The sequence below is a fragment of the Thermobia domestica genome, chromosome 11 (genome assembly GCF_964235325.1).
Source record: "Thermobia domestica chromosome 11, izTheDome1.hap1.1, whole genome shotgun sequence".
NCBI lineage: Eukaryota > Metazoa > Arthropoda > Insecta > Zygentoma > Lepismatidae > Thermobia > Thermobia domestica.
Genome location: NC_137464.1, coordinates 115338026 through 115482204, shown reverse-complemented (window position 1 = coordinate 115482204; position 144179 = coordinate 115338026). Strand labels below are relative to the sequence as shown.

The 144179-nt window shown below is 35.9% G+C and overlaps 3 protein-coding genes across 4 annotated transcripts; 2 read left to right on the top strand and 1 right to left on the bottom strand.

The window, feature by feature from the left end:
* Positions 1-56160: 56160 nt before the first annotated feature.
* Positions 56161-56760, bottom strand: LOC145665240 (protein GVQW3-like). The gene has a single exon (XM_081732531.1). It carries the CDS (start codon positions 56758-56760, stop codon positions 56161-56163), a length of 600 nt encoding a protein of 199 aa, XP_081588657.1.
* Positions 56761-65258: 8498 nt separating this feature from the next.
* Positions 65259-65886, top strand: mRpL17 (mitochondrial ribosomal protein L17). Its single transcript, XM_081731012.1, has one exon. It carries the CDS (start codon positions 65326-65328, stop codon positions 65884-65886), a length of 561 nt encoding a protein of 186 aa, XP_081587138.1. The 5' UTR covers positions 65259-65325.
* Positions 65887-65937: 51 nt separating this feature from the next.
* Arv1 (ACAT-related protein required for viability 1) lies at positions 65938-109479 on the top strand. Of its 2 annotated transcripts, XM_081731010.1 has the most exons (5): positions 65938-66078; positions 80557-80676; positions 86505-86667; positions 95897-96130; positions 109252-109479. In XM_081731010.1, exons 1-5 carry the CDS (start codon positions 65989-65991, stop codon positions 109338-109340), a joined length of 696 nt encoding a protein of 231 aa, XP_081587136.1. In that variant the 5' UTR covers positions 65938-65988; the 3' UTR covers positions 109341-109479. The 2 variants fall into 2 exon arrangements, with proteins under 2 accessions (XP_081587136.1, XP_081587137.1); XM_081731011.1 differs by lacking the exon at positions 95897-96130.
* Positions 109480-144179: the final 34700 nt, after the last annotated feature.

Below are 144179 nucleotides of genomic sequence, written 5' to 3'. Positions count from 1 at the left end.
CATTAATATTATTATTTTAGAGGTCAAAGGGAAGAATAAATGAATTTGAGTGACATATGTACGGAATTTAGTTTTTTGGGGGCAAAAAAGTGAAGAATTAATACAATTTGAATTGAATATTTTCTTTTGTACCAGCAGGGAAAAGTGAAGGAATTTAGTTTTGTACCATTGTTACAAACTAAGTGTTTTGTACTATTTAGTACCACCGAGAAAAAACATTCAAATAAATGAAGGTATAGAATATTTAGTTTTGTACCAAGCAGAAATTTGTTGGCTTCTTTACTTTTGTATTAACGACTAAAATCTTTAACACATACTTGGTTGTGTGCATTACTGTTTTGAATTTTAGAGTATAAGTACAAATTGTTTGGTATTATTTTACAATGGCCGAAGTTTTTCATTTCCCTGTGGTACAACGTAATGGTCGCCCCGCTTATTCTAGGTCTACAGTTAGATATTTTCGGTTGGATAATGGTTTACAGCCATGTTTTGTTGAGTACAATGCCCACTATAACGATGTGGTAGACAATTATTTGATGGATAGATATTTGTTTAATAGTCGCTATAACAAATGGTATATGGTAGAATTTGTTAAGCATTTATCGCTTATATTAAGCGATATTAAGGTAGATATTAAGATTTTTTGTCGTTGGTTACTCGTTTAACTGCACACAGTTCTCTTTTCCAATCAGCTACCTTTTTTGCCATGAAAACTAAGGGCAATAGTTATACTGTGTCAGCTTTCTTTCGCTATGGGGGAACACATGACACTTTGGATGAGTTATTACAGTTTTGGAATCATGGGTGCGAATTCAGGCCAAGTATCCAGATTGCAGATTTACTTGGTTGCTTTACACGATGTGGTAAAACTGGCCTTTTTGCGATATCTCCTGATACCTATCTGTTGGACCTCGCAGTATTTGGAAACTTGGTGAAAAAGAATAACAAATGTTTTTTTCTCACAATAAAGCTATACATACAGAATAATCCATTATGGCAAAAAGTGACATAAAAGGGCTATATTAAACACCAGTAAATACTAAATTCTCCTTATGCTTAGTTGGAATAGACTTAAGAGAATTTAGGTGGTATTACATTATACTTCGATAACAATAATTCCCCGATTTTACAAGAACGATACATTGGGTAAGAATTTCCAATTAATAGCGGTATTGCACTGTACTTATAATAGTCTGTAATAGTGTAGTTTATTTTTCGAATGAGAGTAGGTTTTAAAGGTGTATTGTAGTGTACATTTTCTAGTCTACCAGCAATAATGATCTCTGAGAGAGTTATTAGGTAAAGATAACAATTTGCTAGTGGCGAACCAATTACACCGCCATTGTGCGACAATGTACTTGGGAATTATGTTGCGAACACATTTATACGATCCAATTTCTCAGATTTAAGGCTACATTAAATGGGCAAGAGGTGTACAGTATTTGGGGGATATAACTAAGGAGTACTAGGATGTGCCAATAGAAAAATTTCATAACATCTACAAACAGAATATTACACAAGATTTTGCAGGTATTTTAATTTTGGAATGGAAGGACAAGACTATTAACACTATTTGTAACAACGATGATTCCATGGGTATAGATTGTCGTAGATGGAATACAGGTAATTCTTCCATTAAAATTTACAACTATCGAACTGATTTTGTTTATTGCTCAGACAAGCGTTTACAGGGTATTACGAGATTGGAAGCAACTATCTTTAACTACTATACTGATGAGTGGATCCAACACAAGACTGTTTAGAGCTAATTTTACACACCAAAGAATATTTTACAGATGTGGATAAAGTTAACGAATGCTTATTGGGGTAGCCGGATAAAACAGAACATCGAGAGAATCGAATTTCTATCCAGCAGAAGTGTTATTTAAAGCAGGGGAATACAAATATTAATCTTGCTACTCTTGGTCTAAAATGCAAGCCGAAGACCGTAGAAGAAAGAATTTGTTTTCTAATTTCTGGAGTGGGGCTTGTTTGTTGTATAAAAGTATACTCCAATATGGATTTTGTTTTCTAAAGCATAACGGGTTTTACTGAATCGACGCCCTACTAGTGGGTTTCTAATTGTTGGCTAGAATACGAGTTTAAAATAATGCTTGGTCCTCTCAATAAGCATAACGAGAGTGTAGTATTTTTTTGCCATAATGGTTAAATCCGTATGTATTCGAAAATGAAAGTCGCAATTCGTTTCTTTCGTTTTACTAATTGATCTACTCGCAGCAGGATTAGTTAAAATGAACCTCCTTCTGATTGATACACAAATAGACCACTCAAATTTGTTCCTTCGTTACAAAGGCACATAAATTCTAAGCTAGTTAAAAATGGTTTCTCTTTGCTTTTTCTTCGTTTATTTATAGAGCACAAAAAGTAGCCGGAAAATCTGAATAGGTTTCTTTATTTGAGTAATACAAAAGATAAAATGGTCTTTCTAAAAAAAAGCCAACAAATTTTCTACTTAGTACAAAACTGAATGGGTCATACAGATTTATACCTTTGTATATTTGAGTACTACAAAATTAAATAAAATGGCCCTTCTCCGTTTTCTTCTGTAGAACACCCAAATTTATTCCTTCGTTTATTTTAGTAGTACAAAATGTACATAAATACTGAGCTATTTAAATTTTACCTTCTTCACTTTTTTAGTGCAAATTTTATTCATTCTTCATTTTTTCTGCTTAGTACAAAACTGAATAGGTCACCGATATTTATTCCTCCTTCGGTTTCTTTTATTGTCGTTGGTACAAAAGTATGTATGCCACTCAAATTTGCGCAATTTTTTTTGTTGGTACATAAGAAAATAGTCCATCCAAATTTTTATTCGTTCTTCACTTCCTTTTCTTATTTTGCTTGGTACAAAACTAAATATTCTACCCAAATTTATTCCTTCATTTATTTGATTAGTACAAAATGTTAGTTCTTTCCTTTTTCTGCTTGCTACAAAACTAAATAGGCCACACAAATTTATCTCTTCGTTTGTTTAAATAGTACAACATGGTCTAGAAATTCTGAGCTAGTTAAAATGGTATTTCTTCGCTTTTTGTGGTTATTACAAATTTATTCCTTTGTTTATTTGTGTAGCTTTTTTCTGCTTGGTACAAATATTACAAAAAGGCATAGAAATCTAAGCCTGTTTAAATGGTTCTCGTTGGAACAAAAGGAAATAGGAATGGCAAAAAAGATATAAAATGGTCCTTCTTCGCTTTTTTCGAATGAGTACAAAAATAAAATAGACCACCCAAATTTATTCCCTCGATTATTTGAATAGCACCAAAAGGTATAAAATGAACATTCTTTACCTTTGCTGGTAAGTAAAAATTTATTCCTTCGTTTATTTGAATAATGGCCCTCCACTTTTTCCAGTTGGTACATAAGGAAATAATCCAATTAAATTTTTCTGGTTCGTACAAAACTAAACACTCCATCCAAATTTGAGTATTACAAAGTGAAATGAAATTCTGAGTTAGTTAAAAAATGGTCCTTCTTGCTACAAAATTGGAAAGCTCACTCAAGAGACCTTCAATTGTTTAAATAGTACAAAATAGCATTGAACTTCTGAGTCAGTTAAATTTATCCGATTGTTTGTTTATTTAAATAGTACAAAATGATTTAAAATACGCAGCTATTTCTCGTTGGTGCAAAATTGAATAGGTCACTCAAATTCACCCCTTCGTTTGTTTAAATATTAGAACATGGTCTAGAAAAATGGCACTTCTGATTGGTACAATATTCCTTCGTTTATTTAACTAGTACAAGAAGAGTTAAAACAGACCTTAGCACAAAAAGGCACATAAATTCTGAGCTAGTTGAAATGGCATTTCTCGTTGGTAGAAAATTGAGTAGGTTCCCTTTGTTTCTTTAAATACTACAAGATTATATAAAATTCTCAGCTAGTTAAAATGGCATATCTTTGCTTTCTTTTTTCGTTAGTCTAAAAATAAATACTCCATCCAAATTAATTTTTCGTTTATTTGAATAACCCAAAAATGTACAGAAATTCTGAGCTAGTTAAAATTGTGTTTCTCCTTGGTACAGAATGGAATAGATCACTTAAATTTATCCCTTCGTTTGTTAGTTGATATGGCATATCTTTCCTTTCTTTCTCGTTCGTACAAAAATAAATATTCCATCCAAATTAATTTTTGCGTTTACTTGAATAGCCCAAAAGGTAGAGAAATTCTGAGCTAGTTAAAATTGTGTTTCTTTGATTTCTTTCTCATTAATACAAAAGTAAATAAGACACTCAAATTTATTCCTTCTTCACTTTTTTCTGCTTGGTACAAAGTTGAATAGATCCCACAAATTTATCCGTTGCTCTGTTACAAGTTATTTGACCTTTTGACCTCAATAGTCAATATTTTCGTACATGTAGTTGATGATCTGTTACTAAATGAGGAACCAGAGTTCGCTGCCGTTAAAAATAACTGAAATATTGATTTTTAAAAATTTAAGTATTTCTGGACTTAGTCAAAATTCGAGGGGGGTGATTTTTAAGTGTTTCTCATAACCTCACCAAAGACTACTTATTTTTTGAAATATACGCTATGTTAAATACGTTTATGAAAACCAGCGTTCGCTGCGTATGTGGCTTCGTTTACGAGTTTGACCTCTTGACCTGGATGGTCAACACTTTTGAAACTTGTAGTAGTTGATGATCTGTTACTAAATAAGGAAACGTCATCTCAATATGTGGCTCCGTTTTCGAGTTTTGACCTTTGACCTCGATGGTCATTATTTTGAGACTTACAGTAGTTGATGAACTATTACTAAATGTGGAAACTCCACCTCAATATTTTGCTCCGTTTCCGAGTTATTAGGTTTTAAGTATTTTGACCTTGATGGTCGTTATTTTAGGAACTTGTAGTAGTTGATGAACTATTACTTAATGTGGAAACACCATCTCGATATATTGCTCCATTTCCGAGTTATTCGGGGTTAAATATTTGACCTTTGACCTCGATGGTCATTATTTTGGAACTTGTAGTGGTTGATGATCAATTGCTAAATGTGGAAACACCATCTCGATACGTGGCTCCGTTTTCGAGTTATTAGGTTTTAAGTATTTTGACCTTTGACCTCGATAGTCATTATTTTGGAACTTGCAGTAGTTGATGAACTATTGCTAAATGTGGAAACATCACCTCAATATTTGGCTCCGTTTTCGAGTTTTGACCTTTGACCTCGATGGTCATTATTTTTGGAACTTGTAGCAGTTGATAAACTATTACTAAATATGGGAACACTATCTCGATATGTGGCTCCGTTTACGAGTTATTAGGTTTTAAGTATTTTGACCTTTGACCTCAATGGTCGTTATTTTTGGAACTTGTAGTAGTTGACGAACTATTACTAAATGTGGAAACGCCACCTCAATATTTGGCTCCGTTTTCGAATTATTAAGTTTTAAGTATTTTGACCTTTGACCTCGATGGTATTTTTTTTGGAACTTGTAGTAGTTGATGAACTATTACTAAATGTGGAAACACCACGTCAATATTTGGCTTCGTTTTCGAGTTATTAGATTTTAAGTTTTTGACCTTTGACCTCGATAGTCATTATTTTGGAACTTGTAGTGGTTGATGAACTGTTACTAAATGTGGAAACACCATCTCAATATGTGTCTCCGTTTCCGAGTTATTCGGGTTTAAATATTTGACCTTTGACCTCGATGGTCATTATTTTTGGAACTTGTAGTAGTTGATGACCAAATACTAAATGTGGAAACACCATCTCAATATGTTGCTTCGTTTACGAGTGATTGGGTTTTAAGTGTCATACAAAGGACGTATCCCACATAAACTATAGGACCCAGGTAGAAATAAATATGATATTTGTAATCAGCATGTCCGAAAATCCCTATATTCCGAGTTTCATCCAAATCGGTTAAAATTGTCATAGAAAGGACGTATCCCACATAAACTATAAGACCCAGGTAGAAATAAGTGTGGTATTTGTAATCAGCATGTCCGAAAACCTCCATATGCCGAGTTTCATCCAAATCGGTTAAAATTGTCATAGAAAGAACGTATCCCACATAAACTGTAAGACCCATGTAAAAAATAAATATAATATTCGTAATCAGCATGTCTGAAAACCCCCATATACCGAGTTTCATCCAAATCGGTTCAAAGGGCGTATCGAATCGGAAATGTAAATATTTCTGCGCATGCGTGTTATTACTACTAAATCGGATTTGGCATACGCAACCAAGTGTGTGTGAGTGTGTGCGTGTGTGTGTTTAATCAGAACCGGAAGTGGGGGGTAACAAGTGTGTATACTATGTTTTTTAGGGGATAAAAAATAGGTCATAGTCTTTTACGACCTACTCGTTGCACGTCGTCTGCTCCGAGGGTGGAAACAGTACCTCAATACGTTTCTCCGTTTACCACGATGGTCAGTACTTTTGGGACATGCAATAATTGACGAATGCTATGTAACCTTCTTATTACATATGAGTGCTGTTAAAATATTTTTGCTATGCGTAAACAGGGGTTGAAAAATAAGCCATGCTCTTTTATTAGCTCTGCTATGCTGTATGTGCTATGTTAAATAGGCGGTTGGATAATGTGTTATCGATCGGCTATGTTAAAAGTGCTCATAAAAGGGAACGAGTACACCCCTTAAAGATTATCTGCTCTACTAATGTGTTCGTAGTCTCCACTTGATAATAAGCCATGTTCTTTTATTAGCTCTGCTGTGTTTATCGATCTGCTATGTTCATAGTCTCTGTGTAATTTATGCTATGTTAAAAGTGCTCATAAAAGGGAACGAGTCCACCCCTTAAAATGTACTCATAAAAGAGAACGAGTACACCCCTGCTATGTTATATATTCTTATGTAATATGTGCTATGTTAAATAGGCGGTTAGAGAAAGTGTTATCGATCTGCTATGTGTTCGTAGTCTCTGTGTAATTTCTGCTATGTTAAAAGTGCTCATAAAAGGGAACGAATCTTATGTATTATCTGCTATGGTATGTGTTCGTAGTCTCCACTGCAATGTGGCCTGTTCGAAAACCCCATATCCCGAGATGCGCAGTAGGTACTCCTAAAATGGAGGTCGTAAAAGACCGTGGTTGGACGATTCAAGGTGGGCGTGGCCGTGGGCGGGGTCACGGGTCTGTGGGCGCCAGCCAATCAGCGTGAAGGGGCGGGGTCCGGCGCCAGCCAATCAGCGTGAAGGAGCGTGGCTGGGTCCTGCGCCAGTCAATCAGCGTGAAGGGGGCGGGGCAGGGGCGGGGTCACGTGACCTGCGCCAGCCAATCAGCGTCAAGGGTTTGCGCATGCGCAGTAGGAAAATAACTTCCCCCAAGTGACCCCACCCTACTGATGCTCGGTTTTTTATAGCAGTATAACAGTAATTTTTAATCCATTCTCTGGTATTAAATTTACGTGGAGCGATATTTTAAATTAGTAATAATTGTAATGCAAAGTAGAGTTTTGATTATTAGTTACTTGTGTTCTCGGATGTACCGACATAGGTGCTAGGGATGCGCACGAGACGAGTCGAGACAGGATTTTCCGGACAAAAATCGAGTCGAGACATCACTTTTACAGCACATTTTCGAGACGAGACAGCCACAAATCTTGTCTCGTGCGCATTCCTAATAGGTGCAGTGTTCCTTTCAGAAAAAATCTTCCAGGGAGGCACAGTTAGTATTCAGAGGGCCACTGCTGGTACTCTTTTATTTATTATTATATTATACAGTATTATTTTGATCTCCTCCCGGGGGGGGGGGAAGTTGCCCCCTAAAAATATGTGTGGACGAAACACTACACAGGTAGTCCAATTTCAGGGGGTAAATACACAAAATTATTTGCGTTTTGTAGGCTATTCCGAAAAATCTTCGGACCCCAAATAAAAATCTTGGGTGCATCATTGCTTGTGTTTATATTGTGTTACTGTCTGATTTCGAACGTCTATGTTGGAAAGAAAGATGAAAGAATTGAATTGTTCTATGGGGCCCTGAAAAGAATTTTTGCGGAGAAACCTGATTTTAAAGTTCTGCCACTGGATCGGGGACAAATTAAATATCAATTAAGACACACACTTTTGTCATTTGGTGTGCATTGAACTAGTTTAACTAAAATTAATAAAGAATTATTTGAAATCAAGTATATCACAAGAACGATTAAATGGACTAGCTTTGATGGTCATTGAAAATGACATTCTGAATGAAATTGATATGGATGCAATAATAAGAGATTTTGCCAAATTCGAAGCCAGAATAGTGTCTTTATAACATGAACTTTTCAGTAACAAAGAAAAGGAGAAATTAAGCTAATTACCATATTTGTATCACTAGAAAACACTATTTAAATATACTTTTAATGAAGTGTAAGAGCATATCTCTTTGTCAAAATCAAACCTGTGATAATGTTAGACTTGAAGCTCATGAGTTTTATTCTATTTCGACGTTTATGTTTTAACTGTATTTGTCAAAATACATCATAGGTATACATTTTAGTTGTTTTCTGTGCTTATTCAATAAAAAAAATAATATAAATTATTAAAACTGGAACTTTGGTCATGATTCATCCACAGATAATTAGTTTTAATTTCGCCATTTTCCTTTAGTACTCACAGGAAGACTGAATTATTATATATTGAAGAAATTTGTAATTGTAACAATTATCTGAAGAATTTTTGTCCATTACAGCATTCTATTCTTTTATTATCATTTAGGGGGGGCATAAATATTGTTTGCTTACACTTACGAAATGTCTACAACCGACCCTGTTACTGGTTTATATATATATATATATATATATATATATATATATATATATATATATATATATATATATATATATATATATAGAGAGAGAGAGAGAGAGAGAGAGAGAGAGAGAGAGAAAGTTTTGACTCAGAAAAAAAGCACAGTTGAACGTACGATGCAACACATGGGCTCCTGGAGGGATTTCAAACGAATTTAGTATACGTATGCATTACCATCTGAACAATTTACCCCTAAAAATGCTTTCGATCACTGAAATAAATTCCTGCCTACGCACTGTAAAGCAGTAAGAATTTTAGGGACTGATCAGGGGCTAATGCCTTCCTGGAGTAACGACAATTCCCCTAGAAATCATACCTCTGATAGGTCCGGATGTGACACCAGTATTTGTGTATTACCACTCTTCACTCTCAGTGTATTGAAACTTAATTCAGAGGAACTGTTCTGAAATCTTCACCGGTTCTCTCCTCTGAAACAGAATGGGGCCGACCTTGGTCATATACTACATCTGGAATATTACTATTTATGTCAGAGATCCCGAAAAATATATATTCGACACAAATATAGGATGTTTTCGATTTTATTTTATTTTATTTATTTATTTATTACTATTTTTTGCCTGTCACCCTCCCATTCTGACCTCCATGCCAACCAAGGCTTAACTTGAACTTAAGCAACATCGACAGCGTCACTATTCATCTGCAACCACGAAAACTATGATTTCGGTACTAATATTGTTCATATTTGACTACTTTTACATGTCACTTCCCCCCTTATTACGGATGGTTTCAGTGTCTCGCCCCCACAACTATGGATCAATTTCAACAAACTTAAGTATAGCTATAAACCACCATCTGTAAAATAAATGTGTGGGTGAACTTTTTCGGAGAGGAATTCATTAGCTACTTTTCCAATATCAATGTGGTGGCTTTTTTCGTTTTCCATGCTAAGGATTGCCAAAGAGCTCAACTTCATTTGCACCACTGTGCTATGAATATAGATTTTAATGGCATTTACTTTACTGAATGCTCTCTTAGGTGTTGCTCTCGTCACAGGAAAAGTGCGATACTGTTATAAATGAGTAGGGGTCTAAACAAATACGGAAAACTATTAGCAATGACATTAATCGAAATGAGTTTTCGCAATATAATGGGACAGTATTTTATTCGAATGTGAAGGAAATCATTGCATAAATTGTCCCTTCCCCTCATTAGAAGTCTAATCTATAATACGTATCTAATAATTTTAAATTAGAAATATATGCATCGAGTTTCATATCCTTAACTTCAAGGTCTCCTAACTTAAGTAAATGAATAAATTTCCTGCTAACGAAAGAGTAAAGCTTTGGGCTTTAATGGTATCGCGAGTGTAATTATTCATTTCAGCGATCCCGAAAACTATTGAATAGACATTCATATCTTTCAATTAGTAATTTTTAATTTTCACCCCTCCCATTAAACCTCCATGCCGATAATGCTAAACTTTGATGTGAACGATATAGAGGGTATCATAATTCATGTACTCAAAAACTGTGGATTTAACATTAATATCGTTCATTTTCGATTATTTTTACATGTTCCTGTGTCTCCCATGATAGAACTAGAGGTGATACGGGTTTCGATTTCCGGCAGGAGTCGTGTGGTTCGGGTTCCATGTTAAGTCGTAGATGCACGTCTTGTATAGAGTCGCAGCTGAAAGACACGCTGAACTCTATATCACCTCACCTCGTGAGATATTCTACTTTTGCATAATTTCTAAACCACTTTTCTTTCTTTGAATCTCTTCCTTCCTCTTAGGACAGGCATAGGTTGAAACCAAAACATTCTTCATGGTTGGAGGATGCAAGGCTACTGTACCATACGCGTACAACCCCTATGGGACAACGGTTTTGAGTTGCAGAGTTTGAGAAGCGCGCACGGGTAACGCTTACATTTATTATATACAATTAATAAAATCTCATATTAGGACTTACTCTGCAGGTCAAACTTTTAACAAATGCGACATTTTAAACTCTGTTCTCCTTCTTCTTCTTCTTCTTCTTATTCTTCTTCTTATTATTTTTGCAATAGCTATATGAAGCAATTATCTCGGCCAACTTCGTTAATACACACCATTCAGCAACCGGTAGTTGTAGAAATCAAGCTTTTGCAACAGCAGTTGTTAGCTCAATCGGTAGAGTGCTGACTTATGGATTCAAGTGTTGCGAGTTCGAATCTAGTCTAATTCAAAAGATTTTGTTCAGATGTAATTCTTGAAATTGAAATGTTTCTCTCTTTACCTTTATCTTGTAATTCTGAATAGAGATGTTTGGATGTGAAAGAAAAAGTATACTAGAATATAAGAAAAGAAAGATAAATTACATGTTACCTTTTGCAATTTTTAACTATATTTTCACCTATCTAGGACGTTTCTAAAAAGTTCAGACTTCTAGACCTTTTCGCTCTCTTACGTGTCCTTTAACTAATTTCCACAGTTACTTAGTGAATCACATACCTATATTACAGATGTCGTATCTCTTTCTTTTCTCTCTACATCATGTCTGGAGATGAATGTTTTGACAATACGTTACAGACACGATTTTAAAAAAAATAATACGATCTGCGATATCAGTGATACATATTGTGGTGTTTAACTTAACATATAAAATAATAAATAGAAAAAATGAGAATACGAATCTCTTCTTGCACTGATGCTTCAATGACAGTGCACTGATGCTTCAAATCTGTGTCTTTACTCCCTATAGTTATGTTAATTCCCTAGTCAAAATAAAAACTCTTCAAAATTAATCACAAATTCTTATACAACCATCCCTTCCTTGGAGTACTGCACGGTCACGTATACGTCACGGCGATGTAAAGGCACTTTTGGCGACGAGGATACCTATAATGTCATTCCATTTATGGTTCAGTTTGCCCTTAGCAGGATTGAGTAGCAATTATTGTCGGGATGAAAAAAAAAAGGTTCTACCCGCGTTGATATAATAAGGATGAAGTATCATAACATTATCAATCTGGTGCCCTGTTTCGTTTAAGTACCTGGATAAACCTGCAATGAGCAGGTCCTCAATTCCTGAATTCCTACGCCATACCCACATAAGAATTAGAGCGTGAACATAAATAAATAAATAAGTATAGTTTGGAAATTGTATTCGGTTCAACTTTGCACAGTTTTTCAGAAATATCAAGCCATAAAGGTAAAGAAATAAATTTTTAACTTTCTAGAGGAGCATTTTTGTTGCCTATTGTGAAATTCCCATGCGTCTTTCTTCCATTTTTCTAAGGTGTAAACATCAAATCTATTTTCCTTACCTAAATCAACTAGTAACTGTAAATGTTTGTTGATCGGCAGTTTCAATCCTTAAGAAATGACGCGGAGAGCACGTACAAAAATATTCTTCCAAACATTCGTTTTTGTTAGGTTTGAATGCTCTGAATCTTTGTGTACAAAATAGTCACACTTCGTTTCCTTCCTATACAGCGGGGTGAAGAATTTGTTGCTGTACCGGTGAATCTTTAGATTGAGAAAATTTGGGCCTATGTCTGGTTTCTTCCAAATTAAACTTATGTCTTTTATGGATGGAATTAAATTCCAACAGTGGAGAGAATAAAATATTTTTGTCCTTGTAAATAATCAGGAAATCGTCATCATACATCAAATACCTCAAAAATACCTCGTGCCCACATTAGAGGACATTATTAATGAGTCATTTTCTCAAGAAATCTTCGCGGCGATTGCATTCAAACTCTCGGTCGCAAAAATTTTATTCAAAAATACTGTAGAAAGTGAATAAAAATTACCTACAATTTCACTTTCTCTCTTTTTTAAAAAACTTATTGAAAAGCTAATATGTAAACGACCGCTAATTTTCACTAAAAACCGAGCTTAATTTTAAGATAGCAGCATGGTTTTATGAAAAACAAATTACTGTGATATATAAACATATCAAAGTAACCATAGCATAAGATGGTTAAGAAATAAACTAGACATAAATAATGATATTTCAAACGAATTTGATTGTGAAGATCATTCATTATATACTTTAAGATAAAAAAGAGAATTTCGTATTAGGGGTATTGCTTTAGAATTATTCAAATAATACTTGTGCACTCCTAAGAAATCATGAAAATTTTTCATATGTTTGAAACAACTAAAGCTCTGAGCAAAATGAACTCCAATAAACACACAGGTAGAAGAGGTGTTCCACAGGAATCAGTTTTAGACCCTATGCTTTTTCTTCTGTATCTTAATGATTTATCCTTAAGTATAGTAAAAACATTGTTTTATTTACTTATATATATATGAATTCAGCTAAAATGTATGGGATTATTTGAAGCAGTGGGTGAAACGCAGAAGTAGCCATCTCCATACATTGCTCAATAATGGGATCTACTGATGACTGAATAGATTCATGCCGATGTGGCATTTCTTGGAATCATTTCAGAACAGAATCAAGAGGTTATCCAGGGCAAAAGCGGTATTATATGTATTAGGTAACTGCAACGGGAGGTTATTAACTTTTCTATCCGATGTGTTACCTGCTCTCTCATGAAAATGATGATCTGTATATTGAAGTTTCTTGCTATGTATTGATGATAAAATGTGACAAGAATCTCTTTGTTACATTTTTTAAAGTTTCTTTCTTTGTGACTTATGAAACTAGTATCTTTCACTGGGATCATTTGACACCAAATCTAAATCTTTAATTGCAAAAAAAAAAAAAAAAAAAAAGGTAGATATTTGTGGCTTCTTATTTAATTGCCACAGTACTTTTTCCTTGGTATGTATAGAAGGATTGTGTAAAAAGTAATTCAAATCTGTTGTTTCTTTGTGTTCTTATTATATATGATGACGGATTCCAAACAAGTATTCGATCGTAGACTTGCTAAAATTATCGAAGAAAGAAGGAAATAATAATAACAATAATAATAATAATAATAATAATAATAATAATAATAATAATAATAATAATAATAATAATAATAATAATAATAATAATAATACTGATCTCCGCATTTAAAAAAAAATAGATTCATCTCATAGTTTCTAACCAACGATCTAACTGCGAAAAATAATCATTGGAGAAAGAAATGCGAGCGTTGTTTCATTTTTATATTTATTTTTTTTAAAATTTATTTTCTTCTTTACCACTGTTTTTATATAAGACTAGAACTATCTCTGTATCTGCTTTCCTTGTCCTTTCATAATTTAATATGATAGTTAAGTTCAGGTATGTAGTTTATCAGGTGAATCTATCTTCGTTGTAAGAACATATATTTGATATCCAGGAGAAACTGAATTAATCCAAGAATCTTCGAGTGCTGGCCACATGAGAAACAGTGAATATTGGAAACATCAAGCACCAAGTACACACATTCTTTTATATTTCTGGTGACGTTATGGAACCCTAACTATACAACTTCCAATGTTTCACTCTAATCTTCTCACCTGATGAAGAGATCGGCGTTCAAGTCGGTCGATGAGAGATATATTTGTAACGCACAGCACCACTAGTCTCCAGTGAAGAGTGGAAAGAGGATGAAAAAGGATTTTCCAAAACTCATGACCATACTCTGACAGGCCACAAGTTACTAGCCGTTGAATTGTTAACGTAAATGTGGGAAATCCCACGTCAGAGAGAATCGAACTCGATATATCTGCTAACTCTGTGCCGTCCTATATAAAGTAGTAGAGCGAAAAATAGATATGTAGCACATAGCCAGACGGTAAGAGCTTTAGGATTGTATTCACGGTGCTTCAAGCCTATCTCATGCATCGTTTCGGTAATCAGAACCCAGATTGCTTATAATATTATTCGGGGATATCGTAACTTCAATTATATATAACTATTCAAACTTCAGTAACAAATTATTATATAACAAAAGTAAAAGAAAACATATTTACTAATACAAATTTAGTTATAGACCGAGAACAACACCTTCGAAATTTATATTAATATTATGCAAAGCATGACTTTCATGTTAGCAACTGATATTCACGGAAATTACTTAATAGTCATTAAAACTCAATGTCTAAAATTAGAAGTCCCGAAGTGTTCCAATATGGTATAAAATACAATAAACCGAAAGTAGTTCAAGATACGTCAGTCTAAGATGCTTATTGAAGTGTCAGGACTAGTGTGGAGAGAGAAAGAGAAAGAGAGAGAGAGAGAGAGAGAGAGAGAGTAGGGAAACAAAATGTAAAACAAAATAACGAAAAATGAGAACGGGAATAAATATTAACTAATATTTACCTCCACTATCCATTGATGTTACTCTGTAGCAGTATCTCTCTGCTTGCCAAATTGCAATCATTGGTGCCCGTCAAAACTATTGAGAATTCATAGTCGTTATGTTCCTGCTGGATATGACAAGACGACAAGAAAATTTCTGTCATTTCTTAAAACTGCGTTAAATTGTAACAATTCTTTAAAAGAGACGTCGAAATTTTCTTCGTGTCATTCTGTGTGAAAATCTAATAAAGTTCGAGTAATTCATGAAAATCACAAAAGATATACGAAATCAACTAAGTGTGAGAAAAATTCTTCATTCTTGAATAAATTTAAAGATAAATGAATTTTCCAGTAAAATAAAGAAAATGTTTAGCGCTAACAGCCAACTGTCCTCAATCGGAAATAGATGAGATTCTCGCCGAGAAGGTCAATTAAAGTAGCTCGGTGAATCTATTATGATGATCGCCAGAAACTTTCATCTCGCGAAAACGAAAAAAAAAATCAATTAACACACGCATCAGAAACTATTTATAAATTAGAAACTAACGGATAAACATAATCTGTTAGTTAACAAACAATGTGATTTGCTAGTACATAAATACATCACGATTTCTTCTACCAAAATAAAAGTTGTCAATTAGGGTCTATTATTGACAATGTATGACATACTTTCAAGCGCCACAAGAGTTCATTGTTGAGATTTTCTAGAGAAGTACGCATGATGATTATCCACAAGGTTCAGGTCGATGAGATCGCTCGACTGAGATAGACCTATGTCTCATCTTTTGACAATATTTTAATTAACCATAAATTAAAACTTAACAGTTAATCAGGGGTGGCTTTAGGATTTTAATTTTCGGTGGGCCCATGTATTCGCTCATGTATTCATAGTATACACAATATTTTCTTGAATAATGAGAGTAGAAAATATTAGTTATACTTTTGGGTATATACATAATAATTATGTAACTATAATTTCAAGAACACCGGCGTGAGTGATACAAAAAGTGATCATCTAATTATGAATCAACACCATAAAATTAATTAGTTTAAACTTGAACAAAGTTTAGAAAAATAAGTTTTTATTGAGGCTAGTTTAATTCATAGATATAAACTTAAAATATAAATATACATTACAATAAACTATTTATTAAGGCGACCAAAGTGATGAAGAAATTTGGAAAAGCATGAAATTAACCTGAACTTGAAAGTTATGTATGGTGCATCATAAATTATATTTATCACCATTCCACTTTTATAGTTTTCAAAATTTTTGGTAGTCTTGGTCTGCCGTTGAAGCCAGCTTTGAAATTAATTGTATTTTAGGCCATATCTCATTAACTTACTATATATTGTAACATCGTACAAGTGGCCTATATTTGTAAAAAAAACATTCACGTCCTATCTTACTACAACTACTACGAGCAAGTAGATGACAGGCACCGTCATCATCGCCAGGACTGTGACAGAAGAGGAGCGTTAGCGCCAACTTCCCGAAGTTTGTGGCATGAACTTTTTGACAGCCGATATATATATATAGGGAGGCCCATTTTAATTTTTCCACGAAAATATATCAAAAACGGTTGAACATAAATGAACTAAACAAAAACTCAAATGCCATGGGGCAAATCGACTGGTGATGTCGCGGTGCTCCCCAGGATCGCTCTTCAAGGGAGCCAGGGACCCAACTTTAAAATTTTAAATGGAAACATGTGGCGAGTGACATCTCGTTCGATAGATCTTCAAAAACTAAAAAGCGATATGGCAAAAGATTTTTCATATCGGTCACCGTATTCAAAAGGGCCGCCAAGATATGTTATCTGTATCAGATAAACGTCCAGTAGCATTAATATGAAAACGGTTGAATATAAATGAACCAAACAAAAGCTCAAATAGGAAATCCATGTTGGCACATCGAACGGTGTTGTCGCGGTGCTCAGCAGGGCCACCCATCATGGGGGCCCCAGGGTCCAACTTTAAATTTTAAATTGAAACATGGGGCGAGTGATACCTCGTTCGATAGATCTTCCAAACAATAAACAGAGCTGTAAGAAAAGATTTTTCATATCGGATGTCATATTCAAAATGGCAGCTAAGACATGACGCCTATATCAGATTAAGCGTCTAGTACCACTAATATGAAAACGGTTGGAGATAAATGAACAGAACAAAAAGTGAAACAGGAAAATGACCTAAAGCACGTCAAATGATGTCGTGGTGACCTCAGGGCCACATTTCATGAGGGTGCAGTGCCCAACTTCAAAATTATCAATGTAAAAGCCATAGGTCAAGTGTTATCTCGTTCGATAGATCTTTAAAAACTAAAAAGTGTTGTAACTAAAGATTTTTCATATGAATCACCGTATTCAAAATGGCTGCCAAGACATGGTGCCTGTGTCAGATAAAATGCCCAGTACCACTAATATGAAAACGGTTGGAGATAAATGAACTGGATAAAACTCGTACAGGAAATCACAGAGGGTATTTATCATTCCACGCCTTGGGAATAATCCAATGGAGAAAAGGATTATTAAAGTATAAGTTACATAATGCTAAAGAGGAAATCTAATTCTTCGAAAATTCTTTCCGATCTCCCTCCGTAAGTCGGTGAAGCGGAAATGAATGGTAAAATCTCAAATAAGAACTCCACTTTTACTTGCAATAGGTATGGTTTGTCTGAAACACTTGGGTGTACAAGTTACATGGTACTGTAATGAACCAATATTGTGCAGACGACTTTTGAGCAAGACCAACGTTTGTACACGTTGTTCTAAAATTGCATTGTTCGACAAATTGGTTTCGCATTTCAGTTGATTCATTTTTGCACAAATCATTGCCTGCAATCAAAATGAAAGATACATTAAACAAGAATTTACCTACTTTTTTCCATTACAGATCTGTTATAAAAACACATTTCAGATAATTTTGCTGTGTAGATACAATTTACAAAAACAAAGGTTCTCATTTGCAATTTCACCGTTCCTTTTCGTCCTGCTTCACCCACGAACGGAGAGGACGTTGGAACGATGATTTTCTAGGAACTAGATTTCCTCCTTTGCTTTATGGCACTTTTACCGTAATCATCTTCTCTGTTGCAACACTTTCGAGTCGTGAAATGATAAATACCCTCTGTGATATTCTGTAGGAGTTTTATTCTGTTCATCCGTTATTATCTTCAACCGTTTTCATATTAGTGGCACTGGACGTTTTATCTTTTCAGGCATCATGTCCTGGCGGCCATTTTGAAAACGGTGACCCATATGAACAATCCTTTATCACAACGCTGTTTAGTGTATGAAAATCCATCGAACAAGGTATCACTTGACCCATATTTTGTTGTAAGAAGCGATTCCTTACAACAAAATAAGTCAAAAAGTTCCTATGGACCCGTGGGGAAAAGTGCATAGTTTCAGAGCTAGGGCTGTCCAAAATTGCAAAAACGCCAAATTTTTAGATTCCCTATTTCAAGTTCGAGGAATCGTGGAGTTGTGGTCCTTATCAGCTTTAAGAACGTCACGCATACACAATGCAAAAATGCATATTACATCAGTTTTCAACGGGGGTAAAGAGTATTAAATACAGGGTATAATTCTCAAATATGCTCTCAATACAGTTGTCAGATGTACCCTAATTTCAAGACGGGTCCAAAGTAGGTGGGATGTAAGCCTTGACAACAATCTACATCCAGTGCTTCGAAGAGAAGTCGGAAGTATTAGGAACCGACAGCTCCATATATTTTGTTTTCGGAATAACATGTGATGCGATGTATTTCGTCACGATATATTTCACGTTTTCTTCACTTATAAGCGTGAAAGAAAACATCGCAGCATGTTTTTTCCCGAGTACGAGAGACTGTGCTGTTGACGATCCTTAACACTTCCGTCATCACGCCAGATGATTCTGTGTTCACTACCGTCCAGGTTCATCGTTTGCCTACTTTAGACCAATCATAAAGTCAGAGCATATCTGAAAATTCGGTTCATGGAATCTCTCGGATTTTCACCCTGCAGAGAGAACTCTGTACTTCCATTTAACATTAATGAAATGCATTTTTGGATTTTATATCCGTGACTTCCTTTACGCGAATAAGGACTATCACTGTTCAGGTTTATGTACTGTGTTATTATATAGCCACATTTGATATACCGACAATTTGTATTTAGCGAAATATGGGAGGGACGTATAAATTGCCTAGGCAATAATTACCCCCCTGTTGAGTATTGTGCAGTTTCTTGTTATTAATCTACCTTTGATGTACCGACAACTAGTATTTAATGAAATAAGAGAGGGAGGTATAAATTGCCTAGGTAATAATTACCCCCTGTTGAGTATTATGAAATCTGTTATTATTAAGCTACCTTTGATGTACCGTCAACTAGTATTTAATGAAATATGGGAGGGAGGTATAAATTGCCTAGGCAATAATTACCCCCCTGTTTAGTATTATGAACTCTGTTATTATTGAGCTACCTTTGATGTACCGAAAACTAGTATTTAATGAAATATGGGAGGGAGGTATAAATTGCCTAGGCAATAATTACCTCCCTGCTTAGTATTATTAACTGTTATTATAAAGCTTACTTTGATGTACCGACAACTAGTATTTAATGAAATATGGGAGAGAGGTATAAATTGCCTAGGCAATAATTACCCCCATGTTTAGTATTATGAACACTGTTATTACTAAGCTACCTTTGATGTACCGACAACTAGTATTTAATGAAATATGGGAGGGAGGTATAAATTGCCTACGCAATAATTACTCCTCTGTTGAGTATTATGCAGTGTGTTATTATAAATCTACCTTTGATGTACCGACAAGTAGTGTTTAATGAATATCGGAGGGAGGTATAAATTGCCTAGGCAATAATTACTCCCTGTTTAGTATTATGCAGTGGGTTATTATTAAGCCTCCTTTGATATACCGAAAACTAGTATTTAATGAAATATGGGAGGGAGCTATAAATTTCCTAGGCAATAATTACCCCCCTGTTTAGTATTATGAACACTGTTATTACTAAGCTACCTTTGATGTACCGACAACTAGTATTTAATGAAATATGGGAGGGAGGTATAAATTGCCTACGCAATAATTACCCCTCTGTTGAGTATTATGCAGTGTGTTATTATTAATCTACCTTTGATGTACCGACAAGTAGTGTTTAATGAATATCGGAGGGAGGTATAAATTGCCTAGGCAATAATTACCCCCTCTGTTGCGTAATATGCAGTGTGTTATCATTACGGGACCTTTCATTTACCGACAACAAATATTGAGTGAAATATCGGAGGGAGGTATAAATTGCCTAGGCAATAATTAACCCCCTGGTGAGTATTGTGCAGTTTCTTGTTATAATTCAACCTTTGATGTACCGACAACTAGTATTTAATGAAATAGGAGAGGGAGGTGTAAATTGCCTAGGTAATTATTCCCTGTTGAGTATTATGAAATCTGTTATTACTAAGCTACCTTTGATGTACCGTCAACTAGTATTTAATGAAATATGGGAGGGAGGTATAAATTGCCTAGGCAATAATTACCCCCTGTTTAGTATTGTGAACTCTGTTATTATTAAACCACCTTTGATGTACCGACAACTAATCTTTGTTTCACCCTAGGAAGAATATAAAACGGAAATACGTCAAACGCGTCAAACCAGTGTAGCCAGTAGCAAAAAGTGCACTTTTCTGTCAGAAAGGATGAAAGACTATTGTCCCTTTATACATGTGCATATAGTCTCATACAACAAGGTTACAGGCCTTACGGTTGCCTCTATTCGTAGAACAAGTGGGAAGTGAACAACACAAGTCACTTTATGTAGTTATTTATATCTTTACTTAAAATAACTTAATAGCGTGTGTAATCCAATTTTATGTATGGCCAAACGGCAAAGCAGAATGAAAAGATTTTCGGTTTATATTAGACCCCAATCCCAATTAAGATGTTATCATATCACATTAATTATAATAGCATACCAAGGAGGAGTGGGGAGGAGTCCGAATTCTTGCAAAAAAAAAAATTAAGTATCTCACTAGCCGCTCAACTTAGAAAGCTGAAATTTGACATTTTTTAAAAATAAGCAGACAGCCCAGGAATTTTAGCGTTTTTGAGAATTCCCTTCAGATTCTAAACCCTTCTAACATTCAATTTTTTTTACACACCCTCCTGGATAGAAAAGGAATCCAATTCTTTCTTCAAATCCAATTCCATCAATCAGTGTTGTATGTTTATTGCATCAATTAAAAAAAAAGGTTTGCTAATTTCTTTCCTTTCAAAATATGAAGTAAACACATGCTCATGTCTGGTTTTGTAAAGCACATGATTTCATTGTTTCGGAGTTTCGATCAAGACAATCAACAAAATAGACATGCTTAATCCTTCTCTTTTGGGCGCCGCAGTTCCTTCCGAGAAATAATTAAGCTTTTTTTTTTTTAACGAAAATTGATACGTATAAATGAAGGTTGAAAGGGAAGAGACCATTAAACCAGTTATCACTAATAGTTGAGTTACAGAATATATTGCTTTGTGAATACACCCCCTTTTATTTTGAACATCCCTGTAAGAAAAAGTTCCTGGCGTACGTATTGACTCCCTTTTTAGTGGGAGGTCGCGCTTTTAGTATATTACGAGTTGGTAGTGGGTTGATATGTAAAAATAATCGGAAACGATTGATATTAGTATCGAATTCATAGTTTAGGGGTCACTGAGATAAATAGTAACTCTCCCGAAGCTGTTCAAGTCTAAGCTTAGCCCCATCCACATGGTGGGGATGAAAATTAAAATGTCCAAACTCATTAAGATTAGTGTAGAACTCATAGTTTTCGTGGTCGCTAGATGAATAGTGACAATCTCCAATTTGTGCAAATAGTGTTGCTCACGAGACGAGAAATTAGGTTTTCTCGTCTCGTCTCGATCATGGAAGACTTACTTCTCGTGTCAATTATCGAAGGATTAGTTCTCGTCTTATCTCAAAATTTATTCGGATTGTTTTGTAAATTTATTTATGCCCTGAGTTTTCTTAATTTCATCCACAAATTATGAGATTCCCTCCTCATCACGAAAGGTTTACGAAAGATAACAAAAATTTAAACTATGTTAACTTTTGTAGCAGTAGTGTGGCCAGGGAGGACGATCCGGGGCTATACACCCCTAAAAGTTTTTTTTTATTCCTGCATTATTATTTTTGTCAAAGTTATAGGTAGCCAATTTTAAAACTGTCAAAGTTAATAGCGTTTGCTATTCTTATTTTCAGTGCACTGTATTTTTTATGTATTTTATTGTTATTTACGATGTAGAACCTGTTTAAATGCGCTTGCCCTTTCTCTATTGAAAGTATTTAAGCAAAACTAAATTCGCTTGAACAAGTCATTGAAGCGGTGGGGGAATATAAATTTGTAAAAAATGAAGCCTAAAACAACTTTTGCGGGGGAGGGTTCCGGACCACCCACTATCCTGTGTGGTATTCCATACTACTGGTGCGTAAAGAAATAACGGTTTTTAAAAGAACCGACAGATTTTTTCAAAAACTGGGAAGATTATGAAAATTCCGATTTTCAGAGAAAATTCTTTCGAATTTAAAAACTGTTGCGTTTGTAACTGATGCCGATTTTAATAGAAAACCGAACCGTTTTTTAGTAGGAAAACGAGCCGGTTTAAGACCAAAAACAGTTTTGGTGAATTCGGTCAGTGACAGAATTTAAAATGTTTTTGAAGATTGTGGTAAAAACAAATTAAACTTCAGAGTTGACTTGCGCGGCAGTTTATAATTGTTCGTGTGTCCAGCGTAGCTGGTAAGTTCATCTAGCATATTAATATAAGTGCTTGCAACCCTAACGGTAGCCGGCAACAACAGCAGAAGCATGACACAAGTAAGATTGTCAGATTTACTCTCACTCAAATATTAGTGTATCGAAAAACTTTTTTAAAATGGAGCTACTTTTGCAGTAGATACACGAAGAAAGTAAGACTGACTGTTAGAATAATAATAGAGGTATGCAAACTCATTCTTTATCAGTTAAACTTCTTACGATAAGGTAAGTTTGGCAACATGAGCTCAGTTGTTGCCACGTCGGCGGAAGCGGGATGACAGTTTTGATTCATTGTGTTCTGTGATAGTTCAGTGAATTTTGTTATGCAAATTTCTTCTGTTTTGTTTTATTTTGTTATTTTCTTGTTATAGTTATTCCGTGTTATCTGTGTTATTATTAGTGCTGTTAGTAGTTAATTTTGTGTTTAACTGCTATAGTGGTAATTTTGGAGACAGTGGCTAAAAATTCCCACATTGTTATAAGAAGCAAAGAAAGAAGGGAAACCTCTTTCTACTGGTGAAAAAATCATGTTATTAAACGTTTATTCATATTTTCGAAACCAGGCAGTGAAGCTGGAGAGAGGGTAAGGCATCTCTGAAAAAAAAGGGGGGAGTAATAGTGTGATTCATACCATGACTGAGAGTGAGTAAATTCCTGGAGCTGACCTCGTTTCTCGCGGCACAAAAACAGCTGATTATCACAAACAATTTGAGCAGCAGAATATGAATATTTCCAAGAAATACTCTTTCCGAATGTACCACCAAATTCCGTGATTGTTATAGATAATGACCGCACATACTCAATAAAAGACGAAAAAATCCTTACGAAATCATGTTCCAAAAAATATATTGTAGAGTGGTTAAAAAGAAAAGTGTTGAATGTGATTCAAGCTGCAACAAATTTGAAGTAATACAAATGTTAAATAAAGTTGCTTCTAACACAGAAGTCTCCTACAGAATAGAAGGCATTAAGTTCTTCGTCTCCCCCTTATCATTGCGAACTCCCTCCCACTGAACTTGTGTGGAGTAAAGATTTGGGTGCTTCTTGCCTCCAGGAATAGATTACGTGAGGTAAGTAATTACAATTCCTCTTCTATTATTATTATTATTATTATTATTATTATTATTATTATTATTATTATTATTATTATTATTATTATTATTATTGAGTCGCTTACCGCTGCGCAGTTTGGTTTGTGTTCTTTTTTATTTTCTCAAAGTGGCTTCCTCCTACTCATAATAAGTGGCAACATCGCGCTAGTTGAACGTCATTTCCGTTTTATAATCTTCCTAGGGTGGGACAGAGAGTAGTATTTAATGAAATATGAGAGGGAGGTATAAATTACCTAAACAATATTTACCCCCCTGTTGAGTATAATGCAGTGTGTTATTATTAAGCCACATTTGATGTATCGACAACTAGTATTTAATGAAATATGGGAGGGAAGTATAAATTGCCTAGGCAATAATTACCCCCTCTTTAGTATTATACAGTGTGTTATTATTAAGCCACATTTGATGTACCGACAACTAGTATTTAATGAAATATGGGAAGGAGGTATAAATTGCCTAGGCAATAATTACCCCCTGTTTCGTATTGTGAACTCTGTTATTACTAGGCCACCTTTGATGTACCGACAACTAATATTTAATGAAATATGGGAGGGAGGTATAAACTGCCTAGGCAATAATTACCCCCTGTTGAGTATTATGCAGTGTGTTATTATTAAGCTACCTTTGATGTGCCGACAACAAATATTTAGTGAAATATGGGAGGGAGGTATAAATTGCCTAGGCAATAATTACCCCCTATTGAGTATTGTGCAGTTTGTTATTATTAATCTACCTTTGATGTATCCACAACTAATATTTAATGAAATATGGGATGGAGGTATAAATTGCCTAGGCGATAATTACTCCCTGATTAGTATTAGGCAGTGCGTTATTATTAAGCCACGTTTGATGTACCGACAACTAATATTCAACGAAATATTTGAGGGAGGTATAAATTGCCTAGGCAATAATTACCCCCTGTTGATTATTATGCAATGTGTTATTATTAAGCTACCCTTGATGTACCGAAAACTAGTATTTAATGAAATATGGGAGGGAATTATAAATTGCCTAGGCAATAATTACCCCCTTTTTAGTATTGTGAACTCTGTTATTATCAATCTACCTTTGATGTACCGACAACTAGTATTTAATGAAATATCGGAGGGAGGTATAAATTGCCTAGGCGATAATTACCCCCCTGTTGAGTATTATGAAATTTGTTATTATTAAGCTATCTTTGATGTACCATCAACTAGTATTTAATGAAATATGTGAGGGAGGTATAAATTGCCTAGGCAATAACTACGCCCCAGTTTAGTATTGAGAACTATGTTATTATTAAGCCACCTTTGATGTACCGAAAACTAGTATTTAATGAAATATGGGAGGGAGCTATAAATTGCCTAGGCAATAATTACTTCCTTTTTAGTATTATGCAGTGTGTTATTATTAAGCTACCTTTGATGTACCGACAAGTAGTATTTAATGAAATATGGGAGGGAAGTATAAATTGCCTAGGCAATAATTACTCCCCTGTTGAGTATTATGAACTCTTTTATTATTAAGCTACCCTTGATGTACTGACAACTTGTATTTAATGAAATATGGGAGGGAGGTATAAATTGCCTAGGCAATAATTACCCCCATGTTTAGTATTATGAACTCTGCTATTATTAAGCCACCTTTGATGTACCGACAACTAATATTTAATGAAATATGGGAGGGAGGTATAAATTGCCTAGGCAATAATTATCCCCATGTTTAGTATTATGCAGTGTGTTATTATTATGCTACTTTTGATGCACCGACAACTAATATTTAATTAAATATGGGAGGGAGGTATAATTTACCTAGGCGATAATTACTCCCTGTTTAGTATTTGCAGTGGGTTATTATTAAGCCTCCTTTGATGTACCGAAAACTACTATTTAATGAAATATGGGAGGGAGCTATAAATTGCCTAGGCAATAATTAACCCCCTGTTTAGTATTATGAACACTGTTATTACTAAGCTACCTTTGATGTACCGACAACTAGTATTTAATGAAATATGAGAGGGAGGTATAAATTGCCTACGCTATAATTACCCCTCTGTTGAGTATTATGCAGTGTGTTATTATTAATCTACCTTTGATGTACCGACAAGTAGTGTTTAATGAATATCGGAGGGAGGTATAAATTGCCTAGGCAATAATTACCCCTCTGTTGGGTAATATGCAGTGTGTTATCATTACGGGACCTTTGATCAACCGACAACAAATATTGAGTGAAATATCGGAGGGAGGTATAAATTGCCTAGGCAATAATTTACCCCCTGGTGAGTATTGTGCAGTTTCTTGTTATTAATCTACCTTTGATGTACCGACAACTAGTATTTAATGAAATAAGAGAGGGAGGTATAAATTGCCTAGGTAATAATTACCCCCTGTTGAGTATTATGAAATCTGTTATTATTAAGCTACCGTTGATCTACCGTCAACTAGTATTTAATGAAATATGGGAGGGAGGTATAAATTCCCTAGGCAATAATTACCCCCTGTTTAGTATTGTGAAATCTGTTATTATTAAACCACCTTTGATGTACCAACAAATAGTATTTAATGAAATATGGAAGTGAGGTATAAATTCCCTAGACAATAATTACCCCCTGTTGAGTTTATTGCAGTGTGCTATTATTAAGCTACCTTTGATGTACCGACAACTAGTATTTAATGAAATATGGGAGGGTGGTATAAATTGCCTAGACAATAATTACCCCCTGCTTAGTATTATGAACTCTGTTATTATTGAGCTACCTTTGATGTGCCGATAGGTAGTATTTAATAAAAATATGGGAAGGAGGTATCAATTGCCTAGGCAATAGTTACCCCACTGTTGAGTATTATGCAGTGTCTTATTATTAAGCTACCTTTGATGTACCGACAAGTAGTATTTAATGAAATATGGGAGGGAGATATAAATTGCTTAGGCAATTATTACCCCCCTGTTGAGTATTATGCAGTTTATTATTAAGCTGCCTTTGATGTGCCGACAACAAATATTTAGTGAAATATGGGAGGTAGATATAAATTGCCTAGCCAATAATTACCCCTGTTGAGTATTGTGCAGTTTGTTATTATTAATCTACCTTTGATGTACCGACAACTAGTATTTAATGAAATATGGGAGGGAGTTATAAATTGCCTAGGCAATAATTACCCCCTTGTTTAGTATTGTGAACTCTTTTATTATTAAGCCACCTTTGATGTATCGACAACTAGTATTTAATGAAATATGGGATCGAGGTATAAATTGCCTAGGCAATAATTACCCCCTCTTTAGTATTATGCAGTGTGTTATTATTAAGCCACCTTTGATGTACCGACAACTAGTATTTAATGAAATATGGGAGGGAGGTATAAATTGCCTAGGCAATAATTACCCCCTGTTTCGTATTGTGAACTCTGTTATTATAAATCTACCTTTGATGTACCGACAAGTAGTGTTTAATGAATATCGGAGGGAGGTATAAATTGCCTAGGCAATAATTACCCCCCTGTTGAGTATTATGCAGTGGGTTATTATTAAGCTACCTTTGATGTACCGACAGCTTGTATTAATTAAAATATGGAAGGGAGATATAAATTGCTTAGGCAATTATTACCCCCTGTTGAGTATTATGCGGTTTATTATTAAGCTGCCTTTAATGTGCCGACAAGAAATATTTAGTGAAATATGGGAGGGAGGTATAAATTGCCTAGGCGATAATTACCCCCCTGTTGAGTATTATGAAATTTGTTATTATTAAGCTATCTTTGATGTACCATCAACTAGTATTTAATGAAATATGGGAGGGAGGTATAAATTGCCTAGGCAATAACTACGCCCCTGCTTAGTATTGTGAACTATGTTATTATTAAGCCACCTTTGATGTACCGAAAACTAGTATTTAATGAAATATGGGAGGCAGCTATAAATTGTCTAGGCAATAATTACTTCCTTTTTAGTATTTTGCAGTGTGTTATTATTAAGCTACCTTTGATGTACCGACAAGTAGTATTTAATGAAATATGGGAGGGAAGTATAAATTGCCTAGGCAATAATTACCCCCCTGTTGAGTATTATGAACTTTTTTATTATTAAGCTACCCTTGATGTACTGACAACTTGTATTTAATGAAATATGGGAGGGAAGTATAAATTGCCTAGGCAATAATTACCCCCACGTTTAGTATTATGAACTCTGCTGTTATTAAGCCACCTTTGATGTACCGACAACTAATATTTAATGAAATATGGGAGGGAGGTATAAATTGCCTAGGCAATAATTATCCCCATGTTTAGTATTATGCAGTGTGTTATTATTAAGCTACTTTTGATGTACCGACAACTAATATTTAATTAAATATGGGAGGGAGGTATAAATTACCTAGGCGATAATTACTCCCTGTTTAGTATTATGCAGTGGGTTATTATTAAGCCTCCTTTGATGTACCGAAAACTACTATTTAATGAAATGTGGGAGGGAGCTATAAATTGCCTAGGCTATAATTACCCCCCTGTTTAGTATTATGAACACTGTTATTACTAAGCTACCTTTGATGTACCGACAACTAGTATTTAATGAAATATGAGAGGGAGGTATAAATTGCCTACGCAATAATTACCCCTCTGTTGAGTATTATGCAGTGTGTTATTATTAATCTACCTTTGATGTACCGACAAGTAGTGTTTAATGAATATCGGAGGGAGGTATAAATTGCCTAGGCAATAATTACCCCTCTGGTGGGTAATATGCAGTGTGTTATCATTACGGGACCTTTGATTTACCGACAACAAATATTGAGTGAAATATCCGAGGGAGGTATAAATTGCCTAGGCAATAATTTACTCCCTGGTGAGTATTATGCAGTTTCATGTTATTAATCTACCTTTGATGTACCGACAACTAGTATTTAATGAAATAAGAGAGGGAGGTATAAATTGCCTAGGTAATAATTACCCCCTGTTGAGTATTATGAAATCTGTTATTATTAAGCTACCTTTGATCTACCGTCAACTAGTCTTTAATGAAATATGGGAGGGAGGTATAAATTGCCTAGGCAATAATTACCCCCTTTTTAGTATTGTGAACTCTTATTATTAAACCACCTTTGCTGTACCGACAACTAGTATTTAATGAAATATGAAAGGGAGGTATAAATTACCTAAACAATAATTACCCCCCTTTTGAGTATAATGCAGTGTGTTATTATTAAGCCACCTTTGATGTACCGACAACTAGTATTTAATGAAATATGGAAGGGAGGTATAAATTCCCTAGACAATAATTACACCCTGTTGAGTTTATTGCAGTGTGCTATTATTAAGCTACCTTTGATGTACCGACAACTAGTATTTAATGAAATATGAGAGGGAGGTATAAATTGCCTAGACAATAATTACCCCCTGTTTAGTATGATGAACTCTGTTATTATTGAGCTACCTTTGATGTGCCGATAAGTAGTATTTAATAAAAATATGGGAGAGAGGTATCAATTGCCTAGGCAATAGTTACCCCCCTGTTGACTATTATGCAGTGTGTTATTATTAAGCTACCTTTGATGTACCGACAAGTAGTATTTAATGAAATATGGGAGGGAGATATAAATTGCTTAGGCAATTATTACCCCCCTGTTGAGTATTATGCAGTTTATTATTAAGCTGCCTTTGATGTGCCGACAACAAATATTTAGTGAAATATGGGAGGCAGGTATAAATTGCCTAGGCAATAATTACCCCCTGTTGAGTATTGTGCAGTTTGTTATTATTAGTCTACCTTTGATGTACCGACAACTAGTATTTAATGAAATATGGGAGGGAGTTATAAATTGCCTAGGCAATAATTACCCCCTTGTTTAGTATTGTGAACTCTTTTATTATTAAGCCACCTTTGATGTATCGACAACTAGTATTTAATGAAATATGGGAGGGAGGTATAAATTGCCTAGGCAATAATTACCCCCTCTTTAGTATTATGCAGTGTGTTATTATTAAGCCACCTTTGATGTACCGACAACTAGTATTTAATGACCTTTGGCGTGGGAGGCCCGGGTTCGATTCCCGGCGGGAGCTCATGTGGTTCGGATTCCACGTTAATTAGTAGGTCCACGTCTCATATAGTCTCGCTGCTGAACGGGACGTTAAACTCAAAATCAACTCAACTCAACTAGTATTTAATGAAATATGGGAGGGAGTTATAAATTGCCTAGGCAATAATTACCCCCTTGTTTAGTATTGTGAACTCTTTTATTATTAAGCCACCTTTGATGTATCGACAACTAGTATTTAATGAAATATGGGAGGGAGGTATAAATTGCCTAGGCAATAATTACCCCCTGTTGAGTATTGTGCAGTTTGTTATTATTAATCTACCTTTGATGTACCGACAACTAGTATTTAATGAAATATGGGAGGGAGTTATCAATTGCCTAGGCAATAATTACCCCCTCTTTAGTATTATGCAGTGTGTTATTATTAAGCCACCTTTGATGTACCGACAACTAGTATTTAATGAAATATGGGAGGGAGGTATAAATTGCCTAGGCAATAATTACCCCCTGTTGAGTATTATGCAGTGTGTTATTATTAAGCTACCTTTGATGTACCGACAGCTTGTATTAATTGAAATATGGACGGGAGATATAAATTGCTTAGGCAATTAATACCCCTTTTGAGTATTATGCGGTTTATTATTAAGCTGCCTTTGATGTGCCGACAACAAATATTTAATGAAATATGGGAGGGAGGTATAAATTGCCTAGGCGATAATTACCCCCTGTTGAGTATTGTGCAGTTTCTTGTTATTAATCTACCTTTGATGTACCGACAACTAGTATTTAATGAAATATGGGAGGGAGGTATAAATTGCCTAGGCAATAAATACCCCCTGTTGATTATTATGCAATGTGTTATTATTGAGCTACCTTTGATGTACCGAAAACTAGTATTTAATGAAATATGGGAGGGAGGTATAAATTGCCTAGGCAATAATTACTCCTTTTTTAGTATTGTGAACTCTGTTATTATTAATCTACCTTTGATGTACCAAAAACTAGTATTTAATGAAATATGGGAGGGAGGTATAAATTGCCTAGGTAATAATTACCCCCTTTTTAGTATTGTGAACTCTGTTATTATTAATCTACCTTTGATGTACCGACAACTAGTATTTAATGAAATATGGGAGGGAGGTATAAATTGCCTAAGCGATAATTACCCCCCTGTTGAGTATTATGAAATTTGTTATTATTATGCTATCTTTGATGTACCATCAACTAGTATTTAATGAAATATGGGAGGGAGGTATAAATTGCCTAGGCAATAACTACCCCCAAGTTTAGTATTGTGAACTACGTTATTACTAAGCCACCTTTGATGTACGGAAAACTAGTATTTAATGAAATATGGGAGGCAGCTATAAATTGCCTAGGCAATAATTACTTCCTCTTTAGTATTATGCAGTGTGTTATTATTAAGCTTCCTTTGATGTACCGACAAGTAGTATGTAATGAAGTATTTGAGGGAAGTATAAATTGCCTAGGCAATAATTACCCCCTGTTTCGTATTGTGAACTCTGTTATTATAAATCTACCTTTGATGTACCGACAAGTAGTGTTTAATGAATATCGGAGGGAGGTATAAATTGCCTAGGCAATAATTACCCCCCTGTTGAGTATTATGCAGTGTGTTATTATTAATCTACCTTTGATGTACCAACAAGTAGTGTTTAATGAATATCGGAGGGAGGTATAAATTGCCTAGGCAATAATTACCCCTCTGGTGGGTAATATGCAGTGTGTTATCATTACGGGACCTTTGATTTACCGACAACAAATATTGAGTGAAATATCCGAGGGAGGTATAAATTGCCTAGGCAATAATTTACTCCCTGGTGAGTATTATGCAGTTTCATGTTATTAATCTACCTTTGATGTACCGACAACTAGTATTTAATGAAATAAGAGAGGGAGGTATAAATTGCCTAGGTAATAATTACCCCCTGTTGAGTATTATGAAATCTGTTATTATTAAGCTACCTTTGATCTACCGTCAACTAGTCTTTAATGAAATATGGGAGGGAGGTATAAATTGCCTAGGCAATAATTACCCCCTGTTTAGTATTGTGAACTCTTATTATTAAACCACCTTTGCTGTACCGACAACTAGTATTTAATGAAATATGAAAGGGAGGTATAAATTACCTAAACAATAATTACCCCCGTTTTGAGTATAATGCAGTGTGTTATTATTAAGCCACCTTTGATGTACCGACAACTAGTATTTAATGAAATATGGAAGGGAGGTATAAATTCCCTAGACAATAATTACACCCTGTTGAGTTTATTGCAGTGTGCTATTATTAAGCTACCTTTGATGTACCGACAACTAGTATTTAATGAAATATGAGAGGGAGGTATAAATTGCCTAGACAATAATTACCCCCTGTTTAGTATGATGAACTCTGTTATTATTGAGCTACCTTTGATGTGCCGATAAGTAGTATTTAATAAAAATATGGGAGGGAGGTATCAATTGCCTAGGCAATAGTTACCCCCCTGTTGACTATTATGCAGTGTGTTATTATTAAGCTACCTTTGATGTACCGACAAGTAGTATTTAATGAAATATGGGAGGGAGATATAAATTGCTTAGGCAATTATTACCCCCCTGTTGAGTATTATGCAGTTTATTATTAAGCTGCCTTTGATGTGCCGACAACAAATATTTAGTGAAATATGGGAGGCAGGTATAAATTGCCTAGGCAATAATTACCCCCTGTTGAGTATTGTGCAGTTTGTTATTATTAGTCTACCTTTGATGTACCGACAACTAGTATTTAATGAAATATGGGAGGGAGTTATAAATTGCCTAGGCAATAATTACCCCCTTGTTTAGTATTGTGAACTCTTTTATTATTAAGCCACCTTTGATGTATCGACAACTAGTATTTAATGAAATATGGGAGGGAGGTATAAATTGCCTAGGCAATAATTACCCCCTCTTTAGTATTATGCAGTGTGTTATTATTAAGCCACCTTTGATGTACCGACAACTAGTATTTAATGACCTTTGGCGTGGGAGGCCCGGGTTCGATTCCCGGCGGGAGCTCATGTGGTTCGGATTCCACGTTAATTAGTAGGTCCACGTCTCATATAGTCTCGCTGCTGAACGGGACGTTAAACTCAAAATCAACTCAACTCAACTAGTATTTAATGAAATATGGGAGGGAGTTATAAATTGCCTAGGCAATAATTACCCCCTTGTTTAGTATTGTGAACTCTTTTATTATTAAGCCACCTTTGATGTATCGACAACTAGTATTTAATGAAATATGGGAGGGAGGTATAAATTGCCTAGGCAATAATTACCCCCTGTTGAGTATTGTGCAGTTTGTTATTATTAATCTACCTTTGATGTACCGACAACTAGTATTTAATGAAATATGGGAGGGAGTTATCAATTGCCTAGGCAATAATTACCCCCTCTTTAGTATTATGCAGTGTGTTATTATTAAGCCACCTTTGATGTACCGACAACTAGTATTTAATGAAATATGGGAGGGAGGTATAAATTGCCTAGGCAATAATTACCCCCTGTTGAGTATTATGCAGTGTGTTATTATTAAGCTACCTTTGATGTACCGACAGCTTGTATTAATTGAAATATGGACGGGAGATATAAATTGCTTAGGCAATTAATACCCCTTTTGAGTATTATGCGGTTTATTATTAAGCTGCCTTTGATGTGCCGACAACAAATATTTAATGAAATATGGGAGGGAGGTATAAATTGCCTAGGCGATAATTACCCCCTGTTGAGTATTGTGCAGTTTCTTGTTATTAATCTACCTTTGATGTACCGACAACTAGTATTTAATGAAATATGGGAGGGAGGTATAAATTGCCTAGGCAATAAATACCCCCTGTTGATTATTATGCAATGTGTTATTATTGAGCTACCTTTGATGTACCGAAAACTAGTATTTAATGAAATATGGGAGGGAGGTATAAATTGCCTAGGCAATAATTACTCCTTTTTTAGTATTGTGAACTCTGTTATTATTAATCTACCTTTGATGTACCAAAAACTAGTATTTAATGAAATATGGGAGGGAGGTATAAATTGCCTAGGGAATAATTACCCCCTTTTTAGTATTATGAAATTTGTTATTATTAAGCTATCTTTGATGTACCATCAACTAGTATTTAATGAAATATGGGAGGGAGGTATAAATTGCCTAGGCAATAACTACGCCCCTGCTTAGTATTGTGAACTATGTTATTATTAAGCCACCTTTGATGTACCGAAAACTAGTATTTAATGAAATATAGGAGGCAGCTATAAATTGTCTAGGCAATAATTACTTCCTTTTTAGTATTTTGCAGTGTGTTATTATTAAGCTACCTTTGATGTACCGACAAGTAGTATTTAATGAAATATGGGAGGGAAGTATAAATTGCCTAGGCAATAATTACCCCCCTGTTGAGTATTATGAACTTTTTTATTATTAAGCTACCCTTGATGTACTGACAACTTGTATTTAATGAAATATGGGAGGGAGGTATAAATTGCCTAGGCAATAATTACCCCCACGTTTAGTATTATGAACTCTGCTGTTATTAAGCCACCTTTGATGTACCGACAACTAATATTTAATGAAATATGGGAGGGAGGTATAAATTGCCTAGGCAATAATTATCCCCATGTTTAGTATTATGCAGTGTGTTATTATTAAGCTACTTTTGATGTACCGACAACTAATATTTAATTAAATATGGGAGGGAGGTATAAATTACCTAGGCGATAATTACTCCCTGTTTAGTATTATGCAGTGGGTTATTATTAAGCCTCCTTTGATGTACCGAAAACTACTATTTAATGAAATGTGGGAGGGAGCTATAAATTGCCTAGGCTATAATTACCCCCCTGTTTAGTATTATGAACACTGTTATTACTAAGCTACCTTTGATGTACCGACAACTAGTATTTAATGAAATATGAGAGGGAGGTATAAATTGCCTACGCAATAATTACCCCTCTGTTGAGTATTATGCAGTGTGTTATTATTAATCTACCTTTGATGTACCGACAAGTAGTGTTTAATGAATATCGGAGGGAGGTATAAATTGCCTAGGCAATAATTACCCCTCTGGTGGGTAATATGCAGTGTGTTATCATTACGGGACCTTTGATTTACCGACAACAAATATTGAGTGAAATATCCGAGGGAGGTATAAATTGCCTAGGCAATAATTTACTCCCTGGTGAGTATTATGCAGTTTCATGTTATTAATCTACCTTTGATGTACCGACAACTAGTATTTAATGAAATAAGAGAGGGAGGTATAAATTGCCTAGGTAATAATTACCCCCTGTTGAGTATTATGAAATCTGTTATTATTAAGCCACCTTTGATCTACCGTCAACTAGTCTTTAATGAAATATGGGAGGGAGGTATAAATTGCCTAGGCAATAATTACCCCCTGTTTAGTATTGTGAACTCTTATTATTAAACCACCTTTGCTGTACCGACAACTAGTATTTAATGAAATATGAAAGGGAGGTATAAATTACCTAAACAATAATTACCCCCCTTTTGAGTATAATGCAGTGTGTTATTATTAAGCCACCTTTGATGTACCGACAACTAGTATTTAATGAAATATGGAAGGGAGGTATAAATTCCCTAGACAATAATTACACCCTGTTGAGTTTATTGCAGTGTGCTATTATTAAGCTACCTTTGATGTACCGACAACTAGTATTTAATGAAATATGAGAGGGAGGTATAAATTGCCTAGACAATAATTACCCCCTGTTTAGTATGATGAACTCTGTTATTATTGAGCTACCTTTGATGTGCCGATAAGTAGTATTTAATAAAAATATGGGAGGGAGGTATCAATTGCCTAGGCAATAGTTACCCCCCTGTTGACTATTATGCAGTGTGTTATTATTAAGCTACCTTTGATGTACCGACAAGTAGTATTTAATGAAATATGGGAGGGAGATATAAATTGCTTAGGCAATTATTACCCCCCTGTTGAGTATTATGCAGTTTATTATTAAGCTGCCTTTGATGTGCCGACAACAAATATTTAGTGAAATATGGGAGGCAGGTATAAATTGCCTAGGCAATAATTACCCCCTGTTGAGTATTGTGCAGTTTGTTATTATTAGTCTACCTTTGATGTACCGACAACTAGTATTTAATGAAATATGGGAGGGAGTTATAAATTGCCTAGGCAATAATTACCCCCTTGTTTAGTATTGTGAATTCTTTTATTATTAAGCCACCTTTGATGTATCGACAACTAGTATTTAATGAAATATGGGAGGGAGGTATAAATTGTTTAGGCAATAATTACCCCCTCTTTAGTATTATGCAGTGTGTTATTATTAAGCCACCTTTGATGTACCGACAACTAGTATTTAATGACCTTTGGCGTGGGAGGCCCGGGTTCGATTCCCGGCGGGAGCTCATGTGGTTCGGATTCCACGTTAATTAGTAGGTCCACGTCTCATATAGTCTCGCTGCTGAACGGGACGTTAAACTCAAAATCAACTCAACTCAACTAGTATTTAATGAAATATGGTAGGGAGTTATAAATTGCCTAGGCAATAATTACCCCCTTGTTTAGTATTGTGAACTCTTTTATTATTAAGCCACCTTTGATGTATCGACAACTAGTATTTAATGAAATATGGGAGGGAGGTATAAATTGCCTAGGCAATAATTACCCCCTGTTGAGTATTGTGCAGTTTGTTATTATTAATCTACCTTTGATGTACCGACAACTAGTATTTAATGAAATATGGGAGGGAGTTATCAATTGCCTAGGCAATAATTACCCCCTCTTTAGTATTATGCAGTGTGTTATTATTAAGCCACCTTTGATGTACCGACAACTAGTATTTAATGAAATATGGGAGGGAGGTATAAATTGCCTAGGCAATAATTACCCCCTGTTGAGTATTATGCAGTGTGTTATTATTAAGCTACCTTTGATGTACCGACAGCTTGTATTAATTGAAATATGGACGGGAGATATAAATTGCTTAGGCAATTAATACCCCTTTTGAGTATTATGCGGTTTATTATTAAGCTGCCTTTGATGTGCCGACAACAAATATTTAATGAAATATGGGAGGGAGGTATAAATTGCCTAGGCGATAATTACCCCCTGTTGAGTATTGTGCAGTTTCTTGTTATTAATCTACCTTTGATGTACCGACAACTAGTATTTAATGAAATATGGGAGGGAGGTATAAATTGCCTAGGCAATAAATACCCCCTGTTGATTATTATGCAATGTGTTATTATTGAGCTACCTTTGATGTACCGAAAACTAGTATTTAATGAAATATGGGAGGGAGGTATAAATTGCCTAGGCAATAATTACTCCTTTTTTAGTATTGTGAACTCTGTTATTATTAATCTACCTTTGATGTACCAAAAAGTAGTATTTAATGAAATATGGGAGGGAGGTATAAATTGCCTAGGGAATAATTACCCCCTTTTTAGTATTATGAAATTTGTTATTATTAAGCTATCTTTGATGTACCATCAACTAGTATTTAATGAAATATGGGAGGGAGGTATAAATTGCCTAGGCAATAACTACGCCCCTGCTTAGTATTGTGAACTATGTTATTATTAAGCCACCTTTGATGTACCGAAAACTAGTATTTAATGAAATATAGGAGGCAGCTATAAATTGTCTAGGCAATAATTACTTCCTTTTTAGTATTTTGCAGTGTGTTATTATTAAGCTACCTTTGATGTACCGACAAGTAGTATTTAATGAAATATGGGAGGGAAGTATAAATTGCCTAGGCAATAATTACCCCCCTGTTGAGTATTATGAACTTTTTTATTATTAAGCTACCCTTGATGTACTGACAACTTGTATTTAATGAAATATGGGAGGGAGGTATAAATTGCCTAGGCAATAATTACCCCCACGTTTAGTATTATGAACTCTGCTGTTATTAAGCCACCTTTGATGTACCGACAACTAATATTTAATGAAATATGGGAGGGAGGTATAAATTGCCTAGGCAATAATTATCCCCATGTTTAGTATTATGCAGTGTGTTATTATTAAGCTACTTTTGATGTACCGACAACTAATATTTAATTAAATATGGGAGGGAGGTATAAATTACCTAGGCGATAATTACTCCCTGTTTAGTATTATGCAGTGGGTTATTATTAAGCCTCCTTTGATGTACCGAAAACTACTATTTAATGAAATGTGGGAGGGAGCTATAAATTGCCTAGGCTATAATTACCCCCCTGTTTAGTATTATGAACACTGTTATTACTAAGCTACCTTTGATGTACCGACAACTAGTATTTAATGAAATATGAGAGGGAGGTATAAATTGCCTACGCAATAATTACCCCTCTGTTGAGTATTATGCAGTGTGTTATTATTAATCTACCTTTGATGTACCGACAAGTAGTGTTTAATGAATATCGGAGGGAGGTATAAATTGCCTAGGCAATAATTACCCCTCTGGTGGGTAATATGCAGTGTGTTATCATTACGGGACCTTTGATTTACCGACAACAAATATTGAGTGAAATATCCGAGGGAGGTATAAATTGCCTAGGCAATAATTTACTCCCTGGTGAGTATTATGCAGTTTCATGTTATTAATCTACCTTTGATGTACCGACAACTAGTATTTAATGAAATAAGAGAGGGAGGTATAAATTGCCTAGGTAATAATTACCCCCTGTTGAGTATTATGAAATCTGTTATTATTAAGCTACCTTTGATCTACCGTCAACTAGTCTTTAATGAAATATGGGAGGGAGGTATAAATTGCCTAGGCAATAATTACCCCCTGTTTAGTATTGTGAACTCTTATTATTAAACCACCTTTGCTGTACCGACAACTAGTATTTAATGAAATATGAAAGGGAGGTATAAATTACCTAAACAATAATTACCCCCCTTTTGAGTATAATGCAGTGTGTTATTATTAAGCCACCTTTGATGTACCGACAACTAGTATTTAATGAAATATGGAAGGGAGGTATAAATTCCCTAGACAATAATTACACCCTGTTGAGTTTATTGCAGTGTGCTATTATTAAGCTACCTTTGATGTACCGACAACTAGTATTTAATGAAATATGAGAGGGAGGTATAAATTGCCTAGACAATAATTACCCCCTGTTTAGTATGATGAACTCTGTTATTATTGAGCTACCTTTGATGTGCCGATAAGTAGTATTTAATAAAAATATGGGAGGGAGGTATCAATTGCCTAGGCAATAGTTACCCCCCTGTTGACTATTATGCAGTGTGTTATTATTAAGCTACCTTTGATGTACCGACAAGTAGTATTTAATGAAATATGGGAGGGAGATATAAATTGCTTAGGCAATTATTACCCCCCTGTTGAGTATTATGCAGTTTATTATTAAGCTGCCTTTGATGTGCCGACAACAAATATTTAGTGAAATATGGGAGGCAGGTATAAATTGCCTAGGCAATAATTACCCCCTGTTGAGTATTGTGCAGTTTGTTATTATTAGTCTACCTTTGATGTACCGACAACTAGTATTTAATGAAATATGGGAGGGAGTTATAAATTGCCTAGGCAATAATTACCCCCTTGTTTAGTATTGTGAACTCTTTTATTATTAAGCCACCTTTGATGTATCGACAACTAGTATTTAATGAAATATGGGAGGGAGGTATAAATTGCCTAGGCAATAATTACCCCCTCTTTAGTATTATGCAGTGTGTTATTATTAAGCCACTTTTGATGTACCGACAACTAGTATTTAATGACCTTTGGCGTGGGAGGCCCGGGTTCGATTCCCGGCGGGAGCTCATGTGGTTCGGATTCCACGTTAATTAGTAGGTCCACGTCTCATATAGTCTCGCTGCTGAACGGGACGTTAAACTCAAAATCAACTCAACTCAACTAGTATTTAATGAAATATGGGAGGGAGTTATAAATTGCCTAGGCAATAATTACCCCCTTGTTTAGTATTGTGAACTCTTTTATTATTAAGCCACCTTTGATGTATCGACAACTAGTATTTAATGAAATATGGGAGGGAGGTATAAATTGCCTAGGCAATAATTACCCCCTGTTGAGTATTGTGCAGTTTGTTATTATTAATCTACCTTTGATGTACCGACAACTAGTATTTAATGAAATATGGGAGGGAGTTATCAATTGCCTAGGCAATAATTACCCCCTCTTTAGTATTATGCAGTGTGTTATTATTAAGCCACCTTTGATGTACCGACAACTAGTATTTAATGAAATATGGGAGGGAGGTATAAATTGCCTAGGCAATAATTACCCCCTGTTGAGTATTATGCAGTGTGTTATTATTAAGCTACCTTTGATGTACCGACAGCTTGTATTAATTGAAATATGGACGGGAGATATAAATTGCTTAGGCAATTAATACCCCTTTTGAGTATTATGCGGTTTATTATTAAGCTGCCTTTGATGTGCCGACAACAAATATTTAATGAAATATGGGAGGGAGGTATAAATTGCCTAGGCGATAATTACCCCCTGTTGAGTATTGTGCAGTTTCTTGTTATTAATCTACCTTTGATGTACCGACAACTAGTATTTAATGAAATATGGGAGGGAGGTATAAATTGCCTAGGCAATAAATACCCCCTGTTGATTATTATGCAATGTGTTATTATTGAGCTACCTTTGATGTACCGAAAACTAGTATTTAATGAAATATGGGAGGGAGGTATAAATTGCCTAGGCAATAATTACTCCTTTTTTAGTATTGTGAACTCTGTTATTATTAATCTACCTTTGATGTACCAAAAACTAGTATTTAATGAAATATGGGAGGGAGGTATAAATTGCCTAGGGAATAATTACCCCCTTTTTAGTATTGTGAACTCTGTTATTATTAATCTACCTTTGATGTACCGACAACTAGTATTTAATGAAATATGGGAGGGAGGTATAAATTGCCTAAGCGATAATTACCCCCCTGTTGAGTATTATGAAATTTGTTATTATTATGCTATCTTTGATGTACCATCAACTAGTATTTAATGAAATATGGGAGGGAGGTATAAATTGCCTAGGCAATAACTACCCCCAAGTTTAGTATTGTGAACTATGTTATTACTAAGCCACCTTTGATGTACGGAAAACTAGTATTTAATGAAATATGGGAGGCAGCTATAAATTGCCTAGGCAATAATTACTTCCTCTTTAGTATTATGCAGTGTGTTATTATTAAGCTTCCTTTGATGTACCGACAAGTAGTATGTAATGAAATATTTGAGGGAAGTATAAATTGCCTAGGCAATAATTACCCCCTGTTTAGTATTATGCACTGTGTTATTATTAAGCTAGCTTTGATGTACAGACAGCTAGTATTAATAGAAATATGGAAGGGAGATATAAATTGCTTAGGCAATTATTACCCCCTGTTGAGCACTGTGCGGTTTATTATTAAGGTGCCTTTGATGTGCCGAAAACAAATATTTAGTGAAATATGGGAGGGAGGTATAAATTGCCTAGGCAATAATTACCCCCTTTTTAGTATTGTGAACTCTGTTGTTATTAATCTACCTTTGATGTACCAACAACTAGTATTTAATGAAATATGGGAGGGAGGTATAAATTGCCTAGGCGATAATTACCACCCTGTTGAGTATTATGAAATTTGTTATTATTAAGCTATCTTTGATGTACCATCAACTAGTATTTAATGAAATATGGGAGGGAGGTATAAATTGCCTAGGCAATAACTACCCCCCTGTTTAGTATTGTGAACTATGTTATTATTAAGCCACCTTTGATGTACCGGAAACTAGTATTTAATGAAATATGGGAGGGAGGTATAAATTGCCTAGGCAATAATTACCCCCTTTTTAGTATTGTGAACTCTGTTATTATTAATCTACCTTTGATGTACCGACAACTAGTATTTAATGAAATATGGGAGGGAAGTATAAATTGCCTAGGCAATAATTACCCCCCTGTTGAGTATTATGAACTCTTTTATTATTAAGCTACCCTTGATGTACTGACAACTTGTATTTAATGAGATATGGGAGGGAGGTATGAATTGCCTAGGCAATAATTACCCCCATGTTTAGTATTATGAACTCTGCTATTATTAAGCCATCTTTGATGTACCGAAAACTAGTATTTAATGAAATATGGGAGGGAGGTATAAATTGCCTAGGCAATAATTACCCCCTTTTTAGTATTGTGAACTCTGTTATTATTAATCTACCTTTGATGTACCGACAACTAGTATTTAATGAAATATGGGAGGGAAGTATAAATTGCCTAGGCAATAATTACCCCCCTGTTGAGTATTATGAACTCTTTTATTATTAAGCTACCCTTGATGTACTGACAACTTGTATTTAATGAAATATGGGAAGGAGGTATGAATTGCCTAGGCAATAAATACCCCCTGTTGATTATTATGCAATGTGTTATTATTAAGCTACCTTTGATGTACCGAAAACTAGTATTTAATGATATATGGGAGGGAGGTATAAATTGCCTAGGCAATAATTACCCCTTTTTAGTATTTTGAACTCCGTTATTATTAATCTACCTTTGATGTACCGACAACTAGTATTTAATGAAATATGGGAGGGAGGTATAAAGTGCCTAGGCGATAATTACCCCCCTGTTGAGTATTATGAAATTTGTTATTATTAAGCTATCTTTGATGTACCATCAACTAGTATTAAATGAAATATGGGAGGGAGGTATAAATTGCCTAGGCAATAATTACTTCCTCTTTAGTATTATGCAGTGTGTTATTATTAAGCTACCTTTGATGTACCGACAAGTAGTATTTAATGAAATATGGGAGGGAAGTATAAATTGCCTAGGCAATAATTACCCCCTATTGAGTATTATGCAGTGTGTTATTATTAAGCTACCTTTGATGTACCGACAGCTAGTATTAATTGAAATATGGAAGGGAGATATAAATTGCTTAGGCAATTATTACCCCCTGTTGAGTATTATGCGGTTTATTATTAAGATGCCTTTGATGTGCCGACAACAAATATTTAGTGAAATATGGGAGGGAGGTATAAATTGCCTAGGCAATAATTACCCCCTTTTTAGTATTGTGAACTCTGTTATTGTTAATCTGCCTTTGATGTACCGACAACTAGTATTTAATGTAATATGGGAGGGAGTTATAAATTGCCTAGGCGATAATTACCCCCCTGTTGAGTATTATGAAATTTGTTATTATTAAGCTATCTTTGATGTACCATCAACTAGTATTTAATGAAATATGGGAGGGAGGTATAAATTGCCTAGGCAATAACTACCCCCCTGTTTAGTATTGTGAACTATGTTATTATTAAGCCATCTTTGATGTACCGAAAACTAGTATTTAATGAAATATGGGAGGGAGGTATAAATTGCCTAGGCAATAATTACCCCCTTTTTAGTATTGTGAACTCTGTTATTATTAATCTACCTTTGATGTACCGACAACTAGTATTTAATGAAATATGGGAGGGAAGTATAAATTGCCTAGGCAATAATTACCCCCCTGTTGAGTATTATGAACTCTTTTATTATTAAGCTACCCTTGATGTACTGACAACTTGTATTTAATGAAATATGGGAAGGAGGTATGAATTGCCTAGGCAATAATTACCCCCATGTTTAGTATTATGAACTCTGCTATTATTAAGCCACCTTTAATGTACCGACAACTAATATTTAATGAAATATGGGAGGGAGGTATAAATTGCCTTGGCAATAATTATCCCCCTGTTGAGTATTATGCAGTGGGTTATTATTAAGCTACTTTTGATGTACCGACAACTAATATTTAATGAAATATGGGAGGGAGGTATAAATTACCTAGGCGATAATTACTCCCTGTTTAGTATTATGCAGTGGGTTATTATTAAGCCTCCTTTGATGTACCGAAAACTAGTAGTTAATGAAATATGGGAAAGAGGTATAAATTGCCTAGGCAATAATTACCCCCATGTTTAGTATTATGAACTCTGCTATTAATAAGCCACCTTTGATGTACCGACAACTAATATTTAATGAAATATGGGAGGGAGGTATAAATTGCCTAGGCAATAATTATTCCCCTGTTGAGTATTATGCGGTGTGTTATTATTAATCTACGTTTGATGTACCGACAACTAATATTTAATGAAATATCGGAGGGAGGTATAAATTGCCTAGGCAATAAATACCCCCCTGTAGAGTATTATGTAGTCTGTTAAAAATAAGCCGCCTTTGATGTACCGACAATCTATATTTGTTTTTATATAGATGGAAGATATGAATTCCTTAGATGAATATTATATTGTTTATCAAAAGAGGCCGTCTTTTATTGGGAGGTACTTTTTGCCTAAGCATATTATACCGGGTGGTATTTATTTGCGGAGGTACGTTTTGCTGGTTACACCGGCTGTGGTATTTGATATATATCAATATTGACTTCTCTATTTTAATAAACAGCTCCTATAGTAGTACGATTATAAAATTAATGTAGAATAATGTATCAATGTGGGAGACAAGGGTTTGATTCCCGGCAAGAGCTCATGCGGTTCGGATTTCACGTTAATCTGTAGGTTCACGTCTCATATGACCTCGCAAGTGAAAGAAGCACTAAACTAAAAATCAAATTAAAATCAATATATTAATGTATTTAATTTTCCTCACAGGTGAAATTCAAAACCGTTGTCTGCGGGACGGTTACACATACTTAAATATTAGATTCGGAATCACTATAGTAACAATTAATAAAACTCCTTATTGTCTTAACGTACTAATGTAAATTTACAAAAAAAATGATTTCCTTTTATCATTATTATTTCATACTTTTGAACATTTTCCATCAGTTCTAATCTTTACTTTCCCTTCTTTTTCTTAACGAAAGATGCAAAACATTAATGTCTGTATTTCAAAACACAGTTTGTAAATATTCGTATATATTATTTTACTGCTAGAGAAATGTTTTTGTTGATCACGATAACTGTAAAAGCATGTATACTTTGTGCAGATTTGGAAGAAAAATTTCTTCAAGATCCTAGCATTAGTACGTGGTATCCAGAAAATAAGTTACAATGGACTGTAAAATAAAAGACGAACATCAGGAAAAATATACTACAGGAACGTATGGAAGGATGGGGTGGGAGTCCCATTGAACTGCACCTCCTCAACCCGTAGATGAGATTGATAGGAAAATGGCGATACTTATAATTTATATGTAGACATCTATCAAATTTGGCCCGGCATCAACGGAGTCGCCACCCTCGCGCGTAACGGCTTGGGAACTTCAGAAGGTATCCAGATTCAATATGTATATACATATAGGGCCTATATGATTTTTTTTATCAAAGACAGACATAGAAAACAAATAAAACATAAGATACGCATGCAGTTTTATTTTCTATTGCAAAAATATATTACATGAAATAATAACAATAACAGTTAGTCAACATGCAGAATTAGAATGACTATGTAATCCATGCATTTGGTTTATCGATTAGATAACTTGGTTGATCGTATCTTGCTCCAGTGTTCCCATGACATCTCGATAGCTATACATTTCTGCTCATAAATACTGCTTATTATTATTGTTATTATTTGCACAGAACAATTACTAATCTCCGCCATTTTATAAATAATATTCTTCCTCTAGTAGTAAAACATTCTTCATCATCATAAATATTTATCCTATTTTTATCTTCTTACTCGTAAATATCTATCTATCTATCTATCTATCTATCTATCTATCTATCTATCTATCTATATATATATATATATATATATATATATATATATATATATATATATATATATATATATATATATATATATATATATAATCATATTTCATTCATATTTTCTTATATATTTTTAATCATTTTACCTAATCAAATAGCATAGATAACTTTTGGCGGATTTAAGTACTCCATTAAAATTAATAATAATAATAGTTCTGTATTAAAATAAATATACTATCATGATGTTATTTCAAGTAATAAACTCATTTGTTATCATATATGCAACACGGTAAATATTACGTTAGTGTGCACAATTAGATTATATTTTTCATCAATAGAATCCAAATAATGAAACTAGATACATGAAATTTAGAAAACTTATTTAACTTTGAATAATTTTGAATTTAATTAATCCATTTATTGGCAGTGGCAGCACATTTATGGAGAAAAAGGAGAGGGAAGTCTCTACCGACATGAACTTTAGATTAAAATTGCATTTTTGATTTGAATTACTCTTCTTTTCTTTATTTACTAAGATTACCTGGAATTTTTTTTCAGTACTTCTCAGCGGAATTTCGATATGTATATCAATTTAATCACTCTTCACGTATAAATTCTTAGTTCATTCCAAAATGTTCTAGATTAGTTGATTTTAGTTTGTTTATTATCTTTGATTACAAAAAATCTAAATCAAGAATTATATCTTCTGATACGGACCGATGTCCACACTGCCACATACAATTTAGAAAATCTGTAATGCGGTGCTGATGCACAATAGCAGGGCATTACACTGTGGGAAAAGGAGCTCCCGAAATTTCTAACTTTGATGCTAAATATTCTGTCTCTCTTTCTTTCTCTCTCTCTCTCTCTCTCTCTCTATCTCTCTCTTTCTCTCCCTCCTCTGCTTTTTATATGAAAGCTTCCTTTTTTAAAAATAAAATTACCATACTTTATTACTAAGTAATTAGAAGAAGGCTTTCACTCAGAAGTTTTTGTTGGGAAAAGTTCAAATATTTATTATACAGATTATTCAAATGTAGCTAGAGTATTTAAATATGTTTCTCTTTGAAATTATTAGACCATATGGTCAAGATTATTAATGACCTACTTAATTGCATTGTAAGTGCTTTTCAAACCACTTGTCTTTCTCATAGTTACACGCTACTGTTAACATACCAAAACACAATCAGTCACAAACACAAATACACTCTCAATATATTACCCCCATCCCTTCCAAAGTTATCTTAGCTGCAAAATTGTTATTCTTGATACGAAAAACCTTTTTTAAATCTTCATACCCACTAGCAATATTTCAATGGAATTTTGCAAATTTACAGACTTGGACGTCTAATATTTCTCGAGATACCTTACGTGTATATATACGTGAATATGATTGCTCAATATTAAAAAAAAGGTTTTTTTTCTGGAAAACTCCCGAATTTATCTCTAATATATAAATCATGGCACACGCAAATAGTATCATTCGAAAGTCTCATTTATTCTAAAGATAATGGCGTATAAACTATATACCTAAGGTAATTAGGTACGAATAGAAATTTCCTGAATCATTTTTACTTATTTATTATTCAAAATGTCACAATATGGTTTAAAATGTTTTTCTCTTTGTACCTGCTAATCGTATTTCAATGAAATTTAACAAATATACAGCGTGTTTCAAAACAACACCGACAACGTTTGGGAGGTGATTCCTAATAACAAGACAAGACGAAAATTATAGACCAATCTGGATGCACAAATGCATCTTTTCGGAGTTATAGGCTGCCGCAAACATGAAACAATGAATTTTAAAGGTCCATAGCCCAAAACTATGGGATCTACCGTAGTCGGGTCAAGACTTCACTTAAGGATTAGTATGTGCCTTACCAAAATATCCAAGTTTCAGAATCCTGTGGTACTTCCGCAACAGTTTTTGTAGAGGTAATTGGTGAGTCCTTCAAATTATATGTCCGTAACCAAACTGACTGTATAAAAATTGTTGCGTGAGTACCTTAGGATTCTGAAACATGATTTTTGGATAGTGCACATTTCTAAGTGAAGTCTTGATCCGACTACGATAGGTTCCACAGTTTTGGAGCCATGGACGTTTGAAGTTCATTTTTTCATGTTGTCGGTAGCCTGTAACTCCGAAAGGAAGCATTTGTGCACCAGGTTGGTCTATACTTTTCGGCTTATTTTGGTGTCAGGAATCACCTCCCATACGTTGTCGGTGTTGTTTTCAAACACCTTGTATATCAGCAAGGTAAAGTAATATTAGAAGTTACTTTAGTACAGACATTTTCACAAAAGGTCCCGATTGGGGTTTCCAACTGTAGAAAGGCCTCTTTTCTTTCAAATTTATGGATCCATGACATACGTGTGTAGTATCCATGAAAATATTATTTCATGTAATGACAATGATTGACGAACCATGAATGTAAGAAAACCATGGTACAAACCGAAGATTCCTAAGTGATTATTTTATTATTCAAAGTGTATCATTTGTTATTTATGGTTCAAAAATATGTTTCTACTACCACATCTCAATAAACTTGGCAAATATATAGACTAGCAACATCTTCCTAGCAAAGTACATTCGCGAAGTGCCCCATCAGGATTTGTGTAAAGTTGATTCAAATACAAAATTCTCCGCGGTCCAATGTGTATTGTACTAATTTTAGCGGCCCATACCGATAATTTGCATATTTATGGGCCTTCATATATCCGGAATTTAATCATACACTACTATAACATTCGGACACAAAATTACTTTTAGTTTCTTTAAGTGTAACTGGACATGAATGTGGAATGTGCGAAACAAATCGGATCAAATACTGCTTCTCTGACGTTACCCCTCCCCGGCCGCCATATTGGATTCAACTTTCGGTTTTTCAAATGGGAATAGATGAAATGATACATCAAATTCATGTATAATTTTCTCGAAAATTCATTGGTGTAGTGAGTTTTACTGTATCTTCTGCCGTTTCCAGGGTATTGCGTTTTAATGCCAGGCCCTTCACGAACATTGAACCAAGTAGAAAGCTGTACAGGGTCCCGTGTGTATATGTAATCTTTTGTGTGATATTGTTGACGAAATGTTCTGTGAAAGTACATATATGCAGACACACAGATGTCAATACGGAAATAGTAGGTATTCACTACAATCTGGTAGTATCTGGATTTACATTAGACATTTTGACCGAATACAATACTTCCTTGTTATAGTATATCATGGAAGTAATAACAATCACTAATACAAATGTAATAAGATTACATTTGATGACACCAATGTTGTAAAGATTTTGTTTATAACTACAGCATTTTTCCAGTTAGAAACTGTTTTGATTTGTCAACATCAAAAATGTAAGGGTAACTTATATCACTCTGCAATGTCTATTCTCGAAGTGGCTGGAGGGATTTAACATGCAATACCTTCCAAACGGTGCAAGCTACAGTAAAATTCACTACACCAGTGAATTTTCGAGAAAATTGTACACGAATTTCATCTTGTAAATTATTCATTGTAGCTTTGCAAAATTCACGATTACTAATAAAATTCCAACTGACCAAAGCAGTATATATATTTGTGTTGCAGTTTCGGCTATGTAACATACCCTTCCTCAGACACATTATGAGGGAAATATCCAATTTTGACAGCTTATATACAATCTGGATGCAAGACACGCCCACTTTCTCTTTACAAAACGTAAGATTTAATTGGCTCTAAAAAGTACACTTTTAATTATTGTAGTTACTTTCTCTTTTTGCGCACCTGTTATGAAACTCGTAATTAGCTATTTATCACTTACACTTTCTCGCTATTGCTCACCTGCTGTTCTCTGTAGTACACCTGCTCTAACAGCTCGTATTGATCCTTTCAGTTCTTTCCCTCTGCCTTGTCTATCATCTTTTCCCATAACTCATGTATTACAAGTCCAATAGACCAATTTATCAACTTCTCCTTCCTGTATTTCTTAATCCACTGGGCTTCTTTCCACTTTCTTATCACACTCCTTTTCTCCCTTTCTAATCCTTTTATTCCTTTCCAATCTATCTAATGTCCTGTTTCTTTACTGTGTCTATATAGACCTATTACGTTGTTCTCTCTTTTTAGTCTAGCATCATCCTTATGTTGTTTTATCCTTGGTTCTAGTGTTGTAAATAAAAAAAACCGTTCGTATTTTTTCAGAAATGTACGTATTTTTAAAAAAGAAACAATGCCTCTCGTTTTTTCTAAATTTCGTTTTTTTAAATAGTCATTTGTAATGTATCTTACGTCATGTAAGTCTGAATTATTTTTATGTAGGTGTAATTACCGTAAAACGCAACATAAATTAAACACTAGATACTGATACGGAACAAATATTTTACAATTTATATGAGTAGCGTACCTACTAATGATCCGGGTTTCTGTAGTGTTTCACCAATATCAACCAAGAAATAAAAGTATAAATGAAAATTTGTTTTTTCGTGAAAGTAGGCCTTTAATAAGTACGAAAATAATATCACAAACAGTATAAAATGTAAATAACTTGTCTAAAGGTAAAACCTAATACTAATTTGCCTACTAATATTTTCTAAATATCATATATAAATAATTTGTCGACTAGATATATGATATGCATTGCAGGCTCTACCACATGTACAACAAGCGCATTTGCACGGGGCTGCAATATCTGTCATAAGTATTTTATTTAAAATAAATATTTCTTGTTGGAAACAGACTTCATGATCATGGTAGTTAAATATACTAAGCGGACCTTCTATTTGAATACTACATTCATAAATTATGTTTAGGTCGCATTAGTTTAAGTCACATGGCCAGTGCTAAAGCAAATGGTAAAATAGATCCCAGAACAATTTGCTTGATTGTTGTCAAATACAATAACTCAATTTCCTAACAACTGTCCCCTATGGTTAGTTATCAGAGTTCTGATATGAAAGCTTCTCTTGTCTTTGTCGCAAATAAGATCGTTATCATTGAAGGTGGAAACAACTTTAAAAAAATAGCAGATGTAAAAGGAAAATCAAGAAATAAAGATGAAAGAGCTAGGTGGATTATAATTGCAAACAGATATATTGAGATTGACGCTCGATATTGAATTTTATGGGAAAAAAATTACCATCTTTCCTCTGCAGGTGTGTTTGCTTTATCTTTCACCAACATAATAGATTATTATTTACAGAAAAAAACAGTCACAACAAGATTGTATTTGTAGTAAGTATTTAAGCCTTTCTGAGTGCGAGTGTACTTTCCCTCCCCTTCGTTGTTCATGCTGGAGTAGCATACTTAACATCGTGACTTTTAAGATTTGTTCTTTCTGGAGAAAGGGGAGGCGGCAAATTATGCCATTGCACGGGGCACAAATTGCCTAGGCCCGGCCTTGATGATATGTACACTCATGTCCAAAACGATTGTCGCATATCTATAACTGTCTTCTTGTAAGAATATAATTTGATAATGATTTTGCAGAGTACTTTTAATACTGATGCTATGTGTATAATCGGGAAATGTATATTTGTTGTAAATTTTATAGGAAAAGAATTATAAATACGAAAATTAGAATGAGATAAACAAAATGTTGCTAAATAGACAAGAAAGTTTTTTTCGTTTTATTGCTCTTATTTACCGCTCTTTAGACATGAAATTTGCCACATACATGTCTTTGCCGATTATACACATACTAACATTATAAGAAATACCAGGCGGATTCGTTATCAAATTATATTCCTACAACATATTTATAGACATGCGACAATAATTTTGGACATGAGTGTACATACAAGAAATGAATATAGGATGACATAATTTGAAGTAATGCAGGGTGTTTCAAAATGAATATTATGGTTTTGAAACTTTGTAGTATCTATTACAATTAACTTACAATTATAAGTATAATCAAATGAAAGTGCAACTCGAACAGTGAAAGTGCGAACATTAGTTTTGTAATCACACATGCACATGCATTGTTTCCTCTGTCTGCCGTTAGAAACAGCAAATAGCAAAGATGGAGGCTAGAGAGCAGAAAGCTCTTTGTGTTTTAATTTTGCAAAGATTGAAACTGTAGTTACAGTGAAACCGTCTGTGTGAATTGAATGTTTTGAGCCATATAGCGGAGAGTTTATGGGTCTTTCTCACCTATCAACTCAATGTGTGCCGTGTGACGAATGAAGCTCACATAGAACACTTGAAGCAAAAACTGTTTCAGGTGTTCTTTTATTTGATCTATTGTTTATAATTGTACGTAAAATGTAATAAATACTACGACGACTTAAAACCCCGAATTCAGTTTGAAACATCCTGCATTTCTCAGCAACAGTACTGGAACTAAGATGTAAAAAGGAGAAAAAATTTTGCCTATAAAGTGATTGTTTACAACAACGATATTATTATTAGTTAAGACTATAACTACTACAACAACACGAGTTACTAGTCAAAAAATGTAATCAAATGTACGTACAACAAATATTACGATATTATCCTTAACTCGTGATATGCTGCATCACATTAAAGCCTCAAAATAGATGGGGAAGTTCATAATCCAGAAGTTATGTGGCCCTATTGCGTTCATGGGAACGAAAGCACAATAATTATGATTATGCTAAATTACTATAGACTGTCAATTGCTCATTCAGAGAATTTATAAAGTTCACTTTATCGCAATAGTCTTATACAAACTAGATAATCAAATATTATTATTATTATTATTATTATTATTATTATTATTATTATTATTATTATTATTATTATTATTATATTTGAAGTTCAATCAAGTATCACGACATTAATTATTAGTTTTAATTAACTGAGTTGAGCTGAGAATTAAATCTTGATCTCGAAAAATTAACTATTAATTTTGTGCGTTCTGTACCTTTTTAACCCTTTTAAATTGTGGCTTTTTTGAGGTATTTTGTAGACTTTCACTCAATCATCTATTGCGTCAAGACTATTTATCGTAGGATCATGGTTCATACCCCGTTTTGTTTCTAGTAAAGTAGTGTTTCCAACTGCGTCCGTAACATTTCCCTAAAGTGTACCAATGCGGGAAATTTCCGCTCAAAGTGGGAAAAAGGGATTTTCTTTTTTAAAAAAACTCTTTTTTATCGCAAATATCTCCGCTTTGATATAGGATACGATCATGCAAATGCTACTAAAAAAACTTTGCTTTATGATGAAGAGAATGAGATACAAGGAGAGGCCCTGGGATGAATAGTTTTGATGCTACAGCCGATTTACATATTTTCCCTTGATAATATTTTTAGTGAATTTCTATACTATCATCATCATCATCAAGACTGTTCATTGTGGGAACATGAATTGTACCTCTTTTTCTTTGCCATGAACCAGTCTTTCAAACGGTACCACTCGCATGTCTCTAGCATGTACCATAGTGGAGAAAATTCGCGAAAAAGGGAAATTTTTGTCAAAAATCCCTTTTTTTCTTTTTTGCAAAGTTTTCCCACTATGATACATGCTAGAGACATGAGAGTGGTTCCGTTTGAAAGACTGGTTTATGCCAAAGAAAACGAGGTACGTATCATGACTTTAGAATAAATAGTGATAATACTGTAGATTAGGGTGGTCCAAAAAATCAACTTACGAATGTTAATCTGGGTCATTCATTCCTTTATTCCTATAACGTCAACAAACAAAACTGCTAAATATTAAGGCTCTACCATATGTTTAACTGCTCGCTCAAAGTTGATAGTTTTTAATGTACCTAGGTAATATTCGTTACAACGTAATAAAATTAGATCATATTCCGTATTCACTTTCATACTGCATCTGTTCGTTATTAAATCACATCTTAAAATGTTTTTGTTCATAATATAATATTTTTTTAGTGTAGCCTTCTTAAAGTCTTGGCCTTCTTAAAGTGTAGCCTTCTAAAGAGGAGCATGCGTTCGTTTTAATCATCTCTTTGTTGCTTTTTCTCGACGGCCTTCTTGTAGTACTCAACCATCTCACTCCTAAGGTCAGTTGTACCTTCAGGGAAAATACAGTCAGGTGCGCTTTCAAATGTATTATGATCTAATGAACCCCAATTCTGCTGGAATCGTTTGAATAAACCAATTTCAGGCCCACTGCTGGTCCCAAAGCTGGTGCAGGTTTTGAATACTGCAGACAAGGCAACTTTTCGCACATGATGTCTACAAGCAATCCAGATTAGGCCTACCCAAAGATTTTTCTATCAAAGCACATGCTCCAGACTGTAATCCTGTATTTGAGGCAGTTGTGTCGAAGACTAGACCTCTAATTTTGTTCCTCAGAGACTAATCATCAATAAGCATGCATTGGCCTGGGCAACTCCGGTTCCAGAAGCAACCACGGTAACTCCTAGAAGCTTTTCCTCTCCTTTCGAGGGATCTGTAATAAGAATAGCTACCCTATCAACTTTCTCAGCTCCTTGGACAATGTTTGGCAGGAGTTTTGCGTCCCAGTGAAGAAACAAAGGACCATCAGGTGAAAAACTAGCCTCTTCTTTGGTGCACATAGCTTCTCTTGTTGAGCTTCTATTGCGGCGGATAGTACTTCGAAAAAGAGCAACTTCGTCGAGTGAATGACCGAGAGATTGAACCACAGTTGCCATCGCCAATGTTGCACTTCTGTCACTGATATTGGCATGTAACTCATGGCCCTGCATGGCCCGAAACTCGATGAACGTGGATCTTCCAACTGTTGCACCAAGAAGCTTTTGTCCTCTTCGTTCTTCATGAGCTGCAGGGCATCTTTCCGTGAAATATCAAAGATATCATCCAGATCTCCACGAAAAATATCCTCTTTCATTCTATAAGAAGAATAGTCTTTCGTTCGATTCTTCTTCAAAGTCCTTTATTCCTCATAAAGTTTTATTAGTTTTTTTTTACGGCATAGCGCTTATCTGTCATCGGCGCATTTGCTTTGAGCCACAATTGAACCAGAGCCTCCATGGTAAGTTCGGCACTTCGGTATTGAACAAGCTTCACTTCCATGTGATGGTATATGAATTTTCTGAGCACCTGAAGTTTCGTTGGTAGACCAGCTCCTTCAATTGTGGGCTCTGGTTTTCCCACTGGAAGATGTTGTCGATGGTTTCTTTAAAGACATTGCAGAACGATGGCCTCCAGCACAAAATAGTAGCCAAAACTAGCTAAATGAACGCTACCCACACCTAGCGGACTCCCATGTATTAAAATGCATAGAGCGCAACGTAAGGAATCGTCGTTTCAATTTATAATCACATTCAGATCTTTTTTCCTAGCACGAATATATTCGTGGTTTTTAAGTTAAGCAGTTAAATATTGTGCAAGATTGAGCGACCTCTAAATATAGTCCTACATTGGTGATTTTTTCCTCATGAATGCAAGTGACTGGTAGGAATAAAATAACAAGTGGCCTATTAGTGAATTCAAAACTTTAGTTTTTTTCATATGGTTTTGGACCACCCTACTGTAGATACTTTACAAAAGTAGTTTGACTAAAAATGTATAAAAAATGAAAAAAATAAAGAAATCGAGATTTTTTCTGTTGACTCTAGCAACATGAGTCATACCTCATTTTCTTCAGCGTAAGGCACCCTTTCAAATGGTACCAACCAAATTTCGCTATCGTGTACCTACGAAGAGAAAAATGGAGAAAATGGAATTTTTCTTTAAAAATCCCCTTTTTTCCATTTTGGATGAGATTTTCCCGCTTCTGGTACACGATACGGAAATTTGAGTGGTACATTTCGAAAGCCTGTCTCATAACGAAACCAACGAGGTACAAACCATGATTCTAATGGTAAATAATGTGTCTGAGATTTAAAAAAAAAACTTCTCAAATATACCCTTTTTAAACTCATCGTCCATGTTTGTGACGTCACAGCCCCCAGACAGAGCACGCGAGGCTGCAAAATGCCCATAAAATATGTCTATGATGCTTCCATATTCGAATGAATGCAAAAAACCTGGTCTCAAAAGCTTTACTAGAGACTTATAAAGCAAATTCCGAAGGTCGACACCATGGCACAGGTGTTGTGCCATCATAATTTAAAAGAGTTAAAATAATAAATGGTTGGTTTCAAGGCTGTTTCTGAGTGAATACTTTCTTCAAAATAATATTAAATATTATAGAAAGATTTTCGAGACATTCGAATCTAGTCGAGATTTTTACGAGCAGTCTCGACTCGAAAATTCGAGTTGAGAAATACGTTTGTCTCAACTCGTCTCGAATTTTACAAAGTGTCTCGACTCGAATTCGAGTCGAGTCGGGTCGAGATTCGAGGCATGTCTCTACTCGTGCTCATCCATACTCTTCGTTTTTTAACTTAGTGCATATGTAAATTTTACCGGTAAACTGTGACTCAAAAATAAATGGAATTCGAAATTCGGAACATGCAAACTCTTTTACCGGGAAAATATACGAGGAGGGACCCAAAAAAACGGGAAATTCGTCGTAACTTCTTTATTTCTCAATATTTTTACACCAAATTTTCATCACCTTCAAAGTATTGTCCATGGACCGCAACGTATTTCTGCAAACGATCCTTCCATTGTTCAAAACAGTTTTAAAAATCACTTATCGGGATCTTCTTTATGACCTCCAGCGATTTTTGTTTTACCTCCTCCACAGTGGCAAAACCTCCTCCACTGGCTTGATTGCTGCTTTGATTCGGGGTCATTGCCATAGCACCACGATTCATCATCAGTAATCACCTTGGCAAAAAAGTCAGGGTCCTCTTTGAGCTGATTTTGAAGTTCAACACATGCCTCAAGTCGATGCTCCTTTTGCTCGTCTGTGAGAAGGCGAGGGACAAATTTGGCTGCAACCCTTCTCATGTGCAAATCTTCTGATAAAATTCTCTGAATTGAACTCCACGATATTTCAGACATCTCACAGAGTTGATTAATGGTTCGGCGACGGTCTTCACGAACGAGGGCATTGATTTTTTCGACGTTTTCGTCAGTTCTTGCCGTTGAGGGGCGTTCTGAACGGGGTTGGTCTTCAATTGACAGTTCTCCATTTTTAAAACGTGCAAACCACTCGTATACTCTGGTTTTACTTAGGGCAGCATCCCCATAAGCAGTCTTCAGCATTACAGTAGTTTCCGCGGCCGATTTCCCCAACAGGAAACAAAATTTCACAGCCGCCCATTGCTCTCGATAATCTGCCATCACGTTTTCGCCAAACTGGAAAAAGTTGGTTTACTAAACAAATTCTCAAGAGCGAACCGATGCACTCACAGCGACACAATTTCGCACACTGACGCAGGTGACGTGATCGTAACGGACAACTGGTACAACAATGGGTTCCCCCACTCTCCCTCCCCACTGCAGCACAATTCCCGTTTTTTTGGGTCCCCCCTCGTATCTCAGAAAATATACTCAATTTGGATTTCGGGATGTGAAACAAAACAAAGGATATTTGTAACAACATATATCTTAACAAATATATTTCATTTATGCTACTTTACATTAATTTTGAAATCTTGAATTGAGATTACTCCTCTTTTTGTCGAATGGTAAATGTGGTATGTGATTCCTCTTCGCACGTTTAAAGAGTTGAATATGTGTATGTTAATGATTCTTCTTCTTGTGGTAAAGGAAACAAATTCTCAACGGCAAAATGAAAAATAATCATATATGTCGCAATTTTTATTTTGTTTGTTTTCCTGAAATAAAAAGGAAAACAAATTATTAGAAACTAATGAACATCTGCGAAGTGCATGAACTAGTTAAACACACACATACTTAAATACATATATACTTACCTCATATAACAAACATTTAATACACAAACCTTAATAAATGACAACATTTTACTTCTTCATGTATTCAAAACAAAAAATTATTGATGTAAAAGAATTACGTATTTCATTCGATGTGAAATACGAAGCTTATCATTCGGTTTTGCCGATGTGAGAAATTGAAAGCTTAGATGATACATTCTTGAATTCTAAAATGAGAAAATTTGTATTGTAGATATTGAATATTTAGTGATTTATGTTAAGTCACAAATAAGACGGTTTAAATTAAATAATTTTTCGCACCTAAATTCGTTTCGCGATTTGTCTCTGTTTGCATCGGAAGGAGAGAAATCTTGTGTGTTTTATTGCATTCGCCGCCGCATCGTGCAAAAGATGGAAAAGAAGGACAGACGGCATCATGGCTGGCACTCTGGTCATAATTGAGATTGCTGTCTTGCTGGTTCTTCTTTGTCTTGCGTCTAAATACGTGGGGTAGAAGGAAATAATAGAGGAAACTCTGGCTATTGTACATTAACAAGTTATTAGAAATTAATGAGCAATTAGTAAGTACGTGAACAAACTTACGCATAAATTATACTGTAGATTAGATGTTTATTGCACATCAACTATTATTAGCAAGTAAATGACAAAAGTTACACATAACAAATTGTTAGAAAATAATAATTTTTCCTGAAAAAGCAATGAGATAATAATTAATATTAACAAAATTTAATTTATGTTTTCCTAGAAATATTTAATAAATCTAATATTTGTTGGTATTGTTCTGTCTTCTTCGTGCATTCGAGACAAAACGTTGTTGTACATAGATGATGAGTTTCAATCGGTTTTTGTTGAAGTGAGATATTGGCTTATCACTCGGTTTCGTCGATGTGATAACTAGAATTTCAGATGATACATTATTGAATCCTTAAATAAGAAAATGTGTATTGTAGATATTGAATAATATTTATTGCTTTATGTTGAGTCACATATAAGATTACCAAAGATAAGTATTTTTTCATATCTGAATTCGTTTCGCAGTTGGTCTCCGCTTGGCATATGAAGGAAAGAACATATGTGTGTGTCGTTGTATTCGCCTCGGTGTCGTGTGAAATAAGGGAAAGAACAAGAGACAACATCACAGCTTACACTCTGACCGTGATGGAGATGGTTGATTGGCTGCTGCTTCTTTATTTCCTTGTATAGATACTGGAATAAATCTACAATATTATTGGCGTTTAACAATAAATAAACGTTCAAAAATCATACACAGTCGATATATTCCTATTGACAAGAATAAAAGATAATCCAAAAGTTCATGCGTAGTTCTTGAGAAAATTAAGAAAGAGTGAATATTTTGTAAACCTGTACATTGGTTATAAACAAAAACCACACCATCTATTAAAATGACACTGAAGCTAAAGTGTAATCTTCTGAAACTTCATTATGAGGCTAACAAGATGACAGCATATAACGGATAACATATTATGACAAAATCTTAAAATTTATTTTCTATTTAACTGAAGTATTTTCCAAAGAATAAAACATACCATAGTACATCAGTTGATAGATTACATCGAGCTTAAAAAATATCATACTTATAGATTAGTTCTGGTGCGTAGTTTCGGTGGAAGTCTACAAAAACCGAACTTGTATGGAGCTGAAAAGATTGTACTTCATTGCCAGTAAGGCCTGCTGTACATTACGAGATAAATCCTAGGAAATATCTTACAAGGGACATCACCCAATTGTCCGGCTTCGATTTCAATGAAATTTTTATTGCTGATAGAGAACATGTATTCGTTACTTGTGATTACAGAAATTTTTGCCATGGTGCATGTTTTCTATTTTTTAATAATTTTTAAAGGTTGTGATGTGGTTAATAGAGATTACTGCAGAAGTCCCTTACTACCCTTTGTAAACGAAGTGTTAATGAAAGAACAACCATGTAGATACGTATAGGGCATAAGGGAAAGTCGTATGGTACGTATGACCTTGACGGCAGCCATCTTGAAATCCGCCATTTTAAATTAAGGCCAAGTTTTTTAAATGGGAATATAGTAATATGATACATAATTTCGGGCTAGAATTTAATCAGGAAGACAATGGTGAAGCTAGTTTTAAGATGCGCCCATTTGGGGAAAAGTTACAGGCATATTAATTGTTTATACTTACTATGTGCGTAAGTCCCTTACCTCCGCTTCTAACCTGGATGCTATGGTTTTGCTGGATGCTTATCCCAACACTATTCATGAACTGACAAATCGCAACTTTTAAAAAAATGTAATAAATTGAGAAAACATGAGCCATGGCAACAATTGCAAAGTGCCAGTTGGAATCTTAAAACATGCGATGAAAATTAGGATTGTTGCCAATTTGAAGGATCGAATAATGGACGTTTCGTGCACATTAGAAGAGTCATAAATTCATACTAGTTAACTATAGAACAAAAATAATCATACCATTGGCTTTTGGGGACAATTTACTATTAAAATTCGGTGCCACATGCTATGGTTTTCATTTTTCAAAACTTCACTTTAATTCAAAATGGCGAATTTCAAATTGGCTGCCGTCAAGGATACCTTTATCGTATCACTTCCCTCTAGCCATAATATGTATTACCGAAACCTTTATCCACTTACTATCATTAACACGCAGGTTAGAAGCGGAGGTAAGAGACTTACGCACATAGTAAGTATAAACAATTAATATGCCTGTAACTTTTCCCCAAATGGGCGTATCTTAAAACTAACTTCACCATTGTCTTCCTAATTAAATTCTAGTCCGAAATTATATTACCCTATTCCCATTTTAAAAACTTGACCTTAATTCAAAATGGCGGATTTCAAGATGGCTGCCGTCAAGGTCATACGTACCATACGACTTCCCCTTATGCCCTATACGTATCTACATGGTTGTTCCTTCATTAACACTCCGTTTACAAAGGGTATTAAGGGACTTCCGCAGTAATCTCTATTAACCACATCACAACCTTTAAAAATTATTAAAAAATAGAAAACATGCACCATGGCAAAAATTTCTGTCATCACAAGTAATGAATACATGTCCTCTATCAGCAATTAAAATTTCATTGAAATCGGAGCCGGACAATTGGGTGATGTCCCTTGTTAGGACAAATGTTATGACATATCTCATAGGAAATCCTACACTTTTGTGCCATATACGTGAAGATTTTTCCTGTTTGACTGAATGGCGTTGAGAGATATTGATCCATAGTGTATGAGATAGTTCTATTTATTAAAAGTCAAAACTGATAACTTTTATGTTAACTACACTGCACTTCCAACTGATACTGATACTAGGCGCTATATTGTTAAATTGCACACCTCTAAAAAGCATAAAAATCAAAAGATAAATTAGCGAAACATACCTTATCAGTCCCTGCACCACTCTTCATTTTGTCGAGTGTTTCCACTTTCTCTTACCTGATGTCGCTTAAATCGGAAATGTTGGGAATTTTCTTTCCGAAATAGAGCGTACTCTAAATAATCGAAATCTCATAGGATCATTCAGAATATAGGAAATGACATGCGATCTGATGCCATACACGTTGAGATTTTGACTCTAGGAAAGATCGTAAGAGATTTCCCAGCATCTATCCTATAGTGTATAGTCCGCCTAATACTTAATAGTTCTGCTGGAACATATTGTTTATAACTACATGTATGTAGTTTATGTATAGAAATTATTTCTGGACTATTAAGGATGATTTAAAGGGACAAGTTTGGCGATAGATGTCACTACAGTCATCGTATCTCTCTAATGTATTTTTTACCTTTCACGAAAATTTACAATTTCTCTTACAAATTTCAACCTAGAGATTTTAAATGTTTAGAGAAGGAACTTCATAACCTATCAAATTGAACAATCCGTGTCGATTTTATATTTAGAATTTTCTTTATTGTTCAAACAGTTTCATTGTTAAAGGTTTGGATATCCATTTCAACAATGAAGAAAATTCTAAATAAAAAATCGGCGGGGATTGTTGTCTTTGATAGGTTATGAAGTTCCATGTCTAAAAATTTGAAGTCTGTAGGTTGAAATTTGTAAGTAAAATCGTGAATTTTCGTGAGAGACAAAAAAATACACTAGAGAAATACGAAGACTGTAGTTACCTCTATCGGTAAAATTTGTCCCTTTAAACTAACCTTAACTTATTCTATTAATTATCAGGTCGTGTCTTCTATTATTAACACACATACACAACTGGACGCGACACTCATACCCTTGACAATTACGAACATACTGCTTTAATTTGGTTATATTAATCGATTTTCATCTATGTTTGTGTATATCTTCCAGAAATAGGAACCTTGGATAAAAATATACAAAGAAAATCAAAATTTGGAGAGGTACATATTTAAAATTCCATAATATTCACTATTTTGAAGAATGCAATATAAATATATTACAAAAATGACAAAATATATTATATAAACAGCGTACTCAAAGCAATAAATTATTACAACCATCTGCAGAATCACACAATTGAACAGAAATAGATATGCCGGGTATTCAGAAAGTAACTATGCAGTGCCATGTTGTGGTGTGCTAAGTGATGACTGATATGATTGTCCATTATTAATACAATATTTTCCATTGTTTAATATATTTGAACCATATTTGACCAAGTATTTGTATATATTTATAGGTTTGATTGAAGACCAACGTCTTATGTGACATCATTGGGATCCAGGTCATCATGCTGACGATTGAACAAAGAGCTTTGTACAGGACATCTTCGGTGACCGCACCATCTCTCGAGGACTCTGGTCTCCGCGTTCACCCGACTTGTTTCCACCGGATTACTTTTTATGGAGTATGTTGAAGGGAAAGGCCTATGAAGACAATCCGCACACTATACAAGAACTCCAAGCTGCACTGACACGTCACATTCGGAACTTCACTCCCAATGTTCTGCACAACGTCTTCAAGAACATGTAGAAACGTGTGCAACTGTGTCTTTAAGTGCAAGGGGATCACTTCCAGCATCTCTTATAACTTCCATGACATTAAAGTTTAGCTTCGAGTTAATTTCAGTTGTTTAAGTGGTTTATGGAAAATAAAATACGGCAAGTTATGAACTGCATAGTTACTTTCTGAACACCCTGTAGAACACGAAATACATAAACTTTTTATGGCATTAACAAAAACGAGTAACACATTACTTTGGCTCAGATGAAAGCTTTTGTAAGTGAACGGAGGATTGCACATGCAATATTCAGATTTTATTAAACTTGATAACCGATTACAAGATTTATTACCGTTTTGTGTAAGAGTAAGAAATTAGATATTTTACTGTATATTTCAATCCAATTATTCCAATTTCCGAGCGGTACTAAAGAAGTATGATTTTATTTTTAGATTCTGATCCGCGAGATAAAATAATGATGTAGAGAACTTTTTCTGAATAATGACAAAATAGAGTTTAAGATTCTTAACTGTCTGAAATCTCGTATTCATGGAACCTTCCCACAGTAAGTACTGGATATTCTTCAACATTATTAGCGGTTAAGGAAGAGAAAGCATAGCAAACGATAAAATTCATTGAGGTGAACAATAATATGGGTGACTATAAATACTCATGCGTAGTTTTCGAGAAAATAGATAAAAACAATTATCGAATGTCCTCGCGTATTGTAGTCGCTAACGTTCTAGCCTTTGATTTGAGCGGTCCCTGATTCGATTTCCAGTGGGGACATTCAATTGAAAAAGTGTAAAAGGCATCACGAGTGAGACTTTCCTCATTCACATCAGGGAAATGCCGGTTGGCAATATTCAACAATATTCAGATGAGACTGTATTAACGTTTACTTTCTTCCTTTGCATCAATGAGAAAAAATGCACATAATTATAGTAGTAATAATAATACTGCGCAATTTTCTTTTAACATGGGCATGGTTACTAGCTAAATGGAACATCCAAAGTAAAAAATGTTTCTTATTGCTGTATAAATTTTACGTGCCATCATAAATGTGCATAGAGGGCGGCTTTCGATATTTTCGCAGAGGGGCATGCATCCTTATTTATGCTACTGCTCGGTGCATAACGTGAGATTATCACCAAAAATAGGATATTCAACTAGGAAACAGAGGAGAAGGAATAGTCCATGTAAACTAATATTTTATACACTTCTTTACACAAAATAAAAATTTGCAGAAGCGAATCTCAAATATTCAGGATCGAAAAAGAAATTTGAAAAATGTAAACGTTTTTATACCTATCTTACCTCTTGGTCCTAAAAAAGTTAAAACACGAATAAGGCAGTATATAAAATCAAAACTTATCAAAGCATTGGCATATTCGGTATTAACATATTTACTACATTTTGTACTTTTACTAATTTCATGGTAAGAATAATTGTAAGAAGTAACGTAAATAACATATTTAAAAAAGAGTGAAGTAATAATATTCATATTAAACTAGAAAGAAGGCATATTTTAAAATTCTAAAATAAAGTTTTTCATACTGACAACCTCAAGTCCTGAAGTTGTAAACAATCGTTGCTGAAATGAGGATGTTCGCTAAGGCCGTGCTTTCATTGCATCCGAATACGTTTGGGAATACGAACTGCGAATTCATGTGTCTCTACTAAACCTGAAGTTTTCCGAATGCGAATCAAGTTGCAATGTCTTTTTCAAAGCCTTTTTCAAGAGAGCAATGCCTCTTTCAAAAGAGATTATTTAACTTATGAGGAGGGAGAATATACATGAACATATAATATTATCACACCAACTCGTGAGGGAAGTCACGTCGATAAGAAAAATAATGCTTTATTGCTCCATGAGTAAAAGAAACTCGTTTTTGCTATTTCAAACATATTTGTCAATAATTACATGTATTCGTAAAATCGTTATTTGAGGAACAAAAAGGAAATATAAATTGAATAAAAAGTTGCAGTTCGTGTATTAATTAAATCTTCATATTTTAAAGACAAAACAAAGAAAAATATACATATCTTCCATTCCAAGTTCTTTGCTTACATCTGCCCATAAGTTATTTACAACGTGTCGTTTGTGGTAATCTGGATGAGCTTGATTCCACAATGGAACTTTATGAAAAACACAATTTATTAAAGCAACGATATCTATTTTCATCGTTATTTCTATTTTTTGTTTTTTAAATCTCCGCAGCTCGCAACATTGTCTGTTTCCACGCAAAACAAACTTTCTTCTCTCACGTAGCGCTCAATTCCTCCGCAGTCGACGCTCCATTCCCGCAAATTCGGACGAACAATCCCAGCAGGTTGGGATCGTTCGCATTCGGATCTTTTCATCGGTTTTCGCAATTCGCAGGTTGGATCTAGTTGAAGCACTCCAATTTATTTACACGTGCTGGGCAATTCGCATTCGCGTTCGCAATCGTATTCAGATGGAATGAAGGCGCAGCCTAAACCAAGGATGATCACGAAGAAACATTCCGTCCGTGGTTGGAACATTTAATTTTTCCTAATTCCTTTGCCAAGATTGGTACGGAATAATAGACACATTCCTCAACTATTTGTCACCACAATGAAAAATTTGCAAATCAGTTCGCGATGAGCAGCATGGCAGTTATAATCACTTATTGCGTTGCGTTTCTGTATGAAAAATCTGGAAAAATTGGTTCGAATGTTCCCCTTGACCAAGAACGCCCATGTTGTGGTTTCCAAGTTGTGCAAGTATAATCGATATGTCAAATATAGTTTCAAATTTTGCTGTAACTATTCTGAAAATTCTATTGGTTTTCGATATTCCGAAGTACAATTTCCTATACAGGCGAGCGCCGCACCTCACCTCCCCTAATGGGCGCCCTTGCCCTTGACTACATTTTTACTTTAGTTTAGAACTCCATATCATTTTTTACAACATTATCAATCGCTAGCTAATGATTACTTGTAAAAGAAGAAGTTGAAGAAAAGGTTAAAATATAATGATGTAGAAGAAGAAGAAAAGGTGTTGGTTGTGTTTCGCTCTCACATGGGTTTTTGAAGATGAACCAAGCAGATATATCGAAACTTGTTTCAAAACTAAGAGTACCAGTACAGCCCAGGAGAAGACGTTTGAGTAATCCTGAAGGACCATTGGGAAGATTGAAGAACTTGCGGAGAATCGTAACAGATTTATTTAAGTATGAGCGTATTGAGTTGAATTACAATGCAGCAGACGAAGCTCGAGGATATGCTGAACGTTTGATATCAGAAGCTATTAGGCATGGTGATAAGCATCATGGAACAATGGAAATGGCAGATTTCTGGCTTGAAGAAAAACAATTAGTTCATAAGTTGTTTAAAGTGTTAGCACCACGTTATCAAAATTACCAAACATCTTATACACAGATCTATAAGGCTCCAAAACCATATCCTGGTTCAACTTTCAGTAGATCCGTTCTTGAACTCAGAGGAAATCCGTATCCTCCACTTACAAGTGACAATATTGCAAACAAAAACTGGATACAGAATGTGCTTTTAACGGAAGCACAAAGAGAATACCGCATGCAAAAGTATGCAGAAATAATTGACAAATCGGACGGAATTAGTGAAGCGCCACAGTAGGAAAGTACAGATAGTGGAATGTTAGTTGTGACTTCTGTAATTACAAACTGATAAAATTAGTTATATTTTTCAGATTGTACTGATTATAGCCTGTAATACAAGATGAGCAAATTCAAATGTGTGAATTGTGGAAATAAAGTTGATGAACTATTTCGAATATACAGTCCGTCAGTACTCAAGATGAAAGAATGTGTAAGTATATCCCTGGTGCAGGATGTTAAGTTGGCTATTGTTTAGCTTTGGGGCGCCAGGTTTTTAACAGACTTTTTTGCGATCTTCTATTCACATTCGGTTGGATTAATAGCATTTAATTCAGACAGTATTGCAGAGCGAGCGTTAGCGAGTGAAGGCGTGTTAGAGCCTTGCAAGGCACGTTCTTTTATGCCTTCGTTATTGTCGGTCCGCCATTACTAAACAATTACCGTTAAATTATGAGGACGAATCTCTACAGAATTACGGTTTGGATTCATATGTAAATTAAAGATATTTTTCATGCTATGTATTTTTATTGGGGCATATTTGTATTGGCTAATCTTCTACAGATGGCAGTCCGGGAATTATGTGCACATGATCCTGATTTCAACGGTGTATTACTATTTATTTGTTGAGTTGATTTTGATTTTAACGTCCCTTTCAGCACCGAGGCTATATGAGACGTTGTTTTAATATGCCTTACGAGGAATTACTCCTCTTTCAATTACGCCGTTTACTTATAACTGTTAACTGCAAAAATTTCTTATTTTCATGCTTTTTTGCCCTTCATTAGAAACTTATCCATTTGTATTGCATTATCGCGCAAAACTAGTCTGTTACGTTGCAAACTAGACTATTCAGACATAACGAAAGTAGTCAGGTATTTCCAGCAAGCAATATAAACATTACCCTACTATAGTCCTGTAAACTTTACAGCGGGCGGAACCGGTATCCGATTCATCCAACTGAAACATCAGAAATTACAAAACAAATTCGAAAATATTTATTTCCTGTACTAAATTCCCACTTGAGAGAATACTTATATTCATGAAATATGAACTTATTTTAGTGGAAAATGCACTCCAGTTGCCCTAGAAAATGTTTCTTAAGGGAGAAGTTACATTAGTGGGTGCAGAGTGACTTCAAAAGGGCAAGGTTCTAGAAAAGAGGTCCTCCTTCTCACTTAGCTGTAATAAAGACAAAACAACGTGCCCTGCTTGACTCTAACCTGCCCTCACTCGCTAACGTTTGCCCGGCAATACTGTGAATTAAATATTTTACTTTGGTACAGATAATGAACCAACTTAACTATTAACCTGTATGGAGGGACCTGTTTTCTAGAACCTTCCTCTTCAAAATTCACGTATGCACAGGCAGCATAAAACTCGCAGTGTATAAGACACGAATTCACTTGAAAGCAAACCAACTTATGCTGGGGGGTCACTAAATAGCATGCATTCTAAGAGGTCAGGAGCGCAGCAGGGTTGCCTTAGCGGCAGCGAGATGTGCGTCCGTAAGGATAAGGCGCGTCAACAATGGAGAGTACCCGTATAAACGAGGATAGTGGAAAAACACTTCATATGGTATAATATACATGCCTTGAGTGTGGCACAGCTTTGCGACACTTTTATGATCACTTTGTACATTGCCTTCACGTAACCCTTCACTTCATGTCTTTCTTACGGATTACTGGTTGTGAAGCCCACACTTTTCACATCCTATTTCTACCTTATTGCACATGCGGAGGAAAGTTTGCGATATATTATGATTACCAGTAGAATCCTATTGTAAAGGATAGCACCCACAGTTGTCTCGCATTCATCACATTTCGTTCAGGTGCAGTCAATCTCTTATTAGTTTCCCTTAATTACTGCAGCATAACTACATGTTCTAGGTTAGTTAATATGACAGTGCGTTTGAAAGACTGTCGTATTTACTCTATTGGATATTTCCCTAACATATTATCAACACGCGAACTCTGATAGTCCAAGATGTAACTTCGTTTATCTTTCTAAATAGGCCTACTCACCCAAGCTTTATCATCATCTTTGTTACTTTCATGCTGACATTTTGTCTGATTCAGTTTCTCCGTAAATCTTGTGTTTTGGGGCTGCCGTCTACGGCAGTTAACCTATTATATTCGTTAAATTTGAATTTCTGTTAACAGGAAATGCACTGTGACTGCCTTAGATACTGTTTCTTAATGCAGAAGTTGCATTATTGGCTGCAGTTTCACTTTAGGAGGACTGAGTGTAAAACACACACACAAGAAAACTTGTGCTAGGTGGCAGCTAAAAGCATGAATGCTGCTTAACCGAATCAGACCAAGAGCGGTTCAGGGAGCGGATAAGCGATGGCGAGTATGAGCATAAGTTACGTATGATGCAACTAACTTACGTTCCAATAGAATTTTCACCAATCCTTTCTTTCCTTTGCCACTTTTTACTACCAATTTATTTGTTTCATGTGTCACTTTACTGCAGTACCATGTTAAGTCTCGCTTTATCGCAGTACCATGTTAAGTCATTAACTGATCCATTTATCTTCATGTATGTTATATGTCTGTGTCTGCTTTATGTAGCAGACCGTCGTCGTCGGGGAAAGGGTGGAGCTAAGAGACAGCTTCGGTTCTTATTCATGTATCACCCCTCATCCGCTATTTCATGTATACCTTTTCAGCCGCGAATAGAATTCCCGGACTCGCGAGTGGTTGGTGGGAGTCTTGGGAAAGTGGATGGTCCGTGAGCATCTTCTTCCATCTGGGGTGGACGTGCATCCATTCCAGAGTGATGTTATGTAAGTCAAATGTTTGTGTTGTCCGGTGTTCAAATCTTTGAAAATATATATAAAAATACTATTAAAAATAAAGAACTTTAAAAAATCGCACATGTTGTTGTCTTGTAGGCTGGTGGGGTTATCTTTTTGGTTCGAGAGGTTGTTTCTTTTACTTCCAATCTTATTTCTTTCTTTTAGGTTGCTTTTATCTCCGAGGCTATACATTTCTGTCAGCGGGAAAGCTTTTCGTTGATCCCCATTCCTTTTAACCACGTCGGCCCCACGCTGATCCTACGGTGAGGGCGTGCTTACGAAACTTCTTGGGGAGTAGCGAAAGTTCTCTTCACAAGCGTCCCGGTGTGAAATTGCGGCGTTCAGACACATTTTATCTTTATAAATGTATATTTAATACCAAGTTTTTATGGACACTAAAAATACAAACTCGAGTCCGCCCTCATCCTCTAGCAAAAAGCCCAAACGAAACGAGATTGAAACTAGCTGTAAAGTTGTAGATAGCGTGGAAAAAACAAGTATCGTGATTCCTGTAGTCCGATATCATATAATTAAAGCTAAATATGCCGATAGTGCTAATGCTGAAACAAATCATCCGACCGCTGTTCTTTCCTCATTGATAAAGTAATTACTTACAACGCCGGATAGGTTAAAGTTATCAAGAAATTACGGAATAGCACTTTATTGGTGGAAACGATTGACAAGAAGCATACAGCGGAGCTACTTAAATTGACTACCATTGGACCATTTAACGTGTTGGTAGAACCCCAATGTCTCTCACGGTGTGATATCTTGGACTATCATAGTCTTTCCTAGCAGATAGCGCTACGCTAATAAACAGGACTTCCTTGGTCATGTTGAGCATTATAGTGATATTTAGTTTTACCAGTTAGATTGACGTTCCCAGAATTTTCGTCCACCAAAGCTCAGAATGCCTTTGATATTTTTAATTGGTTAGTGATTGTAGTCGTAGTGGGGATAAAAGTAATATCTAGTGGTAATCTACGTGAGTACATTGGATTTATAGCCCCGCGGCGAGGGAAGTATTTTGTACCTGTGGACGGTAACTTTTCCTCTGGGTCATCATCTGAATTTATCATTAATACTAGTCATTAAAACCAAATTGTCAATGTCGATAAACTCGATTCGCATGTATATTGAACAGGATTCTTATCCGGATAGCGTTTTAACTACATTGGAGTTAAAAACCCTGGTAAGTATCTGACTCACTTCCGTTGTCCAGGACTTCTTGCTAATTCGTCTTACATGCATAATCATCTTCAGTGATTTTCTCTTGTGAAGCCCAAATGAAGGACTATTATGAATATAACACTAGTTAACAAAGGTTTTGTTACATAAAAGGAAATACCTGTTCTTAAAGGAACTTTTTGCGCTGAATTCGAATATGCACTCGGTTTTTCTCCATCACGTACGATTTTCCCGTAACAGAGAGATTTTCGGGAAAATTTCTCTTTTCGTTTATTTTACACCCCAAGATCTTGTCCCCTTGCATATACTAACATAGAAATTATACCTAAGTATACATTGATTCATATTTAACAAACCCTCCAAGTTTCGTAATAATCGCTTTATTCTTTCTAGAGAAATAAATATGTTTGTAAGTATACTGTGTGCACTGTTTATTGCACCTTATAGTAATGCTTTCAGATCTCTTAAGTTGAGGTAAAACGTTTTGCTTTATTACCACAAACACATATATAAAATATGATACAATATAATTTACAAGTGTGACAATTTACAATAAACAATAATACAAATGTACCAAAAGGTCATGAAAAGACAATCAAAACTATCACAATATATGAAACTTCCATTGGGTTACAAAAGCGTACACTACTTCCTTCTCTTGTAAGAAATGTTGCATTCTCTAACAAGTCCCCCATCATTGAAGGATCCCATCGTTCCTGGTACCTTTTCTCCATTGCCATTATATCTTGGTGAAATCTTTCCCCCTGTTCGTCGCTGAGAGCACCTAGGTTAGCAGGAAAGAAGCTGAGGTGGGAGTGCAAAAAGTGGATTTTTAAAGACATCCTACAACCCAACTCTGTATTCTGTATCATGTCCTGTACGATTTCTGTGTAACTCTCAGCTTTGTTATTGCCCAGAAATTTGCGCACAACACACTTAAATGCTGTCCAGGCAGCTAGCTCAGCACTGTTTAACTTGCTGTCAAAGCTATCATCAAGCATTAATTTCCTAATTTGGGGACCAATAAACACTCCCGCTGAAATCTTAGCATCACTCAGGTTAGGGAACTTATCTCGCAAATACTTGAAACCTTCACCAGATGTGTCCATGGCTTTGACAAAGTTTTTCATAAGTCCTAACTTGATATGAAGTGGCGGTAGTAATATCTTATTAGGATCTACCAAAGGAGCGTATTTGACGTTGCATTCTCCAGGTACGTAATTCACTCTAGGTTCCCATTCCTTCACTTCATAATGTTTGTCATCAGCTTTGCTATCCCATAAACATAAAAAACATTGGTACTTCGTGTAACCGCACTGCAATCCTAATAAAATACCAACTACCTTGAGATCACAACATATTTGCCAACAATGGTCCTTGTAATTTATAAGATTTAGCAAAGTTGACATGGTGTCATAGGATTCCTTAATCTTCACTGAGTGCGCAAGTGGTATAGAAGGTTTTTTATTTCCATTATGTAAAAGGACAGCTTTAAGGCTGACCTTTGACGCGTCGATAAATAACCTCCATTCTTCTGGAACGTAAGGAATTCCTAGCTCCGCCATCAACCCATTTATATCCGTACATACGCACACATTATCTTGCATTGAGAAATAGCTTGAAAATTGAACATGCCTTTTCCTGTACACTGATATGTTCGTTTCTGCATCCAATAAGTTCCACTGCTGGAGCCTTGATTCCAGAAGTTCCGCCTCTTGTTTTGTCAGGTGCAAATCACGGACTAGGTCATTAAGTTCACATTGCCGGATGAAATGTGGCTCGCGAACACAGTCAGGGATGAACGTTGGATCCTTGGATGTACATGTTGATGTCGATGGTTCATCAAGGTCATGATCATCATCAGAGTCTTTTGGCCATATCTCTCCCCAGTTCATCCCCGTGCGGAATAGGTCTAATTGCGGATTTAACGTTGGGATAACTTATTGTGTATTTGCTTTTTTTAGAATGTCCCTTAACTACTGTGAGACAAAAATAACAATCATCCAGATGGTTGGTGGGTTCTCTCCACACCATTGGTACAGCAAATTTCATGAACCTCCGTTTCCCTTTGGCCCATGCAAGTAAAGTGACGTAGCACGACGCACAAATTATGTTGGGTTCCCAAGTTTTGTCCTGATCTCCCACACGACATCCGAAATATATATAATATGCTAGTTTCACCGATGGCGTAATGGATCTACACTGTCCTTTAACTACAAACTGGCCACACACATAACAAAAACTATTTGGTGAGTTAACACACGAACGCCGTCCTCTTGACGCCATTGTACTGATCACAAACTAAACTTCTGGTCTTAGTTGGGTATAATGCCGTTAAGATCAAACATGAAAGCACTCTTAGCAGCAAAGAAAACTTTGAAAGTGAAGTAGTGTTAAACCACACGTCAATATAAAAATGTACAAAACTCCCTCACCAGGTGTCAAGAACACAAGAAAGAAAGAAATGCGCGGGGGGAGGGGGGAAACGATACCGTAGTGGAAAATTCAGACTGCATTAGTTCATTGTTGTCAACAATGAGTCTGTATTCCATTCTTTCTTTTGCATTCTGTTACATTTGATAACAAATATTGATAACCATTTCATGAACAAAACGAAAAAACTTGGAGAATTGTATATATATGTATTAAGATATACATATACTGTACGTTTAAAAAAAATATACGTTGGAAGTACATTCTATTTTTATACACGTTTCTAATTTACAGAGAGCAATACAAGTGTGTTGTTGACTATTGTAAATATTCATTTTTATGTCTGTGTTTGTAGTAATAAAGCAAATCGTTTTTACCCCAACTCAGGAGATCTGAAAGCATTACTATCAGGTGCAATAAACAGTGCACACAGTATACATACAAATATATTTATTTCTCTAGAAAGAACAAAGCAATTTTTACGAAACTTTTAGGGTTTATTAAATATAAATCAAGGTATACTTAGGTATAATTTATGTTACTATATGTAAGGGGACAGGAGCTAGGGGAATAAAATATCTGAAAAAGGGAATTTTTGAGGGAATTTCCCGAAAATCCCTCTGTTATGGGAAAACTGTACGTGATGGAGAGAAACCGAGTGCATATTCGAATTCAGCGCAAAAAGTTCCTTTAAGATCAGGTGATTTTTCTCATGTAACAAACAAAAAGTTTAAATTTGTTAACTAGTGTAATTTCTGTGACTGTTCTTCATCCTCAGGGTAGAGTGGGAGATCTCTCACCTTTTCTGTCAGAGCTTTTTGGTTCTTCTTCAGTCCGGCTGGGATCGGTAACGTGGTTCCACAGCTGCCTTGGAGGCGAGATAGTGTGGTGGGAAACGGCCTGTATTATATATATATATATACACACTAGTAGTCATTAAATCAGCTTTTTACGTTCTTAGTCATTCTTTGAAGAATAGTGGAAATGGGTCCTACATCGGGATTAATATAGCGAGCGCAGCCAGGTACCAGTAGAACAATTTACTTCTGATAGTACGACAGTTTGAATATCGTAATAAATTTTTGATATTTCGCATAACTTTTGAAATAATTTATTCGAGTAATCGAATAACGGGAAAAAAAATGTTCTTTTCATTTAAACATTACGACCACGAAAATCTGTTGCGATGATTGTTCCGTAACACAAACCGTTCATCGCTGAAAGCGTCTTCGGTGTTGTTGATCGAGATAATGACAAGACGAGTGGAGGGCTAGAGTGTTTCTATATCAGACACAGTGACAGCAATGTGTGTGTCCGTAGCCATGCAGGTGAGAGAAAAAACAGTATATATTCACACTCGCCATATAGAATCTACATCTGGCATATTGGTATTGGAGAAGAGGAAGGGATAAGATGATGTACGTCACGCCTAATTTTCATTCAGGGAGCTGTAACTAGTGCGTTGTACATTTGTTACATTATACCTAAGTATAATGTATCATGATCAGGGTGGAAAAAAATCATGATTTTTTTCAAAAAAATCATTTTTGTTGATTTTTTTGATTTAAATCAAATATTTTTCTTCGTATAATACAAGTCGCGAACTGAAGAAAAAACATTAGGAATTAGTATTAAATGTTAATTATGTCATTTACGTGAAAGTATTGGGTTTAAATTTTGAATTAATTCCCAATCATTAACCTATTTCAATCCCAAACAATGTTTCTTAAGCATTAAGGAAAAAGTACAGCAATGTATATCAACATGACACTTTTCTTTTCACGAAGGTTACTGATATTTGGCAGGGGCATATTTTTAAACAATTGGAACTAGCTAGCAGCACGAAATCCATATAAAGTACATAAATTTCGCCTAAAATTAAGTAACTCACTCTATGACCTATGGAACCCGGAGATTCAGTGCCATGTTCACAAAAGCTCTCCACTGACTTCTATCCTTAGTCAACTGGATCCAGTTTTTACTTTGTATTCCTATTTCTGCGAGATGCAACTTAATATTGTCCTCCCATCTGCGCCTAGGCTTCCTGATGGTCGTTTTCGGATTGGACTTCCAGTTAAAACTTTGAAAGCGTTCCTACTTTTTTCCATTCTCGCTACATGTCCTGCCCACCTGGGCCTCCAAGATTTGATGACCCTAACAATGTTTGGTAAATGGTATAAATTATGCAGTTCCTCATCATGAAGTTTTCGCCATTCCTCATTTCCGTTCCTTTTGGTTCCGAATATTCGTTTCAGGATTTTATTCTCAAATACTTTCAGTCTGCGTTCTTCCCTCAGCGTAAGCGATCATGTTTCACAATCATACAGCACAACAGGCATAATTATCGTTTTATATATTTTAAAGCTTCAAATTCCTCGACACAATTCGCGACGATAAGAGATTTTGAACTGAATCATAACACGAATTCCTTGTAGGGATTTTCTGCAGGAATTCCAAAATAAAAAAAAAATCAAGATGATCAGTTCCAGAAGAAGAAACACTTATGATTTTTAAAAATATGCTTTATGTGACGTGAAAAACAGTTCAAATGCGAGTTGTCCGTGCATTTAAGACATCCATACATAGCAGGCACGTTTTTATACTTTTCTGTTGGCTATTTTATTTCCTCTGACAATTTTTCCTGCACAGGCACGGCAAATTTTTTGCGATCACATCGCAGATCGCGGCATGTTCTGCAATGGGGTCAAGTATCCACTTTATCAAAAGTATTATTCGATATTTTAACGCATCCAAAATTTTTCGTATTACGATCCCGAGGAACTTCTTTGTGTTTAGTACATAAATTTCGCCCAAAATTTTAAAATCTAACTTTTTTCTTGTTTCGGAGAGGGGATCGGACCCCTTTAAATACGCCCCTATTATCTGGAAACAAACAAATAGACGTGTACACAAAAGAGTTTTCATCTTAAATGTCCATGGTGATTTCCCCGTTGGAATAGAAATTTTAAAACCTTGTGTTACAAAGAGAAGAAAGCAGGGTTCACCCGTAACCCGTTCAAACGGGATTTTCCCTGATCGTTCCCTACATAATACTCGTTTTCATACTGTGCTTACATACATTTGAGTCTCATTGTATTATGATTATTATCTTCCATAATCGAAATAACAGAAGAGAAACGGGATTTTACTTACTTTCACTTTAAATTAATTCATTTCGGAATTTGATTTAAATCAACGATTTTTATTTAAAAAATCAAGTGATTTAAATCTTGATTAAAATCGTGATTTAAATCAGACTGATTTAAATCAATCCACCCTGATCATGATCCGTGATTTTTTGAACCACCTGTATATTCATGTTCATACTTAGTTTCAAAAGACAATCGAAAATTTTGTAAATTATTATTATTTAGGGTTCAACTTTAAATTGTAATATTTCGTCAAAATAATTTAGGAGTAGTGTCCATAAAATTAAACATAACGTGATATTTTATTATTATTGCATATTTTGTCATTATTATGTTATGTGGTTGAAAGGTGTATATTTTGTAGTTTCTTAAAGGTTTTGTACTATTTTCAAGGGAATTTAGATGTAGGGAATCTTTACAAGAAAACTAAAAGTTTCATTCTGAAAATTCGGCCATGATGTCTTTTAGGCATTTCTCTTTGTTTAGGTAGAAATTATTTCTCATTGGAGCAGAGAAATCTCAGTTTCGTTTGAGGCTCATTCCAAATTTTATCATTGGTTCGGCTTCTTTTGATATGTCGAGATTGTAGGTGTTATCCTTTTGTTGCGTCACAAAGAAGCAATTAGCTCTCTTCTTCTTGTTATTCTTGTTCCTTTTACCAAAAGTCGTGTTGAAGATCAGACATACAATCTAGTTCTTCCTAGTTCATAAATTGTGCAGAAATTAAGAAAATTAGCTCCAAGATTACTCAATTTAATGTGAACTATGTTTTAGCGGTCAACTAAATTGGGCTAAGTGGTTTGGATTTGGTATTGACACGCTCAATGGAGAGTGGAGGAAGGTACCAAAGCAAAATTTCCTGGGGCAAGCCGATTGGCGGTGGCAGACATGATGAGTTAGAATGTCAGTAAACATAACTTGGTGTTAAGTATTTATTTTGAGAGAACCACTGCGGTTTTAAGGAAGAAAATCGGTGCAAATTGTAAAGCAAGAAAGTAAGAATGTTTACTATTATTCAGTGAGACTGACAGGATGCAACGAAAATCTGTGGTTTAGTGTGCTCAACCTCGAAATTTTGTTTGGACCGAAGTGATGGCTTGCATGTGCATATTGTTAGTGTGTGATATAATCATGCAGTTTTAAAACGAAAATTCTGTTTTCCTAGAGACTGCGATCACATCCATCTATCATGTGAACACGGGTCCTACGCGGTTAAGCCGGGGGAAGTTTTTTTCTTTAAAATGTTTAATTTGGTTGTCGCAATAGACAGGCTGGTGTTCCTTGTGAGTGCAAGTCTCCTCCCAATATTTAGTAACATTCTGACAATGTAATTCAAGAGAAAAATACTTTACTAGAAATTACAGATTATATTGCTTTAACAAAGATACTGCTCCTAACGTTAAAAAAATTCAAAACTTTTTTTTTTTTTTTTTGGCTGAGCAGTAAGTCCGAATGAAAATATTTAAAATTCCCAATTGCGTGTCATATTTACTTTGAAAACTTGGTGCAGGTATACTTTGTGGGTGCATCATGGTATCTTCTGGCAACAGAATTTCTTTTCTATAGCTCGTGGACGTTATCCAATCTTGTTTAAAGAGAATATAACTAAAATATTTAATACCGTATTTATTAATTTCGTCAGGAAAATTATATATTTAATTTCTTCGGACTGATCCGTAATGTTGACATTATACGTCTTTGTGACTCAGGTGTGATATGGGTGCTAGGAATGTTAAATGTGTGATAAAATTTTCTATTCTAGTAGGTTAAGTTAGCTTAGATTAGATTAGGTTAGGTGTAGTTAAGTTTTACTATGTGTTGATATATTAGTTTTACTGTGTCAAACTATGTCAATGATGAAAATATGAAATAAAAGACATAACGAAGTGAAGATGCTCCGTGCATAGAGCGCAAGTAGTGAAAAATGTACGTAAATCCTGCCGCCGGAGTCACTGTGCAAAGACACATAGGTAAAATAAAATACAGTAAACTTGAGAAGTTCTAGCCCACCAGTCACCTGCTAAGTAGTTACATAAAGGATTGTCATTAGTAATACAGGTGTATTGATTTTCAAATGTCAACATTATTATTATTATTATTATTATTATTATTATTATTATTATTATTATTCCTCGAAATGTACAGGTTGCCAGATTTTTCTGTTAAACCTGAAATCAAATATCAACTTGTAGAACCAATTAATATGAATGATTTTTTTTTTTTAATTTTCCCTTCAATACTGTTCAAGATGTAGCATTTGTATAAACTCATAAAATGTTTCTTCAATAAAATATAGAAGTTGTAATCTGACAATTTTCTTTTCAAGTAGAATGGGGAATTTAAAATGTGTATTAAGCTAGAATAATATACAGTAAAATCTAGATATGTGGTCAAGGTGCAAAATGCATGAGCAATATCAGAGATATTTTAACTTTCAATCGAAAGAGATTTCACAAGTTTCAAGTAAAAGTTTTCTTGGTGCGACAGACGTAAGAGACGACCGAATACTGTGAATTTTATTTTGAGTTTTCTTGAAAATTTCAGTTTTGGATTTTATTTCCGTTGCGCTAAAATCTTGTTTTTGGATTTTTTTTTTTTTTTTTTTTTTTTGCCATTACACACACAAAATTTCAGTTTCAGTAGTCATCATTGCCAACTCAACTGGGAGGTTGACATCCTGTGTTGGTAGTTTGTGGTTCGCAACCTTTCTCACGACGGGTTTCGGATAACAGACTGCAGGCCTGGATGCCGAACTTCGAGTTGTGATGGAAGATACTCTGGAATTATCTTCTTCGGGCTGAATTTGAGTTCCATTTTCCGGGGACAACTGACTTGGTGAATGGTAGCATGCCTGCACGGGGCCCAGTAGGTTCGTGACCACCAGTCAGTAATACATTTACACAGTCCATAGTCCTAAGGAAAGTGAACATCATTCCTCATTATTTTATTTTAATTTTATATATATATATATATATATATATATATATATATATATATATATATATATATTTGAAAGTAAAACATTCGTGACAACGTAACATTTCCTGAACACTGGTGGACCCCATCTTTCAGTAGTGTAACTTGCGTCTCCTTACCGCCGGAAGAACTGAACATGCTGTATTCGTATACGCCTTCTTCCCTGGCATTCTAAGTTTCCGGGCTTAAACCCAATCGATCACGCGTAGGGCATGGCAGATAGTATCTTACCGCCAGCTGGCCTCTGGCAAAGAACATCGCTCAACAGCGTCAGGGTCAAGAGCAAGCGTGACTATTGTACCCCAGTCAGACATTCAACATTTGTACAACATGCTCTTGCCTCCATTCGGAGTTACTTAGGGTGATTACGAGTTCCAATGAAGTCAGTATTTGTTTTATCACCCTTACAACGATTCAAAGTGTTACATGGGAGCCATAATCTCATTGTAAGAAATGGTGTGTTACCATTAGTTTCTTCTGTAGTACACCAATTATGGGCTAGATCAGTGAGTTGTGCTGTATATTATTAAACTATGCTGCCAGATGTCTTTTTAAGTATTATAGTTACAAAGATGAGTCGTAGGTCTTGCAGTATTTCCGCAACTCAAACAACAGGCGCGTGTATACGTCGTGATCGACTGTAAATACAAGGTCAAACTGGCACAAGAAGTAGTGTGCAAGTGGACTATTTAACACGTAGGCTGTCACTCCGTCAATATCTTCGGACAGTTTATTTTGGTAGTAACGATGAGTACTCAACATCTTCTCTTACGTACACCATCACTGTATTGAGTTACATAATGCTTCGGCAGCAACCTGAATTATTTCTCATGCGAAAGAAGAAGGTCCAGGACAGCAGCTCTTTGGTTCAAGAAATTATGTGCAGGTTGTAAAAATGATGATTAGCCAAGGTTCCGCCGCCCCAGAGTGACAGATTCTGAGGTCATACGACACACCATTGAGGAAAATCCATCCACCGGCACAAGACGAATGTCAAACCAATTCGGCATATCTCAGTCCACTATAGTGCGTCACCTTCTGGAACCCTGCAGAAACATCAGAAGCTGCTATATTGTGCCATATGAGTTGACCACAGCTCAGGCTCAGAGGAGAGTCGATATATCCAGACTTCTTTCGAGTTTGCAAAAACGTTGGGTGAGCAACGGCAAACTTCTAGAACCGATCGTCGAACATGACAGTTTCGAGTGGGCGTGTATGTGGTAGAACTGTGAGTGATAATTCACTTCGAGTTCGTTCCTAATGTTCGGACCATCGATGCCGATCTTTATTTCGAAGAGTTGGAGGGGATGTATGCTGCATTGGTGAACCGAAAGCGAGCCTTGCTGCCACAAGATAACGCATAACCACACTCAAGTCGGAAAATGCAACAAGAAGCGGAGGAATTGATGACATGGAATTGTTGCCACACCCGGCATGTAGTCCTGATGTTAGTTCTTTGGATTACTACTTGCTTCTGAAATCATGGTGCTTCACCAATCAGCAGGATGTGGAAACAACAGTAACCAACTTATTTACCTCTAAGAACAAAACCTGATATCGACATGGAATAGAGGAACTTGTGGGAAGGTGGCTGCAGACAGTACGAGGGGATTACATTGAATATTAACCAGCTTTCAATGTACTGTAATAAATAGATATGTTGTGTACCAGAATATTGCAAGACTTACGACTCAACCTTGTAATAAGTAATTTTAGTAAATGGAGAGAAAGTAAAATCGTTTTAATTTTTATTTATTCATTTATTTATTATTATAATAATTATTATTTGGGCATAGCCATAAAATTCGAATCTTTTTTTAATCACTTATTAATGTATTGTTGGACCAAAACGCCCAGATGAGTGATCGTCAGCTTATTTTTATTTTTTCAACGATTATTGTGTTTTTATTGATAACAAGCTAAAAGGTTTTAAAAAATGTCAAAAGAGGTATACTTGTTAATAACTACAGATTATGCATGAGATCAGAATTAGTACCAGAATAGTTTTTTTTTTTTTTTAAACTATGTGTATACTTTATGAATGTATTTGAAATTATCTGCTGTTACAAGTTTGTTTATGAATTTATATGTAAATAATACTGTTACTTGTAAAATAGTAAATTATGTAATTACGTTTTTATAGTGTTCCTGCCGTGAAGTAGCTGACAAATATATAGAATATGACCCAGTGATCGTGCTTATTGACCTAGTGCTATGGAACAGAAAGGCATATAGACACATTTTATTTAATACTTCGTTTAAGGTAAGATAATCGTATTTTCAGTATGCATGTGAATCATTTCTTGTATCAATTCAACCACAAATAAATAGTTTTTGACAGTTGTGTTCAGGGGAATATTTCATCATCTTTCTGTTATAAATACTTCACTCTTTCCATGGTGTTGCATAAAAGATGCAATTGGTAAAATTCTTTTGTGCCCTTGAAATTGTTTAATTTATATTGATAAAAATATGAGGATTTTAGAAAAGTTGGAAACAAATGTGATATTTTTAAGGCATTATACATAGTGTTACTTAGAAATGTTAAAATGTTAAAAGTATAGTTATGCATTGATTTGTACATAATAGTGTCAGGGCCGTCGCGTGGGCGGGCGACCGGGGCAATTGCCCCGGGTGCCGCGACCAGAGGGGCGCCGGAGCGACAAATCAACAAAATTCAAGCCATTCAGATTGCGTTGGCAAATGATTTTTTTTCTTTTTTTAATAATATTAATTCAGATATTTTAATAATGATCTGGCCACTTCCAAGTAAAATTTATTTATTTCATAAGAACAACACAACAGGTTTAATTCGCAGTTACAGTGTCGTGTACATTATTATCTAACATACACTATTATGCATACACAAATATACATAGTTTAATTATGCAAAAGTTATTGCCTGACAATTGTTTTGAACTTGTTTTCGGACATACTAAATACATCTACTACACGAAATCTAATAATTTCATGAGCTCCTTAATGGCTGAGCGGTTAGAGCACGTGCCTTTGATGTGGGAGACGCGGTTTTAATTCCCGGCGGGAGCTCATGTTGTTCGGATTCCGCGTTAATCAGTAGATCTCGTCTCATATATCCTCGCTGCTGAACGGGACGTTAAACTCACTCAACTCAACTCAACTAATCATTTCTTTATATGAAGCACACGTTCTCCACAGATGAGACTCATGTAATATGTTAATTCTTGCTTTCCTGCAATAGAATGTCCAGTGTTTGCTGTTCTAGTCTTACCTGTTGGGACACGTAATAATACTTCTGAAACCAATTCTGTACAGTCAGTTTTACGGTTAATAATTTATGTATGAACAACAGATCAAACACATATCTCTGTTTTTCTTATGTTTGAAAACAAATTCGTTACTGTCTTCATAGGGGCATACTTTGGGTAGAAACCGGTTTTCTTTTATGTAAGCATTAAAAAAAATTAAACTATATTTTCTATTGCATCAGAGTATTCTATTTAGTGACATTTGGTGTCCAAATAGAACAACAGTATTCTAATTTTGACCTCACACACCAAAAATATAACCTTATAAATGCTGATTCTTTGTAGTAATCCTGTCCTATCTTATAAATTAAACATATATTTCTATATGCACTACTCCTTATTGCGTCAACGTGTTGAGAAAAGGTTAATTTGCTACCAAACATAACTCCTAGATCTTTGATATTTGTAGTAGACAAGGAAGTGTCACGTATTGTATAGTAGATAAAGTTAATTGGATTTTCTTTCTTCGTGAAAGATACATATTTACATGTGGGCACATTAAACACTAATTTATTCTTATCACAACATATTTGAACTCTCTGTAGATCCTGGTGAAGTTTCATGCAATCATCAATTGAACTTACTTTAGAGTATAATTTGAGATTGTCATTTAAAAAAAAAAAAAAAAAAGTTTAATAAAAATGAACTCGAGAAGTTTAATACAGAGAGGAATATCACTAATAACAAGAAGAAACAGCAGGGAACCTAAATTAGATCCTTGAGAGATCTTGATAGAGTATTGAACTTGAAAATTATCGGTAATGTAAAACCTCATCTAGGATTATTCTCCTGGAACTCTCTCCATCGCTCTGTGAGAAGGTTTTTTTAAATCTTGGAATTTAATATTTGTATCGTTATTTGTATATTCTATGCTATTACTATGTTGATGTATATCAAGTTCAAACTAAACACCACCACCACTCGGTTTCAATAATTCAAAACAATATTTTCATTAACTTTTGTTTTAACTACAGAAGCTATTCACTTTAAAAAATTGAGATAATACCAACTTCTTTTATCTTACATTCCATATTTAAATCTAGGAGTACAGATTGGTTGTTTTTCATAATAGGCTGTGGAGGGGGGCGCCTGAGAATTCTCGTCCCGGGCGCTTAGAACCCACGCGACGGCCCTGAATAGTGTTATTATATTGTAAGAGTGAAATGCTTGCGTTACGTACTCAAAATAAAGTCTGACATATTTTGTTAAAAGTAACAATCTTTAACATTTATATGAGCCCTTTGAATCCTAATCAGATGATTAATCTTATGGGATGATTTCAGCAACTAATTTTATTGCCATCGGCTGTCAGACTCGAAATGAAGAGTTTCGGCTTCACTAAAGATTTCTACGTGTTATTTAATTTAGCTTTTTTTTTCTTCTTCTTCTTCAAAGAGAACACACAAATCAGCAATCACTTGTTTAATTGTTGGTGATCACGTACACACACTAACTTTACTAAAACTTGGTGGAGCCAGTTACACAAAACCATCTTGGGCCCAGTTATTTAGATACGCTATTTAGAATTTTAAATATTATATTCACTTTTTTTTTTTCTTTTCTTCCTTCGTATCTAACCCTTAGACAAATTGTTTTAACTTGTAACCACTGTACAACACTTTGAATATTGCTTTATCTATATAATTTAAGGTCACTTAGGTTTGCATTTCTGAATAAACCTTTTGATAACTGAATCTCAGTTTCTGTCGATGTTGCCCTGAAATTAACATCGCGTGTTTCGTCTTAATGTAATATGAATCGAACATTGATTTAAGGATGTGATTTGACACATATTTATATCCAAATGCACTTATTGCACTAAACTGTTTCAGCAAAATCTTGCTTTCGTCAGTATTTCTAGGAAACTCACATGAAGGTTTCTTTCTGTTTTTTGTGACTAGTTGAAAAATAATGAGACGTAAACTCTTATTGATGAAAATCCCTTGTACTCGAACAACTCTTCTTTTGAAGCTTCTACTGCTGCAAATACATTCCATTAGAATTTTTTGCATAGTCTTGAATATAAAAGAAACATATGTAGTATAGAACATAAAAGAAACATGAAACATAGTGTAGAAATGGTTAGTTCCCAGAGCTAATGACGAAGACAACAGAAATTACTGAAATATTTAAGTACAATTAAGTTGGATTTGGCCGCAGCAAGTTATGTTTTGCAAATGACTCGAACTCTTTTCTTTTGTTTAAGTAATAGTGTTTTTTAAGTAATTTTGATCTGCTGTAGGTTGTATGTTAATATGTTTAGGCCTGTGATGAGCCAAAAACCGCGAGTCCTAATCTTTTGTCTCTCTTATATGTTATCTTATTCTAGTTCCTATATCCCTCTTAGTCACCCCAAAAGGAAATCAAAATTATTCCAAAAGTAATTCTAGTGATATATACGTATAGGTACTCGATTGCCCAACGAAATAATTCTTTAATATTTAACATTACCCATGGTCTTTAATATTTAATATTACCCGTGGATACTTACACTGCTTCCAACCATTTATTTTTGAACTAAATACTTTATCAACTTGAAATACAGAATACATTGTTTCAGTTTATTATTTCTATTTCAATGTTGAAAAATTAACTTTGAAAACTAAATAAAATTAACCAATTACGAATAAAAATAAAATAAAGTATTAAAAGTAGTAAGAAATAGAGCATTGGGAAACATTAAACTGATCTTTTTAAGAATAAGTACCATTTATTGCATGCTCGTTATTCACTTTTCGGATGGAAGTGGGAGTCAATATAAGAATACAAGAAAATATTCCAAACATTTGCAACTACAAAACCGAATTCGAACAAGAAGCTGAATGGCTTTTTTTGGTCTTTTGCCATAGCAAGAATATCTGCGATGGAGTACGAAACACAGCAAAGCGGGAAGTGAATAAAGCCACCATGCAAAGAACAACAAGAGATCAGTTCCTTACTGTAGAGAAAATGTTCGATTTTACAAATAAAACATTAAAGGTATTACCTATTTTCTCGACACACAGCAAGAAATTGTTACTCGTATCGAAGCATTTGAAAGAAAGATTTAAAAAAAATGGTATTCAAGGCAAAGGAACAAGAAAATATTATAGTTTCCATGGCCTTTCAGGAAATGTTATTATATTAGGTGTTACGTAAAATCGAAAATTGATATTTATGAAAACCATTGTTTTTCTCAAAATGTGCCCTTGACTTTACAAACAAATGGCACAGTGGTATATATCTATGATGGACATTGATGGTTGGTAGAGGTTGAATAACTCAGTTTGAAGAACAATGCTGTATATGTATGATTTTACCATTGTGGAGGACCCAGAACGTCATTTAAGAAGTCTGCTAATGATTGTGTGTGCGTACCTCTTAAAAATATTCTAACAAAAATATCACCTCTTGAACTTACAAAGAGAACAGGGAGATCATATAGCATTCCACAAAACCTCTTTGAAGAAATAAGTGAGAACTGAGTACATATTTAAACTTCATGATTTATAGCGTTGCATTTGTTAAAAGATGGGATTCTTTACAGAATTGATAGTTAACTGATGCGAACCACTGGCGATATTTCAAAAGCCCTGTCTCTTATTATGAAAAAATTGATGAAATGAGAATGTAGGAAGGAACAGGAGAACCCTGAGAAAACTTATGGACACTATGTCGACCACAAAGTCTCAAGGCTTGGGATCTAACCAGGGACTTCTCACTCAAGACGTGAGCTCTGGACCTCAGAAGCCCGTGTTCCTCCAAACAAAGGTGAAGGTACACATTAAAGGAAATTAGTAGAAAAGATCCTAACACAGCTTTATGCTAAGTGTGTATGGAGAGACAGAATTCCCGAGAAGTATGATGATGTTGGTGCGTAAAGAAGGCAACGAAGATTATTCTATTCAAATAAAGATCTATAAATTTTCTATGTGCAGTGTAATTTCTATTTAATGTTGACTCGGCAATTATTAAAGCGGTTATCCTCCCTCGGAAGTTATTAGTAACATCTGTAAAGAACCACTGCGAATATATATATACAAGCACAGGGAAATAATTTAAAAATGGATATGATATGGTTGATACCAGACAGTAGCGTACGGAGAATTCTATTAGGGATTTGAATTCTCAAAGTCATATCATTTCAGGATTTTTCTATTTTTACATAATATTGTTCGGGGAGGGGGATATAATAAGATCTCTCTTGCATACGCCACTGATACGAGGTATTTCTCGAAAGCATTTTATAAATGTTTCGATTTTTTGAATTGGCAATGCAGATTTACAGATATAAACCGGGAATATCTAACTATTCTTCTTTTTCGCTGTTGATATAGTTTTGTTTGCAAATATTATCTCAAATAAAAGAGTTTTATTTGAAAGGCAAGACGATCAAGTTAAAACTACTATAGCAATGTTCTACAACTTCGCATCCTTAATGGATACTATTGAGATTGACCATAGGTCCAGTCCCTCAGCAAAGCTGCCATATTACGCATAAACTAATTTGAGGAGGGTACGAATCTTTATTTTTTTGTCTTTTAAAACTGTATTGACAGAGTACTCCTTTCTGTAATAAGACTTTTGTTTGTGGAATTGCATTCAAAACAGTTGTAATCCCAGATTTTGAGATTGCGTATTTGTATGTCTAAGTTGCCATATTCAACTTGTCTTCCATTTTTTATTTTTTATTCTTTTTTTAGTATTGTTCAGGGCTAAATTTTGTATGAAAGACTTCATATATACTATAGATTTCAACTATTTTTTTAGTATTAAAAATGAACGAAACTGTTTACTGTATATTTTTATATTTTCCTTCTCAAAGACTCACTGGAAGCTGGCAATTATATTACTTCTTGTTGAAAGCTATACTGAATGGGCATTCGCAAGAGGCTCAGATGCGCAAGCTGAAGTAGTGCGAGCTAAGCATTATGACTTATTTCAAGGCGAAAAGAACTTCTACTTAATGTTTGGGAAAGTCTTCATTGGTAAGTATATTTTTAATGTGAAGTAATATTTAATTATACAGAAGTAGATTCGTGTATTCGAGCTCTAGGTATGTTATTTGGACTCCATAATAAATTTATCTCATGTGTGGACTTCTTCTAACTTGTATGTCTGTATCGCTCCACTTTATCATTCTCACGAGCTGTTTCAACATTATTGTCATTTACCACCATCTCCTTTAGCCGGAATCCTCTATCAAGGATCTGTCTTCTTGATATAAAAAATCAGACTGCTTTATATCATAGGAATGTTTTAGCGTGTCCACAAAAAACACTGTGATTTTAATTGGTTATAGAATGAAAACCTTTTAGGTTTATTTTTTCTTCTTTTCTTTCTAAAGGTATATCAACACACAAAGTTTTATATGGTATATGTTCCTTACAGGCACTAGATGTGGATCCCACGTGTTACGCGGCAAACATCTATTTGATGATCAAGCTCACTCCACATACTTCGAAGCATATCAGGCGTGATTAAGCTAATAACTTCTGTGTTTTGTTCCTTCAGAATTGCCATAGTTGGGGGTAGTAAATACGTACACTATGTCTTTAACATACCTCCACAGGAAGAAATCACATACAGTAAGATCCAGTGACCTAGAAGGCAACTGGAGAAACATGTGGTCATTACGTCCAGCACGATCAATCCATCTGTTTGGCAGGAGCTCAGTGAGGAACTTGCGATGCGCACGGACATTGCGATGCCAGTGCGGTGGTGCTTCATCTTGTTGAAAAAGAGTCACCAACCTCACTGAGTTGTGGCATCAACCAGTTCCGTAACATATCCAGGTAAGTTTCGCCAGACAGTTAGATCTTAAAAAGAAATCAATAAACTCTCCATTCTGATACGGCACAAAAACAGGGTTCCTACAGGTCAGGGAAATATCAGGGAAAATGGTGCAGGTTAGGAAATCTCAGGGAAAAGACTGGAAATCAGGGAAATTTTATAAAATATAGTTTTTCTAACTTTAATTGTACACCAGTTTCAGATTTTTATAGGAGGTAAATGGAATGTACGTATAAGCAGTTGATTACTATTTGTCTCTATAAAATAAATGTTCTCATATATAAATATTAACCGTTATTTATTCCTTATTTATATGCCAACGTTATCCACCACTTGGCATGCAAGTCAGGGAATTTCTTGCCAAAGGTCAGGGAAATAGATTTCTCCAGATTAGTAGGAACCCGGAAAAAACATTCAACTTGGGTGAATCACGATCCACCTCCTGCGTTGCGTGGGAATTCTCCGATCCCCATATTCGCACATTGTGTCTGTTGACCTTTCCATATAGGTGGAAGCTAGCTTGCTTCACTGAAGATGATCTTGGACATCAGGTTATCATCATTTTCGAGTAATTACTGAAGATCTGAACATAGCTGCAGTCGCTTATGATAGTCTTAAAGTTTCAACTTCCACATCAGTTGCACTTTATACGAATGAAAGTGCAAGCGTTTGCGTAACACTTTGCTAGCCGTGCTTCTTGGAATTTGTACTTCTCTGCGCATAGATTTCTTCGGGCTCCTTACAAAGGTTCCTCTCACGCGCTCAACAACTTGCTGCGGCACTGGTGGTCGGTCGGAATGCCCTTTTCGCTTTTCACAGATGCATTAATTCTTCTACGAAATCGTTGTACCACTTCAGAATTGACTTGTCCGAAGGTGGTTTGACATCAAATTTGCTCTGAACGCACGTTGCGGAAACACAACACTCTTTGTTGAGTGAAATTGCAAAACACCAGCTGTGTTGTTTGGCGAGCGCCATCTTGAATTTTGTTCCTGTAACGAAACAAGGAATGAATGTTAGAACCTGTAAGGAAGAAACAAAAGTGTTTTGAGTTATTGCATTTCTTGATACATTATTTACTAAGATATTGCAAAAAATTTTTTATAATCAGTCGAAATCACGGAGTGTTTTTGTGGACATCCTTTAGCTGTAGATGTGTATTATTTCGATTTTCGATCTCGAAAGTAACTGATACTTGTAACAACAGTTTATACCGTCATGGTAAGTAGGAGACAGGCATGGTTAGCCTTAACTTTGCTATATAAAATAAGGCTTATTTTAAATGTAACTAAAAATTAAGTATGAAGTGAATCCATGCAAATTTCTGTTGTAAGGTTTTATTGATTATTTTAAATTTCTGGGCTTACTAGCAGAAAGACTAGAAGACACACACATGACATTTTGCATTGTGAAGTCTGCATACTGATAAGTACAAGCAGCGAAATATATCCGTTGTAATATAAAATGCTTGAAGAGCAATTTTATCAATAAGCTTAAAAGATATTCACTTTTGCTCCTCCGACTGGTGATGGCTATTCTTATATACTGTGCATTGTTGAAGCGAGTGATTCTCCCTCTTCCTTCTCGCTAATTTCAACACCAAAGCTTGTTAGTAAGTCTATAATCTCCAACAAAACACACATTACGTCTGTGAAAATTTGAGTTGTTTAATAAATTTTTTCCGATAATATGTATAAGAAAATTGGGGAAAATATACTCTGATAATTGATCCTTCGCCATATATGGTCAGAATCGATTTTTTCGCGAGTTATAGAACTTTTTTTTTTTTTTAATTACGGGAGAGGGAGGGTATGAATGAGCCCTCATGTTTGACTGACTTCAAGCAGTAGAGATTATGTGCTCAATAAACACACATGCTATAATGTGTCAAAATAAATTTACAAAAGTTATCAGTAAAAAGATTTTTTTAATCGGCGCGCGCGGGGGAGAGACATAACGTCACTCTCTCGTTCGCGATTGATTTGAAATCCAAGTAGTGAAAATGGTCGTGAAGCCTTATATATATATATATATATATATATATATATATATATATATATATATATATATAAAGGATATTGAATGAAAATCTTCCGTTTTTACGAAAGATATCGTGGATAGTATTTTAATCTGGGGAGGGGGAATAATCCGTCCTCATAACGAGGTAGATCCACCGTTCATTCTTGAGTAATTTGCATTCTAAACAACTGGAATTGCGGAAAAACGTCTTAAGAAAATATACATAATACTGTATCAGAATCGAATAAATTTCATCAAAGTTACCGTTGATCTTTAAAAAAATAAATAAATAAATAAATAAAAGTGCATAGGAGATAAAGGAAGAAAAAAGTACGACATATTACACCAAAATTTAACATTTTAAACGAAGATTATCGTGAAACACTTTCCGGATTTCAGGAGGGAAGGTAATTTACCCCGTCAGTCTTGGCAGATTTTAACTCCAAGCTGTGAGAGTAATTACATTGCACTAAAGGAATTATACATTTCTTTTGGTCATAAACGAATAATTTTACGTAGTTCGTATTGCAAAATTGAATATATTCAAACTTTCAACATGGGGTAGGAGACCCTCCCATTCTTAAAGAATTGCAGCCTCAAACAATAATATTTCTGCGAGCTGTAGGAAGGCATATAACAAATTTCATAAAAATCCTGTAAGTTTTATGTGGTTTATACTAGAGAATTGTCTTCCATATGTATGTCCAAACTTCACAACATGGGATAGATTTTACCTAATTTTACGCCCTTGCTCGTGATGAATTGTTACCTCAAACAATACAGAAATATTACTGCAAGTTGAAGGAAGGGATATATCAGGTTTCATTAAAATCGAATTAGTTTTGCGAGAGTTTCGTGTTCTTGTAAAAGAGACAGATACACAAATGCCCGTCAAGTCAAATGGTAGAAGCTTCTAAACTCGCTCCAATTGAAGAAAAAAAAAAAGTGTTAAGCGTCAAATATTCGCTGACACCTGCAAGCATTGTTAAAATTAATGTCAGAAAAAGAATTTAGTAGAGATAAGGTATATGGAAATTACTTGCTGACACTCAAATAAAAACCCTATTACAGGGTGGGCGGGAATTAACTCATTGAAAATTGTTTAAACTTTTTAAAATACATAAACAATTTTCATAAAAGTAAAAGCATTTTGTTTCTCACAGTGGTAGAATTTATTACATTATATCTCATTTATGTCTTTACAAGTATCAGTGGCGGACCATGGCGCAACGTCTATCTTGCTTAAGCGGAATCAGTTGATATTCTGGTATGAAGTATGACAGTCCATGGTACAAGTACGGAGTTAGTTGCAAGTATGAAAGAACCTCGTGCCTCGGTAGATCCAAAGACAGTAAGAAATTGCCATTCGAAGCTAATGGACACAAGTTCTGAAGCAGATATTAGGAAACGAGGTAGCCAGGACGAAGGATAATGTTCAAGTGGTTCAGGACATTTTAATTCGAAGTCCTCAGAAATCATAAAGACAGGCATCTCGCGGAAATGGTTTAACCCGACATACAATCCGAACTGCTCCTAGGGAAGAGTTGAATTTTCGTTTATGGTAACCACATTACTGCCAAGAATTATTGCCAGAAAACTGTGATCATCTGTTGGAATATGGGGTGGTGATGCTTGCTTGGTATGAAGACTGGTCCGATTTTTTCGGTAAAATCGTGTGATCAAATGAAGCCATGTTTCATATTGAAGGATTTGTTAACCGGCAGAAGAGGATCCGAGGGTGGTTGTTGAAAAGAAGCCAACATCGCCTAAAGGTCACAGTGTGGTGCGGCATGACATCCACGAAAGTTGTGGATCCGTAGGGCATTCGGGATAACAATGAATGCAGAACGATACCTTGCTTCGCTTGAAGATTATTCATGGTATTGTATTCAAGTGGAACAATTACAAAGATCTAATCTTTATCCAAGATAAAGCCCCGCCTCATTTCGTACACCCTGTCTGTGCCTGGCTCAGTTATTTTCGAGGACGCTGTTTGGAACGTACTGGTCCACTTAAACAGCCAGCAATAAGTACTGATTTAATGTCCTGCAACTTCTTCCTCTGCGGAGGGGGGAGGAGGGGAAGCATCGCTGGAGTATCAGCTGAAATCTGTCGCAAACATTCTCAACCGTTTACTAAAACGTGAATAATAGTGATTTTTACGTGGAATTTTGGCAATGAATAATAATTCTACCATTGTAAGGTACAAATTGCTTTTTGTTTGATGAAAATTGTTTAAGTATTCAAAAAATTATCAATAATTTTCAATAGAGAGTTAATTCCCCACCACCTTTCCTTACCTTTTAGTCTTGACTGCTGACAACTTTCAGCGAAAATTCGACGTTTAATAAACATATTTAATTATTATTATTTCAGTTGGACATTACACAATTATGCAACGAGGCTAGGAGAGACGGTGATGATGAGATTGATGATGATCATGGAGTAACGAAAGTGGGAGGAAACAGGGGAACCCCGCCGAGAAAACCAATACATACAGTGTTTGTCCGCCACAAAGCCTACTTGGCGGGAGCTGGAATCTAACCAGGAACCGCGTAAGTGCTCGACCCCTGAGCCGCACGGCGCCTAATAACATTTTTAAACAATTATAATAATTTGGAGGAGCACAAATGTGTACCGTTCAAATTTTAGAACGAAGAAGGGATGGCCGAATCCGGAATTCGGAATGGGGTTTATCAAAATGTCTGGATCATTGTTTAAAACACTGACCAAATAGTAGTAATGAAGGATTGAGCTTCATGCACTGAGGCCCTTAATAGAAAACAATGAATATTGTATCCATTACCAAAAGTCATAGTGATATGTTTTGTGTAGAGACTTTTTGTGTGTGTGTGTGTGTGTGTGGTTAGTAGTTAAATCTGTAATTTACTTGTGAGAATTTCTATTAGAGAGAATTTTTTGTGATTTATGAATTTTTTTTTTTTTTTTTTTTTTTTTTTTTTTTTTTTTTTTTTTTTTTGGTATTTGGCTGGAAAGAAAACTGGCCATTCGTTTTAGGACTTGCAGCGAAGGAAACATTTCTTCTAACATTAAATGAATTTTTTTTTTAGTTTAAGAATCTCACGGTTATGGCCTTTAGGCTAAAGAAAGCGGTTGATTGAAATTATATTTTTTGTGCTCCCTCACCGAGAAGCAAACCTCGGAACCAGGGCACCAAAAGCACACACATTAGCCACTAGACCAGCAGGGGGCATTTATAATGTAGTTCCGAATGATCAGCTTTTTTGTTAGTTACGATGGGAACGTGTGATAATGGTACTAGGAAATGCATCAGAACAGTTTCTCGTTCTTCTTTTTTTACACGACTATGTGGTAAGAAAAGAAATTTTTTAGTCATAGTGGTACAGTAGGACCCAAGCCTAAAAATATCAATTCGCCATATGTTTGTCAAAATTTCGTTCCGGTGACACAGAGAACATTGCCAAATGAGCCCTATGGGCACGCCCCTCGATTGGAGACAAGTTAGGCATACACCACACCACTGTCATTCTTTGCCGTGCAATCGGTAAGATGAAGGATGCCGTATAAGTTGACATCGGCCAACGTAGATAGCCGTTTGGAGGTATGCAGTTCTCTTGTGTGTAAGGTATAACCCAGGAAAGTTTCCTATATCAATTTGTCACTTCAGACGAAAAATTTATCTGCTGTGACAATCGTAAGCGATCAGGATTATGGTTGTATCGTGATCAACGTCCAGGACGGTTTCCTGAACCACCTCTTCATCCACGGGCATAGCTTCTGGAAGGATTTATGGTGATGGAGATCTATCATGTCTTTCTCACGCGAGGTGAAACAGTAGTGCAGATCATTAAAGTGTTTGACTCCGTGAAATGCACCGCAAACTTGTTCGCAGGTATCCAGCACAGCTATGGTGTCATGTTGGACGAAAATGTTCGCCTTCATCTCGCTCACAGGAAGGTGCAGCTCTCCATAAGTTGCAGTATGAAAACCTTCCTCACCTACCATATTTCCCAATATTTTCCTCTCCTACTTCTCTCTGACTATCACATCTTCCAGCATGTCAGTCACTTCTGAAGGAAAGCCTTTCGTGATGATCATGCAGTGAAACGTGTGGTCGAAGACTTTTTCGGATCACAGATTCTAGATTTCTTTCGCCATGGGACCCAATAGTTGACTGCACTGTGCCAAGTGGGTGGTTGCAACTATTTTGTTTAACCAGGTGCTGTAGTTGGGGCGGAAATTTCGTTCACACCAACTTAATTTATATCATCATGAAGCTCGGAACTAAACACAGGATGTCTATCGGTCACGAAAGTAATGAAAAAGTCACGAAATCAGAAAACTGTCATGAAAGTCAAGAAATTTAGCTTTTGGGTCACGATTTCTTTTATCTGTTAATCTGGAAGTATAGACTGGAAAATTTTGTTCATTAAAACGTCAAAATTTACCACCAAAAATGTCTATGGTCGGCTTTAGACGCTATCAAATCGCAAGCAAAGCACGCCTCTTCTGCATGCATGAAAATTCCCCAAATTCGCTCTTAAGAATGTGACTAAATTATATGGTTTGGGAAAGAAAAGGTCACAAAAAAGTCACGAAATTTCAGTTTGGAATTTTAGTAGACACCCTGAAACAGAATGACACTTCTTTATCGCTGCATATGATTAAATCTCGCTTAATGTTATAATAGATACTGTGTAAAACCTGAATATAGTCTGGGTAAATACTCAACAGCTAGAATTAGCAACACAAAGAATGAAAAGGTGAATTACTGGACCGGGATCATTAGGATACCGTGCTGATGCGTTCCAATTGATTACGTTCCAATTTTTTAATCCTCAGCAAATGACAGAAACATATCTTGATGTTCACCACAATTGAAATACTGTCAGATATATAAAATACTTTCAGATGAGAAGCAGCAGCCACGTTGTGCCAGTTTTCAAAAACAAATGATTTGCAAAAATGTGGCAACTGCAAGGGAATAAAACTTAACGTGCCATGCAATAAAGCTTTGAGGGAGAATGATAGAAGCAAGATTGAGGGAAGAGACCAAAATAACAGACAACCAATTTGGTTTCATGCCAGGACGGTCGACAGTGGATGCAACTTAGGATTCTAATGGAAAATACAGAGAATGCCAGAAGCACTTCCATATGTTTACCATCGACCTAAAGGAAGTGTATGATAAAATGCCATAGGATCTTATTTGGTGGGCACTGAGAAAAGAAAGTGTGATCTGAACATCTGTATGATTCAAGATATGTATATTGGATGTAGAACAGGAGTGAGGAGCGTGTGTGGAATTACAGAAGAGTTCACAGTTAAAGTGGAGCTTCATCAGGGATCGAGTCATAGCTCATACCTTTTGCTGTTTTGATGGACAAGCTTATAAAGGATATCCAAGAGAGCGTGTTCGAATATGCTATTCGTGGACATCGTGATGGTGAGTGACACTAAATGAACACCGCAAGAGATATTATATACTTGAGAGGAGCACTGGAGAGAAAAGGGCTTAGAATAGTAAAATCAAGACAGAATATTTACATCGCTCATTCAGCAAATATGTACTCGAAAATACAAGAATACGACTGAAGGAAGAAGATATGGTAATGACGAAGAAATTCAGGTAATTGGGAGTAATACTGCAGGGCAGGAATAGAAGATGCGAACAGCAGAATTAGTAGTGGTTGGACAAAGTGGAAAGAAGCAGCAGGAGTAACGTATGGCCGTAGGGTATCAATATACCTTGAAGGAAAAGTTTACAAAACAGTAGTGAAACCTATCACATTATATGGAATGAAATGTAAGACGACGAAGAAGAGAGAGAGGAACAGAAGTTGCATGTTGCAAAGACGAACAAGCTGCAGTGAGTATGTGAAGTGACATGGAAGGACAAAATTTGATTTGATTTGAGTTTGAGTTTATCGTCCCGTTCAACAGCGAGGAAGGACAAAATTATGAAGGACCACTGAAGGTAGGACCAGTAGTAGAAAAACTGTAAGAAAGTAGATTTAGTGATTTCGGCATTTAAGAAGACCTCCGGAACGTAATCTCACCAAGTGGATGCTATAAAACTGAATGGAAAACAAGCGCGGAAGGTATTAATATACAAACGTTTCTAATGCAGGAACTCATGTGAATATCTTTTCTATTTCCAAAATGTGAAATAAAGAAATGAAATTTTCATGGAGCAAAAATTTGCACAAATTCACTTAATACTTTATTCCTCAGTTACTTTTTATTACAGGGCCTTAATATTTTGTCATTTTGCATAGAAGAACCAATACAAATACATATAAGAAATTGTGTCAGCATGGAAATTTGTTGCAGAGTTTAATAATTAGACACGGATTAAGTTTATAATAATTGAGTTCGTTATTATTTTACTTGTATTTTTATGCTGTACGTATTATTTTGCAGGGTCTGCTTCATTTTTTATCTCAGTACTACTTATAACATTGCTTCAGTTCAGGATCCAGCTGCAAATAGGGCCAATCGATTTTAAGTACGTTCATCTGTGGAAAGCTTTGGTGCTATCAAGCTTTGGAAAATTTCTTAAAATACCCGCACTTATCTGGGGAGAAATAGGAACGAATACACATTCATTAATAATAATATTATATGTCTTCATTTGCCAGATTCAAGCTTACTCAGGTGAGTTTATGTAATGGTGAATTCGTATACTTGAGCAGAAAGGGAAGATCAATGCCAGTTAGGAGAATCGTATGGGGCAAAATTTTGCGAGAGAGTTCATGTACGTGCTAAAATAAATGATTAGAAAGAGAATGCGAGACACCTTTAGATATGCTTACTATAGGACAGCTATGATAGGGAAAAAAAACTACCAATAAGTGTAACCACATGTTGAAATATTCCTTCATTTCGGACTAGTGTTGTTGTATGTCGCGCTTCAGCTTTCGCTGTGTCTTGTGCTTATCTGCACTAACTCACAAAGCCTTATTGTAAAGTTGCAGAATCTCTGTACTAAACACGCTTTCGTGCAAGACGTTCTTAGGAGATGCCGTCAGTTACAGCAACAAAACTGTGACGTCGTTGTCTGCTGGGTGCCGAAACAGGTCAGCATTCGGGGAAACGTGCCGACTTAGCAGCCAAGAACGCTGCATTGGCAATTGTTGCTCTGGTGCTCTCTTCCGTGCTCGGATCTCCATAGCTGTTTCGTCGAACAGATAAACTCTCACTGGCAAGCAGATTAAAATAAGGACAACGGAAACAAACTCCGTTCTGAGAAACTTATTTTGAGACACATCATCATGTTCAGGGTACCGAGATGAAGTGATCCTGGTTTGAGAGAAAACAGACTCACTTATCTTAACCATTCCTATTTAGCGCATGGTGCTAATCGTCCATATTGTGGAGGCTCTACTGTCTCACTGAATAACTGGCAAATTCTTTATAGTAGAATGTCGAAAGTATGTATACCTCAGAACCTTTAAAATTAAGTAATGTTGTTAGATGTTAGCGGTTAACCCTAGTTTTAGTAATCATCACATTTTTGAATTTACGAATGCAATTGCAGAGTTAACGTTTTCTGGTTCTAGATTTTTCGTATTTTTTATTTTGTAGAACTTACAGTGATGTGTCGGTCGTGAACGAGCTGTACCTTCTGAACATTTGCTTTAGATAAGGGGTACTTTGTTTGTTTGTTTGTTTGTTTTTGTGTGTGTGTGTATGTGTATGTATGTATATATATATATATATAAGTAAAGAGCTATGGTTTTGGGAAACGTGGATCTTGTATGTCGACCATCGAAGTGCTCTTTCACTTCTCACTCTTTTGATTCAGTTAGTTGCTGTTCTGGAGCGGTGGTTTCGGTAGTTCTCACTGAGCGGTTGTTCAGTCCAGTTCAGTAATTGCGTCGCGTTGGCGTATCTATGCTCTTGACATGAACAAAACAATAGTACAAAGTAAGTATTTGATACTTGAATGTAACAATTGGACTCACAATGATAAAACAGTGGAAGAGTGCACATACACCAGCGAAGAGAAGATTAACAGCGTTCATCATTCAAGGATTCATTACGTAATTATGTGTTTTAATCCTTACGGGGGGAATTACACAATCCTTAAAGGAGAATGACATGTTAAAATAAGCATAGAATTGAAACAAGTCCTTAATAATTGCCGTTATTTTTTTTATTGCCGTTATTTAATGGAATGTGGCTTCTTCCAGAGCGTAGAGCTTCTGAGATTTTCGAGTTTTTCTTTTTTCTTTTTTTTTTGTGTGTGTGTTTGTGTGTGTGTGTGTGTGCGTTGGTGAACCCGCCAATCTTTGTAGGTCGATCGGCTACAGAGCAGCACTCTGAGCAATTTTTGCAAAGCGAGCATTTTTTAGTGGTTGCTCGAAAAGTTTTTTACTTTTAACGCGTGCAGGACCATTATAGGGGTCCCCCCGCGAGTTCTTTGGACTCCGCTCGTTTATACGGATACAGCCGGTGTGTGTGTGTAAAGTGTGTGCTCAGACTGAAAAATGTCGTTTCTCGATCGGTGTGTATTCCGACGCAGTGCCATCTACGTGTGTATTCCAAGCAGGAACTAGAGCAATTCAAACTCCCAACGGCTGCGTTCACCATTGTTGCCAATCAAGTATTTGTTGAAACGTTAAAGAAAAATAGCAACTATAGCAAGGAATTTTTCACAGTGAGAACTCGGATATGAATATTACGTAAAAATAACCCTATGCCTAAAATGCTTTTTTTACTAGAGCTGAGGAGAGGGAGAGGGGAGGGAGACGTGTGTATATAAATATATATCTATATATATAAAATTGAAAATCACTATGTTTATGACTTTAAATCTGCTGAACCGCTTGATCGATCTCGATTAAATTTGTAACATGGATGAGGTTCAAGGCCGGGCTGGTTTTAGGCTATTCACTTGGATGGTAAAAGTGAGGGGGGAGGGGGAATGGGTATAAAAATAAATAAAACTTAATAACTCCCGAACCACTCAACCGATCTTGATCAAATTTTCAACATAGATGAGGTTTAGGCCTGGGATTGTTTCTATAATTTTAAATTGACTAAGCAACGTATGGGAGGAGAAAGAGGGGGAGGTATATAAAAATCAATTTATATAAGACTGAAAGTGACTATTTTTGTAACTTAATAAATCTTGAACTATCCGACCGATCTCATTCAGAGTTTCAACATACATGAGATTCGGATCTGGAAATATTTTTGTAATTTCACTTTAACTGTAGATTCTAGGGAAGGGGGTGGGGAGGGGGACTTGAATAAAAATTATTAAAACTAATAACTTTTGAACCACACAATCAATCTCGATCAAATTTTCAACATGTATGAGGGTCGGGCCTTGGGTGCTTTTTATCGTTTCACTATGACGAGCCAGTATAGAGGAGGGGGAGGGGGAAATATATGTAAAAAAAAATAAAAATGACTGTCTTTGTGACTTCATCACTCTTGAACCACCCGACCAATCTAAATCAAATTTTCAACATGCATAAGGTTCGGATCTGGAAACATTTTTGTAATTTCACTTTAACGGTAGATCCTAGGGAAGAGGGAAAGGAGGGGAACGTATGAATAAAAACTAATAAAACTAATAACTTTTGAACCACCCAACCAATCTCGATCAAATTTTCAACATGTATCAGGGTCAGACCTTGGGTGTTTTTTATCGTTTCACTATGACGAGCCACCATAGGGGAGAGGGAGGGGGAGATATATGTAAAAAATAAAAATGACTGCCTTTGTGACTTTATCACTCTTGAACCATCCGACCGATCTCAATCAAATTTTCAACATACATGAGTTTTCGGGCAGGGATTAAGGCTATTCACTTTGACGATGCAACGTAGGGGAGGGGGAAGGAGGAGAAATTTAAAAATGATCAAAATGTGACCAATATTAGTGTTGAATCCATAGTTTTCGGGATCGATGAGAGAAACAGTGACACTTCTGATGCTGTAACAATCCAAGTTCAGCCCTGATAGTTGAGGAGGGGGAAGTTGCAACGTAGGGGGGGAATAAACATTAAAAATGATCGGAAATGGCTAATATTAGTGTCGAATCCATAGTTTTAGGATTTGCTGAGATTAACAGTGACAATTTTGACGCCGTGTGCCGCAGCACGGTTGAAGGGAGGAGGAGTTGTATATAATAATGATTGAAAATGACCAATATTAGTGTCTAATCCATAGTTTTCGGGATCATTATGGTGAACAGAGACATTTCCGATCCGGTTTAAATCCAAAATCAGCTCCACAAGTTGAAGAAGGGGGAGAAAGAGATATATTAAAAATGGTCGAATATGTCCACTATCAATAGAATTTATAGTTTTCTGGGTCGCTTAGATGAGCAGTGATACTTTCGATCCCGTTTAAATTCAGATTCAAACCTTCAACTTGGTTGAGGGGGAGTAAAACGTTTAAAAATGGTCGAAAATGACAGATATTAGTGCTCAATCCACATTTTTGGGGTCGCTCAGATGGACAGTGATACTTCCGATGACATAGGCCGCAACAAGGGAGAGGGGGATATAATGATTCGAAATTAGTGTTGAATCTATAGTTTCTGGAATCGCCGAGATGAACAATGACACTTCGTATGGTGTTAATTCCAAATTCAGTCGCGCGTCTTCTGAGAGGGGGAGAGGGAAATAAAAAATAACCCATATTAGTGTCGAATCCATAGTTTCCTGGGTCACTGAGATGACCGGTAACACATCCAATGCCGTGCCGCACAACATGAAAGAAGAGGAGGGAGATATATATATATAAATGTTCAAAATTATCCGACACTAGTGTCTGATCCGTAGTTTTTAGGGTCGCTGAGATGAAGAATGACACTTCCGATCCCGTTTGAAACCAAACTCAGCCCCGTAGCTTGGGAGATAATGAAATGATCGAAAATGATTAATATTAGCGTCGAATACGTGGTATTCGGGATCGCCGAGGTGATCAATAATCTTTCCGATGCCGTTTAATTCGATGCCATTAAAAACGAAAACAGCATATTTCACGGGTACAGAACACATGAGACACGGAATTGTGCATTTAAATTTTCATTTCACCCAGCGAAGCGGGTATATACTAGTAAAACCTCATAACTTTGGAATCACCAAACCGATCTCATTCAAATTTTCAACATGGATGAAGTTCGGACCTGGGATGACTTTTATCATTTTAGTTTGACGGTCAAATGTAGGGAGGGGAAGAGGGTGTATCAGACCACCAGTCTTAGACATTTTTCTCAGCTTCTAGTGCACGTAGACGCTGGAAACAAAAAAATGAATGACCAAATGGTACATGAAGAATCAAATGGTGATACTTCCATATCCAGTGGCGTAGCGGGAATACACCAAGGAGGTCAACACCAAAATTTTTAATGGAAAATGGTATCAATTTCGATTTTTTAGAAGTAATATTGAAAAAGAATTAACTTTTACGGGAAACACTTTTCGTTAAATTCTATGGTTTCGGATCTACGTCTATTATTTGTTGTATTGCTACTATCAGACAACACGGTAAACTCATTTTTCTGTTCATAGTGCACGGAGACACTTCAAACAGAAAATGAATGACTAAATCGTATCTGAAGAATAAAATGGTGATACTCCCATATCCAGTGGCATAGCGGGAATGCATCAAAGGGATTAACTCCAAAATTTTTAATGGAAACTGGTATCAATTTCTACTTCTTTGAAAGTATTACTGATAAAGAAACAACTTTTACGGGAAACACTTTTCGTCATATTCTACGGTTTGGTATCTACTTATGTTATTTGTTGAATTGCCACTTCAGACCAATTGCCATCTCAGTCATTTTCCTCTGTTCGTAGTACATGCAGACACTTCAAACAACAACAAAAAACTGAATGACCAAATCGTACGTGAAGAATCAACGGTGATGCTTCTATATCAATTGGCGTAGCGGGGATACATCCACGGTGGTCAACTCCAAAATTTCAAATGGAAATTGGTATCAATTTAGATTTCTTTGGAAGGATTATTGAAATAGAAACAACTTTAACGGGAAACACTTATCGTTAAATTCTGCGGTTTGGGATCTACGTCTGTTATTTGAAGTTGAATTGCTACTATCAGTCCACCGGCACAGGCATTTTTCTCTGTTCGTAGTGCACGTAGACACTTAAAAAAAAGGATTCAAACTGGACGAGTAGTTTGCGTTGTGTATGCTGACATCTCCATTACTCTTGAAGGTTGCTACATCCGTCCACAGAATGTCCCGGTGGAAACATGGGTTTCCTGGCACTCATCCACTGACAAAACTAGACGGATATGTAAATCTTATTCTCGGAGTTCCTGATTCAGATGAACATGGTCAAAATGGAGCACGTTGTTGAGCAGAATCCTCCAAACCGTCATGTTGCTTATCGCAGCATCCCTGGCGAATCGTGTTTTCGACATTTGGGGAACCACATGGACTGCAGCAAGGATGCCGGGAGACCGTTTATCCTAAACACGGCGCCTGATCTGCTGACGTCTTTTGTGTTGAGAAGGGACATGCCCAGTCCTCTGCACACCAAGTGCAAGACTAAACGTTTTCCTCGACTGCCCAGCACGATTGAGAAACCGTTGATCATATAGCCGCGCAGCCTCGCAAGGTAATGATTTTATTTCATATCCCTTTAACCGCTGTTTTATGTGGTATTAATTGAACATCATGAAGTAAATATTCGAAAGACCAGATGAAAATGTGGGATCCGGTTTCCAATAGCACTGTTCGTCTGCGTAATTTAGTGACTATTTATAGGCTTTGTTCTGTCATTAGAATTGCTTGATCTTTGAATCCTGAACAACGCTTGGCCCTATTCGCTTTTTGGACGTTTAAAATAGGTAGAATCACAGTACCTACGCTTTCTGCATATTGCGAGGTCCAGTATTTGATCTTCTGTTGTGGATTTTGTTGGAGGTTTCGTGGTGTCCCCTGTTTTCCTCTATACTCACCCCGTTCTAATAGTTTTTTTTGTTTCGTCACTTATTCCCTTAAATGCTCTTTCTATTTTGGTTATACAAACTGGTTTCTGCAACTATTAAATAGGGCTCTGCCATTTTATTGGTCAGGGAAGAAAAATAGTTTTAAACAGGAATTTTCTGCTGGTGTGGAGATTCTAGGACGTTGAGGTTGGACTTCTGATCTTTCTCTAGTTGTGGTGGTGACATTGAAGTATGTAATGGCGGAGCAGGAGGATTATATTGAAAAAATAGGATTTTGTCTAGGTACTACAAATTTCACATTAATTTTATCCTGTAATGATGCAAGAGACTGAGGTAGTACATTTATGTATATACAAATACAGTGCGCCAATATATAACGAATTGAGTTATTTTGCAATAGAGAAATGAAATCTACACCGAAAGCAAATATGTCTATGAGCTTCTTCGTGGCTAAGCGGTTATCGTGCTCGCCTTTGGAGTGGGTGACCCGGGTTCGATTCTCGGCGGGAGCTCATGTTGTTCGGATTCGACGTTAATCAGTAGGTTCCGTTTCATATAGCTTCGCTGCTTAAAGGGATGTTAAACTCAAAATCAACTTAACTGAAAGTATATGTCTATCAAGTGGCTAGCGCAAATGTCAGTAGTTGATCAGTAACAGAGTTACACATTAATATTATTATTATTACTCTTACTATAATAATAATAATAATAATTAATGAATAGAATGTTGCAATTAGGTTTTGTTACCTGAAGTTGGGACGTCAACTACGAAATCTCATAGATAGTTATATAATGCTTATATGAATCATTTAGTAGCATTTGAGTTTCGCAATAGTTCGTAAGGGCAGTGAGTCTTTGAAGCAAGCCGGTAGGACAGAAAGCCGAGAGAACAATGGTGCACATGTAGAAGCCAGGGATCAAGTTTTGTTGGTCACTAATTTTGGATTCCAATGATCTCGCTATTCTCTCATTAAATTAACAGTTGAATCCCATGGGAGCAAATATATGGAATTCATGGAGAGATCGAAGTAAAAAAAATCTGTAAGAACTGTAAATATGTGAAGACAGACGAATAAAAAAAAGTTGTCAAAAAAGTGAAGGCACAGATTATTGCTAATCATTCGCGTTAAAATTGAAAACATTGCGTATTAGCATAAGCCATTGTTCGTTTCATAGTTACTACGGATAAAATAGTAAAATAGATAAATTGATTCGATTAGACATATATATTATAATATTCCAGAGCAACAGAAACTTTAAGTGATACAAGATTACGACGTTCAATAGTATATTAGTCATAGTATATGAACTAATAGTATATTAGTTCAATAGTATAATAGTATATTTGTGTGTTGTTGCTAAGTGTTAGTGCAAGTAACATGATAATGTCTTAACATTTTAAAATCCCTCCCCTGTCAATTTTAAACTTACTGCCTGTTTCGTTTTAGTGTTTTATATTCTATCTTGTTTTCCAGTATTCTTGCCGTTTAGTACTTCATTTTCGACGTTATAACAAAAATATTAAATTCGATGGTAAGAATAGTTGAGTGAAGTTGATTTTTCGTTTAACGTCCCTATCAGCAGCGAGGCTATATGAGACGGGACCTACTGATTAAAATGGAATCCGAATTACATGAGCTCCCGCCGGGAACCCGGGTCTCCCACTTGGTATGAATAATGTATCTTGTTTCGGTGTTTCTTGTAGGCATACAATATTGTTCTCCCGCTGGCTTTGTAGCTGGCACGTGCCTCTTTGGTCACATTGTCTCATGGAAGCAATTATAAAATCTGAACTATTATAATGGTTCGGATTCCACCTTGAACTATAGGTCTCCGTCTCATACAGCCTCGGTGCAAAAAGAAACAATAACCTTCATCAAACACACAAACAGATGTAACCCTACTTTAGTCTCGCCATTCCATTTCAAAATGAAATAAAATCTTACAGTTTAACATCCCACGATTATGACCGTTAGGTTAAGGGAGACGATGACTAAGGCAAGTGAACGGTGATGGAATAATTAGTGGAATGAGAATGTGGAAGGAAATGGGAGTACTCCGAGAAAACCCATGGAAACGATGTTGTCCACCACAAACAAACTTTTCCGGGGGATGGAATCAATGTGCTATTCCATTCGAAATGAAATGAAATTTCTAGTTTTACATCCCTTGGTTATACTCTATAGCTTATAATAGACGTGTGATTAATGAGAGTGAATGATCATGAAATAATTGGTGGAAGGGAAATGTGGAAGGAAATTGGAGGACCCAAGAAAGTCAACAGCATTAATCCATGTGTTTCATTTGTTACAAAGTTAACTAGTGTTTAAAGGAATTGCTCTAATTGCATTGCTCAAATTTACTCACTGAACTCGCATTTCACACATTTTACACACAATATCTTTGTTTGTTTGTTAGTGTCTTCGTTTGTTACATTTACTCGTTTTGCAAATGCCCAGTTGGTTTGGGTGCTCACTTGTACGTAACCAGTCATGGTCGAGATACTGCATTCTGGTGCTTCTGGAAATGTAGCTTTATCGATGACGCAACTTTTGGGAGCGTATCATGAAAATAGCTCCATTAATAAAGCAGATATGAGTGCATACTCGGTTTTCCTATGGCCCAGCTCGCATACGCCTTTTGTAGGGTAGACAAACAGTGTGTGTGTGTGTGTGTGTGTGTGTGTGTGTGTGTGTGTGTGTGTGTGTGTGTGTGTGTGTATGTGTGTGTGTGTGTGTGTGTGTGTGTGTGTGTGTTAGATGCTAAAACAAAATTCAGATCACTATGTGAATATCCAAATTACATTTCTAAAACTCAGATTAAACCTTGGATAAAGCAGATGATGTCATCCTGAAACAACGAAGTAAGACAGGCATTTTTACCTGGATTTATATAAATATTGCTATATTATTGTAACCGGCCAGTTATAAACTTTTTATTTGTGTTGTACTTTGGTTCTAAATTCAACTCTTAAAGATGAATAAAACAGGAAAAGATTCCTTTACCTAAATACAGATTAAAACTCTATAATAAAATGTTAAGAATTATGTAATTTGTCTGCGAATTCGTTTTATGTGCTGAAGACAGTTTGACTTACATAATGAACTTCCTCATTGAATTATTCTGACAGTTTTTACATGTGGAACAACCCTGGCCATATGGTACAAAAGGTACAGCATTGTAATTTAAATTACTGTTATGCCCCTGTGGTTGTACTGGCTGATAATACACAGGATACTGTTGTGGTGGTCCGTTCCATTGATTCCAACCCTGCCTATTATTGTAATTATTTTGATAACGTCTTTTACCACGACCTCTATTCTGATTAAAATTACCTCTATTCTGAGAACAGTTCCCTTTATTCTGATTAAAATTTCCTCTGTTATTCGAATTTCTACCATTATTCGAGTTCTGACCATTTTGCTTATTTTGGCCTCTAAAATTCTTTTGCTTTCCACCTCGAAAATTTTGAGACGAATTATTTTCTTTCTCTGTATTGTTTACTGTTTGTGCCTGACTAATCATTGTTAGTTTTAACTCTTCTAGTGTTTTTTCTATTCGCGCCATTTGCGTACTAGATGATGGTTCTACCTTCATTTCTTTATTTTCTACTGAGTCTTTTTGACTACTCTGAGACTTCTTTGATTCCTTAGCTATCACTACTTTATCATCATCTGTATCACTATCTGATGAATCTCCTATTCGAACTGGTTTCTTAATTCTAGTTAATTCCTGTACCGAAACTGACTCTTTTTTCTCTTTTCCCTTTTCACGCTTCTTCCTTCTTTCTATTTTACATTTATTTTTCTCTACCTTTAACAAATCTTCTATAAACTCATCAATAGTGTCGTATGTCTTTATTCCTACTTTGTCTATATAGTAAGGTAGCAACCCTGATGCTATTAACCCTATCTTCTTCGTATCGTCCATGTCTTTATCAAATTTCTCTATAAGGGCTAACATGTCATATACAAAATTTATTATAGGCTCTCCTTCCTTCTGCAACCTATCCCTAATTCTTTCTTCAATGTCTAATGCAAAATTTGAATTTCGAAATTCTTCTATTAACTCCTTTTTCAAGTTATTGTACTGTGCATTGTCAACATCCTTCCTGTCTAGGAATATTTTTATCCATTGCCTACACTGACCTTTGAAAACAGCTGGCAATAACAATTTCTTCTTATTATCATCATAACCATTAATTTGGCATGCGTCGTCAAATTCCTCAAAGAATGCAACTATGTCATTTCCTGACTTTATATCAAAACGCGGTAGCTTGCATAAATCTGCTTGTATGTTTACCGTTACTGGATTAGCCTGCATGTTTGAGTGACCTTGATCGCTACTAATATTGCCAGAATTGTTCGTACTTCTAAACGTTAATCGTGTATCAGATACCTGAGTAATTACGTATTTTCTCTGTCTAGGAGGAGTAACACACTGAAGAATCTGATCTAATGTACTGTCTAATTCGTCTATTGCTTCATTTTGTTTCCTTATAACTTGTGTAAAAGACATACCATTCACCTAAGAACATTAATAAAATAAGAACCTTGAACCTATAAACCTGTATACCTAAAATACGAGTCAATCCCTTATACCATTTTAACATTATAATAATCACCTACATGTTAAAATAACCTACACCCACATGTTAAAGTAATAATCACCTACATGTTATAAATTAAACCTATATTATTGTTTCATTATTAAAGATTGAAATTCATTTCACTTTTTTTTTTTTTTTTTTTTTTTTTTTTTTTTTAAGATCTTACAATAACCTAGGATCTTTGAAAAAGGCTTAAGCCTAACGCGTCTTCCACCATGTGGTTATGCTTAAGCCTTTTTCAAAGATCCTAGGTTATTGTAAGATCTTAAAAAAAAAAAAAAAAAAGTGAAATGAATTTCAATCTTTACGTATATTCAATACACGTATATTTGTTACTATTAATAGTACTCCATATTTTAGCATTTGCTGCAAATTAATTATTAATGAAGTGGCTTGCTTTTTTTTCTTCAACTCTAAATTATATAATATACTTACTAACTTAAATTGGAATTCATTGTTGCATGTAAGAGATTATTACTACATAAAATTTTTAGACGCTCTTTCAATGACAACTCATTCATACCCTATTATACATTCTTGCCAGTCTAGTATTTTGTTGTTTATAACTTTATTTCTTGAAGTGAGGGTTACTGGAAAAGTTCCTGCAATCAGTATGAAAAAAGACGTGTGACATTCTGGAAATAGCTTAATAGCTTTATTGTCTTCCTTTAAAGATCGATACACTTTTGCATACGATCAAACTAATTTTGAAAGCATTTTCTCCACTCTGAGGCTGCTACCTCAGAAATAGCTTTTCGAAATGCATCAAGAACTGCTTCAGTCGACACAAATTGCTCACCACTTTTTTTTTTAATAATAATAATAATAATAAGAAGAAGAAGAAGAAGAAGAAGAAGAAGTCCTTGGGCGATAAATCAACAGTTTAGTACGCTGGTAGGAACTGGCATTGTTGTTGTGAATAATGATGCGACGATTTAGATTTGTTTGACCCAATTCATTGATGTCGTCTGGCAAACTAATTGTTGTATACCCTCAGCATTTACAGTCTTTCGATCTTCTAAAGCTATGGTTTCCACATGTCCAGTATAACTGAGGAAACAAGTATTTCCTTGACACCATTTCTCGAACGAACAACTTCTGTTGGTTTCGGCTCCCTTTGATACACCCAAACAGTGAATTGCTACCAGTTTGGGATTCATATGAATAGATCCAAGTTTCATTCCTTATGCCGATGTAGTACACGAAATTTATCTTACCTCAGGTTGAATTTTAAGTGGATTTCTTTACACCAATTGGCACGAGCTTATTTTTAAGCGTTGATCTAGTTGTCGGATCCAACGGCTTGAAATTTTCCGTACGTTCAGGTGAACATTCAAGATCGTGTGCATTGCTTTCATGTCAATATTCAAGGAAGCCTGAATTTTATGATATGTCACATGCCGATCTCTCTCAAACATTTGACACACAACATCAACATTACTGGCAGTGACAGGCGGGGATGGTTCACAAAATTTATCACTAAGAAATTTGCAACAATATTGGAATTCGGAAAACCAATTGCACGCAGTCCTATTGGATGGTGCTTCAATCACAAAAGCCAAATAAACTGCTCGATGCATTGTTTTGGCGTTTAAACTACACATTTGAAATCTCAGAAAATCGTAGCCCGAAAGTGTTCATGAAGAATTTCTGTTTCTCACACGAAACTACTCCAAATTGCTGCGAAAAGTAAATAAATGTAAACATACAAACGTCTGTTCCTTCTAATTATTTAATAGCGGAACGCTAGCACAAGTTTTAGTAGTAGTCTGCAGACACTTTTCCAGCAGCCTCTTAGATCAAAAAACGATAAAGGGATTCTGATACAAGTTAAGGATGTTTATCACTTACTTATTTTTCCCACGTGAAAACAAAGAATGGAACTCAAAATCAAATGAAATTGAAAGAAAACAAGTGCTGTAGGTGAATGTTGACAGTTTTGTAATCACTAGTTATTTTGGTGACCTTTAGAGACCAATTTAGTCATAGTTTTTTTTTTTTACGATCGTAATTCTTTGTATGTAACGGTAACAACTCACTTCGACGAAAAAACAGTATGAGGTGGATGAATATATTATCTTTTTGACGTTTATACATGTTTTAAAATAACGTTAAACTTTACGGCTTTGTGTTTTACAGGGACATAAAAATAAAATAATTACTTTTTCAAAATAGATAACAAATACAAAGAAAATATAAAAATCACTTTGTCTTACTCTTTCCAGTTGCATGTGGAACATCAAGGATTGTTGCAGGAGCAGTTATTCTACAAGCACTTATTATACAGTTCGTTATTGAACAGTACATCTTCTAATTGTCAGATACTATATATAGTTACTAGTAGGCGTAATATGTACTAAGTGTAAATTTTGTAATTCTGAATGGTGTATGAACAGTTAAAACTGTATGTCTGTTATTGCTTTAGAAGAATAAAAAATCCTGAATTGATAGAACTTGATTGTATTTGTACGCTTACCGTAAAAAGCATTTTTCATTTCTAAGGGCGATTTAGTAGTGTGATTCACGAGGTGCAGTGTCATTTCAGGATTTTCTGCTGCTGCTCAGTAGTGGCTCTTGAATTCAACGAGGAAGTAAGTCATATCAGTACAGATTAAAATTTGATCGCGTCATGCTAAGGAAAAATAAACCTCTGTATTAATTATTCTTTCCTTCATTCGATCAGATACTTCTTTTACTTGACTCTTCGATCAGAAATTTTATGCACCATTTTTTTCTCGGTGGAGAGCAAGGCTAATTCTCAAAGTTTTTTACTGTTGATGGTACTTGTGAAAAATACTTTGCGCATATTACCTTTAAAAAATCACCTTTCACTTTCAACTGTTGGTATTGGAAGATTCAGAAGAGAAAGGAATCATGTTTCTTTCTTATTTTCTTTTAAAAAAGTATAACAGCACTGTTGCTTATGACGTATTACGCATTACTTAGTGCGAATGAAACACTTCTAGGTCTGTTCTAATTTTTTGGAGCATTTACAGTTAAGAACATTGTAATTGTCACCTGGAAATCACTTTCTGCGAGTGTTTCACAATATTGTAAACACGTTTCAAGTATTTGTGTATGTGTGGGTTTGAAGCGCATAAATGATCTGAACAGCAGTAGATATCTTGAATACAATGCACAATTATATTACATAACAAGAGCTGTCTCGCGATTACTTCTATTAATATATATATATATCGGGTGTTGCAAAATAAGTGTTACAACTCTTGGGAGGTGACTCCTGATACTGAGACAAGAAAAAAAGTTCTCTTCAACTTTCGGCTATCGGACATAGTTTCAGATCTACAAGGTGCCGAAAGCGTGGGAAAATGACTTTCGGACGCCAATAGTTCGGAAACTATCCAACGTAAAGAGGGCGGGTAAAAAATTCACTGAAGAAGTCATACCTGCTGTATTGAATTTTGGATGTTTCACAATCCTACCATGCACGCGCAAGGGATTCCCCAAAGAAACGTAGGGAGTCCCGAATAATCTACCAAATGGAAATTGGTCTAAATGGATATGAATTGATAGGGTTTTTACCAGGTAACAATAATTCGTTTGTATTAAGTCGATATCTGGAACAAATACAAAATGGCGGACACATTCATGCCCGTTATGTGTGGTTGCATAATCGCCAGGTACGGATGCTGGCCAACAGTGACGTTCTGAGTATTAAGTGTAACGAATTTGTACTCAAATGCTCTAGAAAGACATCTGGAGTGTCGGTAGAGCACAAAAGATGAAGCAGGGTGATTCACATGTGTGGAAACACGTAACGAAAAATGCCTAGAGATGCACTCATACTCAGTAAAGGTGGTTTCAAAGCGTCGGAAATGTAAGGAATAGCATCAAGAACATGAAAGCCATTGTCAATTCACCAATATTATTTCAGCAATCCGATGCAATATGATCTGCACAGTTGCATACCAATAAGGATGCCACAACTGAGGCAAAGTTGAAATTGTGCAAGGGGACTCATTAAGAAACTGGGTAAACTCAAGGAATGTCAGTAGTGGAATCGCACGATCGATATTGAAATGTGGCAATGTGTGTGTTGATATGGACATGTAGCTAATGGACAAATGTCAACATGTCCCACTACTGCTGGGACACCGTCCTACGTACGAGAAATAGGATTATAACTACTCAGATCTTGAATCTGAGGCCGTGGGGTCCCAGTAGAATTGAAAACCGCGACCACGCAAGCGAAAGCGAGCGCTCTAGCCCTGAGGCTTCGACGGAGCCTCACTTTTTCTGTATTCATTTCTTTGAGGATTACCCACTTTATTTGGCAAGTGCTCTTGTACAACCTCCGACATGCTTGTGTGTTTCATTTTCTTACTCTTACTGCACAGTTGTAAACAATCAAAGCTTTAAGGTTGGTGTAAAGCGATAAGTTTTGCCAATAGGTGTCACTACAGTCTTCGTATCTCTCTCGTGTATTTTTTACCTTTCACGAAACTTTACAATTTCTCTTACAAATTTCAACCTAGAGAGTTCAATTTTTTTTAGAAAAGGAACTTCATACACTATCAAATACAGCAGTCTGTGCCGACTTTTCATTTAGAATTTTCTTCAAGTCGGCACAGACCGCTGTATTTGATAGTGTATGAAGTTCCTTTTCTAAAAAAATTTGAAGTCCCTAGGTTGAAATTTGTAAGAGAAATTGTAAAGTTTCGTGAAAGGTAAAAAATACACGAGAGAGATACGAAGACTGTAGTGACACCTATTGGCAAAACTTATCGCTTTACACCAACCTTAAAGCTTTGATTGTTTACAACTGTGCAGTAAGAGTAAGAAAATGAAACACACAAGCATGTCGGAGGTTGTACAAGAGCACTTGCCAAATAAAGTGGGTAATCCTCAAAGAAATGAATACAGAAAAAGTGAGGCTCCGTCGAAGCCTCAGGGCTAGAGCGCTCGCTTTCGCTTGCGTGGTCGCGGTTTTCAATTCTACTGGGACCCCACGGCCTCAGATTCAAGATTTGAGTAGTTATTTTCCTATTTCTTGAACGTGGGACGGTGTCCCAGCAGTAGTGGGACATGTTGACATTTGTCCATTAGCTACATGTCCATATCAACACACACATTGCCACATTTCAATATCGATCGTGCGATTCCACTACTGACATTCCTTGAGTTTACCCAGTTTCTTAATGAGTCCCCTTGCACAATTTCAACTTTGCCTCAGTTGTGGCATCCTTGTTGGTTTGCAACTGTGCAGATCATATTGCATCGGATTGCTGAAATAATATTGGTGAATTGACAATGGCTTTCATGTTCTTGATGCTATTCCTTACATTTCCGACGCTTAGAAACCATCTTTACTGAGTATGAGTGCATCTCTAGGCATTTTTCGTTACGTGTTTCCACACATGTGAATCACCCTGCTTCATCTGTTGTGCTCTACCGACACTCCAGATGTCTTTCTAGAGCATTTGAGTACAAATTCGTTACACTTAATACTCAGAACGTCACTGTTGGCCAGCATCCGTACCTGGCGATTATGCAGCCACACACAACGGGCATGAATGTGTCCGCCATTTTGTATTTGTTCCAGATTTCGACTTAATACAAACGAATTATTGTTACCTGGTAAAAACCCTATCAATTCATATCCATTTAGACCAATTTTCATTTGGCAGATTATTCGGGACTCCCTACGTTTCTTTGGGGAATCCCTTGCGCGTGCATGGTAGGATTGTGAAACATCCAAAATTCAATACAGCAGGTATGACTTCTTCAGTGAATTTTTTACCCGCTTTCTTTACGTTGGATAGTTTCCGAACTATTGGCGTCCGAAAGTCATTTTCCCACGCTTTCGGCACCTTGTAGATCTGAAACTATGTCCGATAGCCGAAAGTTGAAGAGAACTTTTTTTCTTGTCTCAGTGTCAGGAGTCACCTCTCAAGAGTTGTAACATTTATTTTGCAACACCCGATATATATAATATCAAGGCGGCATCTTCTATTTGAAGAGTTCAGTGTACATTTCTTTGTTTCCATATATCATGAGTATTAAATCAAAGAATATAGCCACTGAGGCATGAGTTTACGGTAAAACGATAGAATAAAAAGTCAGGGTCTCTTGAGGTTTATGCAAGACCTTTAGCCTGACAATCAATATTTTCTTCTATTTCTTACGCAGCTATATCTCCAGTAATACCAAAGCATTTTACAGCAATCATTTTATCGTGTACATCATGATAATATACATTATAATTTCACTATGTACTATAATACAGACATATCCGCACGTGATTCATGGAATGTAGCTATGCATAACTGGTATTGTCTTACTGCAAGTGTTAGAATTGTCCATTTTCCTGAGGGCAGGTCCGAACCCTTCTCATATTTTTTGACACCCTTCGTAGAAAATCAGGGCTAATTTAATTAATCTCTACAGTAATGACTCGCTTCAGATCTTGTAGAATACAGAGATATTCTCGATATACTCGTTGTTTCAGAAAACACTTGCGAAAGAGGTCTGGTGACAATGAATCAGGGAAACGAGGGGACCGCAGATCTTTAGAGATTAAGCTGTCACCAAACATGTCTTTCAAAAAGTTCGTGGTGCTGTTAGATATATCGTTACTTGCAACCGTCTTGTTGCAGGTGACAATAGCATTCGTCATTTTAGAGAAGAGCTACATATTGCATAATTATACTCTGGTATGTCTGGTGGGAAGGGGGTTCAAGGAAGTGAAAAGTGATTAATTGGTCATTACTGGTCTAAGTGTATATTAATATCAGCTTTCTTCAACATCGCAAAATTCATCTCATTGTCTAAATATCATTTTGATACTGCGTAGTTTTACATTTAAACAAAAAGTTTTTGATGTCTCCTACACCCAGCTTTGTATACATATCTTCTTCATCAAATAAAACACGGAAAACAGAATAACAAATTTGTTATTCCAAAACCACAAATTCAGTTACATGTCTAATAAATAGATTATTAAACTTTCTGGTACATGATCTGTTTTTATTTAGAACTGGCAGACTTGGTGAAAAACATTATTCCATGTATTATTCTCGCATATATCAATCGATTCTGTCAGAAAGCACAAGAATTAGGAGGGAAAACTAACAAAAGTATACGAACGTTCGGCATCGAAGATCAAGATGATTATGTAACCACTGACCATCAAAGAATCCTTAGAATTTGGGAGGAATACATAAAAGATCTGTATAATCAGAAGAACCACACCAAAGATATTGCGATCGAAGCAGAGGAAGAGGTGGATGGTGATGAAAAAGGACCCAGTATATTGAAAAGTGAAGTAGTACAAGCAATCAAAGACATGCGAAGGATTATGAGACAAGGACATGATTAGGAGACTACGCAATGAAAGTACTGACTTCACTTATTAACAAGATCCACCTGAGTGGAGAATATCCAAAGGATTTTCTTGATGTTACAATGATTGCATTGCCCAAGAAAAACCAAGCAAAGAAGTGCAGCGATCACAGAACCATTAGCCTGATTTCCCATACTGAAAAGATCATTGCACGCATATTGAATAGGCGGCTGGAAAGTAAGATAGATGAGAGGTTAGAAGATCAATTTGGATTCCGGAAAGGAAAAGGCACCAGAGATGCTATTGGATTGATGAGAGTTATATCAGAAAGAATTCTTGATGTAAAGGAAGAGTTGTGTTTGTTCTTAATCGACTGCTGAAAAGCTTTCGACCGAGTCAATTGGACGAAACTTCTAAAAATACTTAAAGAAATCGGAGTCAACTGGAGAGATCGACGACACATTCAAAACCTGTACACAGGACGAGTGAAGCTACGCTTGAATGAAAGAGAAACCAATAGTGTGGAGATTGGAAGAGGAGTCAGACAAGGATGTAGTTTGTCGCCCCAATTATTCAACATTTACAGTGAATGTTTAATGAAGGAAGCATTGCTGGGAATTGGAGATTTCAAGATTGGAGGGCAGACCATTAACAAGATCAGGTATGCCGTTGATACGAGTATAATAGCTAAAACCGAAGGAGGACTACAGGAGATGATTGACAAAATAGTTGACAATGGAAAACTGTATGGAATGGAAATTAACATCGAAAAGTCGAAAGTCATGAGAATATCCCGTGGAAACACGCCCTTGTGGATCAGAGTAGAACAAAGAGAACTTGAAGAAGTCGATAATTTCAAGTATCTGGGAAGTATTTTGATGAGAGACGCTTAGCTAAAGAAGCATTCAACAAGAAAAGATCACTCTTAACTAGCAGGCTCAATATTGGACTTAAGAAGAAGTTGGTCAAGTGCTATATATGGAGTATTGGACTGTATGGTTCAGAGACTTGGACATTACGGAAGTTAGAGAGGAAATATTTGGAGAGCTTCGAAATGTGGTATTGGAGGAAGATGGAGAAGATAAAATGGACAGAGAAAGCAACAAACGAAGATGTTTTAAAACGGATAGAAGAAAAGAGGACACTTCTAGCCACCATCCTTCGTAGAAAGGCCAATCGGATTGGACACATCTTGCAAAGAAATTGTCTTCACACCGCCATAGAAGGAAAGATGGAAGGGAAGCGAGGAATAGGAAGAAGAAAAACACAGCTGATCGATGATTTGAAAGATGTGAGAAAATATTGGAGTTAAGAGGAGGCTGAAGATCGACAAAAGTGAAAAAAAAAAAAAAAAAACGTTAGTCCCAGGACCTGCCGAAAGGCAGAATACTTAATAATATTCTTATTAATATACGTAGTCATTAACAACATAATTGTAAAGGAATGTAACAGGTGATTTTTTTTAAGCAAGATAACACTACTTAGTTATTTATATTCCATAAGGTTGCTGGAAGGTCTTAATGAAATAGATGTTCGGAAGGTAGACATCAAGGAGTAGCTACAACTCGATCAATTAGTTAGACCAAGAAGAATCTAAAAAAATCAATGACATTAAAAACACAAGATTATCCACAGCTGAGAAATAATATTTGTTTTGCGTCCTCATGCAACGTTTAGCTTATATACGGCGGAACTTAACTATTAACGTAAGCTCCGTCCCATTACTTGGGCTTGACTCCGGAGTAGTTGGCTTGCGCACAGACCTTCATGCAAATATAAACTATCAGGATAGGTTGTTCCCCACCACAATACCCCGCCTTCAAGAGAGCTGAATTACAGGACCACACTACCGTGCCCGGCTACATTCAATATTGTTTCTTATACTCGTCGATAACTTACTTTAAGGATTAAAGTGATAACTAAATGTTATGCAAATTTACATTAGTCACTAAATACTTCCTGGTCATTTATTTATTAACAAGTTAGATGGCTGGGCGTAAGTCTGGAAGAGAAGTGTGAAGTAGGAAAAATGGCACGTCTCTAATGAGAGCCTATTAACCCTGATGATAAATAACACACCACCTGCACCCTTCTGTATTTTCCAATACACACCTACAAAAGAAGTGTTCCGTCTTGTGAATAATGGAGACAATATGTAGAAAGGTGTCGTAGAAGTGGTATCTGCATTGGAAGAGCTCTGTCTTGTCACGAAAATTTTCTCTCATTTCGTTTCACGGACAAAACTACTTATCAGAACTTACAAGGAGAAGACAGACTTTGGTAAGTGAACTTCGAGGCCATTTTGTGCGAGGTGCTAGTGCACATTTCAAGAGTTCATATTACAAACTGGGAGAGCGCAATGGGCAAAAATAACGGAGAAAAACCGTCTTAAAGTTTTCTACTCAATGCATTATCGTACGACGCGCAAACTTATAAAGTGACGGCGTGGCAGAGTGGGAAGAATCCCCGATTTAAGTTCAAAGGGTCTCGGGTTCGATTTCTGTTCGAGTCAAGCTTTTTTTGTTTTTTGCTTCAACCAATAAAGTAGTCATTTGTAACTATAAGTAAAATATTAATTCACCATATGTTTATAATGAATTAAAACAATAGAAATTTTCAATCACTTGTAAAATCTTTCAATGTTTCATGTTGGAACAAAATTTAATCTCTTCCGTGAATATTATTGTTACTGCAGTCGTTGTGTAAAATGTTCTTGAAGCTTCGTGTCTACATATGTTGACAGTGTGAGAATTACAAGGGAGATGAGGGGGAAATCTCCTTTGGTTATAGCAACATCCAGTATTAGCAAAGGGGATTTCCCCCTCAACTCATTTGTAATTCGCACACTGTCAACAGATGTATACACGAAGTGTCAAGAACATTTATTACACAACGACTGTCGTCAAGGGCGCCGATTCTGGAGGGGGGAGGCTGGGCCCCATGTATTTTTATGAATTTGTATTTTTTATTGTTACATGTATTGATGTATGTATTTTTTATGAATGCACCTCCCCAAGTTTACAGAGAAATCGGCGCCGTTGACTGTCGTAACCATAATACAACTCGTGATATCAGTATATTTACGGAATAGATTAAATTTTCTTGCTGGTTAACATGGAACATTGAAAGATTGTACAAGTGATTTGAAAATTTCTATTGTTTTATTCACTATAAACACATGGTGAATTAATATTCTACTTATAGTTACAAATGGCTACTTTATTGGTTGAAGCAAAAAAAAAAAAAAAAAAGATTGACTCCAACCCGGGACCCTTTGCATATGTGTCGCACACTTTACTCACCCTGCCACCCCGTTATTTGATAAACTTGCGCGTCGTACAGAATGTGTCGAGTAGAAAAATTTTTGAAGGCGGTTTTTCTCCGTTATTTTTGCCCATTGCGCTCTCTCAGTTTGTAATATTAACTCTTTAAATGTGCACTGTGTGCGTGGGTTTTCTCGGGGTTCTCCCGTTTCCTCCCACTTTCTTCATTTCACTCATTTCTCATTATCACCGTCTCCTTTAGCCTAACCGGCATCACTGTGGGACGTTAAACTTAAAGATTTCCTTTTCTTTAAATGTGCACTAGCACCTTGTAAAAAATGGCCCCGAAGTTCACTTACCAAAGTCTGCCTTCTTCTTGTTAGTGAACCAACCTAATCGTGGAACTTCTTTTACTCGTATCTATATTAATAATATAACAACTGACGTAATCATCTTGGAATAATCCTGATTCATATGGTGATACATGTATAGCATGCAACGCAGGTAACACGCTGAAACTGAAACATAGTCTTCCGCATTTTGGGTTATCTTCAATTGTTGAACTGGATCACTTTCTTATGCTTGCTACTTCATAAGCTTCCGGTAACCTAATAACTCTGGGAATTATATTGCAGAGACAATCGGCTTTTCTTAAGACATTTTAAAGGACATTTTTAGAATTGTAAACATTCTAAAAACTTTGTTATATAATGGACAGTTTTCACACCATTCCATTAAGCGCTATCAAAAGAATTTATTTCTCTAGTAATTCATTGATAGCGAAACCACTGATAAATGAGACATGAATTCAACTCTATGCCAGTTGAACGGTAAGGTTTCTGTTTATTATACATTTTGTACATTGTAACGACGAATAAATTACAATCATTCGTTTGTAAGTATTTCCAGATGCAACTGATTGCCGAACTCTACGATACGTTTTTCTTATAAATTTTACTCTTGAGCAGAAGTTATCACATCATATTTTATTATCAAAATTTGATTTTACTTTACGATCAAAAACGTTTCTTCGAAGATAAAAGTATGCTGTGTGAGGTTGTGTAACTTTCGAAAATAATATTGGCTGCTACATATAAGGGAAAAGTGATATTAGTCATATTCGGTTACTAATAAAAAATGAAATGAAATCTTTAAGTTTTACATCCCACGGTTATGCCGGTTAGGCTAAAGGAGACCGTGATGATGAGAGATGAGTGAAATGGAATGAAGCAAGTGGGAGGAAACGGGAGACTCCCTAGAAAACCCACGAGCACAGTGTTTGTCCACCACAAAATCCACACGGTGCGAGCTGGGATCGAACCAGGGACTCCAAGCACCGGAGGTAAACGCTCTACCACTGAGCACTGCGCCCCCATAGATATTTCAAGTAATGCAAACCCTAAATACCAATGAGAGAGAGATTTTTTTTTGAAGTTTGTAACTTAATGCATAAGCGAGATATTAAACAATCGAGTTAGAGGTTGATATATCGACCACCGGGACTCAGTTCACAAAATATACATTATGTGGATTTGATTTTAATACCAGTTTTTTAATATTACAATGTACTTGTTTATGTATTTAAAGTGTGCTACAACAATGGAATGTACTAGGACTTCTGTTTCGTTGCCAAGTAAAATTATTGAAATCTCAATACCTTCTTACGCGGAATTATTTTTGTTGAACTGAATTAGTCTTTATGATTCCGAGGCTTCAATGGCTCAGGGCCATTGAATAGGCAGTGAGGAATATGAGAAGGAGTCAGTCATAGTCTATGTTGAAAGTACCATCCCATTATTCATTGAGTCAAACTGAAGAGAGACCTAAAAAACGAAATCAGGATAGCAGTCAGTAGAATCAATTGATTTCCTCCTACATAATTTGCTTCTTACATTCAAGTTATCGTATTTACTTTGATAAGATTGTTAGCTCTTAACACTACATCCAGTTATTATTCGTTTCCGAAAGCGAACAAAACTCCTTACCAATGACGAAATATTTGTTTTCCTTCATGGATCAGATACATGCGGACATTGGAGATGAAGCATGATTGCCTCCGAGCAGAGTCAAAATTAACGAAGTGAATCAGACTGCAAAAGAAGTGAAAGCAACATTTTTTGGGAGAACATATTCCAGCGAATCGTATAAATTGGAATCGAGAAATGGAGTTTACTTCAAATTCCACAGCTTGTAAGACATTAGTAAACGCTTCCGAACGATGTGAAATACTTTGACTAGTATCTGGATGACAAACTTTTCTGAAGAGATATCTTTGGAAACTAACAAGCGTGTAGAAGAATCAGGAAAGTCTTAAAAGAAAATGCAAGCGTTATTCTTGAAACGAAAAGGGCTGCATAGTAGATTGTCCAGATTATGTACAGCAACACAACACATACATGATTGGTGTGGATTTAAATTAGAACCTTACCTCATTTACCCGATATATCGAACAAAGAATTGGACAATAAGAATGATATTCATTTTCATGGAATAAGTGCTAATGAATTCCTAGTTTCAGTACAGAAGAGAAATCAGATCATGTCTTACGACTTCAGACGAACTATTTTCTAAAACTTTCTCACGTTGCACCAGACCAACACTCATCTATTGCAGAATTCCCGGCGGGAGCTCATGTGGTTCGGATTCCACGTTAATCAGTAGGTCCACGTCTCATATAGCCTCGCTGCTGAAAGGGACGCTAAACTAAAATCAGCTCAGCTCATCTATTGCAGAGGATGAAGAGAAACCCAAACCACTACCAAACACACATTTGCTAGTGTATGTTGCAATGACGAATTCCAACGAAAGATACGTGCAACAGGGTGTAAAAGTACGTAAGATTTAAGTGCAAAAGTTGTCAGTTTTCCACTGTAAACAGGAATAACTGTTTTACAGAATTAATAAGCAAGTGAGTTCTAAATTGGACGAGCCAATTGTGTTAAACTATCAAAATTATTTTTTTTCTATGTGGAAACAGAAGCTACTGGTTTGTAACAGACAGCTGACAGAAGTTAAACACATGCTTTTAATACTATTATGATTAAAAGAATAAAATCTTAAACAATATTACTTTTACACATTTTAGTAGTAGAAATTGAACTTCTAAATGTCATATTTCTACCTTAAAATCTACTATACTTACCAAATATAAACTCAGTGGTCGATATATCGAAACCCCCATAATGTCCCCTAGTGTGTGGTCAACCAAGATGGTATTAAAATTATTAGCTTAGAGTTTCCTTTTGAACAAGGAACCAGACACAATTACAACTTTTAACTAAAATAAACTTAGGTGTCAGGAGTCAAGTATATGAAGTATCTTGCAGAATTTTCACATTTTCAGGCAAAGCCCCCCCCCAAAAGTTAGCAAAGCCCCCTCCGAAACAAAATCGTAAATACGCCACTGTATAGAGTGGTTACGTTTCCAGAGTTCTCTGAACAGCGATACTTATTTTATGATAACCTGGTACATACTTAGCACATGAATATCATATGTGCCAAGTGCAAGTACCTAAAAAGTAGCTGGGACGCCTAAATGGCACATGCCTAGCAACTCTGGAAACGTAACCACTCTATACAGTGGCGTATTTACGATTTTGTTTCGGAGGGGGCTTTGCTAACTTTTGGGGGGGATTTTGCCTGAAAATGTGAAAATTCTGCAAGATACTTCATATACTTTACTATAGTAAGTAAGATTTCGGGGAAGGCTTAAGCCCGGAAGCCCCTCTAAATACGCCACTGACTCTATAGAATGCAACCAAACTTGATAGGAGTATATTTGGGAACATGCAGAAGCGATTGGTGTAGAAAAAATTAGTTCCAAATTTTCTCCACCAGAGGTAATTGTGGCCTGTACAACGCTATGTAAGTGCAGTGTGTAATGAAAACGACACTAGTGATGCTAAATGATAAAAAGACTATAATTACCTCTCCATGCACTTACTCACGCCTGCATGTGTTCCAGTTATAAGGGTTTGAGGATCACTATGTGCCAGAAGTTAACTGATGGTGATCCGATGTTTGCTTCTTTTTTCTTCCTGCATTCTTTGCATGGGTTTGAGGACCACTATGTGCCAGAAGTGAACTGATGGTGATCCGATGTTTGCTTCTTTTTTCTTCCTACATTCTTTGCATTGCGTTCAAGGGATCCCGGGTTCGATTTCCGGTGAAGATACACGTGAGTCGGATCACACGTTATTCTGTAGGTCCCGTCCTTAAAAAGCCATAATCATCTCACGATACTAGTCACCATTCATTTTCCTTGCTCAAAGACCTCCACATCATCATCATCGCTCATAACACATCGCTACACCACGGGCAGTAGCGTACGCAGGAATTTATTTCGGGAGGGGTCCAGACTCAATATGAGGGTATTTTATATTAAAATTCCCAAAATTGCCCCTAAAATTAGGCTAAATTTACGCAAAAGTAGAAATTTCGGGGAGGGCCCGGACTCCCAGGACCCACGTCTTGCGTAGACGGGGTTGTTAATAGGAGTACAAATCAATGCCACGCGTCGCAAGCGGGTAATTATGGAATTTTGGAATTTCCTGGAATTTTCGAGAGAGCTTGCATTTGAGGGACCACACTTTAGGAAAGACTAACATTTAACTTCGTTTTTGTAAGGTATTCAAGAATTTTAAAGAGTTGAGATATTTGAATTAGAACGAATCTTAAAACTACTAAAATTATAAGTAATATTCAGGTTATTTTAATTTCAAGAGGCTTCAGTTCCAAAGGCCCCTTCCCCGTAAATCCGATACTGACCACTGGATATTAATAACATTAGTAATCTATGCCACGAAACCCACAGAAGGGATAATTACAGCCTTCCTTATAATTTAGCATCTCTAGTGTCGTTTTTTTCACTCTGCACTTACTTGGTGTTGTAGGGGAAATTGGCCTAAAATGACTTACCATGATAAAATGACATACCAGGGGTTTTGAACGATTGGTGCAAAGAAGAGCTCTGAGAATTTTTAAGGTAAACATGGAGCTGACAACAGTGATCCTCTGCAAATTGGAGTACTGAAGTGTCGATATAGACCTCGTGAGAAATTATTTTTGAAAAGTAAGTATCCCAAATATTTGTATATGCTGTTCTAGTCGCTTGTAGTTCAAAAACGTAGTGTTAACATTTCAATCATGGCAATACATTAAGGTGGGATTATAGAAATGCAATGTAGTGTTTTGAAAGATGTGAAAACAAAACCCTTGGTTGCTTGCTGTTTCTGCTTGATCAACTGTTGAAGGGCAAAATGGCATACCAATCGTTAGGGCAAAGTGACATAGTGTGTCATTTTATCCTAAGGTATGTCATTTTACCCTTTTATTTTCTCTTTTCTCCTTGTGTTTCGGAATTATGGAAATGAATAAAGGTTGCCTCTAAGTAACTGCCCTTGAAAAAATTGGAAAAATGGATTATTCGATAGTGTACCTACTGGTACTCTTGGACTTGCAAATAAACCTGGCTGGATGACCGGTGAGGCATTTCTTACAGTTTTGAAACATTTCGGTTCGTTTGTGGAATCTAATATGGAAGAGAAGGATTTGCTCATTGTAGATGGACATTCCAGTCACAAGAACTTGGAAGTTCTTATTTTTCCAAAGAAAATGGACTTGTAATTCTGTTTCCAACCTCACTGTACCGTCGCATTCAGCCCTTGGATATAGCATTTTTTTCCTTTTTTTTTTTTTTGCCCATTGAAGACCTATTATAATCAAGCAGTGTCAACATGGATGAAATGCCACCCAAGTAGAAATGTCACTCAGTACCAGATAAGCTCTCTTTTTTGCTCAGCTCATGGAAAAACTGCAATGGTTTATAATGCAGAGAGTGGATATCAAAAGACAGGTTTGTGACCCATTTATCTCAATGTCTTTGAGGACCATCTGTTTGCATTAGCAGATACAACGAATATTCCATTGTCATCAGAACCAGTTGAGAGCTCAGATAAAACTGCTGGACCCCAAAATAACGGATCCACATCGGTGCTCGATGATTCTACTTCTTAGAAAAAGGGACTGATGAAGCCCGTGTTTCACAGCAATCCACCCTGCCTTTGGAGGATCAGAATGTGCCAGTGAAAGAAACTTTCCCAGTCCCGATGGCTCATGCAGGGTTCCTGAAAAGAACCAGGATTTATGAATCTGCAATGCACTGAAGAGAAGAAGGCAGAGAAAACTGAAAAGGATATGAGGAAGTCAAGAAGGCAAGTGGGCAATAAACTAGATCAATGTGCTAAAATATGAATGAGCATGAACTCTTCGCGAACGACGACAATGATGAAGAAGATTGTCCATGTTGTAACGAGTTATTCTCTGTGTCCCGTCGATAAAAAAAAAAACTTTGATTGAAGTGTTACCAGTGCAAAAAATGGACACATTGTGAATGTGCAGGTGTTTTTGCTAAAACAAAAGTTTTTTTTTTGTGAACTCTGGCATTAACTTTTGCCAACAAAAATGATATTCTATTTGATGTAATATTTCCTTCACATTTGCAAGTTATCACAGTGTATTTTCTCTAAATTTGTTGTTCTTACAATACTTTCAAAAAGAGGAAAAATTTTTTTTTGCTAGCACAGTGTTTTGCTTTTTTAAAGAAGAAAATGGAAATTCGTAATAGTAACTAGAAACGAAAGTACCTGTGTGCATAAATCAACACCTCTTTTCACATTATATTTCAGAATTTGTATTTCTGTTATTTCTGTAATACTAACAAGTAATAATGAAATTAGCAATGAACTATGTATTAAAATATTTTTATCACACTGGATTAATTTTGTAACATTTATTGCACGTTTAGAGCAAAATGGCATACCTGTGTGTCATTTTAGCCAAGTATAAGCCTAAAATGTCATATTGAGCCAAAAAAAATAAATATTAATTACAGAGAGATTATTAATTCCAAAGCAAGATATAATTCGAGTAGTTACGTTATGATGTACTGGTACTTAAAACAAAAAATAACTTTCTTAGCTCTTTTGGTTATGGATTTATTCGCGTTAATAAAAGTGGTGTCATTTTAGGCCAGTTTCCCCTACAGCGCTACAATTACATCTAGTGTCGAAAATTAGGACTATTTTTTTCTACACCAATCGCTTCTGTATGATCCCAAATGTACTCCTACCAGATTTCGTTGCATTTTGACGCGTGATTATGTCTCCAGGGTTCTCTGAACAGCGATACTTATTTTATGATAACCTGGTACTTCAGCTACCTACAGTTTTAGGTACTTGTTACACCTAATTGATATTTGCAACTATGTACCACAAATATAGAATTTATGTACCTGGCCTAGTTTCGCACTCTAACAATCATTTGTTTTTATGTCGTCGTTTGCGACGTATATCTGTCATGTTCTATGTACGTCCTTTAGGTACATACTGTTTCAGATACCCTAACAACACAAGATGTGCTAGGCATGCGTCATTTAGGTGTTCTAAATTCATCTCTCACATTTGATGCATTTGTTGCTTCTTTTTCTAAGTGATTGTGAACTAAAGCAACAAACGCATCAACTTTATTAGATAGCAACTGTCGCCGATCATTTGAAAGTGCATATGGAAGTAGACACTCGTTATTTTGTTATAAAATTACATGACGAGCAGATTTTATCTGATCCCAAACGATTATCGCCGAATGCGGTTAAAGAAGCTTTCTGATTAGCTAAATTCAAAAGACCTCAACAATTTCTCCCTCTACAAGCGACGTTCTCTTCATCGCCTCCGTGGCTAAGTCGGAAGAGCACGCGGCTAATAATCCAAAGGTTCGCGGTTCGCGCCCACCTTGGGGTACATTTTTTACTTGTTTAAAGTGTTTTTAGACACCTTAATGCAAACACATTACGCATATAGGCGATTTAACATATTTTGGGGGAGTAATTTTGTTATACCTTTGGAAAAGTTATACCTTTGCACAAAAAAGGAAATACTCATGACGTTCAAAACTATAGGCCTGTTTCTATTTTGTCTGTTTTCTCGAAGATTTTTGAATCACTAATGTTATCGCGCTTGAGAAATTTTATATCCTGCCATAACCTAATCTCGTCTTCCCAACATGGATTACAAAAAAGCAAATCAATTGATACAGCGTTGTTTAACTTTACTAAAGAGGTTTCTACAGTACTTGATAAGGGAAAATATGCAGTAGGTTTATTTGTTGATTTCTCCAAGGCATTCGACAGTGTTCAACATTCTCTTCTACTGGCAAAACTCCAGAAATATGGTATTAGGGGTGTAGTACATGAATGGTTTCGCTCGTACCTGACAAACAGAAAACAAGTAGTAAAAATACAAAAAATAATTAACAATAAGCAAGTCACATTTTCATCCAAAACTGCTACTATCTCTGCTGGTGTTCCTCAAGGCTCAATTCTTGGGCCAATTCTTTTTTTTTAATTTTACATAAATGATCTTGTTCAATATATGTATCCTCAATATATTGTACTATATGCTGATGATGTAAATGTCCTTGTAACAGCGGACAATATAACTGAACTAGAAAGTAAATTAAAACAAACTGTGGGGCGTTTGATAAAATGGGCATCTCAGAATCAACTGCTGATAAATTCAAAGAAAACAAATGCACTAAATTTTCATTACTCATGTATATCTCGAACAGTACCTCCCATTGTGATAAATTCAACTGATGTAGATTATTCAAAATCCACTAAATTTTTAGGTGTAACAATAAGCAATAGGTTTACATGGGATGCACACATTACTGAGCTAAACAGCAAATTAAGACGTATCTGTTTTGTCATTTATAGACTACGTGGTTCAGTGTCAAAAGAAACTTTGCTGTTATTGTACTATGGTAAGTTTCAATCCTTGTTAAATTATGGAATAATTTTCTGGGGAGCCTCCTATTTCTGTGTTACTACTTTTCGTTTACAGAAAAAGGCAATAAGACCTATTTTTAATTTATCACCAAGGTCCTCATGCAAAAGGGTCTTTCAGTCAAATAAAATTTTAACTGTGCCTTGTCTGTACATATACAAAAGTATCATAAATCTAAAGAAAAATGAAAGTAGTTTTCTTCATGTTGACGATGTACATTCATATAACACACGACAAAAGAATAACATATTCACAGCATACCAAAACTATGCGTGCACCAAAAGAAGTGTTCTTCCTATGTCCGCTAAGTTGTTTAATAAGCTCCCAAGTTATTTGAAGGATATCAAAAACACGGAATTTCAAAAATGAACTATTTAATTTTTTGTGTAACAAAATGTATTACGATATTAAAGAATACTTGGGTGATAGTTTGTAAAATAATGTAATATCAATTATATTGAAATGTCTTCTTATTATTTGACAAGTCCTATGTACAGGTCTCTGACCAATAATGTGCGACATGGATGAATGAAAGAATGAATGAATGATTCATTGACGCTTACGGCATGGGGAACATCCTAGGCACGTTCCCCAGGTACATGTCAGGCATGTGCCTAGGGGCGGACATAGACTGTGACTATTACTCGCCATCCATGTGATTTCTCTCTCAGAGGTACGTAAGACACATAGTGGACACGTTCCCATGTACCTGAGGGAACAAGATAGGCATATGTCTGCTATGTAATTGTGTTGTTAGGGAAATGCGACCTAAAACTGCTACACACAGTAATAATAATATTGCAATGTCGGATTAAAAGACAATGGTGGAGCAATTCAGTTCCAGGTCGCAAGCAATTAGTCACATGTCTCACTACAGCTGAGGCACCTTCTCAACTGAAAAATATGACGATAGAACAATGTAAAATATGTAAAAGAAAGGAGCAGGTACAAATTTAACCTTTACTTTACGGCTGTCACTACACTGCCAGAATAGTAAATCCGTTCTTTACCGCGTGTCACTGTACTGACACAGGCGAAAGGTTTACTTTGACCCGCGAGCACACATATTGTTTTTTTAAATGATGTGCCTTATTGTATGAAGAGATAGTCCATAGTGAAAGGAACCAAAAACGTTGGTTGTCAACCGGTGTGCTCGTGGGTCAAAGTAGACCTTTCGCCTGTGTCAGTACAGTGACACGCGGGAAAGAACGGATTTACTATTCTGGCAGTGTACTGACAAGCCGTAAAATAAAGGTTAATGAAATGCACCCGAAAATGATGTTATGCCGTCAGGGTTCACGACGGTGCTCCCAGGCATTTCAATCAGGAAGCCTGGGTTATTCTCAACAGTATTTTCGGCGATTGTTGAACTGGCAGGAATAGTTCTCGTCCGTGGCCACCTCGCTCCCCAGATCTCATGACTGGATTTGTTTCTGGAGGGCGAAATGAAAATATTTGTGTATGAAATTCCTGTGGAAAATGCTGAGGACCTCATTTTTCGTATAAGTGTCATTACTGGAACAATTAGCTGCCAGAGGGATTTACGTAGTTACGAAGATACTTTCAGTCTTTTTTTAAATTTAAACTTGAATTCTCTGGACTATAGCATTTTATCATTACCGAAATCAGTGTTTTATCGTTAATGAAATATTGGAATCGTAAACTTTTGCAATTTGCTACATAGACGAGTGTTTCTTGACTTACTTAAAACAGCGATCTTAGGGTAGTGGCTTGAGCATTCGTTTCGTGATTTAGGGGTCCGCGGTTCCAGTCCCTTCGAGGATATTCAGAAAAATTTTATAGAATGTCTTTAATAAATATTTCTGATGTATAATATCATGAAAAATAGTAAATTTCTTTCGTTCTTACAAGTTAGAGTTGAAAAGTCTTCCTCAACATAGGAAAAAGTAACAGCATGACGTCACAGTCTACAATCTAGATATCTGTCTGAAAATTTCGCGTGTTTCGCAAACAATTCATGAATACAAACGGGTCATCCTTCAGGCCTAGTATGAGTCATAAATTTGTCTGAAACGTAATTGGAAATTGTAACTAAGTTCTTCCACTCTTACTAGAAATAATAATATTTTCATAGCAATTTTCAACAAGTTCCATATATACGTTCAACCAAAATTGGTAAATAGGAACTATTCTCCTTTTATATTTGTTTGTATATTTTGTTAAAATATCAATATAATGCATACATTATCCAATGCTTTTTACCCAAAGAAAGGGTGTCACTATGTATCGTGATGAAGACAAACCCAACTTAGTTTCTGTTAAGGCATCCGAAGGTTCGATTTTCATATTGTCCAGTAGCTGACACCTTCTTTTTCCCCTCTTTTCCTTCCAAAGTGTCTCCAATAAGGCAATTTATCCTTATAGAGGGTCCAAAAAATTCTTTTCATTTTTCTTTACTTCAGTATGCTTATTTGCATTGGAATAGGACGTAATATTGAGGTCTCAAATATTCAGTAATAATAATAATAATAATAATAATAATAATAATAATAATAATAATAATAATAATAATAATAATAATAATAATAATAATGATAATGATAATATACAAGACAAATTCCATATGAAGACACATTGTATTAAAATCTGTTAAATCGCCCCTAGCCTTAGGCAAAAGTTACAAAATAGTCGGGATTGAAGTGTCAGGACCATCAGGATATACCCTCATCATAGTCCCTACAACTAGCTAAATGTTAAACGGAAATTTCGCAGCAAATTTAATGTAGAAAGTAGGGATACTGGACTCACAAGAGCCGCAAGAAAATTGGTTTTTAAGTAATGGTTATGCTGGCTAAGCTACAGAAGACGTCGATGATGAGAATGAAAGTAATATTGGAGTAAAGAAAGTGGGAGGAAGCGGAACCCGGAGAAAACCTACACGCATGGTGTTTGTTTAGCACAATGCCCACTAGGTGGGAGCTGGGTGGAACAGGGTGAATCATTAAATTAACAACGCTTTAGTAATAATAATAATAATAATAATAATAATAATAATAATAATAATACATTTACGATACTTTTCGTCTCGTCTCGATTCTCATCTCCAAAGCGAGATGATAATTTTAGTTAGCCTAGTCTCGTCTCGAATGTAAAATGTTAAGTCTCATCCTGAGTTTGGTTTGTTTTATAATTGAGATGAGAAATTCCTCATGGGCAACATTAAACAAAACCGAAATATTTTTTTGCCTAATATCACGTTTCTGCTTGTAATGGTATCATCTGAGCGATAATAAGTTTCTAATTTTTAATCTTCTACGAGATAATAATAATTATTATTACTATTATTATTCCTGGAGATTTGATAGTTCAAGTATTGAAACATCCGAGTATTCAAATATTTGAATATAATAAAACGTGTGTCATCGCCGATCAATCGCCATCAAAATTATTAAAGTAAAAAAAAATGTCCGACGCGGATTCTATCCAAGAACCTCCAGATTTCTGGCCACGCGTCTTGACCACTGAACCACAATCGCTACGCTGTAAATGATTCGTCTTTAGTCTGGTTACGTTAAGTTTCTTTGCCTCCGCTTGCAAAGTTGTATGTTATTTTTCTTCGTTTCAAAAAGTATTTCGTATTTCTTTTATGATGATATAAGTTAATCATCTTATCAAGTTTATATTAATAACATGAGTTGTTCTTAAACATTTGGTTCATAAGTGTTTCTTCTCCACATGAAACTATAGATATGACATATTTATTTCTCAAACTCTGCATTTGTTTCAAAGCAGTCGCCATTACCTGGTCAAAGACTTATATCCGCCACGATACATTTGGTTTACAAGAAGTTCAAGGAAAAATAGGTTATTATACGATTAGGGATGAAGAAGTGCGAATACAATATGTACGAACTGCTATCTGGGTATAAAAATGTGCAAACACTTCTCTTGTTGACCCTAAAAATATGTATTTAGCTTCATTGCACATAAATTGGGATTTATCAAAAACTTTTGTGAAAGGTATGGACCAAATATCACGTACATTCGTGTACTTGCGACGGAAGTTCCTAAAGATCAGTGATGCTAACATAAAGGAAGGAGTATTTGTAGGAGTGTAAATAAGGGAATTAATGAATAATGAGAATTTTGTTGACTTGTTGAGTGATGTTGAGAAAATGGCATGGCTGTCCTTTCTAAGTGTGTGCAAGAACTTTTTAGGCAATCATAAAACAGATAATTATGGCGATATTCTGGAACTTATATGGCATCCTCGACAGTCTACGACGTTCAACATCTTTAAGGGAATGTAGCCACCTCACTTCTGTCGTTTAGTGCTGGTTTCACCACCGTTTCTCCCTTTTTTGAATATACTAATCACAGTACCTCGCGCACATCCGACAAATCGAGCTGTTTCCGACTTCCCAGTCAACTGACCATCACTAACTTTCCCCTATCAAATTCTGATGTATTACTGAACTTCACCACACTTATTGATCGAGTGAGATCTCTCTTAGCATCTGGCGAGCAGCTCTGATATGACGTGTGATTCTTACGTCAGCTCTACGATTTCGTTCAAAAAGTAGCGGGTGCTCATACTGATTAGTGCGGGAGCAAGTGGTCATCCGTGGGATTTTAATGGTACAATTGTGAGGTATTGTTTTTCGGATTTGTTGTACATTAGTTATGACAAATTTAGATGTTGCCAAGTAAAAAACTTCCGCAGGCCAATATGGCGACCATTTCGAAATGACGGCTGAGCTATATATAAAAGTGTTCGTATCTCGGCTATTTTTCATCCGATTTAGATTATCTTTTTTTTAAAAAAAAATGCAAGTTTACATTGGAATAATATTTTTAGTTATTACACTTATTGCGCTATCTGTAGTGGTTTTCCAGTTTTAAAAGAAAAACGTTTCTTTTACTCCCCCCCAAAAATGGGACAATAGATGACGATACGTAATGTTCTCCAAGTTACTGATGATTTAAAATATAATAACGAACATTTACATTATATTGTTTTTTAATTGTTGAAAGGAATATTAAAGTATTTAACCTGTCTTAGTAGGTGTAATAATATTTAGATTAATTCATATTTTGTAATCTTGTGTATATAAATGCTTCCTTAATCATTGTTACAGTAACGACTTAAGATTATAGTCCTTGATGTAGTAAAACTCGCGAGAACGTGTAGTGTCGTGTAGTGCAGCGCAGTGCAGTGCAGTTGTGTTGTGTAGTGTAGTGAAGTTCTTAATGAGAGGGAGTCCCCAATAGGAGATAGAAGACGTTCATCGTTAGGACTTCGAAACAAGCGGAACTTAAAATCAGAAAATTACGATGGATTAAGAGACACTTCCTTCAAAAATTCCGAAGTTATCCACTGACTATAATTTGAGCATAATTTGCCAAACCAGTACGAAGGAAAAATTAGTTGAAAATCCAATCTCACATGAACAAGTGCTAAACTATATCAGAGAATGCGCTCAGTACTGTAACGAACAGTGTGTTGCTGCTTCTGGAAGGTTCCGAGGAATCACATCTGACACGCTACTTGGGCGAAAGGCTTCATGGTATAGGAGTTGCTACCAAGCTATCACCAACCGCAGTAAACTTCACCGTTTAAAGCAAAGGTTTGAAAAACAGATCCTGTCTTCTCTGTCTGAGCCAGTGGAATTAGCCATATCCAGTACTTCCAGGTTGACACGTTCTCAGTGTGTTCCATTCAGTAAAAGTGAGTGTTTCTGCTCCACACCCGAGAAAATCCTCTCAGAAAACTATCATGTAATCAGTCTCAGAAAAACCTCAGTGATGCAATAAAGAAAAGTGGAAACGAAACACTACAAATAAAAATTAATACTGTATAGCCATCAACCAAGAAGATGGGCATGCTATAGATGTGCTATATCATCTTCCATGTTGGAAGAAGAACGTAAGTCATGTGTTAAGAACAGCATCAGGTTCAGCTTGTCCAAACTCATCAACTGCTTGTCCATGAAACTGCCTCAGAAATTGAATTCATTAGTCTCGTAAGGAATTTTCTAAGAAGCCCTCTCAACAAGGCTGTCATCCAAACAACATATGAAAATATCCGAGCTATAAACAATGTTTCCAAACCTTCTGTATATCGGAAAAGAGTTAAGGAACTGTTATCTGAAAATATAAGTGAAATTGAATTCCATCGACCATCTCGTCGAAATGAGGCAGAGTTAGTGTCCCTAAAGGTAACCCGAGACAGTTGTATTGATTCAGCTTACCAACATCGTGATAAAGATGTCGATGTTGAAATGCGATGTCTCTATGATGCAGCTCAAATTCTCAGAAAGTACGTCAGCAGCGCCAAGAAGTGGGATTTTACAGGAACTATAGATGCAGCAGATGAACATGTTCCCAGAGAAATATACACTTTCTTCAGATGGCTCGTGTGTGGAAGAGAAGACAATATGTCGTCGGAGAAGAAAGGGGTATCAGCCAATAAAGCTGCCCTCAGTTTGTCCCAAACAGCTTTGGCATTGGCATTGAGTAGAAGACAAGTGCGACGTTTTTCTACCGGTATGCAGCAGACACGTGTTATGCTTCAATAAGTCGCTGTGGATTTAGCAATTCATCAGGCCACTCGAAACAAGGTAATCATCCGGTTACTTCATGGACTAGGAATGTCGGTTGAATACAATCGGCTTCTTCGTTATGAAACGCAAATAACAGAGAATATAATCCGCGAAACAATAAAAAACGATAGAACATAGGTTTCTTCTGGTATTGTCAGAAACCAATACATTTTCTTCGCTGCAGACAATGTGGACTTCTTGGAAGACACTTCAGATGGTAAAAACACAACCCATGACACAGTCATTCCAGTTTACCAGCGTAAGAAGTCTAATGATGCGGCTCCACCTCCCTATGCATTGACTTCATCCAATTACCGTACACTGGTCAATCTTCGAGAATGCTTCACTAACCTCAAAGATTGTAACATGCCATCAAAGCCAATGTCTAAGTGTCCAAATTATTCAAATTTCACTCCATCACCGCTCACAGAAGGATTGGATCATTCAGACTTTAAGACCTGGATATTATGAAAAGCACTGTCTAAAACTGAGCATGGTTTGGCAACACAAGCGCGGAAGAACACCCACGGTAATGGTTCCTGGAAGTCGAAACGTTCCTATGTGGCCAGCCTTGAACTCACACATAAGGCCTGTTTTGCCCTCTACAAATGTTAATGTTCTCCTACTAATTCCAGCACCACCATTAGACTAGTCAACACTATTTACAATTCTCCTAGTTGCAAAGAGTATCAATCAAATTGTAATGGGCTCTGGAAAATAAACTGTATTAACTTTGATATACCATTATATATAAAGGCGAAACGGTTACAAATGTATAGGTCGGATCTGAATCACCTATTACTTCGTCCAGGTGAACTACACATAACAATGGCAGTGCTTAGATGCATTGGTGTTTTCATCGAAGGCAGTGGACTGGATTTGGCATGGATTGAAAGTAATTTGTATGGTGCTAATGCCACCAGTTCCATACTCGCAAGGAAACACGTTCGAAGAGCAATGGAAGCACATTTAGTAACAGTCAAGGCTTTGTTCACTTTGTACTTAGAAGCATTTATCATTAGAAATTCCAACTTACGAGACATCATTCAGCGTTCTGTTGATCGTCTGACATCAATTGCTAAAGAAACAAATTCTTCAGAAGCAAAACGTGCCTTTGAAGAATACCAGCAGATATTGGAAATTGACAACGTATTCAAGGAAATGGATGCTTTCGACCGTTCATTAGAGAATAAGCCAACCGCTAAAGCATTGATGCTGTACATGCAAATGGTTCTAAAACTGTGTCAGTTTATAAAGTCAGTGCGAACTGGAAACTGGGAACTGTACTTATCTTCCCTTGATTCACTCGTTAAATATTTTTTCACATGATAAGCATCATTATGCACAGATGATCCCGTTGTATCTCGCAGACATAGAAAGAATGTAGAGTATCTGTCCTGAGTATCTGACTCAGAGATGTCAGATGGTAACTGGGTGGTAAATAGAAACTCCTTTCCGTTCTGTGTTATTGGTGCTGGTCACACTGCGGAGCATGTCAATCGAGTCATGAAAGTGAGTGGTGGCATAGTGGGAATAACTAGAAACCAGTCCGCTCTCACGCGATTCTTTTTGATTGCACCTACTATGGCAATTCTTGCTACAGACTGCAAGAAAAAAGCAGGAATCAGTGTAGTAGATCATCCTGTGCATCGCGAAGATTCCAAATCTTTTTCATCTCGACAGGAAGGTATGACAGCTAACTTGGTTGACACTTTACGAAGACAGGGCAACATGTTCAGTGAAACAACAGACGGTCTATGACAAAAGCTATAATGGATGAAGCGGTGAAGAAGCATGTTTGTGAAAGAAATACTGTAGGGCAAGCAGCTTATGAAATTTTTGTAAAAGAAAGTATTAATGCTAACATACTGAACCTGTGGGCTCCTATGAAAAAAATTAAGTTAAAAACATGGAACAGTAGTGCAAAACAACGTCTGTTAATTTACAAAGTTGATCGAACTAAAAGAGGATCGGGCTTTGTTTGTACGGCTGCTATTGGTTTCAAAGTCTCGTCCCACTGTAAATCTTAAAGATGCAATCAGTAACTACGAACTTGGTGTTGTTCTACCTGCTCTCTTTACCACTAAAGGTCAAATGCTGTTACCACCAAAGAAGAGCGATCTTTTACGTATTCTGGAGAAATTGACTGTTGTAGATCAACAAAAAATTCCTGTGGTTCATTCTGGAATGAGGGTTGCAATATTCGATGGAATGGCACTGCTGCAAAGCCTTGATAAACCACCATCTATCACGACATGCAAAGATCTGGCTGATTACTTCATCAATCGTGTGAAGAACTATTTCGACAAATTTGATGAAGTTCAAATTTTGTTTGACAGATACGATTTACCAATGTCATTGAAGAACCAGACAAGAGTGAAGCGTTTAGATGATGGTGTGAGCACCGTTTACCATATAACTGATTCAACCAGAATTAACAGCATTCCTATGAAGATACTTATGTCACATGAAGAAACTAAATCTGGAATGACGGGGTATTTAGCACATAAGATGGTAGCATGGTGCGGCAAGAACAATCTTAAAACTATTGTTGCGTGGAGTAACCAAGTGGCTTCTTCACAGTGATGTAAATCATCTCTCTAGTTCACAAGAAGAAGAAGATACGAAGATCATACTTCATGCTGTTAATGCAACAAACCGAGGTGCAGCTTCTATTGACATCTACTCACCTGATACCGATGTTGTAATTCTTGCTTTACAGCGCTACCTTATGCTTTGGCCTGATGCTTCGTGGTTGTTGGAACTGGTCAGAAGAAACGAAGAATTCCCCTAGGGCCAATGTATGATGCTCTAGGATCAGAGAAAGTCAATGCCCTTCCAGGATTCCATGCCTTTACTGGCTGTGATACTACTGGTGGATTTGTGGGAAAAGGCAAAATCTCTTGCTGGAAGACTTTCGAAAAGTGCAACTCCACATGTTTCAATGCTTTTACGGAAATGGGATTGGAACATAAACCACCCACTTTCAGTGCCTTGGAAAAGTTTGTGTGTATGTTGTACACCCCAAACGCAAAGAATTCAACTGTTAATGGTGCACGATGGACTATGTTTCAGAAGAAGTGTTTGGAATCCGAGAAAATGCCTGCAACACAGTCAGTTCTTCATCTTGCTATATTACGAGCACATTACCAATGTATGGTGTGGCAAAATGATATTGTGGCAAATCCTAAACTTCCTTCACCTGACAACGGTTATGGCTGGGCTATTCAGAATGGTGTTTTCGTTTACCTAATGACTACAGCTACCCCTGCTCCATCTACTATACTTGAACTAGTGAAATGTTCATGTCATAAAAGTCAATGTTTGACTAAATTGTGCTCCTGTCGGTAACACATGCTTCCGTGCACTTATCTGTGCATGTGTGGAGACGATGACATTTATATTTGTGAGAATAGTAAATGCGTTGAACATTCATCAGATGATGACAGTGATGAAGAGCAGTTTTAGCTCCTCTCAGTAACGAATCTCATATTATGCTCTATGTGAGCAGTACAGCACACTTGATGAAATATTCTGCGGTAGGGAGTTTGAAAATGAATAAATACATGATTTATATGAAAACATACTGTACATTCTATCATTTTATGTGTTTTCTTTGTATTTGTTACATTAGGGATGACTACTTTATAAACGTTCATACTATACCCTTTAAAATACGAAAAAAGTAATACTATATTTAAAGTGAAATGCATAGTGTGACAATAAATATATTCTAAAACATACATGTATTTTTAAAAATAGAGTTACCAAAATACGGTGAGAAATAACTCAGACAGGAAATCCAAATGGAATTTTAGAGGAAAAATATTTTTTTCTTTTAAAACTGGAAAACTACTACGGATAGCGCAATAAGTGTAATAACTAAAAATATTCCAATGTAGACGTGCTCGGATAAAAAAAAGCCGAGATACGAACACATTTATATAGCTCAGACGCCATTTTGAAATGGTCGCTATATTGGCCTGCGGAATTTTTTCACTTGGCAACATCTAAATTAGTCACATCTAATGTATAACAAAACAGAAAAACTATGTCTCACAATTGTACCATTAAAATCGCACGTATGTGCTATTTTATACCACTTGCTCCCGGACTAGATTTGGCTGGTGCTGGTTTCTAAAAGTTTAGCTCTTTATTCTGAGAAGTCTGGCGTTTAGGTGTTAGTCTGGTGACCGTAAGACCTGTCTGTCATGGTTCAAATCTCGCACTGAGAGGGTGTTGTGTGCGATCGTTTCACGTTCACGATTTACTTCCTTATGATCATTTCGTTTTTATCCCTGAGTAGTATCGAAGTGACTTCAAGACTCTGGGACATAGAGATGATTTCGTCCGGGTCAGAAGTATCTATTTGGCATTAAAATTGGGATGATGCCTTGACCCACCCATTTAATTTGGGACGGTTCCATTATTCACAGTCTTAAATTTCGGCAAGTGTGTGTTAGCGCACATCTTAAATTTGGAAATTGCCAAAAAGTAAAATTTGATAGGAGCTGTGTAGGATATCGTGGTGGGAGTTATGTAGGTGGTGGTATCAATATGTTTCAAGACTAGGTCTGTAATACACCAACAAATGATAGAACAACACGGCAATTACAGTCAACGCCGCAATCAGAAGTCAGTGTAAAAAGAGACATTGTACTGTATCCATTGGTAGTGTTGAGCTCGTGGTATTGTGACCGCGAACATTACCACTTTAGAGGATCCCAAAATGAAGAGCAAGCTTCAACTTGAAATTGTGTGTAAAACTCGGGAAATCTGTCACCGAGACATTGTACATGATGCTGCCATGAGTCTTGTTTCGAGTGATGGACTTCGACATCGGAAGAACATCACTGGAAGACGACGAGACATGAGACTCAACCATTCGGTAACATTTGCATAAGGACTGTCGGAGAACAATCCATAACATTGCTTCGATTGCCAATATGTGAAGCAGAACACTCTAGTCAATCCTCACGTGTGATGTGAACGTGCGCTGTGTGACTGGCAAATTTGTAACCAGGTTGCTACCTAAGAAATGAAGGAACATGTCGTAAAAGTCTGTCAACAACTCTGTCCTCGTGTGGTAGGTGATGAGCTGCAATTTCTTCAAACTTGCTGTTCTTTAGAAATTAGGATATTTCTGGGTTTTCGGCATCAGTGATCATTTTAGCCCGGCCCGTATGAGGAATGACATCCCTCAGCGATCACATTAACCAGGGAAATATGGAAGGAAGGAAGCGACCGTAGGCTTTTATGTTAGGCATCATCCCAGCATTTGCTTGGTGTGAACGAGGAAAACCTCACTCATGGTGGCTTGCCTAAAGAGGTTTTTACACCTTTCTGACCGAGTGTCCCTACCGGGAATTGAACCCGGGATCACTCGCAACAAATGCAAGAGCGTTAACGACTACGCCTTCCTGTACATGTTGGAATCGCAATAGCGGTTAGATTTGTGACAATGGGGAAAACTGAAAAGCTACCAATGCACAGATTACGATGTCTCTTAGCACTGACTTAAGAAGGGACTGTATGTATGGCATTGATTTGTTGTTGTCTGTTGTCGTTGATCTAATTTTGAGTTTAGCGTTTCTTTCAGCAGTGAAGGTATATAAAACGTGGACCTATAGTTTTACTCTTCCGCTGCCACCTTGATTTCAGTATCACAACCCAATGTGAAACCTACACTTTTGCAACATTTAGCCCCCCAGTTTTTTTGCATTTACTCTCATAATATGATGTGCATATCTGATTTTGGAGGCTGGTTTGCCAAATGAAAAAAAATGGCAGGAAAATGACCTCATTTGGCCTTAGTGGCACATGGCACAGTCTTTGGAGTATGATACGCTAATTGACGCCAAGTGGCGTCATGAGCATGTATTATTTACTAGTACTTTCATATTTATTTGTTATATATTTTATGTATTTCATTTATTATTTATTTAACACTCTGGGAGAAGGCAGCAGTTCTCCAGTAGCCAAGTTGGCGGAAATCATAGTGATTGGTACGGCAACTTGGACATTAGTCCTAGGCGTGGTCAGAGTGACTTTAACGGCTAGGATACTGCGGGGTGGAAGGCAACGGGAAACCACCACTCTATTTTCCCTAGTTTGCTGGCAGCAAAAAGAGAACACATGAACAATGGTCTTTCGCAGATTAAAATGTAGTTCCGGAGGTAAAATATCCCCCCATTCGGATCTCCGGGAGGGGGATGGCTTGGGAAGGACTATTGGACGAGAAAGTAATAATGGGAGGAAGACAGACAGAGAAAGAAAGACAAGGAAGAGCAAAAGGTTTAGGATAGGGACATGGAACGTACGTACTATGTTACAGGGAGGAAAATTAGAAAATCTTAAAGAAGAAATGAAACAAAATAATTTAGATGTGGTAGGCGTTTGTGAAGTTAGATGGGAAGGTAATGGGGTATTGAACAGCGAAGAATATAGAATGTTTTATTCAGGTAATGAAATGGGCGGTCATAATGGCGTAGGAATAATTCTTGGAAAGCGCTTAAAGGAGAAGGTAGTGAAAGTAGAATTTATTGATGATAGAGTTACGATGTTAAGACTTAAAGGAAAAACGAAGGATCTAGTGGTGATACAGACATATGCACCGACGACTTCGCATGCAAATGAAAAAGTAGAGGGGAATTATGAGAAAATAGAAGAAATTATAGATAGGGAGAAGAAAGGTGCATGCATAATTCTAATGGGGATTCTAATGGAGTTGTGGGAGAAAAACAGGAAGGTAGTATCGTAGGCAAATATGGTTTAGGCGAAAGAAATGAAAGGGGAGAGGGACTGGTGAATTTCTGTAGACAGAATTCACTAGTAATTGGGAACACTTGGATCAAACAGCACAAGAGAAGAAGATATACATGGAAATCACCAATAGACGGCGGAAGTTATCAGATAGACTATGTTATGATTCAGGACAGGTATCGGAATAGCTTAAAGAACGTGAAGACCCTTCCCGGAGCTGATATTTTCTCTGATCATAATCTTGTGCTGGCCGAAGTAAATATTCAACTAAAGAAAAGTTGAAAAACGCGAAGAAAAATGTTCAAACGAGGAAAGAATAGGTGCAGGTAGTAACGCACGGTGGGAACATATTGAACGTTGCTTACAGCAGGCTGCAGAAGAAGCAGTAGGTTACCGCGAACACAAAACTGCTAAGAAACTATGGGTTACAGAGCAGATGTTACAGAAAATGAGGGAGAGGAAGATGTGGAAACAGGTTGATACAGAAGAGGGCAGAAAGATGTACAGAAAGCTAAATAATGAATTACGAAGAGAAACAGACAGAGTGAGGGAAGAGTTTTACAAAAGAAAATGCGAGGACATAGAAGAATTAGATAGAGTTGGGAAATATGAGGAAATGTACAAGGAGGTGAAATCTATGGAATTTCGGAGGAAACGAGGGGGTATTATGATGGCAGTAGAAAATAAGAATGGGAAGGTAGTCAGCGAGAGAAATGAGGTCATAGGAAGGTGGAAAGCATATATTGAAGACTTATATGAGAGTAGGGATAGACCGTGTAGCCTAAATGTTGAAGTAGAAAGTGAAGTAGGCGAGGATGATAAAGGATTTAGTATTCTTAGGGATGAGTTTGAAAAGGCTATATCCGAGATTAGGAATGGAAAGGCAACCGGAATAGATAACATGCCAATCGAATTCATTAAAAATATAGGAGACAAGAGAAAGAAAGAATTGTTCCGACTATGCAATGAAATATATGAAACAGGAGGATGGCCAAAATCTTTCTGAAAACGATCATGATACCGATGGCTAAGAAATCAAACCCAACGAGATGTGAGGATTATAGAACTATTAGTCTCATATCTCATGCAGCTAAAATTCTGCTCCGAATACTGAACAGAAGGTTATATGAAAGAACAAATAAAGAAGTTGAGGAGGAGCAGTTCGGGTTCAGAAGAGGCAAGGGCACAAGAGATGCAATTGGATTATTAAGGGCGATGGGTGAAAGATTTATAGAAAAAGGGAAAGAGGTGTATGTTATATTTATTGATCTAGAAAAGGTTTTCGACCGCGTGAATTGGGAATTGTTGTTGGGAGTTCTGACGAAGATAGGGTTGGAATGGAAAGATAGAAGACTTACAAGAAACTTATACATGAACCAACAAGTAAGTGTTAGGATAAGGGAAGAACTGACGGAAGAGAGTGCAATTGGAAGGGGAGTTCGACAAGGATGCTGCCTCTCGCCAACACTATTTAATGTCTATCTAGAAGAGATAGTGAAAAAGAGTTTACATGATGATGATGGTATTTCGGTAGGCGGTAGAATGATTAGATGCATAAGATTTGCAGATGATATGGTGCTTGTTGCAGAATCTGAAAAGAAAATCAATAAAATGTTAGAAAAAACGAGAAAGGGCTTTGAAGAATATGGGATGAAAATAAATGTTAGAAAGACAAAAGCCATAGTGATTGGAACGAAGGGGTCTGTGTCAAATATAAAAGTAGGAGGGGGAAAATAGAACAAGTGAATAGTTTTCGATATCTGGGTAGTATTCTTAGTAATAACATGAAGTGCGAACGTGAAATAAAAGCGAGGATAGGAATGGCGAAAGAAGCCTTTAGGAGGAAGAAAAGTCTGTTTTGTGGGACCTTGAAGAAAGAGTTGAGAAAAAGACTCATAAAATCCTTCGTGTGGAATGTTGTACTGTATGCGGCGGAAACGTGGACATTACGTAAAGGTGATGAAAATAGACTGGAAGCCTTCGAAATGTGGGTGTGGAGAAGAATGGAAAGAATTAGTTGGGTCGAGCGCAAAACGAATGAGAGAGTGTTAGAAATGGTGGGTGAGAAAAGAACACTTTTAGATATTATTAGTAAGAGGAAGAGAAACTGGTTGGGACATTGCCTAAAAAGAGATTGTATCATGAGGGACGTCCTAGAGGGTATGGTGTCGGGAAAGAGAGGGAGGGGGCGAAGGAGACTACAATTAATGGATGATATAAAAACAGAAACGCGAAGACGAAGTTAGCGGAGGATCGTGGAGCATGGAAGCTTCTCAGCTGCGGCAAGTGACCTGCCAATAAAGGCAGAATACCTATGATGATATTTAACACTGATATAGTGACGTGATTAGTTGTGACTTTCTAACCATTGTGCTTTTACTCTGCTCCTACCCTAACCTAACCTAATAGAGGAGAGTCAGCGCTATATTATCTCTGCGAATGTCGAAGTAGGATGGTCCACCTCGTGTCCATGTCCCCCTTTCTCTTCATGTAGGGAAGCATATGTTCACTTCCTCTATTTAGGATATAGTAAACTAACCTAATCTGCCTGTGTAAGTTCAATTTGATCCAACCTAATCCAATCTAACTAAAGTAATGAGCTAACCTATTAGTATACCACATGCTACGCTGGAAAAGTAACATCAGAAAGTTAACATATACAACACCAGTATTCTAATTGGTGTTTCTATAGTTCAACTGAATTTTACAGTACCGGTAGTTGTTCAAAATGCTATATTAATTTTGATGTTATATTATTTGTTTGGATAGAAAATTTGACACTAATAATAATTATTTAATTTTAGCAGTTTCTGAACATAAAGTCGTATGCAGTGAATCTTCTCTACATTAGTTTATGTTCACTTTTTTCTTTTCAAGTACCTTTGTCGTTTCCGGAATCATTTGTGGATATTTTGGAAACAAGGACTAGCACACAGTCGAAGATTTCCTACACACATTGCACAAATATAGGATGTGTCTTTCGGAACACCTTTATTGTAGTACATGGCACATCGTTTCCTCTTCCGTTTTGCATAAGATGATTCAATCTTTGTAGGCACATTACATGTTTCCGTATCAGTCTGCATTCTCTCTCGTGTAGGCACAGTTTCACCAAGTAGTTCTCTCAGAACAGATAAACTAAAGTCATACACGTAACACCTCTTCCCAGGAAACATGTTGTATAGCAAGTAACTGTTCATTACTGACAAATGGATTATATGCATTTCTAGCTTCCTATACCACTTGAGTGTTTTCCTTTCAATAGGGTAATGACATCAATTGCTCTTGTATATCTACACCGGCATATAAGTATTGTACTCAATTACTACCTTCGGTTTCACACCTTCTTTTCCTCTTTTGCTCACATCTTGAACCATATCATGAATAACTCACTAGTAATAAGCAATATCTCCCTTTTGTCTTTCAATTTTGACACACCAATACATTCACAGTATTTTACAATCATTTCGCCTGTTTTCAGTTTAGCATTCACAACTTCCTTTGGTGTGTCCTTTCTGTTACTACACAGACTACTGTTAGTGCATAACTGTTGTAGTAGCTGCACATATAGATAGAATGTCCTAAATCTAATCTACCCTCCGTCGGCTTCAATACAACATTTGCTAAGTGATTTGTACCTCCGAGGTCATCAATTACACCAGTTCCATTCCATTCCATTCCATTTGGCATCTGTTAAATGCCGTGTAGTTTGGCCCAAACATAGATTCAAATGGCCTGTTCCCTATAATTGTCCAAAATAAGGTTGTATTAATAGTAATGTATCACATTTGAGTGCTAGAGGAAAAACTGGGAGTTTTAAATGTTGAGTTTTTTTTCCTTTTGTTGAAATGCACAAATTAGTTCTTCAATTTCTCATTATCATGCTGTTACAAATGAATTATAGTGGCAATAGTTATTTCCCAGACTTTCCAAGTATCTGAATTAATTTAGATATATCTATGTAACACCTTATACGTCATGTCATTATTTATTTATTTATTTATTTTATAGATTTAAGTTATTATCCTGTATAAACTGTAAGAGTCTTTTTATAAGCATCCAATTTCTTGAGGTGATTATCATTTCAACTGTAATTGGGAACGTATAGAAGCTATTCAATAGATGTAATGTAAACTCTTTTCTTTTGTTTTGTAATAGTTCACAGTAGAATATTAAATGATTTAGATTACCAATTTCTTTTCCGCACCAACAAATATTTGTATCTTTTTTCCTTATACAGAACAGTTTTTTTGGTGTTAAAGCTGTGTTGAATTCGGTAAAATAGCACAATCTTCGATCTGGACCACATACTTAACACTTCCCAATTGATAACTTCCAACTTATCCGCTAAACTCCAGTAATACTTGCCAGGACCTTCTCTATTTTTCTTTTTCCATTGGGTAATTAATGTTTCTATTTTGT

What these genes read in the sequence shown, in the direction of transcription:
- LOC145665240 (XM_081732531.1), bottom strand. Translation starts at nt 56,760, where the DNA reads ATGGCAGATTATCGAGAGCAATGGGCGGCTGTGAAATTTTGTTTCCTG.
- mRpL17 (XM_081731012.1), top strand. Translation starts at nt 65,326, where the DNA reads ATGAACCAAGCAGATATATCGAAACTTGTTTCAAAACTAAGAGTACCA.
- Arv1 (XM_081731010.1), top strand. Translation starts at nt 65,989, where the DNA reads ATGAGCAAATTCAAATGTGTGAATTGTGGAAATAAAGTTGATGAACTA. An exon ending in TATTTAATACTTCGTTTAAG is followed by an intron (nt 80,677 to 86,504) that starts GTAAGATAATCG and finishes TCCTTCTCAAAG; the next exon opens with ACTCACTGGAAGCTGGCAAT. An exon ending in GTTTGGGAAAGTCTTCATTG is followed by an intron (nt 86,668 to 95,896) that starts GTAAGTATATTT and finishes ATTATTTTGCAG; the next exon opens with GGTCTGCTTCATTTTTTATC.